The sequence below is a fragment of the Camelus dromedarius genome, chromosome 18 (genome assembly GCF_036321535.1).
Source record: "Camelus dromedarius isolate mCamDro1 chromosome 18, mCamDro1.pat, whole genome shotgun sequence".
NCBI lineage: Eukaryota > Metazoa > Chordata > Mammalia > Artiodactyla > Camelidae > Camelus > Camelus dromedarius.
Genome location: NC_087453.1, coordinates 47882864 through 48009087, shown reverse-complemented (window position 1 = coordinate 48009087; position 126224 = coordinate 47882864). Strand labels below are relative to the sequence as shown.

The 126224-nt window shown below is 45.1% G+C and overlaps 1 protein-coding gene, 1 long non-coding RNA gene and 1 other non-coding gene across 13 annotated transcripts; 2 read left to right on the top strand and 1 right to left on the bottom strand.

Annotated features, from left to right (window-relative positions):
• Positions 1-1941: 1941 nt before the first annotated feature.
• On the top strand, positions 1942-2001 carry LOC116147549 (small nucleolar RNA SNORD44). Its single transcript, XR_004131108.2, has one exon. It is a non-coding gene; the product is annotated as a small nucleolar RNA SNORD44 (small nucleolar RNA).
• Positions 2002-6451: 4450 nt separating this feature from the next.
• Positions 6452-83543, bottom strand: LOC105099863 (probable ATP-dependent RNA helicase DDX60). 9 transcript variants are annotated; one of them, XM_064475961.1, is made up of 38 exons: positions 83419-83543; positions 78741-78845; positions 78492-78561; positions 77721-77910; positions 76306-76647; positions 74614-74730; positions 73375-73536; positions 71890-72048; positions 67765-67906; positions 66617-66772; positions 63064-63169; positions 62493-62608; positions 61044-61204; positions 57199-57451; positions 55479-55645; positions 54477-54635; positions 52978-53127; positions 50642-50761; positions 49489-49584; positions 46450-46565; positions 45494-45636; positions 45288-45397; positions 40894-40998; positions 40263-40391; positions 39124-39248; positions 37069-37227; positions 31528-31675; positions 30363-30515; positions 28263-28367; positions 26541-26741; positions 24608-24712; positions 24199-24340; positions 22527-22648; positions 20625-20772; positions 19115-19257; positions 15148-15299; positions 13878-13940; positions 12006-12511 (listed from the first exon to the last, which is right to left on the bottom strand). In XM_064475961.1, the coding sequence occupies exons 2-38, from the start codon at positions 78766-78768 to the stop codon at positions 12412-12414; spliced, it is 5163 nt and encodes a 1720-aa protein (XP_064332031.1). In that variant the 5' UTR covers positions 78769-78845; positions 83419-83543; the 3' UTR covers positions 12006-12411. The 9 variants fall into 9 exon arrangements, 7 of the variants coding, with proteins under 7 accessions (XP_064332036.1, XP_064332031.1, XP_064332032.1 ...); XM_064475962.1 differs by lacking the exon at positions 83419-83543 and adding an exon at positions 82690-82709; XM_064475964.1 differs by lacking the exon at positions 15148-15299.
• Positions 83491-89798, top strand: LOC135318543 (uncharacterized). 3 transcript variants are annotated; one of them, XR_010376712.1, is made up of 3 exons: positions 83491-83624; positions 84390-87210; positions 88127-89798. It is a non-coding gene; the product is annotated as an uncharacterized LOC135318543 (long non-coding RNA). The 3 variants fall into 3 exon arrangements; XR_010376711.1 differs by lacking the exon at positions 83491-83624 and having other exon boundaries at positions 83632-84953; positions 86496-87210; XR_010376710.1 differs by lacking the exon at positions 83491-83624 and having other exon boundaries at positions 83632-87210.
• The last annotated feature ends 36426 nt before the right edge of the window (positions 89799-126224 follow it).

Sequence of the window (126224 nt, the reverse complement as noted above, 5' to 3'; positions counted from 1 at the left end):
AGTTTAACCCGAACCCTGAGACTAACCCCTAACCTTAACCCTACACTATCCCTAACCCTAAAGCCTAAACCTAACCCTTAACCCTAACTCCTATCCCTGACCTTAACTCCTGATCCTGAACCTCACCATCACCTTGTCCCTGTCCCTGCCTCTGGCCCTATACCTAGCCATCGGACCGTTACCGTGACCCTGTCATTGACCCTGACTCTGACCCTTGCCGTGACCCTGGCCCTTTTCCTGACCCCTGATCCTGGCCTGACTACTGACCCTGGCCCTGTCCCTAACTCTTGCCTCTTGCCTCATCCCCTGGCTCTGTTCCTTAACCTAACCCTCACCCCTGACCCTGACCCAGAGTTATTCTATATGGGTGATTGGAGCCTCTTCCTCCTCCTCCATCCTCTTCTTCCTCATCACTACCCTCCTCCCTCCCCTTTCTCTCTCTACTTCTTGTCTCTCTTTGTTGTCAAAGAAATCCGTGTTCAAACACTAGCTCAACACAGTCTAAACAACAACTTCATTGCCACACATGAGGAAGAATATACAGAAATTTCATTAAAATATTTCAGAAAAGTCACTAAACAAAAAATACCAGAGTAGACTCCTAAAAACCTAAACCCTGAGATGGAGTAAATTCCAGAATTATCATATTATTGTATTCAAAGTGTATTGTGCTCAACAAAAATTTATGAAGCATAAAATGAAAAGTGAAAGTATACCCACTGACAGATGAAATTATCAGTTACTATCCCTGAGAAACACGAAAAAGTATAAGACATATCAAACAAACACCAAAATGGCAAATGTAGGTCCTTCCTTCTCAGTAATTACTTTAAATCTGAATGTATTAAACTCTCCAATCAAAAGAAAAAGCCTAGAAAATGGGTTAAAAAAATACATGCTCCAACATTTACTGTCTATAAGAGCATCACTTTAGAGCCAGACACAAAAAAGTGGAAAGTGAAAGGCCAGAACAAGCCATTCTATGCAAACGGTAAACAGAAGAGAGCTGGGGGGGCTGAACTAGTATCAGATAAAATGGACTATACGTCAAACCGTTACCATGAAACAAATAAGACATTATGTATTGATAAAAGGGTTTTGGAAGATTTCACACTTATCTAGAAGATGTAATAAACATCTAGACCCCAAATAGCAGAGCCCCCACATACATGAGGCAGAACTAAAGGGAGAATGTGACGGTTCTAAAATAATAGTTGAAGACTTCAGTACCCCTTTCAATAATGCATGGAACATCTAGACAGAAAATCAGTAGGGAAATGAGTGAATTAACACCATAAAGCAACTAGACCTCACAGACATATTCAGGAGGCTACACCCAACATCAGCAAAATATACATTCTTCTTATAAGCAGATCAGACATTCTCCAGAAGAGACCATAAGTTAGGGCACAAAACAAGTTTCAATATATTTAAAAATGTAGAAGTCACACAATGTCTTTTCAGACAACAATGGAATGAAGCTAGAAATCATTTACAGAAGGAAAACTGGAAAACTGACAAATATTTGGAAATTAAATAGCACATAAACAATGAGTCAAAGAAAAAAAATCACTGGAAAATTAGAGAACAAAGACAAATGACAGTAAAAGCAAAATATACCAAAACCTATGGAATACAGAAAAAAATAGTGCTCAGAACGAATTTATACCAATTACTCCCTAATCTGAAAAAGGTGGAAGATCTCAAATCAGCAGCTGACTCTTACACCTTAAGGAACTAGAAAGAGTGTGACCTAAAACCTAGGCAGAAGGAAGGAAATCATAAAGATTAGTGTGATGGAAAATGAAATAAAGAATGGAAAAATGGTATCAGTGAAACACTAGTTGAATCTCAGAAAAGATCAGCAAACTGACAAATCTTTAGCTAGACTGACCAAGGGGGAAAAAAGATGGAAATAAATAAAATCAGAAATGAACATGGGCTGTGTGATGATAAGCAAATACTGAGTAAACACAAAGGTCTTAATTAGCTCTATCTGGTCAGGAAAAAAAAAAAAAAAAGGAAATGAACATGGAGACAGTTCTACCGATGCCACAGAAATAAAAAGGATGACAAGAGGTTACTATGAACAACTGAGTCTACACCAAACAGATAATCCAGATTAAATGGATAAATTCCGGGAAATACACATATTATGAAAACTGATTGAAAAATAGAAAACCTAATAAAACCCATACTAAATAAATAAATTGACTCAGCTATCAAAAGCATCTCAACAAAGAAAAACCCAATCGGCTGGCTTCCCTGGTGAATTCTACCAAACATTTCAAGAGGAATTAACACTGATTTTTCTTCAGACTCTACCAAAAAATAGAAGAGGAAGAAATACTTTCTAACTCTTTCTATAAGGCCTGCTTTACCCTAATACCAATACCAGACTAAAAAATCAGAGGTAAAGAAACTACGGGCCAATATCCCTTACAAATATAGATGAAAAAATCCTCAACAAAATACCAGCAAACTGAGTCCAAAAATTTATTTAAAGGGTTACACACTAGGACCCTGTGAAATTTATCCCAGGAACAATTCAACATTAGAAAATCAATCAATATAACACACCATATCAACAGAATAAAGGGGAAAAGCCACTAGATCAACTTTCATAAAGACAGGCAGCAAACTAGCAACATAAGGAAACTTACTCAACATGATAAAGGACATTTAGGAAAAGCTCACAGTGAACATCAAATTCCATGATAAAAGGCTGAAAGTTTTTTCCTTAATCAGGAACAAAACAAGGATGTCTGCTTTCACTGCTGCTATTCAGTATTTACTAGTAGTACTGGCCAGAGCTGTTAGGTAAGAAGAAAAAGGAGGCATTCAAATTGGGAAGGAAAAAGTAAAACTCTGTCTGTTCACAGATGATGTGATTCCCATGGGTCGAAAATGCTGAAGAATCCACAAAATAACTTAGTATCAGAGCTAATAAAGTTAGCAAAGTTATAGAGTACAAAATCAACACTCAAAAATCAGTAGAGTTTCTACACGAAAGCAAGGCACTTCCTGGAAAGAATATTATGGGGAAGGGTCTAGGTGTCAGAGCACATGTAAGAATAAAATACCTGGGAATAAATTTAACAAGGGAGGTCAAAGACATGCACACTGAAAACTACAATATTGCTGAAAGAAATTAAGGAAGACCTACAAAATGGAAAGACATCCTGTGTTTATGTATTGAAAGACTTAATATCGTTAAGATGCCAATACTACTCAAAGTCATCTATAGATTCATCGCAATTTCTATCGAAATTCTCACAGCCTTTTTTGCAGAAGTGGAAAAGATAATCCTCAAATGCATGTGGAATTACAAAGGGCATTGAAAAGCCAAAATATACTGAATACAAAGAAAGTTGAAAGACCCACACATTTCACAAGCTACAGTTGTCAAAACAGCGTAGTACTGGCAGGAGAACAGACATGTAGATTAATGGTACAGAACTGAAAACCGAAATAAACTCACACACCTAGGGCCAGCTGGGCTTTGGCAAGGTTAGGAAGAATTCAACAAGTGGCACTGGGACAACTGTGTACTCAGATGCACATGAATGAAGCTGGAACCTTATCTCACACCATATGCCAAAATTTATCAAAACGGATCAACAATCTACATACAGGAGCTAAAACTGGTAACATTCTTAGAAAAAAACATACGGATAAAGCTTCACAACCATGAACTTAGGAAGGGATTATTGGATACGACACCAAAAGCATGAGTAACAGAAGAAAAATTAGATAGGTTGAATTTCATCAAAAGTAAAAAAAAAAAAAATTGTGCACCAAAGACATTATCAAGAAAATGAAAAATTAACTTACAGGAGAAGATAATTTCCAGTCATGTATTTGATAAGGGTCTAGTAGCCAGAATATAGAAAGAACTTCAACTCAACAACAAAAAGGAAAACAACGTAAGTTTTAAATGGGTAAAGGACTTGAATAGACATTTCTCCAAAAAATATATACATCTCTTTCATAACATGAAAATACGCCCAACATCTTTAGTGTTCAGGGAAATGTAAATCAAAACCATTTCACACCCACTAGAATGGCTGTAATTTTTAAAAAGGAAAATAACAGGTGTGGTGGGGCTGCAGAGAAATGAGAACTCTCGAACACTGCTGGTGGTCAGGTAAAATGGTTCAGTTGTTGTGGAAAATATTTCGGTGATTCTAAAACAGTTGAACAGAGTTACTATATGAGCCAGCAATTCTACCCATCAGTATGTACACAAGAGAACTGAAAACAGGGACTCAGACAAGTGCAAGTACAAGCACGTTCACCAAAAGAAGAAGCAACCCAACACCCATCACCTGGATAAGCGGTTTACATACAAACAGCAGAGTGAAATCCAGCCACAAAAAGGCATCAAATACTGATGACGCTACAACATGGGTGAACCTTGTCCAGTGATATTAAATATCCAGACTAGATAAACCTGCAAGATGGAGAACAGAGACAGAGGATGAGGGGAGAGACGGGGCTCAGACTTCTGTGGGCTATTGAAAATGTTTAATAACCAGATAGAGGGGGGTGGTTCCCCTTTATGAATGCAACAAATGTCACTGAACTGTTCACTTTAAAATGTTCAAGTGGGGAAAGGCAGTCTCTTCAATACATGTTTGAGATTTGCAAATATTAAATACTCTATATTAAGATAGATTTAAAAAACAAGCTTCTTCTGTATAGCACAGGGAACTGTATTTGATATATTGTAATAATATTTAATGAAAAAGAATATGAAAATAAATATATGTATGTACATGTTAAAAATAAAATTGAAGTTAAATTCATTTCTGGAAAAAAAAAAAAGGAAGAAATACTGGTGCTGAGAAAATTGGACAGCCACATACAAAAGAGTGAAACCTGGCCACTGTTCCATGCCAAATACAGAAATAAATTCACAGTGGATTAAAGACTTACATCTAAGACCCGAGACCGTAACACTCCTGGAAGAGAAACCCAGGCAGCACACCCTTTGTTCAGTCTTGGTGACATTTACTTTGGGTCTGTCCTTCAGGCAAGGGAAACAAAAGCAAAAAGAAACAAATGAGACTTCACCAAAAGAGCCACGACACGGCAGGCAAGGCCGTCTGCTGGACGGAGAGCACATGGGCTGACTGTGTCTTCTTGCTGATCTTTGCACACAACGTTTCTGGCAGCTCTGCATCAGGCAAGTTTGTAGATGCCGCTTTTCTGACAGAATTTGCTCATTTTATGTCTTTGTCTCACACTTTCTTAATTCTCACAGAATTTCAACTCCTCCACTAACAAAGAGTATGGCTCACTGCAGGCTCAGGTGCTGGTTAGCATTTTTTAGCAATAAAATATTTTAAGTTAAGGTGTGTACATTGTTTTTTTAAGACATAATGTTATTTCACACTTAGCAGACCATACTACAGTGTAAATGCAACTTCTATATGCATTGGGAAACCAGAAAAGTGTGTGACTTGCTTTATTATGATATTCATCTATTGCATTGGTCTGGAACCAAACCTGCAACAGCTCAGAGTTATGCCTGTATTTGCAAATGATATATCCAATAAGGGGCTAATATCCAAAATATTTTTAAAAACTCACACAACTTGATACGAAAAGAACAAACAATCTGATTAGAAAATAGGCAGAGTAAGTGAGCAGGCATTTTTCCAAAAACAAGCATAAGGCTGACCAGCACATGAAAAGATGCTCAATGCCACTGAACATCAGGAAAATAAAATTCAAAACCACTGTAAGATCCCACCTCACACCTGTCAGAACGGCTGTCATCAACAAGACAAGAAACCATAAGTGTTGGCGAGGGTGTGGGGGAAAGGGGGCCCTCACGCACTGCTGGAGGGACTGGAAATCGGAGCAGACGCTGTGGAGAACAGCATCTGATGGGCACTTTTGTGTTTCCCTTTCTAGTAGGTCCCAAAAGGGAAAAGACCATCCAGTAGGGAAGCTATTCCATGTGGTTTTTAAAGCATTTAGATAAAAAGGAGGGAGATTCGGGGCCAAACGGTTGGTCTTGCAATGAGGAAAAGGCAAACTGTGTTGGAGGACACTGTCCACTCGCTCAGTTTGGCCAGATCACTAACGGTATAACACATGGGCAGAAAGCAGACACCACGGCTCCGGAGCTGGGCTGATGGCTGGACCACAGAGGAAGGAGGGACAGCTGAGGGTGACCCACGCTGCCTCGCTCTCTCTCTGGTGCCAAGGTGGGGGGGAGGGGTGGCAGGGTGGCCCCAGGACACAGGGGGAAGCACAGGGGTGGTGGGGCCCCCACCTCTTGGATGTACGGGAGGCAGTGAGGAGACCTGGAGAACTCACTGCCACATCACCCCGCCCCCCTCCAGGTGTCTATTCCCGTTTCTGAGGTGTCCGGGGCTTTCTGCTGCAGGAAGAAAGAGCCAGGAGGCACAGGGCTGCTCTGTCCTGGATTTTTAATTAAAAGGATGGAAGATTTGGACATGTTGGGGAAAGTCGGATTCTGTAGTTTTCACGTGAACCTGGGACAAGAGAAAGCTTCTCCTCGTTGGCTTGCCACCCTGGTCCCCACGGCCACGTGTGCCCAGGTCAGGCAGCCTCCTGCCAGGTGCGTGAGACCTCCGTGGCTGGAGAATTTTCGGAAAGCCGGTTTCTGCTTCTCCCCATATTCTTTCTTGATCCTGTTTTATGTCCTCCTGCTGAACAAAGGCTCAGCCTGTCACCTGTGCAGATGTCTCAAGTGGTCGAAGTCCCTCCTCAGTTCTGCACTTATTAGGGGAAGTGATGTCTCATCGGCGTGTATGATGTAAAACCAAATTAGCTCTTGTTACTTGTGTGGGCGTGCCAAGACAAAACCAAGTCTAACCCTGTATTAACAGACGGATCGATCGTGCCTGTCCCACACAGCCTCGTTGACGCTGGACGTGAAAACAAGGCTTTCCTGTACCCACTGCGGCTGGACGTGGTCCTGGAAACCAAGGAATGCGGCTCTGGGGCTGCAGTGACTGCTGTCTGGACACAGCTCTGAGTAGACACCTAGCCCCTGGGGAGGAATGCTCGCTCGTTCCCCGGCCCCGGCCAGCTTTGTGCTAGTTGGATGTGCAGTTAGTCAACACGGAGGCTGAAATAAAAATCAGTTTAACAAATGGTATCTTCAGCTGGCACTGCAGTTTATTTTGCTAGATTCCTATAATAAATGTTTCATGGCTCCATGTTTTTTCCCCAGAACCTTTGAGCCACAAGTGGTTAAAGTCACCCAGTCTGGTTTCTCACCTTGGTCTTCACAGCTGCCGACATTTTTCCATCAAAGAAACTGCCACACTAATTTTAGGGCTTTATTATGGGATGAAATGGAGAACAGGAGACCCGAGGGAGCGTCTCCAGAGCAGGCTGCAAAGGGAGGGAGGGAGAGAGAGAGAGAGTGTGTGCGTGTGTGACCTTGAGGACAGGTCAACAGCGCTCACCAACCTGAGTAACAGAGAGAAAGGAGACTGAGAAAGAAATGAACAGAGTGTCAGGGACCTGTGAGGCCACCCACAAAAGCCGACACTCATTCTGCTGGAGTCTCAGAAGGAGAGGAGAAAGGGTGGGGCTCAAGAGATACGTAAAGAAATAATGGCTGAAAACGTCCCAAATTAAGCAACATGAACCCCCAGAGTGAAAAAGCTAAAAGAGCCCCAAATAAGAAAAAGAAAAATCAGGCAAAGAAAACATCATAATTAAACTTCTGAAAACTACAAAGTCTTGAAAGCAGAAACTGCCCACAGCCCACAGTGCCCCCCATGCAGGTGCCAGGGGCCATCTCATCAGAAGCCACGGTGGCCGGAAGAAGTGGCACAATGTTTTTCAACAACTGAAATTTCTAAAAACCCATGAATCATAAATTCTACACCCAGTGAAAATATTCTTTGGGATGGAAGAGGAAATAAAAACTGTCTATCGAAGGAGAATGACTGGAATGGGTCACCAGCAAACCTACCCTCCAAGAACAGGAAAAGGAAATTCTCTAGCTGAAAGGAAAGGTTCACAAGAGAAAGTGTGAGCCTTCAGAAAGGGAAAAAGACACTCAGAATGAGTAAAAATAGGGGTAAATAGAATATTCTTCCCATGGGCTTATTAAATCATACTTAATGGTTGAAGTAAAAATGTTAACATCACCTGATGCGGTGCTCAGTGTATGTTGAGAAAACACTTACAACGATTCCACTTAGAAAGTGGGAAGGGTAAAGGGGCCTGAGTAACAGTGTGGGTAAGACCTCGCCACCTGCGGACTGTGGTAAGTTACAATGTATGTTGCAACCGCTAAGAAAACGGTACAGAGTGGTATATCAGTAAATCAACATGGAATCCAAACATTTTCAGGTAATTCACGGGAAGGCAAGAAAAGACAAACAGAAGAAAAAGAAACAGAGGAAGCATGAATATTAACAGCTTATTTCTAACAGCTCAAACCTGGAAGCAACCCAGTGCTTCAGTGGGCTGAATGGGGTAACAAACAGAGGGACGTCCAGACTGGAGAACACGACTCGGTCATAAAATAGCGCACTGTGCTTGGACTGGCCTCGAGGGAGTTACACTGACTGAAAAAAGCCAACCACACCGTAGGAGTCTATTTATATGGGTCTTGAAATGGTAACATCGCAGAAATAGAGAACAGCCGGTGGTGGCCAGGGGTTAGGGACAGGAGGGTTGGACACACAGCACGAGGCGGTAGGAGGTGGGTATGAGATCTGGTGGGAAGGAAAAAGGGGAACAGAAGACAGTGGGGGGAGACTGTGGTTATAAAAGGACAGGAAGAGGGTTCTTTGTGCAATGGGATGGTTCTGTGTCTTGACTGTGGTTGTGGGTACACTAACCTACACGTGCAACACAACTGCGCAGAACTAAATGCTCACACACAAATGAGAGCATGGGAAACCGATGAAATCTGAGCAACAGACTCCATTTCTATCGACTTCCTGGTTCTGATACTGCACTATATGCAAGCGCCTACCATTTAGGAGACTGGGGAAAGGCCTCACGGGTCTCCCTATGTTATTTTTGAATTATCTCTTGTAATGGACACATAACTTACATAGAACATTAGTGCCAGGTCCACAATATGATGATTCACTGTAAGTTTATGTTGTGAAATGATCATCATGTTGTCTAGTTAGCATTCACCACCACAGTTATAATTTTATTTTCCTGCAATATTTTAAGATTTACTCTTTCAGAAACTTTCAAATACAGCTGACCCTTGAACAACACGGGTTTGAACTGCACAGGTCCACTTATACTTGGATTTTTTTTTTTTTTTTTTTGATAAATATACAGTCGTTCCTCCAAATCCTCAGGTGCTAAATCCACAGATTCAACCAACCAGGGTACATTTGCTCTGCTTACTCCCTGCACTTGGCTGGATCTGCAGATGCAGGATCCCTGGAAACAGACAGCCCACTCCAGGACTTGGGCATCCGTGGATTCTGGTGTCTGCAGAGGGTCCTGGAACCAACCCCCTGGAGATTCCAAGGGACAAGTGTGTACAACACAGTATTATTTACTATAGTCACCATGCTGTACATTACATCACAAGACTTATTTAGAACTGAAAGTTTGTACCTTTTGACCCACTTCGCCTGTTTTTGTCCACCCCCTACCTCCTGCCTATGGTAACTACCAATCTCTTCTCTGTATGAGTTCATTTTTTGTTTGTTTAGATTCTACATGAGCTCATATGGTCTTTTGTCTTTATCTGATTTATTTCACTTAGCATAGTGCCCTCAAGGTCCATCCACGTTGTCACTAATGGCAAAACTTCATTCTTTTTTATGGCTGAATTTTACATATGTACATAACATTTTATCTATTCGTCCATCAGTGGACACTGGTTGATCTGTGCCCTGGCTGTTGGTAACATCTTATCTATTCGTCCCTCGGGAAACACTGGTTGTTTTGTCTTGGCTGCTGTAAATGATGCTGCGGTGAACATGGAGGTGCAGATATTTTTCCAAGTTAGTGTTTCCATTTCCTTCAGATAAAAACCCTCAAGTGGGTCACATAGTCACTTTATTTTTAATTTTTGGAGGAATCTACATACTATTTTCCACAGGGGCTGCACCAATTTACATTCCAGCTAACAGTGCATGAGGGCTTCCTTTCCTCCACACCCTCTCCAGCACTTGCTACCTCTTGTCTTCCATGGACGGCCACTCTGGCTGGTGTCAGGTGATGTCTCACTGTGGTTTAGGTTTGCATTTCCCTGATGATTAGCAATGCTAAGCATCTTTTCGTGGGCTTTTTTTTGGGGGGGGGGCCATTTGTATGTCTTTTGAGAAAATTTCTATTCAGATCCTCTGCCCAATTTTCAATTGAGTATTTGGGGGTTTTGGGGATTGAGTTGTATGAGTTCTTTATTTTGGTTATTCACCCCTGAGCAGATGCACGGTCTGCAAACACCTCCCATTCTGCAGGCCGCCTTTTCATTCTGACGGTTTCCTTTGTTGTGCAGAAGCTTTTTAGTTTGATGTCATCCCTTTCGTTGATTTTACTTTTGTTGCTTTTGCTTTTGTCAGATTCAATAAATCATTAACAAAACCTGTGTCAAGGAGCCTTACCCTTAGTTTTCCTCTAGGAGTTTTAAGATTTCAGGTCTTATGTTCACATCTTTAATTCACTTTAAGTTACTTTTTATGTAGGATAACGGTCAGTCTTATTCTTTTGCCTGTGGCTGTCCAGTTTTCCCGACACCATTTACTGAAGAGACTGTCCCTTCATATTGCATATTCTGGCCTCCTTTGTTGTAAATTAACTGACCACACATGCATAGGTTTATTATTTCTCTTAATACCATATGAACCCACAATTTTCTCTAAATAAAAACTTTTGATAAATGGGTCTTCCAGAAAACCGTTCATAAGCCCAATGCAAATACGATTTTCCCTCTTTTGGGGAAAAAGATGGGAATAAATTATTGTGGTAATAATGATTTTCCAGTAAATCACAGCAGAGTCTCTGTACATATTTCTCAAGGAAAAATTCCACATGATCACAACTGGAGCAGAAAACGCGTCCAGAGCCTGTGCAAACTCACTCTTCGTAAGTTGTTAACAGTTACTCTTTAAAGTTGTTGCTAAAAATCAAAAAGGAAGCTGCCCATTAGACACACCTCAAAGAGGTCAGGTGTAACTTCCTCTTTTAAAAGAGTATCAGGTTGCAAGAAATAATCTTATTCTCCTCCTAAAAGTCAGGGACTCAGATTGGCTCAGTCAGATGTGAAAAGAAGAAACTTCACGTCCCCATCAGATTTACGAAGCTACAAGTAAGGGGTGGAGACCCATGTAATAATAGATGAATACTGTGTATCACTGTCTGAAACAGAGATAAAGGGGCAGCAGAGGCCACATCGGTTTCCAGGTGTCTTCGTGCTCAGAAATTCTTACGGGGCATGTTATCAGTTTAGCCCAAAGAAAGCAGGGACCCCTTATGTGGCACACACAATGCTGGGGAGACAGAATATTCCTCCATCTCCAGATAAAATGAACCACAGGTGTTTTCCAAGTTGATGCAATCTGTGTAGAAATAATGCCACACAAGGGGCCATCTGTCATAAGACATCAGGACAGCAGGAGACAGCAGACTTCCAGCTCTGAGGACGAAAGGCTCTGTTCAAATTTAGGGTCTAAAATAGGTTCTAGAACTATAATCCAAGGTGAGGCTGGGAGGAACAGTGATTATACATAAGCCATGTTACATAAAATGCAAACATGTGTAAATGGACTGAAAGATGCATAGATTTAACATGAAGAGGCCAATGGTAAATAAGACTAAACCTCTTTTTGTTTGTGGTTCTTCAGTCACTTACATACAATTAAAATCAAGCTAAAACATCAGTTATGTTTCATTATAAAGCATCACAGAATTTATGCCTAAAGTCTCATTGCGTTTTATAAAAAGGAGTTTCATTCACTGGCAGGTGCTCTCCTAACAGCCATGTATCTAAGTCACGCCATCACATGTAAATTAATCAGAGAGTCACATTTCAACTTCAGGGCACTGTAATTATTTATTCTAATCTTAACAGAATTTTTACAAATTACAGCGAGAAAAGAAATGCTGAGAATGTAAGACCAGCTTAGGCCTCACAGAGCAAAACTGGTTCTTCCACCACAAGCAAAATCCTCACGTTTCTCAGTCGATCACATGCCAGCCAAGCCGTGAGCATCATCACTAAGCTGTGCAGAGAAGCCGAGATCCAGAGACAGGAAACAGTTCATCCCAGGGGCCCAGGAGAAAGCACAGCAGGGCAGTCACAGCCCCAGCTCAAAGCCTCACTCTCCCTACTCCATCCTGCACACGTTCCTAACAAGACGCATCAGAATCAGAAATTATGACTTGAAAAACGTCCATGGCCGTCCTCCAAGTGGTCTGGGTAAGACTTTGTTTTCAGATTTTTTTAAATTTTTCAGAAAAGGTTTCACTCAGCTGCTCAAATGCTAAGACCACGTTGTCCTCTTCATTTCCACACAGTTCCCGCAAAGAGATGCTGGAAATGGAAATACAGGGACAGGTAAAAAGTGCCCATGCTGCTGAGACTCAGGGCCAGAAGAGCTCTCCCCGGGGAGGCAGAGTGAAGTAAACCCCACTAGATGATGAAAGACTGACAAGGAGCATATGTATCTCAGAACCCTGTACGTCCATCCACACAGACCACACAGACGTGCATACGTGCACACAGGCATGTACACACGCGCATACATGCACGTGTGCATGCAGACATATGTATATGCATGCACCCACACACACACGTACACCCACAGGCAACTACCTCTACAAAAAAGCAAAATAATCCTCCCGTGACCTAGAGATGTGAGCAAATACAGAACACGGGGTGTGGTGAATAGAGTAACGGTCCTCCAAAGGGGTCCACATCCTAATCCCTAGACATGCAGAAACTGGTGGGTCACATGGAGAGTCAGGGCTGCAAATGCGAGTGAAGTTCTAATCAGCTGAGCTCGAGACGGAGATTAACCCGGAGGGCCCAGATGGTCCACTGTTGTCACAAAGGACATCCTAAGTGGAAGAGGGAGGTGGAAGGGGTGACGTCAGAGGGGCCTGACGTGAGCCTCTGCCCCCAGTGCTGCTTTGAGGGCAGAAGGGGCCTAGATCAAAGCTTCTAGAAGCTGGAAAAGACAAACAGACTGTCCCAGAGCCTCTGTCATGCAGCCTTGACACCCTTGCTTTCACCCAGGGAGACCCCTTTTAGACATGAGACCTCAGGATCGGTAGGGTCATGAAGCTGTGCTGGTTTAGATACAACATGTGTGATCACCAGTTACAGCCGCGTAAGAAACTGAAGTGAGGGTGACAAGAATGGAGAGAGGAAATCCAAGAAAGGGCAGTCTGGCTGGGCTGGTCAGGGACTAGGGACACTGCATCAGGCTCTGTCATTAGCCTGAGGCCCAGCATCTCCCTGGTGTCCTCACGGGCCCACAGATGTAACATGACATACAGGTTCCCACTCACTGTTCCCGGCTCTCAGCCCCCACACATTCTCCTCACCCCCCGCGTCGCCTGTGTGTCATTAACTATAACAGGAACCTGGGATGCGGAGCTGAGGCTGCCAGGGTCTAGGGGTTCTTGAGGCTTTGAGCTTTGATGCCTGTTGGTGCCGCGTGTCTGGGCTGAGGCTCTGGGCTGGGTGAAACTTAATTTCGAGTGGACTCTGGAATTAGTTCTATTATAGAAACAATGCAACAGTGTTGAGGAAAACTTCTGCAAAGTCCTTGGGGAGCTGAAATGTTTGGCACCTAAGAGGCTCAGTGGCCCCTGGAAGTACGAGCTCAACATTTTTCAGGTTACCATTAACGTATCGGAGTATCTGAACTCAGTATTTAAAATGCATCACACACCTGATAGACTGAATGGTGAGGGCAAAGTCCTTCAACAACTGATAGGCAGCTCCTTCGTTTATCCTAAACAAAACAACATTTTGAAAATTAATGCTATAAAAAATCACGGAATCTCTCATTTCATATTGAAAAGTTGGGTTTGTCAATAACAGATAACTTGTCAGTCGAGATGTATTGACCAAAATACTTTCTGCCACAGACTCCCAGACGATGACCTAATCCGTGGGAAGGAGGGTTGTGAACTCAAGAGTCATGAGTACCACAGCACAGCTCATCCAAGAACACGGGAGGCTGACCTCGGGAGAAAACCCAAGTGGAAAAGATAACATCAGGAGAGTGAATGGGGCCAGTGAGTCAGAGAAGAACCCAGTGGATTACTCACTGGTGTCACAACTTTATTCACAATAATGAGTCACACTTTCAAAAACGATCAACATTTCTCAAGAGGGCAGAAGTTTTAAATACTTGAGTTCAACAGAGATTGTTCCAAATTTTATGTCAAATGCACTTTTAATTTCTGATGGTGTAACAGAATGTCCCCCCACCACACACATCAAGGTGCTTGGTGGCTGGGCCAATTCCTCCACTCCCAGTAAGTCCCAGAGGGTCTACCCCTGAATACAGTTTCTGAAAATGGTTTCCCTGCCAAAGAGTTAAAACAACTGCCATGTTCTCAGTCCTCAGACATGTGAATTATATTTTTTATGTACTTTTCTCAGTTAACAGGGAGCACAGCAGTATTTATTAGTTACGAGGTTTTGAAATATTTAATAATGAATAAGTAGGACAGTAATAAATAAAAATACATCTGTGGGGATGAGTGAATGTTTCTGTTTGTGGCATACAGCTTTATGTCAAGTGAGTCAGCCTAAGTCCCAAGAGTCTGCTGGTCAACCACAAATAACAATACCACCAAATGTACTATTTTCTCCTGCCATTAGTCCGTGAGAAAAAATTCTAGTATATTCAGCATGATGAACCTATGCTTGAAATTGTGAAAAGGCTTTGGCCTAAAATTCATTGAGCTCATTCATGAGATATAAGAAGACATGGAGATGGAGAGGGATATATAAACAGAAACAGAGGCAGAGGTGGGAATGACAGGTGGAGGCAGAGGTGGTGGAGATGGAGATGAAAGAAACAGACGCAGATGTGGACATGGATGTGGAAAGACATGGAGACAGAGGGAGAGGTGGCAATGAGAGAAGCAGGGGCAGCAGTGGAGGTGGAGACAGGGACAGAGACAGAGGGACAGAGAGGTGAAACACACCTGTTGTCTTGGACTAGTCCCAACAAGGAACCGTGCTTGTAGAAATCAAGTGCATAAGCATTGAGCGGCATCCTCCTTCCTTGGTTATCAAGTCTCTGGGGCCACAGCACAGGAGCCGAGATATTACTGATACCAATTGTGCACTGAGTGACCTGAAGAAATAAGATCTTCTTAATTTGTCATTTATGTGTAAAGAATGTTTATGATTTCTTACACTGTGCTTTGTGGTCACGTCCTTCACAGTGAAGGGAGAGGGTGTCTTTCAGACGCAGTGCGCTGGTGCCTTTCCAAGCAAGACTACGGGTGGTTGGCTCCACCTACGAACATCACTCTCACAACACATGGATGAAAACTTCCACCAACCAGCCCTTAGAATAAAGCAAGACTCACCAGGAAAGAAAAGCTACTTGAAAATTTTTACCTTAACCTAATTGGTGAAGGCAGTATCTCTGTAAGTGGGCATTCAGGGAGCTGGTGCGGCCTATGTTTCCATAGAAGGGACCCGCTGATCTGAACAATGGCAACACTTCTACAGCCCAAGGGCCAGAATGCAAGGGGAGGGTGGGAAGATGCAGGGAAAGGAGGAGAAAAATAAGAAGAGGAAGAACGCATCAGTAGCTCTCCACATCTGCGCATTTCTTGGAAACTATCCAGGGTCGAGAACTCCAGACACAGCCAGGAGAGTGCACAGGGGGCAGAACGAGGACTGTCTAAATGCCTTGGGAGTCACTTAGAAAGTTATTATTATTAAAAGTACTTGGAGCATTCTTACTCCATTATGGTCCAGAAAATCGTTTTGACCCCAAAAATCCAGAAGATTCACACTCACAGGAAACTGATGCCCAAGTGTCCCAGACCTCCCTGGTGACCCTGTGAGCAACAGTCAAGATGAGAAACAGACAGAGATCTTCACCAGGAGGAGAACAGAGCAGCAGGTGGTTTTACATTCACACTGCGAACACCATGAAGTAGTGCAAACAGAATAGAGCTTCAGGTCACAACACGGATGCATCTCACGGCACAGTGCCAACTGCAAAAAAAGCACCTTCCAGGCGACCACAGTAAGTGTTCCTTCACTTTCTGTAAAATTCAAAAGCAGCAAAAATAAAAAGTGATTTTGGAATAGGACATTTTAAAAGGAGCATGAAAAACACCGAGTTTAGGGTAGTTGCTATCTTGGAGAATGAAACAGAGGAGAAGCACACGAGTCCCGAGTCCGTGGCTGTTCACCACAGTTTGTTTTGGTTTTGGTTTAATTTTTTTGATTGAAGTCTAGTCAGTTTACAATGTTGTGTCAATTCCTGGTGTACAGCATCACATTTCAGTCATACATATACCCACATATATTCTGTTCCCGGCAGTGTGATGCTTTGTGGCTTTTCTACACACCATTTAAAGATGTGCACATACAAGGGAAGGGGAAGGCAGAGCTCAGAGCACGTGCCTAGTAATCACAAGGTCCTGGGTTCAATCCCCAGTATCACCATTAAACCAAATAAATAAATAAACCTAATTCCATCCGCAAAAACGATGTGCATGTGTGCATATTTGGTATTGCACTAAAACGTGACAAACAATAAAGGCCAGGTTTGAAGGCTTACACTAGTAAATCTGTACCAAGTGAGCTGGGAGAGGCAAAGGGCATGAGACACTCTGGAAACATTCCCTGCTGCCGGACACTTCCCAGTGGGTGCAGTAGGAAGGACCCTTCTGAGCACACCGCCAGCAGCAACTGGGGGTCCAACTCAGCTCCTGTCCTGTCCTTCGCGGTCTCCTAATGGATGGTGACCACATGGGGGTAAGACACAGACATTACATCCCATGAGAACTGTCTGCGTCCCTCTAAACCCCAGGGAAGAGCTTGAATGTGGAAAGGAAGCAAAAGTGAATGGCACATCCTGTCCCTCAGCCAGACTCACTGTATAACAGAGAGAAGGGAAATGATCCAACTTAACTAGTAATATGATGTCTTTTTCAATGTGGTTGGCTACAAACCTCTTACATGAGTAATTAATTGTAATCATACACACAAACTACGGGGGCGGGGGGAGCTTCATAAAAGTACTGCTCTTGTAAACTAAAGTGCAGTCCTTTATTATTACTTTGCCAGAATTCCACATTCTTCAAGGGCGGTTTATTACAAGGCACCAAACCAACGGGGATAAAGACCTGCGCAGCCAGCTCCAGAGGGCTTCACACAGGATCTGAACGCTGGTCTCCAGTTTGTTTCTAAACCATGCACCTTATCAGTAAAAAAAAAAAACAAAACCTCCCTTTCTCACCTCTTGTTTCATGAATGCTTTTTTCTCATTTTATAAAACAAAGTGTCTCCCCTAACTTACTATGATACATTTCCTTGGGGTTTGAAAACGTGCTGAGTAGCAACAAAGGACAAGCTTGCTTTCTTACTGAGAAAGTGGATGGCTTTAAAGACTGTTTCAAACAATCTTTAAAAATTAGGCAGTTTCCAATTACTTGTATTCAACAAAATTGAAGGTGAATCTAATCAAGTTGTTAATTAAGAGAAGATTAAAATATATCTTTACAATCAATTGCTAGGTGATTTGGGGCATATAGCTCATAAGGCATTAGAAGAATTGTTTATTACTGTTATAACGACAATTACTCCATTCTCAGCTACTGAACTATTTGAATAAAGTTTCTCAGAATCTGAATTAAGATTTGATGCTGGAATTCTGTTTCATTCTGAAAACAAGTAAATATTCACCCACAGTTACACGGACTAATTAAAAAAGAAACGGCCTCATTCATCTCATTAATACACACCTTTTCAATACAGTATTAACATTACTTCTAGTAATTACTTCTCCAAATTCGTATTATACTTACGTTTCTGTGGCCAACTGAAAATAAGTATTACATTGAAACTGTATTCTACTTAAGTTAAGAAATATAAATGGTTTAGTAACTTCATGTTTAAAAATTTGTTACATTAAGGTAAAAAATATGGGGGAATGCAGAATCTAAACATAAGAGAAAATTTAATTAAATCATTAAATTTTATTCTGGACTGTTTTTTTCATGTGTGTGTGTGTGTGTGTGTGTGTGTGTGTGTGTGTGTGTGTGTGTGTGTGTGTGTGTGTGTGTGTGTGTAGAAAAGGGAGCCCTCATACACCATTGGTGGGAATGTAAATTGGTGCAGCCACTATGGAGAAGAGTATGGAGGTTTCTCAAAAACCCAAAAACAGAACCACCATTGACTGTTTTTAACTTGCAAGTTATGGGTGTTAAAACCCTTTAGTATTTATATTCCATTTTATCCATTTAAAAGAATGATGCAATGCTATTATTTTAACACGTCAACATTTATCTGAAGATGGAACCCAAATCATCTGAAACTGTTTAAATACATGATAAAAGTATGTGTGTCTATTTAAAATTCACAAGGGTCCATATAACTTTTCAAAACTCCTTCCAGTGACACTGGATTATTTTACGTGGCAGAGGACTATCTGCTTCTGGAATAGAATGGAGCTGAGACACTGTAACATCAAATGTGACAAAACTTATTTTCTTTCTCAGATTTTGAATTAAAGTATAAGTTAAATTTGTACAAGTCTATTCCAACATTCGAATGGATTATCCAGCATATCTGAAATGTATCTGGTTCTTTATACTCCATTTCTGACATCTGAGATCCAGAATATATGGGATTCACAGCACCTACAGCAAGACTGGGAAGCCTGAAGGTCATTTAACGTGCTCTTTTCACAGCAAACCCGTGTCAGTCTCCAGAGAAGTGCTGGTCCTGGATTTCTGTGTAATGGGGCAGGGGTCCTCAGGCCAGAATGAGAAACAAATCGCGCCACTTCCTGGATATTTCTGTTGCTACACCTGGATTTTTTTTTTTCAATTTGGAGAATTTGAAGCCCTTGCTAAACTGCCTACAGCTATACATCCAATTCTTTCTTGAGACTTTTATTTATAAGCCCCATTTTCCACTTACATGGTCCGGAGTTTCTGGATGGAGCAAATCAGCATCAGAGTTCCCAGAGAGACAAGCAAATGGAGAAACGGCTCTTCTCCCTTCCTTGCAGCTCAGCAGGTGAGACACGAGCTGGGAGTCCTCGCACTCTTTACCTGTGAAATCTGACCACAAGAGATTGGATAGATCAGCTTTTAAAATTCAGCCAAACTACCAGGCTTGATGCACCTGCTCTAGACCATACTGCTGGGGGGGACAGTCGACTTCCCAGGGCCGACGTCGTATGAAGACCGAACAAGACTGACCACAGTGACTGACACATGTTGGCACATTCAGTAAATGTTAGCTACTAATGTCCTTATCAGTATCATAGAATTTTTTTGGTCAACAGGTAATTAAAGGCTAAATTTAAATTCTTGCCCTTTCAGCCCAGAACTGTTGTTATCACCTTGGTACCTTCTCCCACCTGACTTAGGTTTGACCTCAGAATCTTTCTAGACAGGGTGATTCAGGCAGCCACCATCAGCAGCTTTGTAAACAGTGTATGAGAAGACCTATTTTTTTTCCATTTCCAGTTTCATGAAGCACCAGATGGTGCATCAAAGTCAGCTCTGCTTTGTGACAGAGGCTACATCCACACACTCCTGTGCTGCCTCCTCCGGGAAGCCCACTGCTATCGTCTGCTTTTGAACATGCTGCTTCCCCCACCTTAATGTTGCCCAGGGAGCTACAAGTCCGCTTCCCTGACTTTTTCCAATGGAGAATGTGACACTGAAATGAAACCAGGAAATTACTACCCACAGTTCTACCCTCTCCCTGTATCCCCATCCCTTTCTCCTTACTTTCCCCTGGGAGAGTTCCACCCAACAGATCATGAAAAATAAGAACAAAGATTAACAGTGTTTACTGTGGGCTGGGGGGCTGTTTCCAGTCACATGCGTTAACTCAGTGACTTAAAGCTCACCTGCGCCAGGTGGATGATGTTACCATGGGCTGGGCGCTGCTCCCAGACAGTCACATGCGTTAACTCGGTGACTTAAAGCTCACCTAAGCCAGGGGGATAACGTTACTCTCTCTTACTATCTGCGGAGAAAACTGAGGTGTGAATATGGGGTCACTGGCCTGAGGCCTCACTGCTAACTTGTAGCTAAGCCGGAGTTTGGACCAAGTAATCTGCAGAGTTGACGTCCAAGACCACCAAGCAGAGTGCCTCCCAAGAAAGAAGTGGCAGGAGAGTCTCCAGTGTCTCCTCCTCCCACGGGCACTTACTCCATTTTCCAGGCTTGAACCAAAGGCAACCTTTAATTAAGACGGCTTATAAATGACTCTATTCAATTTCATTCTCCATTGTCCTTTATTTAACTTCTAATAATCATATCTGTTTTTTCTTGAGAAAGCAGAAGGGATGGATCCCCTTGTCCTCAGGTGGACTGAGCTTTCCAGGGCTCTGCTCTTCATCTGGGATCGAACAGTCTAAGGCAAGATGATTCAGTCTCTAAATTGTTCCACAGCAGAGCTAAGACCCACTTACCTATTTTTGACAATGGGAGCTGATGTTCCTGTTTCATGTCCGCCAATTTGGAAACAACCAGCAGGAAGGAGGCAAAGCCCTTGGTGACGTTCACGTTATACTCATCCAGGGCAGCCTTAAAGTCCTCGGGGAGATCCTCCAGGAACACCTGCATCGGCAAGGAGATCATCAAGACGAAACAAAACTGAAGGCCCAGTATTTTTTTCAGAGAGCTCTACAAACCTTCCTTGAAAACTGGAAGTTTGGAAGAAGGGCAAACAACAGCGCAATATAATCCTACAGTTATCCATCTATTCAGTAACGTAACTATTTCATTCTTTCATCTGTGAAACTAACTTGAAACTCATTCTTCTGTTTCTGTGTATGTTATAAAAACCAATACCTCTACTTGTAAATATTTGCTTTTGTGCTACTTAGTGAAAACAATCTTTTAAATAGAAGGATGCCCTCAAATGACAGTGGACTTGGGAATATTTCAAAGAATCTAGTGGCATGTCTGGGAAGCAGCAACCACAGAAAGCCGCTCTGAGCCTGGAATGCACCTCACCTGATTGTGAGGGTTTTAAACTCACACTGGATTTGTCTTGCTAATATTTTCTGATTATTCTTCCATCTACAGTCATGGAAGAGGCACATCTCTAATTTTTTCATGATGTCCTTGTCACGTTCTGATGTTAACTTTAGGCTTTGCTTTCTCTTTTGGTATTCCCTAGAAGAGTCTGTGAAAACCTGGTGTTATTACCATACACTGCACATAAAAATAAACTCAAAATGGATTCAAGACTTAAATGTAAGACCTGAAACTGTAAAATTCCTAAGAGAAAATATAGCAACATTGATTTTGGCCGTAATTCTGTTAACGTGACACCAAAAGCACAGACAACGCAAGTGAAAACACAAGGGGGACGACATCAAACTGAAACCTTCTGCACAGCACAGGGAATAATCAACAAGGTGAAAAGGCACTGCTGAAATGGGAGAAGATACTTCTAAACCATCTACCTGCTAAGGAGATAAGACACAGAAGAATCTAGTACAGCCCAACAGCCAAAAAAGGGGGCAAAGGACTTGAACAGACATTTCCTCAAAGAAGGCACCCCAGTCCCCGTCACGTATGTTAGAAGGTGCTCCACACTAATCATCCCTCACCCTCAGGGAGACGCAGCTCAGAACCAGAGTGAGGCGCCACCTCACACCTGCCAGAAGGGCCGTCACCAAAAGACCAGAGGTTACAAGGGAGGAAGAAAACTCGGGTAACAGAGGATTTGTCTTTCTCTGCCTTCTTTTTGTTCTTCTTAGCCACCTTTTACGAAGATCACCTGGTACAACCAGCCCGCCCCACTCTCTCAGATTCCAGTGAAACACGTAAGTCATCGTGTTTGATGCTGATTCAGTGACAGGGAATCGTGATCGCAGAAAGTGTTGCAAATACAATTGGATGAGTTGCTCTGTGTGTGTCAAGTGGTAACTTCCTAGGTGCCTATTCTAGTATTTTTTTCAGTGAGGACATCACGGTTCACAACATACACTTCCTGTCTGAAGCCCTACCTCAAGGTAAAAAGATCCTAAAAGAACCACATAGTCAATGAGAACTATTAGTTCATTTCATGTATAATTACCTACATTTTTTCTTTAGCCACTGACTGCTATACTTCTATACAATCATATGGAAAACAAGATCAAATTTTTTATCCCATTCTCCTCAAAGCGTTTAATCTTTGGATAGATTTATAGAGACGTGAATTACAGATTAAATTGATTACACTGATTACAGAACGAACAAACTGTTACCCTACAAAACAAATGAATCCTATATTAATAAAATTCTGCTGCTGAATCATTTATGGTAGGATCTATTTAATTATCTTAATTATTTAACATTAACAGGACCATAAATTTTACCTTTGATTGATAAAACTTGAGATTTGCATCTTGGAACTTTGCTGGAATATATCTTCTTCCAAACAGATGTGCCAAGACTAACACTAGCCTTTCCATAACATCTTGAGAAAAACATTTTGAGCCTATACAGAACAAAGTGACTTGTTATATAAACATAAAAAGTGGATTAATCCCATTTTTAATGCTTAAATTGAATGTTATATTGCACTTTATTTCATAGAAACTAGAAATGCGTAACAAATACAGCAACTAAGGAATCTCTAAGGACAGTCTTGCTCCTTCTTTGTCCTTCCAGCTGCTCCTTCACCTCTGCATCAGACCCTGTCCTCCAACCACAACCTGCCGTGTCTCCTTACCTGAACTCCTCCTTCTTCAGTCTGTCATCAGTTTTCCTAAAGCATGTAATGACCACATCTCCCCTCCTCGAAAGTCTCTGATTGCATCTCAGTGTCTCATAAACAAAATCCAGTCTCCTGAGTCCAGCACTTAAGGCTTTCCAAAAGTCACCCACCAAAGACCATCTGGCCCCTCCCTGCCTCACCTGCCAGCCACTCATGTCAATACCATCAGCCTGAGTCATTCCCTACCCTTCACATCATGTGAGCATCACATGCAGTGTTAAGAAATGCTACCTTTAAAAGCTTGGGCTCTGGAGTCAGTCTGCTCATCTTCGAATCTTGGCTCAAGATTTGGGGACCAAGGCAACTGATTTAACTTCTCTGTGTTTCAGTTTCATTATTTATGAAATTCCATGTTACCTGCCTCACAGAGCAACCCAATGTTCAACCTCCACGTCTGTAACTGCACACGCCCTGACTCCACCACACACAGCAATAAACACAACCACACTTCTTACTGCCTGAAATTATTTCTCCTCCTACAGAGCCTGTGGGAGACAGAATTTCCTGAGCATCCTTGATTCACAGAACACTGCACATTCAGAGCCTAGTGACACTGTGCAAGGTACATCGTTCCTGCCAGTTAACAACAGAAGATAAAGTCAAGTCATGCTGTGGAAGGCACTGAAATCACCAGCGTCAGAAACTATAACAGATTTAAGGACAAACAGGGAAACATTCCTCTGGGAGATGTTGTTTAAAGATCTATGGTTTAGTTATAAAAATCAAAGGCTTTCATAAAAACTATGTTAAATGAAATTTTAGGTAGAAATTGCAAGTGGAATTCAAAAATTTGCACGTGATATTGCCAAAAAAATATTTAGGGGGAAAACAAGATGCTAGATTGTGCAACTGGTATGGTATCAGCTGTCTAAATACACTGTACAATTATTCAAAGAAAATATTCACAAATATCAACAGTGAGTATTATTTTTAACATAAGGGTTTTCCCTGTCCTTTTTCTAACATGAGCATATATTAGATTTAATTGGAAATGATATTTATCAAAAAAATCATGTATTAAAATGTTCTGAATCCTGGAGTCAAGGAATCTCCAAAATTAGTAACTCGACATTTTTCGACAGCTGCCACAAAATGCAGCTATCTCCTATATAATCTATATTAGTAGGCATATACCGCTTTATTTTATCTAATTTGGCATCTACATTATCTGTTCACTTGTATTTTCCTTGTAGAAACAGTATTCCCAACGTGCTAGCTTCTCCACAGCGCCCGGTGCTGCTTTCAGACCACACGTGGAACACCAAGCTTACCTCTCCTGGTTGGCTGACACAGGTTATGGAAAAGGCCCTTTACCAGAAAACTGACGAAAACAAGATTGGAAGGCTCGTGATAGTGCAAGTGCGACACCAGTCCAGCAAACCCCATGGGGTTTCCTTCTCGGTCTACATAGCCCTAAAGAACAAGAATCATTTATCAGTTTGACTGCATTCACCACATACATGAATTAATAGATAACTTACTAAATGCCACTTTAAAATACTACTTAATACCCATATGAGAGAGATTAACAATTACTACCTGGCCCAGCCTTGAGAAGTGTATCAGTCACAAGGAATGTGAGTCACTGAACAGTACCTGTCGGGACTGGAGCCAGCCCAGCCTGCTGAGGATCAGAGCCAGCACCAGTCCTGCTTCAGGCACAGACAAGCACAGTCGTACCTCTTTCACCAGGAACTGCAGTGAAAACAGGAAGTAGAGTTTCAGCATCTCCAGGGCTCGTGGCTGTTTGAAGGCGAGCAGTGAGTGCTTCAGCACCGACAGCACCTGCGGAGGTGAGCACGTTCATTCGCACCACGCTCGTGTGCAGCACAATCACGAAAGGCAGGTGCACAATTGACACTGACATTTACAATAATGCATCACTATGAAATGAGAGAGAGATGCACAGAGTGGTGAAGAATTTCAGGGAATCGAAAAGTCCAGCAGCAGAACTGACATTCACATGGCATCACTACGGAGCAGAACTCAAACTCTGAGAGTGTGTCAGAGATGTGGGAGGCAAATTCATGTGTTCTCTCATAATGAAGAAAAACAGCAGTGGAGAACAGGACGAGGGTTTTCTACTTAAAATAACTTCTCTGAAAAAGAAACAACAAATTAAAACAGAGGGAAGTATCGAAGATCTAACTTAAGAAACCTTTTCTTAGTTCCAAAATGACCTGAGCACTGCACAGTGCATGTGTACTTACTAACATCACTGGATTGTGCACTGAAAGATGGTTAGGATAGCAAACTTGATGCTAGGTGAGTGTAACCCCAATAAAAACATCTGAGCATGAAGACGGAAAGTTCTCATCATATAATAAGGAAGACATCAATCAAAATTAACAAGAAGGACCCACAAAATAGAAAACCCTGGGGAAAAGAATTTAAAGACTTAAAAATTCATATAATTACATAGGCAGGAAAAAAAAAAAAACAAATTAACGACAAGAAAACAGGAATTAGCATGATTCCTCTAGAGGAGATTCCAAGAGAGTCTGTTCCTCTGTAACAGTAAATGGCAGGAGACAGAGAGGCAATCTTAGTTTGATGTAATAAATAAAGAGAATATTCCAAGAATTTTATGCCTACACTTGAGTCTCTGTGTGTGAGGGTTGCAGAGAGATATTCCCAAAGATGCCAAGGCAAAGAAAATAAACCACTCTGATAACCTTCTTGAAAAAAAATTAAAAAGCTTGCAAGAAGATATAGGTTTCTCTTCTATATAGAGGTAAAAAATAAGAACTCAAAAATGAGGAAGTTTTGATCAAAAATGATATGCACCTGCCCTGTAGGACCATCAGTAACACAAGAGCCTATGGTCACAGAAGTCCTGGAGTGTCCTCACCTCGGCAAAGAGAGCCCGATTTAGAGGGTGTGGTAATCAGTACACAAATAGGGAGGAGTGGGTCCCAGCATGATGCAGCCTCACAAGGGTGAAACCAAATGCTGAACTGGGGATTTTAAATCTCTTACCGTGGGACTGGGCTCAAAATATTTATCTGAGCAGAAAATTTCAGGAAGCGTTTATAACCATATTCTAGAGTCCAACTAAATATAAATGTATCTTTGTTTAAAACGAAATACTCACATCTGCCTAGAACTTTGACTGCAAAAAATACCAAAGGGATAATGTGACTTTTTGGATAGCAGAACTAGGTATAGCTTTTTTTCTTCCTTCAGCTTTGTACATGATCTAAATATTCCTTGATGAATTTGGGTTACTTTTCTAAAGAAAAATAAACTCCTGTAATATGAAATCATCAAAATGGATTTTGCTGTCCCTAACAGTGGTGACAGGAAGGTGGCCCAGATCTTTCTAAGTCCAGGGGCAGCGCTTCTAACCCCTACAGGACGCAGCTCATCACACATGAAAACAGTGGTCGGGGTCAGCTCCAAACACCCACCGGCCGTGAATTCTGTGACTGACACAGGAGACAACAGAACCAACTGCACTCTCCCCACCAGCCCACCCTCCACCACTCACGACACTCCAGCAGTCAGGACTGGTGACCCCAGGAAGCTACTGCCACAGACGTGGGAGAAGAGGCGGCTCCCCCTGCGGCTGGGCAGGCAGCAGAGTGTCCGCATCAGAGAATGACACCCCCACCTTGGCCTCCGCATCCTCTGGATCATCACCCTTGGAAGCCAGGAGCATGAGTCTCAGGACCAGGGACATGCTGAGTGGGAACTGGCCCCGCAGTTCAGGAACATTGGACTTGATGAGTTTCTCTATTTTGGGCAATGGAATATCAAAGAAGTATACATCCCCCATCAGGTCCTGACCTCGTCTTCCAGCACGTCCAGACATCTGGAAGCAGAGCAGAATCACAAATTAAACCTTTCCTAAACATCTTTTCCACCACAGGGTGAGAACTGAGCATTCTCCATCAGGCTAGAGCAAGTCAACTGTGTGATGTCCAGCCATGCCACATGGAAACGAGAATCCCAGTGGAAGGCCCTCAGGAAACTCACCGGGGCTGAGACAGAGCAGAAAACGGGGCACTGCTCATTGTCATGCTCCAACTGCACACCCAACGTTGTGCTCCATCCTTGCATAATGACACACAGAAGAAACAACAGCAAGAAGAAGAAAAAGACTGGACCCTGGTTTCATGTCCACTTACAGCTGAACGTACAAGACTTCCTGCCTCCCTCTACACACCTCTCTCCCACTCTCCCTCACACACACGTGGGCTGAGTGACAAATCACCACAAAACTGCACAGACAAAGGAGACTCAGCAGCGAGATGAAATTCAGAAACACCACTTGTGAAAAGCAAGTTAAAAACAAACTCTCTGCAGAAGTGATATGAGTCCTCATTTAAGACATGCTTGGCACATGCTAAGTCCTCTACACTTTTTATACGGACCCCCAGCAACCACCACAGGAGGTGAACAGTCGTTACCCTAGTTACAACACAGTGACTGGGGCTTGGGGAAATCAGAAACTCGCCAAAGTCAAACACTAGGACGTAGGACAACCATGACTCAAAGCCTGGCACTCAGACTCCCAAGTTCATCCTCCGAAACATCAGAATGCCCGGCCACAGAGCCCAGAGGCGAGACCCCAAAGATGACACCAGAGGGGCTTCATGCCCAGATCAGAAGCAGGAGGAAAAATCAAAAGGTCTGCAGCTGGTAAAATGCAGAAAAAATACGGATGTTACATGAGGTACGAACAGCCCCCATCGGGGAATGAAACGCATTTACAGAGGAAGGGAAGGGAGCCTGGATACAATCTTTAGTGCTGGCTGATATGTGGAGCAGAAACAGTCACCAGATGTCCCTGAGCCAGGAAACCATGCGAGGACAAACCACATGCGTGCTGGACTCGGGAGAACTGAAAATCAGGACCAGTGCTTTAATCCCACAGGCCACGCCTGTACGATGGAAGACAGTGGAAACAGGGATTACAAGGCAAAAGTCCAGACCTCTAGAGGAGAGTAACGAAGTGGGGCAAAGACAAAGGCAAGGACATTGGGAAGTGGGAGGGAGTGTTTCTCCAGCAGCTCCCACCCGTGTCTTCCCTACAAAGCGCTTCATTCAACTCCTGCAAATGCTGTGGGACAGTATTTATCAGCCCTGGAGACAGGACAGAGGGGCCAAGCCGTGCAGACACCTCACCCAAGGTCACGTACCCGGTGGTAACGGCCACCGAATGCCAGGCTCAGGAGCTGCCAGCTACAGCACAGCTGAAAGTGCCTGTTGGGCTCGAATGACTGTGCCCACCAATGCAGCATGAGTACAGACTAAAGCCTCACGTTTCTTACTATTTTCTGGCCATGTCTGAGTAGTGCAGTCATATTTGAGTTTATGCACACTGCAGTACCTGTCTGTAGTTTAAAGCATCCAGATAGACTGAGTTTTGAGCAAAAACCACTGATTTACAAGGCATGTTGATTCCTAAGGCAAGTGTCCCCGTAGCTGTCACCACCTAGAAAGAGAATAGAATAATTACTTCATAATACAGCATTTCAGCGGAGGCCACAGAGTAACTGAAACTCCTGCAACTCAGTGAGGCCCCAGAGGGACAGAGACACGAGTGCATGGGCATTCTCGTGGTGTCACAGCACCTCTGGGGCACCCGCCCAGGCCACTCCCACCACTCAGCTCTGCCCAGAACACCCTTCTCCCAAGTATCTGTTCACCCTGCTCCTCCAGGCCTCCACTCCACGCCAGAGAGAAAGTTCTGGAGCGTGACACCCCAAATACCCACCCGTCCTCATGACCCCCCGTGGCGTCAATGACATGACCACAGGTGAGTCTGGTTAAGCCCTGCCCAGCACAGTGTCTCCCCCAGAGCAGAGGGCCTGCCCCGGCCAGTGACTGGGGAACACGCAGAGGGAAATGACCAGAAAGGAACCCTTCACCTGGCGGCCACCCTCTGACAGACCCACATGGGGGCAGCTGCCTGCTTCACCCACTGTGACATTAGTGAAGCTTATCTCTATGAAAATCACACATCTAAGTAATATGAGCAAAACAATGTTTCAGTTTTCCTCCTGAATTGCCATAATAACTGACACAAAAATTCTAAAGCAAAATTTAATGTTTCTTAAATAATCCACTTTCAGGTGGATTTTTTCATATAATACTGGGTACGTCTCATTGTCCTCTCTTTCTCTTTATATTGACTGTCGTGAAGTCATGGCTAAGGTTCATGTTTCTCTAAATATTCTCAACCTTAACTCTATAATCTGTCAAAATGAAACACCACTTATGAACTGTTTTATAAACTTCAATAAGAACACAAATGGGAAAAGTAATAACATTACGTTTAGACTATAACCAGCATAAACATCTTTTTAAAAATGTGTTCTCAATAGCAAAACTATCACTTTTCCAGAATGATCCAGTTTTCCATGTATTAAACTAAGGGTAACTGGGCAACCACAAGTTAACAGGTACTATTTGTGCTGATCAAAACAGGTGCACCACTTTAACTCAATTCATAATCATGTGAAAAGTTTTCTTTCTGGTTACTGACTTTTAAAATAAGTATGTAACTTGTTATTAGTTAAGGAAAAAACCAAGCAAAGTTGTTAACAATATAGTTTGGTTTTTTCCCAGATTACAGAATTACCCTTAAATTAGGGTGTCAGATTTTCCTCAAGATTTACTTATTAAGATTAAAGGATACCACCTAGAGTAGCAGAATCAATCTCTCTCTGCACGCGCATGCATGCGCACGCGCGCGGGCACACACACACACAATGTACATAATACAAAAAATTAATGTGGGTTATTAGAAAAACTTAGGGCCTATTTTAAAATACTACTCAAGGTCTGAATTAACCAGGAAACTATATTAAACCATTTCTGTGAATGTATCCAGATGATCCCCGCACATCCTTATAGGACATGCCCCCTACAATGTAGTGAGCACTGGGTGGGGAGAGGTACCCTTCCTCCCACCCACATCAGGGATGGATGCAGGGCATGCAGGATGACCCTGTGCCCAAAGTCAGTCGAGACATGCAGCGGGCCCCAAGGGTGCAGCACATTCTTGTTCTTACTTCAGCTGCTACCCAAAGAAAAGACCAGATCAAAGGTCTGACCACAGCTACCATGAATGTCCTTCATGCCCATGAGCAGATATCTGCAGCCAAGATCATATGAACAGCCAAGAAAATCCCCAAATGTTATCAACGAAAAGTAGGGACTGCTCCAAGATCACTGCAGGTATATTTCATGGTAGAAAACACTTGGGAAAGTACCTGTTTAGGGGATATTTTAACCTCATGAAAAGAGAGAAACTGAATGGTAAATTTCAAGTCCCCTCCCTCAATGAAATGGGATGGACTATGCAGTGGTACTAGGGGGTCGTTAAGAAAAAAAAGATGAGAAAAAATGGTTATTTTCACTTTTTATGGGCATTCAGCTTCATACAGACACAGTTTCAATTTTTAGAATGAAGAACTTTACCTACCCTAATAAATCCTTTCCTAAAAAGAATCTCCACTAACTGTTTTTCCTTGGCGTTCAGAGAGCTGTGGTGATATCCAATCCCCCTTCTTGCCAAAGCCTTCAATTCTGCACCTTTTCTTGTGAATTTCACTCGTTCAAACACCGTCTGCAAAGACTAAAAGAAGCAAGAGTTTTAGGGATTTTGATAATTTTGTATCTAATTTTAATTTAAATCAGAATAAAAAGTGTTGAAATAAAAGTAACAGGCATCCTATACAATAATTTGGCTAACTGTGGTGGCTGAAGCTGACTCTCCATGTAAAGAAAATTTTAAAGAATGACAGGAACTACAGGAAGTGATCCAGACTCTTTGAGCAGAACTGGCGCTGCCTCACCCCAGCTCGGGGGTGAAGAGTGCTGCTCCTGCCTGGGGAGGTTGGCTCTGCCTGCCGAGCTTCCCAGGGGGAAGATAGGTTTGTTTCTCCAAGAAGGCAGAGCAGCTAACTTTTCATGGTCACAGAGAGCCTTAAAAATAGCCATGCCCGAAGAGGGAAATCCACTTGTGTGCAGACTTTTATGTACCAAGACAAACATCGCTTATGAGAGAGAAAAGGAAAAAAAAAAAAAAAAAACCCTAAATCTTAAATCCAAAAGCAAGACTCACCCAGAAGGGCCGTGATTTCTTCTGATTGCTGGGCTTGCTTTTACTGTCACTAATTTGTATTACCAAAGGCACGCGTCATGTGCGTTAAAACACGTGCGAAGGAAGAAATGGCACCCCACTTTCAGAGGTTTCAGTGTCTTTTACATAAAGTCTGTTCATGAGAAATTCTGTGTATGGTATTTGAAATGTACTGGACCACATGTGCTGAAACTCTCAGGTGAGGCAGGTGACACAGGAAGGAGTCTGGACTTGAGGCTGAGAAAAACAGCATCACAGAAAGAAATAACGGAAGGGCAGCCACTTCCAGTTTCACTGTTAATAAGCAGAAAATCATCTGTAACCCCCATCCTGCCCCTTCCTTCAGACCCACTCAGTGACCCAAGGGGTCAGGCGCAGCCAGCAGGTCACGCACAGAAGTCTCTGCTCTGGAAAGGACGCCCTGAGCTAGAGCACTCCACTCCACCCGCAGCAGGGATGCAAGGGCAGGGGTGTGAAATGATTTCCCTCCATCCCACAGGCTGACCTCAGTGTCTATTGCCTTCTGGTCAGCATAGGTACAGTCCTGAGGAATCTCCAAGTTCTTCTCAAGAACCCTGAGCAGATGATCATATTCAGCATCATGGATTAGGCTCTGATCCATTTTTCTGGGCTTTTTCTGGCTTTTTTCATCTCTGTTTATGAAAACAAATTTTAAGGAGTGAGGTGTGAGATCTGGTCACCAGGAGAAACCCAAGACTTCCCGGACCCCTCATCAGGTGGACGCTCACTTGCACACACCTGCCAGGTCCTGCACCAGTCCTCCTCCTCCCCAGCCTCTGCAACTTGCAGGGCTGCATCAGAAAAGCCGGACCATCTCTGCACATTCCCTCCCTTCTGCCAAATCCCGTTCTCCAATATGACCCCTGATCCTTGTTCCTGTGGCCATTCTCCTTCTCAGCCTTTGTGACACAGGGCTGGGAGGAAGTGGTGGGGGTGCTCCTTCTCTCCTCCAGTGGACGCTGCTACAGCTGCTCTTAGTTTGGCTGCTAAGCGCTCTCGGTGACACCCCTCCCTGTAGAACTGCCCTCCAGTGACAGGAGACCCTGGGAAAAGCCTGGGAGGTTACAACCTGTCCTGGGGCCAAGAGGGTGACCCCCAACAGTAACTGACTTACGGGAGGCACAGGAGTCAGCCACCTGAGAAGCAAGATGGTGGAGCAGAAGGATGCTTGTAGCTCACCCTCTCCCACAGATACACCAAAACTCACATCTATGGACCCACTGAGCCAATCAGAGCACCTGCAGAACTCCGACAGAACATCGCCCTCTTCGAAAGACAAAGATGCCAAAAATCTGGTAGGAGAAAAGGAAAAAAAAAGAGAAGAAAAAGCAAAACAGTGCGGGACCGGTCCCACGGGGAGGGAGCAGCAAAGGAGGAATAGCACTTGTTCGCTGGGTCTCCCCCCTCCAACGAAGAGACCAATGGGACAGAGGAGGAGCCTCCGAGGCTCAGATCTGCCCCGAGCACCCCTTGACCAACAGAACTAAGTTAAACGGGCACAAAAGGTCCCTGCGGCACCCAGCCCAAGACGCTGGCAGCTGGGGGCCAGGACAGGCCGCCTGAGCTGGGTGGAGGACTGGGGCAGCTGCACTGAGGCAGCCCCAGGGGACTGCAGGGTGCTATGCACCATGACTGGGATGGGATACAGAGCAGAACAACCTCGGTCCCCCCAAAATTGTGAAAAAAGCAAAGCAACACGGCTGGTGTGCCCTGCGGGGAGGGGCACTGTAGCCTTTGTCTCCTCAGACCTGCGGTGCCATTACTGGAGTTTCTCGCAAGAAGAGAGGCGGGGAGCAGCCACAGCTGCCATATCCTCCTGTGCGCAGCGCCCAGGCGGGGGCGGGGCCGAGACCTGAATCCGCACCTGGGGCTCCGCAACCTCCTAGGCAGGACTGAGACTTGTTTACAGCCCGAGGCAGATAGGATCTTTCTGCCCTGGCATCTCAGAGAACTTACACTGCCAAGACAAACACGGAGCTGAGATTTGGCATGGAGCAGGGGCAGGGATGTTCCACAGTCTTCCCTGAGCCCGTCCACGGAGCGCCGACCAGAGGTGGAGTAGGCAGCTGCACAGAGCAGCTGAGCGACCGGCGCCAGGAGAGGTGGGGCAGCCACCTGCCTTCCTGGCAGGAACGCAGCACCTGATCACGGCACTGGGAGGAGGCACAATCCGCCCACCTGACTCGCCCTGAGCAGTATCTGACTGCGACATCGGGAGGGGGAGTGACCCGCCCGTCCACTGGTGCCAGAGATATGAGCAATATGAAGAAGCAGAGGAACCACTCCCAATTAAAAGAGCAAGAGAAATCCCATGAAAGCACGATCAAGGAAATAAGCACTGATGGCCTACTAGATCAAGATTTCAAAGAAAGGAGTGATCAAAGTACTTAAGGAACTAAAAGAAACAGTGTTTAGAGATATAAAATATGTCAAAAATGAAATAGAAGCTATAAAGAAGAACCAAGTAGAATTACTAAACTCATTTGCTAAGATGAGAGCTGACCTAAAGGCTGTGCAAAGTAGGCTAGATAATGCAGAGGAATGAATAAGTGACCTAGAAGACAGGACAACAGAAAGCACCCAATCAGAACAGCTGAGAGAAAAACAAAAAACAATGAAAACAATATAAGGGACCTATGGGATAATATAAAGCGTGCCAATCTACGCATAATAGGGGTTCCAGAAGGGGAAGAAAGAACAAAGGGGACTGAAAAGGTATTTGAAGAAATCATGACTGAAAACTTCCCAAACCTAAAGAAAGAATCAGATATCCAAGCACAGGAAGCTCAGAGGGTCCCAAACAGGAAGAACCCAAACAGACCCACACCAAGACATAGCATAATCAAGATGGCCAGAGTCAAGGATAAAGAAATGATCCTAAAGGCAGCAAGAGAAAAACAAAGAGTGAGTTACAAGGGAACCCCCATAAGGCTCTCAGCTGATTTCTCTGCACAAACACTACAGGCCAGAAGGGAGTGGCAAGATATATTCAAAGTCCTGAATGAAAAAAAGATGCAGCCTAGGATACTCTATCCAGCAAGGCTATCCTTTAGAATAGAAGGAGAGATAAAGAACTTCACAGACAAGCAAAAACTAAGAGTTTAGCAACATTAAACCCATGCTAAAAGAAAAATTGACAGGTCTACTATAAACAGAAAAGCAGCAGGATGCTACAAAAATGAGAAACTCTTAACTGGAAAGGTGATAACTACCATGAATTCCAAATAGAATAAACACAGAATTGTAAAAGAAGACATCTAAATCATTAAGAGTGGGAGAGGGAAGTAAGGAAAGCCACTGTGGAAAACAGTATGGAGATTCCTCAAAAGAATAGGAATAGACTTACCATGTGACCCAGGAATCCCGCTCCTGGGCATATATCCAGAAGGAACCCTACTTCAAAAATGACACCTGCACCCCAATGTTCATAGCAGCACTATTTACAATAGCCAGGACATGGAAACAGCCTAAATGTCCATCAACAGATGACTGGATAAAGAAGAGGTGGTGTATTTATACAATGGAATACTACTCAGCCATAAAAACCAAAAACATAACGCCATTTGCAGCAACATGGATGATCCTGGAGAATGTCATTTCTAAGTGAAGTCAGCCAGAAAGAGAAAGAAAAATACCATATGAGATCACTCATATGTGGAGTCCAAAAATAAATAAATAAATAAATAAATACAAAACAGAAACAGACTCACAGACATAGAATACAAACTCGTGGTTGCCAAGGGGGCTGTGGGTGGGAAGGGACAGACTGGGATTTCAAAATGTAGAATAGATAAACAAGATTATACTGTGTAGCACAGGGAAATAGATACAAGATCTTGTGGTAGCTCACAGAGAAAAAAAATGTGACAATGAATATGTGTATGTTCATGTATAACTGAAAAATTGTGCGCTACACTGGAATTTGACACAACATTGTAAAATGACTATGACTCAATAAAAAAAAAGTTAAAGAAAAAAGGAGTCAGCCACCTAAACCCCAGCTGAGATGGTTCTCCGATGCCCCCAGGCCCACCCCCGACCCTGCCCTGCCGCTGGCCAGGCTGAGGCCAAGTTTCAGCAACAACCACACCCTAAGGTCTCTTCATCACTTTGTCACTGGCCCCTCATGAGCGCATCCCTTCAACAGATCACTTACACGGGGCCCCACCTCAGATCCCTGAGGTGTGGGGAGCCTGACCTAGGACACCGTGCCTTAAACACTGGATTTGACTCAGCCATCAGATGGCATTTCCCGTCACTCCTCACCGGTACTGCCGTCTACAGACCCCAGAGCCCTGGTCCTCCCTGGGACTGTCTCTGGACTGCGCACACAAGACAGCTCCAATAGGAGGCGATGAGCACACCAGTGTCGCACCATATATATCCTCACCTTCAACTAACACTCCCTCACCTTTAGGGAGGATGCTGCCACCGGGAAAGCGTGGCCCCACTCTTTGTGGGGAGCAGAGATACTGGGGCTCACAGACTGTTGTCCAGCTATTTATAAGTTTTAAATCGAGGTAACAAACTTTCCAAGTAAAACACATTCTCCCGCCACCCTGGCATGTTCAGCCCCGTTAGGATCGGACTGTGGAAGGGGAAAAATGAGTCCAGGGGCCGTGTCTGCCAGGCAAGGAGCACCAACTCCTCACCTTCGGCACCGGATGCAAATGGAGGGCTCAGCGCGGAAGCCCCCACCCTCTGTGTACTCATGGCGCTGAACAAGGTACCAAACATCCTTTTCCTTCTAATAGCTGGAATTGATCACTAATCCAACTTGAAATTGCGCCCCAAGCACCCTGGGGAAGCTGTCTAAAGCAGACCAGTTACTGCCAAGGCCGAGATCTCCCACCACTATTAAGGACATGAGCACATGTGTCAGCAGCAATTTCTGACTCAATCCGGAATTTGAGAAATCTGAGTCAGAGAAGCTCTAAAAGCTGTTTCAACACTGAGGGAAGTAACTCCCATTTGTTTCAGAGCGGCACAAGGCTGACCTACCAAGCAACGAGGAACAGGCATGGTTCCTGCTGGGCTAGAGCGAGAACTTGGCGAAAGCCAGACGTGCAAAGACAATAGCTGGGCATCCCACTTGACCTATAAACTTGGTGTGAGGTGAGAGCAGGGAGGAGGGTGCTGCCCCTCCCAGGGGTGAGCGCAGGTTCAGAGCACAGCAAAACTAGAGCAGCAGCCTGGGGGCAGCAGGAAGGCCATCCAGGCAGAAGGGCCAGAATGCAGAGACGGGCAGCAGAACGCACCATGTAGGGAGAATGGTTCGTGCTGAGCCTTGTCAGATGGGAGCAAGAGGCAGTGAACCTGCCAAGTGAGGGCAAAACCCAAACATGTCTGCCCACCAACAACAGCCAAGGAGTTCAGACCTCACCCCTGAAGCAAGAAAGAAGAAAGAACCCTGAGTGGGGGTAACAGTTCATCTGATTGCTACCTTGACCACAGGGTGGTGGGCCGTGGCGCTCTGGAGTCCGAGGAGGAGACCTCTGTGGTGATCCACGGAAGATATGGGGGCATTTAAACTGGCCATGACTGAGGACGGAGAGGGTAACAGGGGACTGCTCATTTGGGCCCCAGAGTGGTCAAATCAGACACTGAGAACAAGGAAGCAAAAATCTGACTGTTCTGTCCACTGTGTGGTCACTCATGTGACTGCAGTGGTGCCTCAGTGACCTGAGACACTGTGGCAGACTGTGTCCACGCCTCTGGGGACCAACAGGGTCACGGTCACCTGTGTCACAGGTGTGCTTCCTGTCAGGTGCATTATCTACCTGTGCTTGTAGCTGTGCTCCGGCCTCTCCCAGGGCCCCAGGAGACTCACCTCTGCGACTAAGGAACATGTAAATATTGGGCCACTTCTGTTTACCCTGTCCTCCCGCCCTGTTTACTCAATTTGCAAGTAAGTCCACACAACAACTAGAACAGCACTGCAGCACATTCAGTGTGTTTCCTCCTGGGACCTGGTGAAGTATTTCAACCACCTGCTAACCATCAATCTGCTTAGCCACATACTTACACTGTCTTCTGTTTCTCCATGGATTTTTTAACTTTTCGAAGTTTATTGGCCATGTCATAGGCCTCCTTGTCAGCCTTGGGGGGCCTTTTTATCTGCTGCTTTTGCTCCAGGAAAGTTTTCACACTTCCTGCCCTTTGCTCAACATCCCCTAAATTAAATCTGGGAACAAACAAAAAGAATGCTTGGCTTGAAAATAATGCAATAAAGAAAATTCAATCACATGTCCATCCACGGTTGCCATCCTGACATCTACCTGTGGGGTTTTTAACACCCATCTTTAGGAGTTTTGTCCTGAATAGGCACACCAGGAGTTCTGGGTCTGTGAGTTGTAAGTTCCCCTCCCGGCCCCAGACCTTGCCCCTGGGGTTATGGCAATGAGCACCCCGGAGGCTGTCCCTGTAGGAGTGGTCAGGCACCCCCCAGGCAAGGGACAGGGACAAGAGATGTTCTTCACACACAGGAGAGGGATGCTTCCCCTCTTAAGAGATGAAAAAAATGTTTTAAAAACAAAAAAAAATTTTTGCTCTTTAATTTATTTGTATTGTTTTCATAGCTGCTCTTGTGTTGAATTCCACTGGTCTTTAATTGTGCTTCATAAAAGAATCAAAGACCGTTAGTATTACGTAAATATATGTAAGTCCAGATTCCGTTTTTTAAAAATTGAAGTACAGTTGATTTATAATTTGATGTTAGTTCCAGGTGTACAGCACAGTGATTGAGGCTTTCTGCAGATTAAGCTCCGTCACAGGTTATCAGAAGTAACGACTATCCCTCCTTGTGCTGCACAGACATCCTCGCCGCTCATACCTCACACACTGTGGTCTGTACTCTTAATGGCAGCCCACCGTGTGTCCTCCCCCTGCCCTCTTCCCTTTGCTGACCGGAAGTTTGTTTTGTCTGTGTTTCTGTTTCACATATAGATGTGTGTTATTTTTGAGATTCCACATACAAGTGATACCTTCAGTATCTGTCTTTCTCCCTCTGGTTTACTTCACTAGAGAATCCTATGTTTAGTGAAATAAGTCAGATTTCTTGATGGCCGAATCTTTTGTGAATTTTAGTGCCTCCTTTGTTTTTCTCCACGTGTCTTTTGTTGTCAGTCTGAGACACGACTGATGTGTAATGCTGTGTATGTTTGGGGTGCACAATGTGGTGACTTGACATAAGCATGTGCAGCACTATGGTCACAACAAGGTTAGTGAACAGAACCAGCCCCTCACATAGTCACCCTTTTTCCTCCTATGGTGAGAACACTGAAAATCTACTGTCTTGGCCACTTTCAAGTGCGTGATGCTGTACTGTTGACTGTAGTCACTGTGCGGACATCAGAGTAGACCCCCAGGACTTAACTCCTCTCACAACTGGTGATCTGCACCTTGGCCCACTTGCCCCTCTCTCTCAGCCCCATGTCCCTGGCAACCCCTTATCTACTGTTTCTCTGAACTAGGCTTTTCCAGATTCCACACGTAACTGAGATCATACAGCAAAATTCTGCTCCTTTAGGCGGGATGAAGAGAATCTGGGGTTCTCACCCTAAACTCTTGGATTGTGACTATTTCTTTCTAGAGACCAGATCAACCCAGGTGCCTCTGGCCTCTACAATCCAGAAATGTCTCCATAGTCTGGGATTTATGCCTTTTGAAGAAATACTTAGGGACACATGGTCTGGACTTCCTGGCACCTTGGAACTTAAACTAGCATGTTGTAAGGATATTCTAATTTTATGTGGGGTAACTGGGTGCATAAATGTTCAATTTGTTTTGCAAACAATCTAGGTCTTTACTGAAAATTAACAAGACCTGAATAAAAATACAGTAGTTTATAGTCAAAGGAAAACAAGAAATGGAGAAGGAAACTAAATAAAGACGGTATCTTTCAACAGCACGAGTAAAATTATTTTTTTAAGAACTGAACTAGAAACTCTGCACTCTGATGACAAAAGGGCACCAAAAGTAGTAATAAACATTACTTTACAGAAAAGTCTGTACAACTTTCCTTAACTTAAAGGAATAACTCTAATACAAATTATGACTAAAAACAAATAAAATGACTCACAAAAAAAATAGTGCAGGTAACTTTTTCATCTGGCTGAGCTTTTCAACGAGAAGTGGAAACAGATCTGCCATGTTTTCTGAACTAACAACCGAAACTGGACGAAGATTCCGCAGGACTGTTCTGGCCTGTAACAACAAACAGAAAATTATTTAAGTTATGCACGATGAAGAAACACATTACTACTGCCAGCTGAAACGTGTTCATAGTTGTCTAATCGATGCTTCTGTGGTTCTTTGACATAATATATAACAAATGTAACAATAACTAAAGTATAAGCTAAAATTTTGCAAAAAAAAAAAGAAATATACAAATCAACACACCAGAACAAAAAGACAGTAATACATACAAACACACACACACACACACACACAGTTTAACAAGAATTTTAAGGCAACAGAAATCAGGAAGAGGACTGTTCAGAAAACAATGCTGATTCCACCAGGACAAGAGGTGGGGTGAGTCAGTTTCTCTCTGTATCATGTAAAAAGTCACTTATAATTATAAATACATTTCAGAGGTTTTTAGTGACAAAATAAATGGAAGAAAATACACATCAATTATATTATGTTTCAGAGTGGGAGGAGATAATCTAAGCTGCACTGTAATGGGAGAAACCCACCTGAGAAAAGCCTGATACACGTCACTCCCCAAAGGCCAGAAACCTCAGTGCGTAACAATAAAACAAACTCCAAAATGAAAAGACGATCAACTTACTGAAAATAAACACGCATAACTCACATGTCCCCTGGTTAAGGTTTTAATACAAAAATAGTTCCAACAAATTAAAATAAAAATCATGAAAGAGAAAAACTTCAAAATAAGAAGAAGATAAAGGAGTAAAAAGCTCCTCACAGCTACTGTCCCTGTGATTCCAGGCTCCACGCAGCCCCGACATCAAGACCCCGGGGGCCCCTCTGACCTTGTCTAGTAGGAGATGGAGCCCACGCAGAGGGGACCGGAGGACAAGACAGAGGCCAGGCTCCTTTCTCTCTCCCTACCCCATCTCAGACTTTACCTTCGACTGAAAATCCTTAAATGGAAGACTAGAAAAGCCCAGAAAAGAGTGCTGACAGCACAGCGCAGCCCAAGGAGGCCACAGGGAGCCCAGAGCAGCTGCGGCTACGCCGCATGACAATCACCTCCCAGGCGTGGCCGCTCTTCACCCAGCCAGTCAGTTCTGCCTTGAGGCTCTCTTCGTATTTCCTAGTGTCCATCTTTGTGATGACTATTTTATTCTTAAAATGAATGAATTCCTCTGGACACAACTCCTTGAAAAGAAATGCCACCAAATTAATACAATCATGTAAGAAAATCCACAGATGTTTCTCAACTACATGTGTCATTAACAGAAGGACAAGCCTCTTGAGGGGACATGGTAAACTTCATTCTATCTCCGCATCACTTCTGGTGCATAAACCTAACAGGATGGAAAAACCAGACAGGATTGAAAGCACAGGGCAGTCAGGGCAGAGAGAGGCCAGGAATGAGACCCAGGATGGGCGGAGGAGGAGGCTGAAGGGCTGCCCCATCCCAAGAAGTAAACAGGAAATGTTTTCAGGAATACAGGAGCATTCCACTCCATGGCAGTAAAACACAGAATATTAGGAGGAAGGATGTCAGAGAAGGGGCAATCTTATTTTGGAAAGAATTCACCAGTAATTTTAAAAGCTCAGAGGCAAGGGATCAGAAAGAGTGAGAGCTTGTCTCTCTGAACAGCAAAGTTACCACCCACTATGACAGGTTCAGAATAATTGAGTTGTGACTATTTACCTGAGCCCTGGGCCAGCCTTCCCAGAACTGAGACATGGTGTCATAAAGCTGGATCATTTCTCGAGGTGACAGGCTAAGATCAGAAGGGAATCCATACTTTTCAATCTACGTTTAAAATAAAATGGAAAAGTTTAACATTCCTTTTATTTTACCTTATGTTCTATCCTTTGCCTCACACTCTCATGGACCCGAAGACACTGAAAACAGCCCTCAAGTAACATGCTTAGTAAACTTCCTTAAGTCCTAAGATCACTTGAGGTCAAGTTCAAGGCTCAGGCTCTCACATGACCTTCAAGACACTCCAGGAAACCTCTCCCCAGGTCACTGAATTGGTTCTGCTTTAAGCCTTCTGGATATCCACGTCGTTCATTTTCCCACAAGTATTTTAAAATATAAAGTAAATATTCTTGTCCTCAAAAAGCTTGTGTTGCAGTAGATTCTACCGGTTTCAACCACTCTTATTGTGAATCATCTGCCTATGAAACCACAATCCCCAAGATGTGGGCAGGAATTCTTCAAAAGAAAAGACAGGGTGTTCTATTAAACAGGTTTCCTCAAGGTTTTACATCAGAAATGTTAAATCTCAAAGAAGGGGCTACAGTACACAGATTTCTCACAAATTATCTGGCAATAGAGCACATTTCTTAATAAACAGCTATTCAGTTACGAAACTCAGGTTTGTAAATTCTGGGCTAAACAAGTCACTCCAATCACAATACAGTTGAAAAAACTCGGTAGGATGGAAAGGGTGTTTCAGCTTGAATGAGAGGATTGAGTTCTAATTCTACCTCTAAATGCTACTTCCTCCTCCACAATATAGGGTTAAAATAAAAACCTACAATATAGGTTACTGACTGTGGTAAAAGCAAACAAGATATATATATCAGTGTATGTTTTTTTAAACTTTAAAAACTAGGAGATAAGTGAGATCCAAAGAGCGAATGCAGTGATGACAGACACAGACAACAAGGCTTGTATTACAGACACCAAACAAGTGAAGAGGTGGAACTTAATCTTCCCCCACAAAATCGGAATGACGACGTCATAGGTGTTCACTAAGCCACAGTGGCAGTCATACTGCAAAATAAATGTACACAGTCAACATGCTGAACCCCTTAAACCCACACACCATTTTATGTCAAACATATTTTAATTAAAATAATCAATCAGTCTTTGAATGAGGCTTGTAAGAACCTATAGGGGGCAGGTGCCCGCCTGGAATCATGGTTTAGCATCATAGTCTGAGCATCAAACCAGCTGGACAGAAAAAAAAAAAACATTTTGCCAAATAGCACATGAATATATTATTTTAGAATAGCAGCATTTTGCTCTCTTATTAATACTGCTTGAAAGTGGTAACTTATTTTGTCTGAATAAAATAAGTCCGGGAACTATCATAATTTTTAAGATGTCAATCTTCTTTTTGGTCACTAGAATGCTTATGATTTCCTAAGGCCCTTGGCCTCTTACAAAAGCCTCAGTGCCCTTGTTTCCACAATGAAGGGCACTTTAGCTGAGCTGTACATCTGCTGTAGGAATTAAGACAGACAACGCATGGAGCAGGTCTGGTAAATTACCAGGGACACGGGCGATGCCTAAACTGTCAGCGTGATGGACTAATGATAAACTGACAGGTCTTAATTTTTTAAATCAATTTAACAATTCTAAGGCTAAAAGCTGGGAATTCAGCTCCATTGTTCTTCACTATAAGATAACTAATGAGCTGGAAAAACTGAAACAGACTAGGTGAAAAAGGAAGAGAAATAAAAGCCCACAGACTGGCACCAGCCTTCCCTTATGAGCACAACAGCACTGTCCCACGATCACGGTGCCCCTAGCTCCACAGTGATGAGGGCACTGATCCGGGTGCAGCAGGAAGAGGCCGGTGGCAGCTCCCCAACACCTGCTGGGACTGACAACCCTCACCCCTGGCAGCGCTGTGCAGTGGGATAACGGGGGCAAAGGACAGACTCAGCCCTTCATCAGAGACAGCCTCTGTGGAGAAAGATACCCCTCCCCTCGGCCAGGTTAAGGCCAGCTCACTCCGCCTCCCCTCTTCCCGAAAACTTCTCTGGGTAGGGGCCAGAGAGTAGACACCCAGGCAGACGGCTCTTCTCTCCCTACTGTCAACATTCCTCAGGCTTTTTCTGGCCACCCAGCTCTTCCCTGTCACTCTGCAGGCCACTGTGCAAGCTCAGGAAGCGTCTCCTCATCCAGGAAGGCCTCCTTGCTTCTTACCACTGCTGCTTCCTTTGGAAACACACTGCACACACAACTGTCAAAAGCCAGATGTAAAAACAGCCAAGCCTTTGTGTTCATCCTGCATGCCTGTTGGAAAAGTCCGGAGTCTTAAGGAGATTCGAACAGCAAGGTGACCTCTGCAGAGGTTGCATGGGGTCAGAGCATGAGGGGGCACCTGTACTGCTCCCATGACACCTATGACTCCAGTCATAGCTCCCATTTGCAGAGTGGAGGCTCATGGACCAAAACACCAGCCTTGCCAAGTACTCCCAACATCTGTGCTCACTGTGACTGAAAGACAACCTGCACGGAGCCATCCACGCAGAATAAGTAACTGGGAAGATAATACATTGCTTAAAAATGCCAGGTGACGATGGGGAAAGAAGAGAGAATGAGAAAAGTGGAGAGGGACGGAGGAAGGAGTCTTTCATTATTTATGTGTGCATTATCACTGATACTCTAGTTTGGGGGTGTGACTTAGGTCACAGGAATCTCATCCATAGTTTAGTTTTATTTAGAGCTGAGACTGAGCCATTGCCACAGAAGAAAGCAGCTTCCAATGATAAAATTCTGTTGGAAAATTATCATCACTGGAATTTGTTCAGTTGCTTCTAGAAGCTCGTGTGTCTCAGCCCAGATGCTCTACAGCGATTCTCATCCAGTCCCTCCTCCAGGCGTTCTGAACTCAGGGATGAGAGGGTGGGCTCTAACTCAGCCCCTCGGAGGCCACTACCCAGCCCTGCCACATCCTCCATTGCAGGACAGGGAGTCAGTGGGCTTCCCTCTGCCCCACCTCCTCACCTGCCAAATGAGAGTGTTAACAAGGCATCCATCCCAAATTATTGTGCCAGTTAAGAAAGACCAGATATGTAAAACTCTTGGAACACAACGTAAGTGCTCCATTTGGGTTGTTTGTAATTTATCTGACATACATTTTTATTTTATATGCATAGCAGTTAGTCTCAAACTATGAGGAAACAAAACCTGTCTTCAAGGCATTGTTATTCTTGTAAGAGGACAAGCATGCACAGAACTTGCAGCAAGCTGGCCATGGCTGCGTCATGAGAGAAATACAGACCAGGTGCTGTGGAGAGGAGGTGCCATCGGCTGAGGAAGTCATACAGGAGTCTGATGAGGCTTCCCATGAGACAAGTCATAAAAGATGAACAGGGTCTGGACAACTGGCACTTTGCATCTGTGGTGAAATACTCCAGTTTATGTAAAAGTCATATGAGGGCCTCCAGGTGAGATCCACCACGGGGAGGAACAGGAAGGAACAGGGGCAGGTCAGAGAGGACCTGGGGAGCCAAGCTGAGGAGCCAAACATGTCTTTGGCTGTTTCCAAAGGAAAGTCATCACAGGCATGGCAGGGTCAGGACCATCCTGTTTCTCTAAATTAGCTTTCTGATTCAGATGCATTATTTAGGCAGAACCTGGAACTCCCTGTGACAGCAAACACTTTAAATAAAGAAACTTGCATATACCTTAAAAACTGTCAGATTAGAAGGCTTAATCTGACAACAGAATTTAGAATATATTTAAGTTGCCAGGTCTTGGAAGGAAGGCCAACTGTTGCCTCATTATTACTGAGAGGCAACCAGAGCTTGAATGGGCTATTTCTGAGAAACGAATGAAAAGGGGGAAAAATATGCAAGAAAAATTAAGAAACCTTCCCCCACTCTAACCCCAGTGCCCTCAAGGAGGTCCCCATCAAACCTCCACTTTACTGACTCACTCCCGACAAGCCTGCCATGACTGTTCCGTGACCTAATCCACAGCGGTCAGATTCTCACGTGTCCTCAGTACTGTCCACACGTGGTCACGGCTACACTGAGAAGAGTGTCAGGGAAGCAGACAGATGGACACAGGGGCCGAGAAGAAGGAAAATGGGCAAAGATAACATCCAAGAATCAAGAAAATCAATCCAGAAAACTTCAGGTTAAAATGTTCAGTCATTCTGAAGCTCTGGGGATCCAGACACCCAAGAAGCACCAGTGCAGCTATGAAGTTGTTCCTGTTACTCTTAAAACTAAGGTGACGTAACTCATACCGTGTCTATTATGTAATTCTGCTAAGTGTCAACCAGACAGCTTTTCAACAGGACACAAGTAATTTACACCTTTCAGAACAAGCTTGGCGGGAGCCTCACTCACGTGGTCCGTGGTCAGCGCAGCACATGGGTGAAAATGGTCGAACTGAATCCCACCATCTCTCATCGAACATATGTGCTTCTCCAAATCATTGTACCTCTCCCCGTAGAGCACTGGGAAGGAGAGCAAGGGTTCCAGTGGGTGGACATACAAGGGCTGGGAGAACTCTAAAGGAAAAGGTAAAACTCCTACGAACGTGCCAAACCTACCAAGCCTCACTTTGTAAGACTGCTTCGGTAGTGCGTAGTCTCTGTGCACACCGGTGCGGGTACCAGCACTTCTCCGAGAGGCAGCGTTCTTTGCCATCATACTGTCTGCTTGTTTCCAGTACCGTTTTACTGATTGCAGCCACCTCAAAAATTAAGATTGCATTATTTCAGCAGAACATGGAACTATTTCCTGTGACATCAAATATTTTAAACAAAGAAAATCATGTGTCTTAAAGTCTGTACTGAAGGGAACAGGCCATAGAGCTAGGCTGCCTCAAATCAAATTTCGGCCTCCTCACACGGCTGGGGCTCTTGGATGAATCACGTAATCTCTCTGTGCCTCATTTTCCACATTTTAAAATGTAAATAATAGTAGCATTAGAAACCCTATCTAAGAGCAGTAATGAAAACTGTCAATCGTAAGTGCTGTTGGCCATTTAAAATAAATTAATGTACACAAAGCACTTAGAACAGTACCTGATGAAGAGGAGTCTTTCCTGTAACTGTGACTGCTAGTGGGCAAAAATCCAGCCCAATGAAAAAATGATGTGGGGCTTCCAACTAATTAGGCTTCACTGCCTTTCTGAACATCTCCAATGTGGGACAGTATAAGAAGCCTCAAGGTCCACAGCAGAGTGTGGCATTTTACACCATTTTAAAGGTAAAGGACAAAGAAAAAGACAAAAATCAATCAGTTCTGGCCAACCTTTTATGAGAAATGGGGGTAATTCCTGCTCAGTTGCAGACCTGACTGGGGGCGTCCTTGGTTTCCCTTCAAGAGTGTGTCCCTGTTCAGCACCAGGAAGGTGGCCCAGAGACTCTGATCCCTGAACCCAGAGATAAGCTAATAAATCCACCAGGAAGTTATGAAACTCTCCAGGACCCATACAGAGAGCGTGACTTCCAAACATTCAAACTAGATCAGCCTTCTCTCCAGGCTGGAAGCCAATGCCTACTCAGTGAGATGCTGGGGGTTGCTTATGGTGGCTGATAGAGCCAGGAAGGGACAGCGGATCATGACCAGAAGATGCTCCCAGACTTCTGCTCCGATTTCTCCACCAAGACAGTGGACCTGTGAAAGACAAAGATCTCCATTAAAAATGGACAGGAGGTCTGAATAGACTTTTTTTCCAAAGAAGACACACAGACGGTCAACAGGCACATGGAAAGATGCTCACTATCACTCACCATTGAGAAATGCACATCAGGACCACAGTGAGGTACCACTCACACCTGTCAGAACGGCCATCATAAAGAAGACCACAAATAACAAATGGTGGCGAGGATGTGGAGAGAAGGGAACCCACAATCCCTGTTGGTGGGAATGCAAATCAGTGCAGCCACAGTGGAAAACAGTATGGAGGGTCCTCAAACAATTAAAATGAGAACTACCACATAACCCCTAAGTCCCACTCCTGGGTGTTTATCCACAGAACATGAAAAGATACCTGCACCCCCACGCTTCCTGCCACATTATGTACAACAGCCATAAATGAAGCAACCTGAGTGTCCACTGATGGGTGAGGGGTGTGTATGTACGGAATGTAATGTTATTCCTCAAAAAAAGCCACAGAAAAGAATGAAACCTTTCCATTTGTGACAAAACGAATGGATCTTGAGGGTATTACGCTACATGAGATAAATCAGAGAAAGACAAATAATGATCTCACCTATGTGTGAACCTAAACAGAAACAAGCTCAAAGATACAGAGAACAGATAAGTAGTTGCAAAAGGTGGAGGTGGGGTGGGAGAAATGGGTGAACTGTTTTTGTTGGTTTGTTTTAGTTTAAAGTTTAAGTTAATTTAAAAATACCAGATGACAATAACACACAGAAGCCTGGAAGGTCACACATAGTTTCCTATTACCTCTAATCCATCAGTCCAACTTTACATAAATATTGGCAAATCCTGGCAATAGAAAATCTTGACACAAATTTTCTTTAACCTCCATCAATAATTCCTTCTGGTCTTTCTTTCAAAAGTGTCTTTCAAATCTCTGCATTTACTCCAAGTCTGCTGCCCACCACGCCGGCATCACACCGCAGCTGCACCACCTCAGTACCCTCCCCACTCCCTGCCACCCCTGCGTCCTTCACCTCACCAGACGAGTCTCAAGGATGGACTAGATCAGGCCATGTTCCCAGTCAAATGTCTCCACCATTCTCCCACTGCACGTGGGACAAAATATAGACCCCTGAACCGGGCGATGCTGTCGGGGCAGCTCCCAGCCCCACCTGCCTCACCACTCCCCAGACACACCGGACTAGGCTGTGCTCCTGGAGCACAACTTTCTACCCAGAATGCCCATGTCTATTGCTCCCTTGGATTAAAATGTTCTTGCCCCCTTTTCTTTTCCACTTGTAGAGCTGGGCTCAACATCACTGCCCTAGAAGACGTCTCTGACCCCTGCAGAGCGATCCTCATGCTGCTCTGCCATTGTCACTGTCAAGACCAGCTACCCCTTCTCCCCAGGATGCACCTACGAGGGCTGCACAGTCCCATGTATGCTTAATGGTCCAACTCCCTCCCCCGAGACTCTGACTCAACCCTGGGCCCACCAGCACCCACCGTGCCCGGCACTACAGACACACTCCTTTAATGCCAGCTGACGAATCAATGTCCTCGGACCAAATAAAGCAAAATGAACCAGGTTTAGGGAAAATTCTCACATGATCTTCTTTACACAGATCAATTTATGACGCCAGGCAGTCAACTGATAAGGACTTCTCATCAGAGCCAGATCATTTAAAAAAGCATCCTGCTGCCCATCTGGCTTTGCCTGAATCAGAAAACATGCCCCTCCACTGAGCAGTGACCTTATGCTTCACACAGGTGACACTTTTCCCCAACTGCCAGAACAGACATGAGCCTTCAAAGCCCATCAGCTCTGCCCTGACCTAAAACTGGGGAAGCAGGTACCCAGCGTCACATCATTTCAGAGTTGAGATAAGAAACTCAAGGAATTAGATCACAAAGACAAAGTTGTTGGGGTTTGTTTTTTGTTTTTTGAATATGAACATTCGAGGCTTCAAGATGCAGTTTACACAGACCGAGCAAAAATAAACACAATAAATCAGACTCAAACCAAAGAAAAGCATCACCGTGCTTGGTCACTCTGAGTTTACAGCACGGGAAAAGCTAAGTTAGACACAGGCTTATCACCGTTCTCCACTTGAAACTGAAAATTCCTTGGAGCAAAAGGATCACTTTACAATGTTTTAAGTCTCTGAATAAATATTCTTAACGCTGCTGTAGAAGTTTTCTAAATACCCTTCATTTGCCCTATTGTACGTCCATTATTTTCCAACCTGCCCTTTCTGCCCAGGGAAACTGATGCACAGAGGCTCCTTCAAAGGGCTCCTCTGCCCTCTGGTTCCATCAGATTTGGCCAAAGGCGACTTTGGCAGGAGACCAGAAGAGAGGATGGGTCTTTGGGCCACGCTGTCCTCCTAACAGGCTACCATGAGCCTGGCAGGACCCGGGCTCAGACCGCCGCCCTCACCAAGCGACCAGCGCAGCCCCAGTCTCCTTGTAGGACTCCATGGTCGCCCCTCTGCTTGTCCTTCTAAGTCCCGGGCAGAGCTGCTCTCTGGATGACAGCATCCCCTGCACACCTGGGGAAAAGGCTGTTCTCAAGTCGTTCTATTTTGAGTGTCATTTGTTTTCTGTCAGGACCAGGACTGATGAAATAACTCACATAACTGACATCACTGTCAGAGCCCCAGATCTTTGCTGCAGGGGTCCAAGATTGGATTTTGAAATCTCTGTCCAGGAAAATCTATGCCCTGGTGGCTAATACTGCTCCAAGTCACCAAAGACAGGGGTCTGCAGACCCAGACGCCCCTGCCTGAACCCGAACAGGAAAACGGACCCAAAAGGCTGAGTGTGACTCACCCGGGAAGTCAGGGACCCCCAACGCCAACTCCCACCGATGACAAACACCCTCAGGTGGCCAAACGAGGAACTCAACCTAGAGAAATCATACCCCACCCACCTCATCAAATATCACGTATCTGATCCTCTTCACCCACGCCTGGCGATGAGGAGCCAGCAGCAGGATTTCAAAGCAGGCAGGCACAGTGACAAGCACCTGAAATAAACCATGTGCAGACAGATGTGGTGAGCTCTCAGGGCTGGAAGACGTGGTTCCAAGAACACAAAAGTGCTGTAGCTCCTGAAGGCACCTGCTGCTTCTGAGAATGTTGCAGGAAAGCTGTGACAGATTACTTTAAGCCTTGTGAAACTGCCGTTTTTATAGGTCAAATGGCTTACGCAGCTTGAATTCTTACTTATGAGCATTCAAGGTGATAACAATAAGAGTTCATTGTAGCAGGTTTATTTCCTCAAAATCTGACCCTGAGGTACAGTTTAAATTGAAAAATGTTTATTGAAGACTAGCAGCTATGGCAGCTGGGAGAGGGCCAAGCAGAGGGAGGAGATGAGCTGCAGGACACACCTGGTGATGCTCTGGCCCGCAGCTCAGATCCTGGCATAAACAGTGGTTGCCAGGGACACCCCACGTTCAGCCAAGACAGCTGGTGTTTACCCCTGCCCTGCTCAGCCCCAGGTGCAGGCTGTGGAGGTAGGACTGGGGGACTGACACCAATACCACGCTCCCTACCCTTGGCAGCACAGCCCAGTCTCCCACGCAGCATTCCGTGGTCACAGTTTCCCTTTGTGTTTGGTCTTAACTGCTTGTCTATGAGTTCAATGAGGAGGACCACTATCTGCGGCCTATTTCACGCCCCGCAGTCTATCCACGACACAGCGTTTCTGAAATTACCGTAAGTATCCTACTTAACAAGGCAGGTCAAGAAACAGCTACTGTGCTTGGAAAGGTGGTGTTTATTAATTTGTATAACACTGGGTTTTTCAGATCATTCTAAATCTACTTATAAGCCAAGATGATGCCAATGAACTATAACTGAAATCTACAATCAAAATATAAGTGTCCCTGAGAAAGGTGAGCTGTTTCTCACTCTCTGGAATGAAACAATGTTAAATATTCTCTGAAGCTGTGACATCTTTTGTAAATTCAAGAAAATTATTTCTACAGGCTTGCCAAGATACTGAATTTCTAGTGAGAGAGACTTCTAAGTACCATCATATAATTTGGTAACAGATGCACTAATTAATACACATCCTACCTGAGAGTTGAGGGCGTCGTGTCGATAGTCCCTTGTGAACACCCCACACAGAGCTTCTCCATTGGGCAGATTTTTGTTAAAACGGTTCTGAACCGTGGCTGCCACTTGGTTCACAAGGGCCTGATTGACAAGGAAAGCCTTCCATTAATCACATAATAAAGTCCGGGTGAAACCTCAGAGAACCACAGGGATTGTCTACAAACAAGCACTGCAGGGAGCGCAGGGAGGTCCACATGCCTCACAGCCTCTGCTCTGCGTCCACTAACCTATGCACTGCCTTCCTGCTGCTCGACTCACCTGGGAACCTCACCGATGAGTCTCAACCCAAAGAAAATGGGAAAAAACAGCTTCATCAGAGGGAGAAATGGGAAAAGAAGCCCACATATCAGACAAAGACAGCACAGAGAGAAGCAGTGAGTCTACTGGAGGGGGATGGCAGAGGGAGGGGGTGGCCGGGGTGGCCTGTGGTCCTCGTACCTTGGGGATGTCTCCCCAGACATCTACATTGCAAGGAGCAGAACACTGACCAGGCAGGCAGCCTGACCAGTGGAATCGGAGAGTGTGCATACCCACAAACATTTCACACTTCATACCAAAAAATAAATTTCACTGTGACTAAAGTGTAAACTTTAAGACATAAGCATGAAGATACTAGAAAGTGAAGGTTTTCATCTATTTGAGCACACATGGAAATGCTAAAGACACTGGTAGATCTGACTGTACAAAGACATTAACATATTATCATTAATATGACCACAATACAGCAAAAAGACAAAATGAAAAAGCATATCTGTTATAATTTATAGAGAAAAAGTAATACACTTATCACACAAAATTCTGACAAATCAGCAAGAAGACAATCCCTCTCCACTAGACGAAAAGGAAAGCAGGCAGATACACCCACAAGTGAACTGGTGAATAAAGAAGTCCCACTGCCCAGAAAGCACGTGTAAAGAGCCCCAAACCACCAGGGGTCCAGAGGCACACGCTGAAGTATGAGGCAGAAGTTTTCACTGATCCTAATGGAAAAACTTTGAATGATCACAGGAACGCTGGGAAAAATAAGGGACGGTATCTGTCAGTGGGAACAACAATGGATGTAACTTTTAGAAGAGTAACTTGGCAACATGCGTGAAGCTGACTTCATCAATTCCACTTCCAGGAAGCTCAGTTTCTCTTCATATATTTTACTAATTTCCCTGCTTTCACAACTATGAAAAATGAAAAAGCTGCAAACAAAAAAATAAAGTACTAATTTCAACTAATCATGTTGTTCAATCCAGTTCTGAGCCTGAGCACATGTCCCTCAAGGCCACCTTTTCCTAGAAACTAAAATGGAGACTGAATTCATTTTAATCTATAGAATTAGTTATCCCAACCAAATCTGCCTTTCTTAAGAGTAATCACATTAAAAACAAAGGGTCGTAAATGAGGATATCTATACCTTCTGTAAACAAAACTTTCTCCTAAACGACAAAGATCAGACTTCCTGCTGTTGAAGGCCAATATTAGGTGGTACCGGCCATAAAAGAAACATGGCAAAACAACGTGGCTTGAGAAACAAGCCAGACACCAGTGCCCAAGAGCAGAGTGGACACATCCTGCCCGCCAGTGGTAGAGGCAATAACGAATTCTTATCCACTCAACACCGCCCAGCAAAGAATGGTGCTTCCCTCTGTATAAACAAGTGCTGAGTGACAGGGTCCCACGACCAGAGCTCACCCTCACCAGGCTCTAAGGTGTTATTTTGGCCTCTCAAACTGGAAGGAGAAAACGCAGCCTAAAAAAGAAAGTGAAACTCACAGACACAAAACAGATTGGGGGTTGGTGAGGTGGGGGGTTGGGGAAGTGGGGGAAGGGGGTCTAAAGGTAGGTACATACTCCCAGTTATAAGATAAAAAAGCCCTGGGACATAATGGTGACAATAGTTAGCAACTGTATGCTATGTATTTCAAAGTTGGCAAGAGAGTAGATTTAAAAGTTCTCATTACAAGAAAAAACATGTGTTAACTGATTGTGGTGATCATTTCACAATATATACAAATAGTGGCCGTATACTGTACACCTGAAACTTGTATGTTCCATGTCAATTATACCTCAGTAAAACTGGAAAAAAATAAATTGGAAAACAAAGTAAGCTCAATCCACCATGTGACCACAGGAGTGGAAGAGAAAATTCAAGTCACCTGATTGCTACCTTCGTGGGGACCACGTAGACGACCACCCCTTCATCGCCCTGGAAGACTCCCCATCCCCGTGGACGTACCCTGATGGGGGCCACATCCATGACCACCCCCTGGTCACCCTGGGCAATCCCCCCATCCCCAGGGCCCTACCTTGGTGGGGGCCACGTACACAACCACCCCCTCATCGCTCTCTCGCAGCACCTTCTCCATGCAGTAGTAGGAGGCGTGGGTCTTCCCTGAGGATGTGGGGGCTACGATGACTGCTGACTCATTATTGTCCACGACATCCAGGAGCTCCCTCTGCAGGGTTCAGAGCACCGTTGTGTCAATACCATGAACAGCACGTTATCAAAACAAATACGTAATCCACTCAGATGAGTGGCTGGGAGCTGAGACCACAGGGTGAGCTGTACCGGAGAGCATCTGAAGGACTCACGGGGCTCTCCCCCAGCAGACAACCACAATGCTTTCCAGCACCTGGGGGTGGGCTTGTGTGTGAAGTACCGAGAGTGAGTCTGAACCAAGTACCTCGTCCATGTGGAGATCTTCCTTATGGCTACTCATCACTAAGTGCACAACGGCTCTGAAAAATGAGGATCTAAGAAGGAGCCAAAGTGCATCTTTGTGACAGGGAGAAAGTAGTGAAGGAGAAGAAACATCAATGACTAATAATTTCACTACCTATCTTCTACTTTCTAAAGAGAACACCAGGTCCTTACACTGGAGGTGTGTGGGACCTTCATTAAAACAGGCTCACAGCCATTCAGCCCATGCTTTTATTCCTTGAAATGATGCCCAGCCACAGAACCATAAGCCTGTGTGATGGGCAGAAGGTGGAAGAACACCCCCAAGCCCCATCCCATTCACTCCCTGAGCCAGGTCCACACCCCAGAGTGAAGCAGGCACAGAACTGCAGGGTGTGGGGGATGCGAGGGGAGCCCCCCACTGAGCCTGCACTTGAGGAAGGCAGGCTCTGGTCCTCCCTCTCCTGAACAGCAAGCAGGGACTTTGAGGCACCTGCCACCATCAACACAAGGAAGACAAAGCCCGGATCTGCAGAAAACAGTCTATTGGACTGCACCTGTCAAACTCCACTCTTGTAGGGAAACATTTAATTTATAAGGTTCAAGGCAATCTTATAAGGTTGAATCAATGCAGAAACACACACTTTTACCCCAAATTTTATACCCATCAATATTAATTTTACATTACTTGTAGAAGAGCTACCCTGGCACAGGTGCCACGTGTAAACATCCAAACACTTGTCTATACTGCTTGGACTCCCAAATGTCTCTGTGCACACATCTGTATTCATACAGGAAATCCTACTGACACTGGAAAACCCTGGGGGCAGCTCTGTAACGATACAGCTGGATGACACAGAACTTCAAATATACACACAAGAATCCATCACAGCACCTCCAGGAAAATAGTCTGTTTATGAAAAATGAACGAAATGAAAAATTCACTTTCTCTACATGGGAAAAAAGTCTACATTTGACATTTCCAGTGACAGAATCATTTTCAATGGCATGACTCAATATGAAGAAGTTGATGCCAAAATGGTGTGCAGAGCCACAATAATGAGAAGTTCCTCAGATCAAATTTAATGATAAAACACAAAAATGTCCATTTCATTCAGTCATTACCTGCCAAGTGTCAGGAATAAAGTCCTGAACCCTGGGGTCTGGGTCTTTCCTCTCCTCTCGTACCAAATACTGGCCCATGTGCTGCAGCTGAAACCGAACTGGCCCAATGCCAACTGAGTATTTATTCTTTTTCTTCTCTTTTATGTCATTTCCTGTGACCTGCGATATTATTTTAAAAGTCCATTTTGAAACTGTTTTTAAATTATACCATTTAACAGATACACCCTGCTATATATAAAACAGACAAACAACGTCCTACTGTATAACACAGGGAACTACATTCAATTTCTTGAAATAACATACAATGGAAAAGAATCTGAAAAAAAATATGTATATATGTATGTGTATGTATAACTGAATCATTTAGCTGTACACCTGAAACTGACACTGTAAATCAACTATACTCCAACAACAAAAAAGAAAAGACCTACCATTTGTCACTTGGATTCTTGGCATTGTTTTTTAAACCACGTTTGCTAAAATGTACAACTTTAGAACACAAAAAATTACATCATTTAAATGATTAAAATATTATTTTTAATAAAATAATTAAATCATTTTATGAGAAAAGCACCCACCACCTTTTAGATTTGTATGTTTATTGAAGAAATATTTTCCCACCTAAATCGTCACCTTAACTAAGAGTAAATAATTAGCAGACATCAAGATTTTCACATGCCCACCACGATATCTGAGCTAGTCTGATATAAAGACAACTGAGCAATCACAGTACAGCTTTTAAATGTTTTGCTAGAATCAAACACAGGACTGATTTTAAAGGTCTGCAGAGATTATCTGGCATTTAATTTGTCTGTCCAGACAAGCATGTGCACAATTTTCTAACTCTGGATTACTTCAAGTTGGGGCAGCTAGATTACTAACAATGATTAAGAACTTAGAGTAAATATTTTCAGTAAAAAAAAATCTAAAAGAGGTCATGGTGTCTACAAGACACTTTATGTATACCTAATAACTAAAGTGGAGCTATTCTGAAAGCATTACCTGGGATGGATGCACAGAACTTGCCAACTCCTCAAATCCTAAATACCTAAGGCATCTGGCTATGAGTTGTTGGTCTGCCTCTTGCAAAAGTTCTGGGTACTTTTCCATCACAGAGTGGATCCTTTTCATCATTTGAACAGCTATACTTATGTCTTTTGTGGTTTCACCTGGGCAAAGAACAGCAAAACTGTTTTAAAGCCCATCAAAAGCAATAAATATTTGATTATCCAAGGTTAGTCATCAGGCTACCAATCTGACCCAATTAAATTCACTGTCTAAGCATTAATGGAGGTTTGGGAGTACAGACAACTGAATAAAATTAAATGTTGTAAGAGCAACTACACACACTTCATCATCTCCACGGATAATTGCAATGTAGCTGCCTGAGTGCTGAAGGAAAAGAAACACCTTGTAGTTCATGGTAGAAACAAGATCGTCAAAGCCCGAGTTTGTATAAATTCTGGGGAACAAATCTTTTCTCCACCTATTATTTTCATTCCTTCTCTACTGTGTTCAAAGAAAAATATTCAGCTGACTTTAAATATCTGGTTAAAACCTTGGCAACATTTTTTGAATCCTAATAGTGGCCTAATGGGTAAGTATGTGGCATGATCATTGCAGCCTTTTCATTCCCTCAGTCTGTTACAACTTCCAGCCCCCAATTTGTGACCCCACCACTTCCTCACAGTCCCACACATCCCTACTGCTCCTCCTCACTGCTGACCTTCTCCTGCGCTACCTGTCAGAGCTGTTTTGATTCCACCTTTCTTTCCATCACCCTACATTTTATCTATTTAACAAATATTACCAGACACCTACAGATGCTATAAAGGCTACAAAACACACTTAATCCAGAATTCTCACTGCCCAGGAAGGTGAGCCACTGCTAATCCTCAACCCCTTACTAGCAGCCAACTGCAAATCCTGACACAGTGTCTGAGTGAGCACTAAACAGGCCAAGTCGTGTGCTTCTCACGGTGATGAAGGCCACAGTGAAAGGCTGACTTTGCTCAACAGACTGAAGTTGGTAGAACGAGAAGGAAAAGAGAACCTGGCAGCCACGTGTGCAGCGGACTCCAGCATGGAGAGAATGGAGAGTCAGACCAGTGAGGTGCAGGAAAGAGCTGTCCATCCAGAGGCATCAGGCACCTGGTTGTCACACCTCCAGTCAACTTGCACATCTCCACCCTGCCTGATTTCTCCATCACCTGCCTCTTCCTGCCTCTCCCATTCCTTTCTGCCATCTACTGTAGCAGCGGTAAAGCAAAGCATGTGGAAACCACAGCCACTTTTGGAAGGACTCAGCAAGCCAGGCAAACACGATCCACGCTCCACTCAGAAAGAAAAAGTCTGCAGCTGAGATCTCAGAGATGAAGGACAGACCCTCCTCGGGAAACTCACCGTCTCGGCTGGTCCCCTGAACCACGCCCACAGTTCTGTATGCAGTTATCTTTAGACCTAACTTTGCCTGTAATTTGATTTGAATTCGCTTATGAATGTGCTGTATATTTAACTGCTACTGGGGCCCTCTCTGAAAGGTCAGCACTCATTGACAAAACAGAGAAAATCAGCCTTAGAGGAACTCTGCAAGGAGAAAATGACATAATGCATCTAAGGCTTCTCCCACAAATTTCCACTTAATAAGGGACAGCTGTCATCATTACATTTTTATTTCTTCTCCAATTTATTAAAGCAAACAAATGAGCATCCACTCACACACCTTTCCCTCGGCAATGCTCTTTCCACGCCTTCAAGCAGGCCTTTAAGCCTACCATTTCTACCCGAAATTTCACCGAGCTACTTGTACACGATTTCAGAAAATCTTCCAGGTTCTTTATTCCAGAGCTCAAATTCTCTTGCATCTCCTCCTCAATAGAAAATGATAGGACATCCCATTTTTTCTCTTCTTTTTGCTCCTCCTTGGCAAATAACCTCTTCTTATTCTCTCTAGTGATTATTTCAGCCTTGGTCTCCTGCTCAAAAAAGAAAGAATCATCTCATAAAACAAGTTGGCAATATGAATGAGATGGTATTTTTAAGTAAGTGTATACTAATTATTTTGACCACCCTCTTATTCTTGAAAAGGCACACTTTTTGGTTCACTGTCTGTTTCTTAAAATTGAAGCCTCTGTGAACTGAATACCGTGGAAACCCACCTGGATGATGGTAAAGCCCCTGAAGAGCATCTCCTAGATTTGAGTGCTGTAGGTTATCAGCCGAAGAGCAAATGGAAAACAATCAGGCCCCTGGGCCTCCTGTCTCCCACTCTCTCAGGGACTGGCTTTCCTCTCCTACCCACCAGGGTCACCCCCGACCCTTACGTGTCCATCAGGATGCTTCTTCCACAGAACCTCACCCAACTCTACGAGCCCAAGTCCTGTGCCCCCTCCGCCCGGCATCTCTACAGAAGCCTCATCACGCACAGGGCCACCATGACCCTATGCGCCGTGCTGTATCTCCAGATTACTTTCCCTGAGACAGTTGTTGTTGGGTCCCAAGCACGGAAGATGTAGCTCAGACTGTCTGACGAGTGAGTGAAGACGGGCAAGAGCACGAAGGGAAGGAGGGAGGAGAAGGAACAAGTTAAACGAGCAGGTCTGCTCCATCTGGACAAGCATTTCTGACCTACTTAAACACAACAGGGACCCACTTCTGATATGTTGTTACCAACCTGACTTACTCATCTGCGGAGAAAATCAGAGAACCGTCGCACCTGTAGAGAATTCTGACAAACCTCCCACTGCACTGGTCAGCCATGATACCAGTATCTAAGCCTTGCCTGTAATGAAGTCACTTTAGTTTCATCACTTTCTTAGAGTTCAGTTCTCATCAATGGGTCATCTTCAGTGCTCTGGTCTCCCAGAGGTACTGTCCCAGGTGGAGCCAGCATGGCTCTGTCTCAAGGGGACAAGGTGACCCTTGGCTCTTTGCCACACAGTGCTTGTTTTAGCTAGAACATGCAGACTTACTAAACTGTTGCTGGAAGAGAACATTTATACAGTGTGAAGGTTGTTTAATCCCCATGAGATAATTTAATTTCCGATAGTGTAAAAGAAAGAAAAGCATGAGATGTTTTTTCAGTCTTTATACCTTACACTATATAATGGGAATTTGTGCAAACTTTCTATTTTATAACATCTCTCAAAAAAAAAAAAAAAAACCAGAAGCTTTTTTTGTAGCCCTAAATAAAAAAGGCACAGTTGTCATTGGGTGGTCTCACTAACAATAAAATTGGCTATGAAAATAAAAAGAAGGGGGTCACCACAAGGAGAAAAACAAGACCACCTGGCTGGGCCTGGGGAGGCTACTTTTTGACATTAAAGCAAAAGTCCCCGCTTCTGCTCAGATACATTTTTTTTTAATTTTAGATATAGCTGAAAAATAAAGTTGTAAGATATTCAAAGTGTGCATCATGGTGACTCAATATACATTGTGGAAGGGTCCTCCCCATTGAGTTAATTAACCCATCCGTCACCTCGTATATTTATCTTTCAGAGAGGGGAAGGTGAGAACATTTAAAATCTACTCTCTTTGCAAATCTCAGTGGTGTGATGTAACGCTGTCAGCTCCAGTCGCCACGTGTTACATTAGCTCCTGAGACCCTGCTCTTCTCGGAGCCAAGAGCCAGTCCCCTTTCACCAGACCCACCCTAGTTCCCCACCCCTGAGCCTGGAGCCTTCTTTCTACTCTCTGTTCCTATGAGCTTGGCGTGTTTTTCTTTCACATTCCACATGTAAGTTCTACCACACAGTATCTGCCTCCCTCTGACCTCTAGGTTCATCTGTGTGGTCACAAATGGCAGAATTTCCTCCCTATGACTCAATACTATTCCAATATGTACATGTATCTACCACATCTTCTTCATCCACTCATGCCTTGGTGGACACTTCCACTGGTTCCATAACTGGGCTGCTGTAAGTAATGCTGCAATGGGCACAGGTGTGCAGAGAGAGCTTCCATATCCTGTTTTCCTTTCTGGAATACCCAGAAGTGGGGTTGCTGGATCATATGGCAGTTCTATTTTTAATTTTTTTGAGGAAACTCCATACTGTTTTTCACAGGGGCTGCACCAATTTACATTCCTAACAGTGCACGAGGGCTCTCTTTTCTCCACGTCCTCACCAACACTTATCATCTCTGGTCTTTTGATGATGGCCATTCTGACATGTGTGAAGTGGTATCTCACTGTGGTTTTGATTTGCATTTTCTTGATGATTAGTCATGTTGAGCACATTTCCATGAACCTGTTGGCCATCTGCATGTCATCTTTGGTTAAATATCTATTCAGTCACTCTGACATTTTTTAACCCAACTGTTCAGTTTTTTAGCTATTGAGTTTTATGAGTTCATCACACATTCTAGATGTTAACCCTTTATCAGATATACGATTTGCAAATATTTTCTCCCATTTTGTAGGCTGCCTTTTTTTTTTTTTTTATGGTCTCCTTTGCTGTGCAGAATCTTTTTAGTAGTCCCACTTGTTTATTTCTGCTTTTGTTACCTTTGCTTTTGGTGTCAGAGCCAAAAACTCACCGCCAAGACCAATACTAAGGAGCTTATCACTTATGCTTTCTTCTAGGACTTTTATGCCAATACTATGCTGTTTTGATTACTATAGCTTAGTAACATAGCTGGAGACAGGGAGTGTGATGCCTCCAGATTTGTTCTTCTTCTTCAAGATTGTTTTGGCTATTCGTATGGCACCATACAAATTTTAGGATTGTTTGTTCTATTTCTGTGGAAAATGCCATTGGTATTTTGATAGGGATTGCATTCAATCTGTAGATTGCATTGGGTAGTAAGGACATTTTAACAAGAAGAACTCTTTCAATCCGTGAGTACAGAAAACCTTTCCATTTATTTGTATCCTCTTCAATTTCTTTCATCAATGCCTTACAGTTTTCAGAGTACAGGTCTTTCACCTCCTTGGTTAAATTTATTCCTTGGTATTTTTTTTTTGATGCAATTGTAAATGGGGTTATTTTCTTAATTTCTTTTTCTGATAGTTTCTTATTAGTGTATAGAAACACAACAGATCTTTGTATCTTCATTTTTTATTCTTCATTTTACTGAAGAATAAAATTCATTAGTTCTAACAGGTTTCTGGTGAAGTCTTTAAGGGTTCTTATGTACCGTAATGTCATCTGCAAATAGCGACTGTGTGACTTATTCCTTTCCAATGTGGATGCTTTTTATTGCTTTTCCTTCCCTAACTTCTCTGGCTAAAACTTCCAGTATGAAGTTGAAAAGAAGTGGTGGTCTGGGCATCCTTGTCTTGTTCCTGACCTTAGAGGAAAAGCTTTCAGGTTTTCAGCTTTATCATTATATAACGACCTTTTTTCTCTCTTATTACAGTCTTTGCATGAAAGTCTATTTTGTGTGGTATAAGTATAGCTACCCCTACTTTCTTTTGGTTTCCACTTGCATGAAGTATCTTTTCTAACTCTTTACTTTCTAAAAACACAGTATGGAAAGCAACTACCAAAGAGATGGAACAAATAACAATACAAGATAAAGAAAAGTTAAAAAAAAAAAAAAAAAAAGGATAGACTTAACAGAAACTACCTGTGCCTTTTTGCTCTTGGGTTCACAGAAATTCCTCCTGGGCTTGGCGGCTTGAGTTACAAGAAGTTTTGAAGAGACTGATTCTAGTGACTTCCCATAAAATCGCTGAAAAACGTGATACTTTTGCACAGATCTGAGATAATGGGGATCTCTAGATTTTTCTGAAAAAGAAAAGACTTAAAATGCAACACAACTATATTTTTGCAACAGCATTCTCACTGATGCTTCACACCACCCCACCCCACCCCCACATACACACACACTTTTCCTTTTAGTTTGGAGCAGTCATTTAGGCTGATTACTTCCATTGAAGAGGGAATCTTCAGTCAAGCTCTCTCGTCTGTAGCCTCATTCCTTAAAGGATGGAAGGGATAGAACACTCTTTCATCATCTACCTCTCAAAGTAAACATCAAGATGCTGCAGAGAATGACAGCTTCTGAGCACTGCTTCTGTCATGTGCTCTGTGAAGGAGGTTAATGAGGGGAAGGTGGAAGAATCAGGAAGACACCCATCTAGGCCTTCTTGCATTACTTGATAGAAAAACCCTTACTCCAGACCACAGCCACAGAGCCAAGAACTTGTCAGCTCAGAAAACCTGTCACTGTGGAAAAATCCATTGACATAGGAAACCCCAACAACAAAGGTATGACTTGCTCCCAGCCCCAAAGAAAACTACAGTCCTCACTTAAAGGGGATAATTCAGTGGGTTGATTTTTCTATCCTTATCTGCCAATATCAAATCAAACCACTTGGAAGGATGTTAGGGATTAATCTAAAAAGTCCCTCGTATTTTTTTGGATCTTGGTTGCTGTGTCCATCAGCGGGCTGGTGAGTGGTGTGTGTGAGCGTGCTTATCATGTACACATCTAGATTTTTCTGATGCTAAGTTTTGTCCATGTGAAGGAGGGGCTGAGCAGGGGGTAGACCAGGGTGAGAGGAAGACACGGGATGAGCCGGGGAGAAGGGTCCCTAACTCACTCTCACTGACATACTGTCAGCAGTGACACCGGCCTCCTGCGGCAGCCCCTCCAACCTGAGCACCATGGCGGTGAACCACTATACTTGTGATGAGCAGACAACTGAGTGCTGTGAAAGCTGATGAAACTGCTCAGAAGCCTTTGGCCTCAATATTTCTGAGGTCAAGGAACACACAGGTGTCAAACTGCAAGCTGTATTTGCTTAAAAAAGCTTCTAACTTCTGTGGGGACAAATGCCATTATCCATGCACTTCCTCCCGAGAGAGCCGCGTGCCATGGACAGGTGGCCGTCAGCAACCAAGGGGGGCTCTTCCATCACCTGCCTCACTGACACACCTCTAAACACCTAGAACACTGTTATTATTCAAGAAGTATAACTCTTGGCTCATAACACGACAACTTTTCATTATAAAATAACAGGAAGAGAGTGAAACCGATCTTAATTTATTTCACCAGAGTCGCAGCACTGACCATTGAACTGACACTTTGTCCTGTCGTAGTCATCACTGAGGGGTCTGTGGGAATGCCAGTGCACGAGTTCATCAAATTCCTTCTGTCTGACCAGCGAAGTTACAGCAGGGTCGTCACTATGAGATGACAGGAAGTACATGCTTATTTTAAACCACATGCCTCCAAACACAGCACAGATTTCATTTAAAAAAATTTTTTTTTTTTAAATCACAGCCACCTTTCCTCTTTCTGTCATAGAATGTGGATGGTAGGCTCCAAAGAGCAGTTTATTAGGGACTTAAGAACCCAGACTCCACTGTGTGTCTCTAACAGTGAGGTCAACATCAACAAATATTCACAGATTAATTCATTAATTAAAAACACGCAGGTAGAATGATTTTACTCTAAGATTAAAATCATGTTGATTTTAACCTAGTTATGATCCAAAAGGCTTTGATATTAAACTCATGTGTTACAAACACATTACATCTAGCATACCCTATTTATAAATAACGTCACATTTCATAGAATCTTTAATGAGTAATTCATTCATTCCACCCAGGTATTTACTGAGGCACTTTGAGCCCCATACCTCACCAGGAAGGGCAAATCTTTCAAAATGTCTCCAACAAACTTATCCACCACCTGACATGACATTGGAATAAAACCCAAATTAGGCATCTTTTCCTTGAAGGTATCTGTAAACAAGTAAAAAATTAAGACAAGGTCAAATGTGAAACTTTCATGCAGACATATTATACATCATTTTCCAAAACTTCACATTAAAGAAACATTTTTCATTGATCTAAATTTACACTGATCAATTCCAGCCCATCCCATAAGGCTACTTCCCACATTAAAACATTCTGGAACACCGCAGTGTATAAGAAAGGCAGCACTTAGGTAGGTAGGTAGGTAGGTAGGTGGATGGATGGATAGATAGACAGAAAAACGCCTGTTTCCTATTTCCAAATATTTATTCCTTCTCTTATATCTTATTATGGGACAAGGAATTTGAACATGGAAGTCTCACTCATAAATCTCTTACATTATACTTTTATGAAAATAAAATAAAAAAACAGTAGAGGAAGATACCGATGTCAGTGAAGTTACTGGGTATCACTGGTGTCTTCCCTTACATCCTTCTGGATATTACAAACATGGATACACACACACAACAGTGTTCATACATGTCACATGCACACTGTATATATGACAGCTGGCTAACGAATGCCTTTTTATCTAATATCTGGCTCCTAATTCCAGGTAGGCTGCCTATTACTCCCCTGATGCTCACTGTTCCAGTGTCTGCCTGATACCTTCCTATGAGCCCTACAACTCTACCTGGGCACCTTCCTCTTACAGCTGTGGGTACAGCCAGCGTCCTAAGGATTTCATGCCCCAAAGACTGGATGGAAGTTGCAGGGTAAATACCCTGGCTATCTTGCTCTTTGGGTAAGACATCTCCCAAGTGATTTGCACACCGTTTGAAAATTCCTAGTATAACTTACCTGCAGTTGCCTACATGGAAACCTACTCGTTAACGCCCTGCATGGACTATGTTTTCTCCCTGGTGTTACCTAACACTCCCTTATTTGACCTTCCCGGGGCCAACCATCTCCTCGAACTCAAGAGTCTTTGTCTAGGGGACTTATCCTGACTAAGGGCAGAGGATATATATTCCTCCCCTGTCCTCTGAAAACCATACTTGTAACTACATCCTGACTTCCCCTTAGCTTTCCTTCACATTCCTTCTGGGGTCATTTTATTCTTCCTGAAATTCATGATGCAGAAATATCTTCAGCTGTGACAGGATGATGGATAAATCCATGTTTGTACTTTTGAAAATGTCCACTTTACTCCTTCATTCTTAAATTACATGTTAAAAATTATATATAATTTCATTATGTTCTGATTTCTATCACCATTACTGGGAAAGTCTATTATCAGACTAATTTTTTCCTTTGTAAGTAACTCTTGATTTTTTTAAAATACTTATTTTTCACATTCTATGATTCTGTTGCATTGTGTCTAGCATGGGTATTTTTCAGTGTGCATGTGCAGTTGTTAACTGACCCACTTGGGACCCATCGTATGCCCTCGACGTGCAAATTCTTGTGTTTCATCATCCAGGCAACTGCCCAGCCATCATCTCTTCAAATACTGCCTGACCCACCTTGGCTCATTCTCTGCTTCTGAATCTCCAAATGAATGAAAAGTTACACATCTTCATTCTATCTTCCATGTCTCTTATTTTTTCTTGTTATATCTTTTTTATTTGAAATTACAGCTTGAGGTTAAACTGACAAGGGTCACATATCTAAAGTGTACAATTTGATGTTTTGACATATGTATATATTCACAAAACCTTTACCACAAACAAGAAAATAAATATAAACATCTTCAAAGGGTTTCTTGTGTGTCTTTATAATCTCTCTCTTCCCTCCTTCCCTGACATCTAGACCCTGTCCAGAAATAAATCACTGATATGATTTCTGTAACTATAGATTAGTTTGCATTTTCAAGAACTTTATATAAATGGAATAATCTATTCTCTGGCTGCTTCCACTCAGCATTATTATTTAGAAATTCACTCATGTAGTTATTAGGTCTGTATTCATCCCTTTTCATTGTTGTTATATTCCATTGCATGGTTATATAAACATGTTTTCTAGTTGATAATGTCTATCACAAAGAAAGCCACCATAAACAGTTATATACAAGTCTTCGGACAAAATGTTTTCATTTCTATTAGGTAGAAGCCTAGTATTGTGTTATTCTGCACTCCACCAGTAGTGCTGCTTCACAGCTTGCCAACACTTGCTATGGTCAGTCTTTCAATTTTAGTCATTTTAATTTTAATATTTTCTCCTTTTGTCAATTTGATTACTACGTGCCTTGGTGTGTTCCTCTTTGGATTGATCCTGTGTGCAACCCTGCAATTCTTGGACTTGGGTGACTGTTTCCTCTACCAAGTTGGGTAAGTTTTCGGTTATTATTTCTTCAAAAATTTCCTCAGGTCCTTTCTGTCTCTCTTCTCTTTCTGGGACCCCTGTAATGCGAGTATTAGTGTGCTTCATTCCATGAAGACATGGAAGATATAACTTGTATTTTATAATTTTTATATCTATTTTTTTTGCTTGTTTTGGTTATTTTCAAATGTTTTCCAGCTTTATTGGGATATAACTGACATACAACATTGTGTAAATTTAAGGCATACACTGTGTCATCTCTATTTGTACGTGTAATTCTTGTGACCTACTTCTAGTTCACAAATTCTCTCTTTGGCAAAATCCCGTCAGCTTCAAACCTATCCGCTGACAGTATTTTCATTTCTACAACTTTGGCTACTTTACAAAGTGAATGAAGTGTTTTGTATCGTGTTGTTATTTTCTCACATTTCAAATTTCCTATTTTATTTCTTTAAACATTTTTAAACACACATATAGTACATTCTACTTTGGATAATTACAAAACCTGAAGGACTTAAGAGTTCCATTTCTGTAACTTCTTATTTCTCTTGGGACTTATTTCTTCTGCTGTTTTATAAATTTGTGTTTACACTCACATTTCACAGAGAATCCTGTAAAACCAGGGTTTATCGTGTTGCTCTTCTATGGAGAATGTGCCAGATTCCTTTGATCACTTTAAGGTTATTTTCTGGCTTAGCGTGGTCCTGACCCTGATAACAGAGTAAACCAAAACCCAGATTCCTGGGAGAGCAGACCTATAATTAGAAATTCTCAGAGTGATCTGCAGATCTATCTCTTCCTTCATTTGTTGGCTCCTGAGATTTCCCTCCTATTGTTTTGAGCTCAGTTACGATTTTATACAAAGATGTTTGGTGTCTTTTAGCCAGCATTTCACTTACTAACACTTTCATACTGACAGAAATGGAAATCACATGTATCTTGCTTTTTTTAAAATTGACAGCAGTATTAGTTACAAGCAAAACATAAAACTTCAAAATTACAGTGAAAGTATTATTGCCCCAAGGATATGACAATATAGGTAATTTATTGTGAAAATGCACAGCACCAGGAAAATACATGTACCTGCAACATTTAGTTAACAACGTTCAAATGTTTCAAAACATTTTCAGAGGGATGAGGCTTTTCTTTCAAATTAATTCAGCAATCTCTTACCTTTGATCAGTGATGGAGCCTTTTTAAGAAAAGGAAGTTGTGTTGTTCTCAGAGGAAATGGCTTTCCAACATCAAACTTTCGGACCAACTTTGATACAGTATCCCAGAGGTGTTCATAATCCTTCGTAATGACATTTCCCAAATTCAAATGTAGACCTATATAAGAGTTAAAAGTGGTAAGTACTAAAAGTCATTCACACATACACAGATGCACTTACTTTGACTAAAGTCATAGAACTCTAAAATACTTGTCAAACAGTGACATTTTCAGTGAGTTCCAAACTGAACCTAAAGGAAAATGATCCCTAGCGTTGCCTGTGAGACTGCACACCTTAAAATTTATCTTGTTCCCCTATTTGATAACTAAGTATTAAAATTATAACTATCTTAACTAACAATAACAGATGGTGAACACCTAACTATTCTTCAAGGTAGTAAGAAATGTTATGTCACACATAGCTTTACAATCAATAAAACAGAATAAAAACTATGAGTTTTCAAAAGTTAGAATGTTTGCAAAGAATTGCTAAATGTATCTGTAGCTAACTCATTCCAGTGTTAGCAATATGTAGGAACCAAAACTTAGTGGTTTTGCTCAATTAGTAATGTTGCTTCACAGTACTGTTGATTCACGGTAATGCTCAGTTATACTTCTCTTAAAATGTGTCTTATTTTTCTTTCACTATTAATAAACAGAACATTTATTCTCATAAAATGAGGCAAAGAAAAGAAAATTAATTACATATAACATATAATACATGTATATATATATCAGCTTTATCTTTGGAAAAAATTTTAAATTCCCTAAATATCTAATAGTAGTAGAAGGATTCCATTAATGTTATGAAAAAATGTTATGCATGTATTTAAACGGAAAATTCAACTGTTACCTAGAAATGCCAAGTTCCCAAACACATATTGTTTGTAACAATACTTGTAGAGTAATATTAAGTTAAAAATGTTTTAAAATACATTCACTCTGATTGCAAGTAAGCAAAACTTATATACATGTATAAACAAACAGTGGAAAGACGATGACTGCTATGTTATATGTTGGAAGTATAGAAAAATGATTTTGAAGTTTTAAATCCTTTATAAGGTCTACCTCTGGATAAAAGTATACTTATTATAATATACTAAGGTGGTACCTTGAACATTTTCTTCTTCATAGTAAAATGCTATGTTTTTCAACAAAAGCTCATCACTTAAGTCGGAAAGGTGAGTTAAATTCAGATTCCAAAATTCAAAAACATTTATATTACTTAGGATGAAATAGTCACACCAGTTTTTCTGAAAATTGGAAATAAAACCAAGTTATTGACAATTTTTACATTAGCAGTAAACTCTAACATGGTCTTGAACACGTAGGGTAAGGTAGCCAGGCTCCTCCTTTTCTTACTGATGTGAGCCCTTCTGGGCTGGTTAATGATGAGTGCTTTACACTTTGCAAGGTTAAAGCTAAAATAAAATCAAACTAACCAAAAAATGAATTCATCATAGTTCTGTATTCTGAATCATAGAAATCTGTATTTCATGCCTAATACATTTTTTTCTCCTACTGTAACCCACAAATCCAAGACTACAGAAACACTGCTTTCAAATGTACAATATTTACTTAGGATTTAATGTTTTCCATTTTATTTCCAGGTCAAAAGAGCATTAAAAAAAATAAGGAGAATTTGATCATTCAAGGATCTAGAAGATGCTGAAACCTTCAAACTCAAAGATTCCCATTAGCCTACATCATTGTGCAGCCACAGAGTTAACAGAAGTGCATCTGTCCCCCCACCAGTCACAGGCAGGATGTCTCCCCGAGCATGCTTAGCACAGAGCAAGGCAGACAAGAGTTCAGTAACTTCTCTGAGTGAGTGGAGTCATCCTTTCGTCAGTGTTAGAGTCTGAGGAGTTAGGTTCAGAGGGAAAAAAAGGCCAGCTCTCTGCACTAAACTCCCTTACTGATAAAACACTCAGGCTCTCCTGTCATCTCGATCGATGTGGCACTGCATCCAGAGTAACCCAACAGAAGTGTAACACAGGCAAACAGGCAAGTTGTAAATGTTATTTCAAATCTTCTGGATGTCACATTATAAAAGAAACAAGCTGAAATTCATTTTAACTTATTTCATTCAACCCAACATATCCAAAATATTATCATTTCAATGTGTAATCAATATAAAAATATTAACAGAACAGCTTACGTGTTTTTCACACTAAGTTTTTGAAATATGGTGTCTCTTTTAGACTTATCCACATCTCAAGTGCCCACTGTCCACTTATGGCTGCTGGCTACTGCGCTGGGCAGCTCCACTCCAACCAGGTAACTCAGGACGGCTACCTGTGGTTCCTGATTAAATCATACATACCAAAAAGGCAGGGACCTCCCACCTCAACTGTAGTTTTATCTACAAATAAAAACTGAGGAGATTTCCTAAGAGCCACGGAGCAGTGATTCTCAAAATGCAGCATAAGCCTCACCTGGAAAGGTTATTAAATATGACAGATTGCTGGGCACCATCCACAGAGATTGATCCCATGGGTCTGGGTGGACCCAGGAATCTGCACTTCTAACAAGGTCCCAGGTGATGCTGATACTGTTGGTCAGGGGACCCTACTTTGGGAACCACGCACGTGAGGTCTGTCCCCACCCCCAGGCCACAGATCCTTCCCCATCACACCACTGAGTCAGCAATAATGTGTGAGAACAGAACACCAGAAGTCCCCGACGTTACTCACTCCATTTGACAGGCACCACAAGTGGCCTTCAAGTACCAAGATTGGAGCAAACATGAAACCCTTCCTGCAGTTTGCTGAGCTGCTCAGTTTCTCCAGAGACCTCAGAATATGCCTTTTACTGCCAAAATGTCCGAGGCTCCCTGAAGTTATGCTTCCTGGTGCCGGTGCTACCCAAGTGAAGCTCAGAGAAGGGGGAGACCAGAGGAGGGGTGAGGGGTCATCAGCTGCTCCCAACATGCGGGGAGAGCAGAGGGCGTGGGAGGGCACAGGCTTAAGATGAAACAGGACCTCAACCTGGTCATTTGTTAGCTGCCCACTAAGGGGCCACTTAGCCTTCCTGAGCCCAGGTTTTCATTCACAAAACGAGGACATATGAGGAGTGTTGTCTGAATGAGGTAACAGAGGTCAAGGACACACTTAACACGGGCACGGAATAAACAGTGCTCTTCCCACATATCTGGCCATCCACACCACTCTAGTTAAAGAACGATGTTTTCTACCAGCCAAGACCACTGAGCATGTCCTGCAGGGTCCCCCAAGAACATCCCATCATTTAGAAAGACTCTGTACTATTCTTTTCATTTAATACCCACTGTGCATTAAAAAACTGTTTATGAAACTCAGGTAAGTGAAAATTACACATACAGAGCACTCCTTTACATCTGTAAATCAATACCACAATTAATATATACATACCATTCAGTAGTTGAGTACATGTAATTCAACCGACACAAAGTTGGCAAAAAATTAAGTATTTCTCGAAAGTAAATTTACAGCAAAACTTATAGCACAACATTGTTGACGCTGTATCATATTATTTCAGTGTCTGACGTACAGTATCCCTAGGCTCAGCGTACTGCCCTGGCACGACTTACACTAAGATGCCTGAAGTGAATTAAATAGGTGCTAAAGACAGGATCTCTATCCCTTTAGTGAACCACAGTCTGCCTCTTCCTGATGGAAAATGCCAAGGAAAGGGTTCCCCAGTGGGCTTTGAAGTACATGATCCTGTGTCCCCTGGAAGTGCTCATGACTGCAGACCCAGGCCCACCCCTCCACACCTGGACTGGAAGTGCTGCCCGCACACGCCATGAGCTGCCACAGCAGACATCGCTGAGGCACCACCAGTGAAACCAGCCCAAACCAACAGACTCGGGTTACCTGACTTCTTTGTTTCTTAGGAGAAGCCATCCTTCTCAGACTGAGTGGAGTCTTCTCATTATCAGGTACTAAAGCATCCTGCAGTTCCTCCTTAATGTAAATTTTAAAAATTCAGTATCTGTCTCCCCCGCAAAACAGGGCTCTATGACAGTGCTGGGGGTGGGGGAACTAGGTTCTCAGTTTCCTCCCTAGGACTCATGCAGCGCGTGTGCGGTGGGTCGACACCTGTAGACTGGCTTCCTAACTGACTGGTTCTAAAGTACTCTCCCTGAGCACTTGGATTCTAAGTGTCAAGATCCGTAAAAAAGGTCTGCTAATCCCATTTCTGGGCATGGAGTCCCCAGATCAAAGGGAAAGACTCACACACGAAGAACCCGGGAGCAGCAGCACCTATATAACACAGCAAACGCCCTCTTCACTTCCCAGACCGCGCTGCGTCCATCGAAAACAGCCAATAGCCACCACAGAATGAGTGGAGTGAGGGAGAAACTGGGAAAACACGTGGAAAGAAAAAAAGTATAGACTATACATTATATATATCTTTACCTATAACTATGTATAGTCCCAATGTTAGAAACAATTACACATAACAGAGAAAAACCTACGCATTTACACCAAAAAGAATAAACTGAAACATCAATGGTGACCAGCACTGATTTGCGTGGGCTCCTGGGTAAGGTTTTCTTTCGCTATTTTTTTCAAGTCAACATATTTTCTCTAAATATCCTCAATACTGGACGAAAATAATAAACAATCAGACTGCTTTCCTCAACGGCTCTCAAGAGCAGAACACAACGGTCACTGTTCTCTCCCAGTTGACATCACAAAACCCTGATTTTTCTTTTTCTTTCTTTCTTTCTTTTTTTTTTTTTTTTTTGAGTGAAGATTTATTCAGAGACGCACACTCCAGGGACAGGAGATGAGGGAAAGGCCACGGGTGGGGCTCAGGCTGAAGAAGAAGCAAGAAGCAGACGCCCCCGCAGACAGGCGGGCTGCGCAGCGCAGAGGACAGGGCCAGGAGCCCTGGCCCTGGCCCCCAGTCCTGACCCGGCCCCCGCCCCAACCCTGACCCTGACCCTGACCCTGACCCTGACCCTGGCCCTCGCCCCAGCCCTGGCCCTGACCCCGGCCCCGGCCCCGGCCCCGGCCCCGGCCCCGGCTCCAACCCTGACCCTGGGCCTGACCCGACCCCGGCCCTGACGCAAGCGGAGTGGAGAGATGGTCCCCTCAGGCTGAAGACGGCGCGCGGCCGGTCCTACCGCAAACACAGCTGCTGGAGTTCGGAAGGGACTGACCAGGCCACTGACCCTTTCAGGCGCCCGCGCTGACGTGGCTCCCACACACCAGAGACAAGGCCCCCTGGCCGAGCGTCCACTCACCATCTGTAAGGCGGTCTGAATTTCCTCGGTCCAGCGGGAAGCCACGACTCTGGTGCGGGCTCTCTGGGGAAGAGGCGCGCGGAGCAGGAAAACCGCAGCGAGACAGCGCAGCCTGCACAGGTCCTCCGCCTCCCTCAGGGCCGGGCCGCGGCGCTCCCCCTGCACGAGCCACAGAGCGCGTCAGGGACCGGCGGCCGCGCAATGCCGCGCGACGCTGCGTGGGGCTGCGTGGGGCTGTGAGAGGCTGCGTGACCCTGCGTGACCCTGCGTGAGGCTGAAGGACGCGGCAGGACGCTGCGTGACCCTGCGTGACGCTGCGCGACGCCTGGGCAGCCCTCGAGCTGCTCCCCGCGTGCGGGCTGCCGTCACGCACTGACGCCCCGGTTCTGAGCAGGCCGGTCTCCCCACGTCCCAGGGGCGGGCTGTCTTGGTGACGCGCGGCTGCCGAGCGGCCCGGGCTCAGGAGCCCTCCCCGAGGCTGTCCTCTCCCCCGGCCTCGTGTGTACAGCTGGCGCTGAACGCGGCGCGGCTGGGAAGGCGTCCCCGGCGGGAGCAGGAAAGGCGGGGGCGCATGTAACCTGGCCACCTCCCGTGCCCGCGGGTTTCGGGGCCCCAGACGCAGAGGGTGCAGCGCCTCCCCGGAGCGAGACGGGCCTAAGGATGAGCCGCTCCAGAGACACTGGGTGTAGGTCACTTGGGTGGTACCTAAGATGACCCGCCTAGCCCCGTGGGGACGCGCCACCAGGACACGACTCACACAAAGGACACAAGAGAAGCACGGTGAGCCCCGCTCATTTCTGAAACTGCGGAAGAAAGAGACAAAACTTCGTTTTTCCTTAGTGAGAATCTTCCACGGCAGCAGGGGGACCCGTGTGTGAGCGCGTGTGCGCAGCGCAGGGACGGCTGCTCAGCGGGACGGTGAAGCCGCGGCGGCCTCTCAGCCGGGGAAGGCTCGGCCCTTCCGTGTCTCCCCGGCAAGGACGGGAGGCAGGATTGCCGCTTCCAGGACCAGCGGAACCGGGACGAGACAGCCCTGGGTTCACGCCACACCGCATTTAACAGTTGGGATTGAGGACTGCTCCCCGGACCCGCTGAACCTCAGCGTGCCCATCCGGGAAATAAGAATGACAGCGCCCCCTAAAAATGCTACTGTGAGGATTTAAGGGCAGAAGGGGTGTGAGGAGACCCGAACCTCGGACGCGTGGCCAGCTCTCACCAGTGCCAGCTCCTTTCTTCCGGGGAGGACTGGACAGATTTGACTAGACGTGGACTAAGGGAAACGTGCAGAGTAAAACACCAAATCGTGTAACGGCACCATCGATGAGTCTTAGAAACAAATTCTATCGCCTCCCCCACCCCTTGTTTGGAAGTTCGTATAAATTAGAGAAATAAAGTCAATCAAACGAATTGGGGAAATGAAAATCAATAAAATTTCAAACATGGAGAACCATGGTGTTGTATTTCACAGTAAAATAATGATCGCACCTGTTGGGTGTTAGTTTTCTGAGCAGCAGGAGTCTGCGACCTATTCTCTAAGACGCTGTGGTACAAACTCAAGAACAACGAGCATGAAGTGACACAAAGAACTCGTCGAATGTCAGACCCTTCCGGCCACAGCTCCTTAAGCAGAGAAATCATTTCACGTGCCTGTCACAGAAGGAAATTGTAAAATACCAGGATGTTCAGGAAAACAGTTTAAATCATAAGTGATCTCACTGGAAGAAATACAAAGAACACATTTGATGACACGAAACTATAACTATTCCTATCTAAAACAATAAAATTTACCATGAGAAAATAAAAAGTATTTCAGTGAAATTATTAAAAACTTCAATACGTAGGAAGCTCCTATAAATCAATAAGAAAACAACTAAGCCTTTAGTAAGAGATGAGCAGATAATTCACCAAAGAAATACAAATAAAAATAAAAGTGTTAACCTCTTAAGTAACAAAATGAACAATTAGCATATTTTTTACTTCCAAGTTTGCAAAGTATATCTTAATGATAATAGCACTGGAAATCATATGACATGTCATTTCTCTTTTACTTTATTGATAAGAATATAAATAGGTACAGAGTTACTGCAAAGCTATTTAGTAAAACATAAGATTATCATTAAATATGTTGATACTTTTAATTGACTACTCAAGTTCTAGGTACCTAGGTTAGGTAAATACCACAAAATATGTACCAAGATTTAGGCATCAAGATGTTCATCACAGAGTTCTTTTTTTTTCTTATTGAAGTACAGTCAGTTACAATGTGTCAATTTCTGGCGTACAGCACAATGTCCCAGTTACGCATATACGTACATATATTCGTAACTGTGGAGTTCTTTGTTAGAGCCAATTTTCAAACAATTTAAATGCCAGGCATTAGAGAAATAGTAGCACCCAGTAAAAAACAAAATTTGTGAGGAACTTTTTGATAATCAGAAAAAGTGGTCTATTAAAATCTGTTGCTAATATGTTTCTCAGTTTAGTTCCTTTTGTCTGTAAAAAGGACATCAGTGCAAATGTAAGTGAAATACAAATAATGTCTGAGCTTAGTTAATATTGTTACACTGACACTAACACCCTGGCTGGACAGGTGCACGTGGTCACACCAGGTGCTAAAATGCAGGGAAGCTGGGGGAGGGACACGTGGGGACCCTGTACTACTTTTGCATCTTTTTTTGTCATTAAACAGTTCAAGTCAAGAGTTTTTTTTTAAAGTTTCAGTACCTCTTCCATCATATTTTCCCATTTGAAATTTCCAAAAAGATGTCCCAATGCTAAAACTCGACATTCTTCCAATTTCTTAATCAGGGTTTTATAAGCATTTTCAATGTTATTCTTATTCTGTAAAAGATAGGCAAGTCACATAAATTGTCATAAATAAAGTATCACATTACTTTCCAACTATAGACAATCATATATTAAAGATATAATTGTTACAATATATTTCTAAATTAAAAAATACACTAAAGTAATTATATATCATCAACAGTGCTTTTCAAGTCTGCCAAACAGCACTATTTTGTCTTTGCCAAATCAATTTTTGTCTGCGAATTTGGTCCATTTTACTTTTTTAACAGCTTTATGAAGGTATAATTAACATGACACAAAATTTGCTCACTTTAAGGGTACAAATCAATGACTTTTGGTAAATTTACAGAGTTGTGCAATCATCAACACAATGTAATTTTAGAACGCTTTCAACATCTCAAAAAGAAACATTGTACCCATGTAATGCACTGTGTCTTATTAGGAAAAATTTCAAACATACACACAGAGAAAAGCGTTAACACTCCCCCCTCCCCAGTAACTACCATTATCAACATACACTGTATCTTCTTCAGCTTTTTACATGGTCCTCAGAATGAAAGTGAAAGATCCTCTCTAGGGTGAGAGTTCAGTAAGTTAGGAAATAAATTATTTTACCAGAAATAAAACCCTCCATTAAAAAAAAAAAAAAGTTTTCCTGAAGGATAGATTGGGAAGGAAATTCGTAGGGACATTTCAAACTCAAATTCAAAAAACGGTCTCACAGAGTAAAAAAGGGTGAGTGGATTACAGGACCTCCTCTCAATACAGAAACAAGTCCCAGGGCTGTTTCTGCTCACAGAGGGCACCTCGAGTTGGAAATGGTTTAATGATTGGAGTTCTATCTTATACTTCATTACAACCATCCAGATGTCCCCAATATCATGAGGGGTGTGACCCTAAACTCAAAAAGTGAAAAGTGTTAACTAACTCAAAAATCATTTTGATGAAATAGAGTCATCCTCACATTCTAAATTTGTTCTAAGCAGCGAAAATTAAACAGAAACCAGATTTATTTATAAAACTGGTGAGCATTTTTGACTCCCAAAAGTTCAGTACAGTAATTACTAATTATACTGATATAGCAAAATAGTAAGATCACGGAATTAAAATTCTCAATACTTTGAAAGCTCTATTAATGATTTATTATTAAATAAACATATTTCACTTCTTTTCCTTCCTCCTCAACTCTCTCCATGGTTGTCTCATGAAAAGCTGTTGTGTTAACCATCATTTCACTCATCTGTGGCTCCAGCACCCCACACCACAGGGGAGCATATGCAGGCAGGGGGGTCAGAGGCCTCTCCTCAGACCCACTGTGTGTTGACAGTGAGCAGACTACTTACCTGTGACCCTGACCCTCCCTCACGGGGCTGCTGCAAACGGTAAATAAAATGGCTCTCTGGAAGGACCACACACTAACTCCTGTCATGGCCGCACGTGCCCAGTAAAGGGCTGCATTTAGGGTTACAATCATCATTATTATTACTTCTCTATACCTCTCTGTGAGACTGGTGATAATTCCCATAGGAGAGGCAGAAATAAAACTGAGTCAAGTAATTTGGAAAATTCTGTGACATTCCAGAAGCCTGTCTTTGAGACGCAAATTACCTTCTGGAAAAACATCTGGTTCTTGTGCTTGCTTGGCATGAAATACGCATAAAGTCGTAGGAAGTCGGACACCTGGCCCGAGGAGAGCACAGCATTGACCTTCATCGCCCAAGACTGAATGATTAAGAAGTTGAAGAGGTGTGTCTGGAGGTGGTTCAGGCCTTCATCCGCCACTATCAGGAAATACGGGTAACTGTCCTCCAGGAAAGTCTGCCACTCCTGCGACAAGCACCCAGAAAAGGTTGTTCGAACGTCGACGGTGGTATTGTGCTCTAGGTGGAGAATTAAAGCCCTCCTCAGAGGGAGAAGTTCGGGGAAGTTGAAATATGCGTACTCAGCATCCTGTGGGGGTGGGGGGAGGGGTGGGAAGGACATAATTGTGAAATTAGCACTTAGAAGTCCACCAGTTTTGTAGGTTAGCACGCACCGTCAAAGTCAGTAAAGGACTAGGTTCCACCAGTTCTGTTGTTTTATAGTCACAAGAAACAGACCCTTGAACCTCGACAGTCAGGTCGCAGACACCACGCATCGTGATTGGGGTCTAGATCCACGTGTCCTCTTTAATTCTGTGGAGTGGGTATCACACTTTCCCTTCCCGCCCTAATCCTCTTCCTCTCCAAGCTCACTTCAGAAAGAAAAAGGGGAGGAAAATACTTAAGGGCAAATGGTGGATGTAAGTTAAGGAGGACCACGGGGGGGGGGGGGGTGCGGGGGGGGGCGGGAGATTGTGAAACAGCACAAGTTTTATCAACAGACATGCTTAGTGCCCATCAACTGAGCCGCAGGCAACAGGCCAGCCCTTGCTCTTTATTCAAAACACTGCCCGCAAGCAGTCAGCAATGTTCAAAAACCTAACATTTTGTGGACCACAAAACACACCAAAATCCTCAAGAATAACACAGTGGTTACCTTTAGGGGGAGGAGGTAGTATTATACATACATAATACAACATATGTATGTATTCGAAATTGTTAACATTGTATTAATTATATGCACAATCAATCTCTTCCCTGGGAGGCATTTACTACAGAGCCAATAGCAACGAAGCACCACTGCTGAGTCTGACCACCTGCTGGGCTCAGATAAACTGATAGCTGAGTTTTGAAGACAGAGGTTGTTCTACCTGGAGCTGGAAGATTAGAGCCCAGAGACCAGCTTGGCCACTGCAGAGATTTCTCACCTCCTCCAGGGACCAGCACATCCTCACAGGAAAGTCCCATCAATGCAAATAAAAAATAAAAGTAAATGCAGTAACTTCTGGATCCTGGATCATGAGGACTTTTTTGTCTATTCTTCTCTTTAAATTTTCTGAATTTTTTAGACATATTTCACTTGGAAATAAGAAAAAACTACTTACAAAATAATAAGCAGTTTTAGTTCTCAAATCACAGAAAACAACTCAAGTGTCACGTTACCTTGAAGAAAACGATGGCAAACTGTCCCCCTTTACTGATAAGATCCACAAGGTACCGCTCAACCAGGTAGAAGAAGTGGAGATTCTGTCCCGGCTGGAATGACTGTGCAAGGAAGCATGTGATCAGCAATGCATCTCCATCAATCAGGAAAAATTCTGACTCAACAAAGTCATTGAACAAACTGTCATAACTAAAATGAAAACAGTTGAAACAAAAATTACATGTAGACTCCATCAGGCCCAGAGGGTGACGTGATGATATGATAATATTCTCTTATTATCTTCTCATCTTTATCACCAATAGCTTGATTTGCTAAGAATTTTCTATCGGGCTCTATGCTCAGACTTTCCAGAGACATCCACCCACGTAAGCGTCCTTCCTGGGAAGAAGCAGAATCATTCCCATTCTACAGGGAAGGAAACTGAGGCTGGAGGGGAGAGCAAATTCTCAAAGGCCATGTGGCAGGGCGTGGACTGGACTCAAGGATTTAAACATCTCTCTCCGAATACAGACCTCCCGCTTAATCAGTCTCATCCCTTTATAAAACTGACAGCTGTGGGCAAACAGCAGGAGAAACTATGTCCACTGCCCATCAAACGGCTGTAAAAGTTCTGTGTTAAACAGTCATATATATATATATACACACAGTAGTCTAACATATACACTGAGATAAATGATTGACAGACAGACAGATAGGTATCACTTTAAGGCCAAACAGATACACAGGAAATAAGATGTTCACCTCTCTTGATTTATTACTATAACACTCACTTAGCTTTCGGCATTTCAGTCAAAATTAACTGGGACATTTCCTTTAAAAACATCATGTATTTTTGTGAACCTAAGGGAAAAATGTTAAGAGAATGGATTATTTTCAACCAATTCTTTTTTTAAAGAGCTATCATTTACAAAGTATTTGAGAAAGAAACAGCAGTAATGAGTTATTTGAATCCTATTAAATCTGTGTAGCTTACAGAATCATCGTTTTACAACTTATGAATATCTTAAATGGAAAATTACCCATTCTTGCTGCTCCCTGTGTCTCCATAATATGAACTGGAAAATATTAAATATAGCAAATATCCTTTACTGTGGCACCTCCAGTGACTAATGAAAATGGCAGACCTACAAAGAAAAGAAAAATTAGAAATTCATTATTCCATCAACAAATTGTATTTAATGACTTCAGGCGTTAAACAAAACATTAGGCACCAGGAATACAAGAATGAATGAAAGTCAAAATGCTGTCAGTTTCCATGAAACTTAAAAGACCTTCAGAAAAGACAAGTACCAACCAGATAATCATATGAATGGTGGAAAATTGTAAATGGGACAAAGTCAAAGAGGTCAGAGGAATCTTCCCTGAAGAAGACATACCTGGGCTTCTGAAGGAGGAGCTGAGAATTAATTAAGCAAAGGGGTGGGGTGGGGGTGGCATCCCAGGCAGAGGGAACACCAGAACCCCGTGTGCAAAAGCCTCAGGGCACGAGGGTGTGTGGGCAACTTGGGTCCTGGAGTGAGACAGTGAGAGGGGAGGGCCATGGTGAGGGGTGTGCACATCACAGGCCGGTCACGTATTCTTCATCCTAAAATCCATCTATGTTTCTAAGCAGGCAGTCACATGACTGGCTTTGCATTTTGAAAGACTACTCTGGCCACAGCACCAAGAACAAAGCAAAGTTTCAGTTGGTAAGGCAGAGGGGAAGCCCCTTTGAATGATGGGAGAGTTGGATGTAGCCCAGCTGGATGGTAGCTGGAGGCACACGTTCATCTTAAATATTCCGAAGGTGAGTGTGATGTGATCTGGTCAAGGATCAGATATGGATGGAGAAGAGGAGGCTCAGGGTTCTACCTGATGCAACAGGACGGACGGAAACCTTGGGAAAAGGCAAGCTCCAGGGACTGATCCTGAGTTCACTTGTGGGTAGGTAGGCTGGGCCTGCCTTGGAGACTTATTGTAGGGTATGTCGTGCACGTAGCCAACTGTGCAGGTGCAGCAGTCAAACATAAGGCTGGGCCAGACCTGAATGTGAGAGAGTGTCAGGGTCACGCTAAGTGAGGCCCTTGGTGTCGACGACCTGGCCTGGACAGAGATACGCAGCATCAGAAGAGAGAATATCAGATTCCACAAGATGCGCTGGGTTGATTCACAGCCTCCCAGGTGTTCACGTGGCCCTTAACATCTCGGGAATTTTTTCATCACACCCCAGGACAAAATAAATACCTAATAGTTTATTTATTTAGTAGTTAGCTCCAAACAATTAATAAGTCCTAACAACTTCGTTTGAAAATAGAATGCACATACAACTGAGAGAAATGGTATCAGCATGACTGGGACATTGTTCTGCACATCAGAAATCAACACATTGTACAGACTTCAATAAAAAAATAACAAGTAATAAAATTTTTTAAATAAAAAAGTCAACAATCACCAATGAGATGTGCGTGCACGTTGGACACTGTGCAACTTTTTAACAGCAGCCGTGGTCGCAGAGTAAAGCCCGCCTTCATCAGACAGGTAAGGGACTCCACATGGCCTACGGGACACTTCCGATACTAAACTTGACCCTAACACTCACACCACTGCGTAGAATCTACAGTCATTGTACCCAGTTCTCTCTTATTTAAGGGAGAGGCACGCAAAAGAAAATAAAACCAGCTACTTTGAATAATAACCATGAATGAATATATATAAAAAATTAGAATCACTAGACATTTGAGGGGGAGAGAACAAAAAATAAGAAGCCAGATGAAGAAACATGATTCCAGGACAGAACAGTCCTTTAAAAAGCTCTAATTAGAGTTCTCAGTAATCACAATGACATTAGCTAGTAAGATAAGATCAGGTGCTGTTACTATTTAAAAAAAATAACAAGAAGTAAATGCTCATAAAAATGTTAGGTATATTTTCAGAAAAAAAATTATGTGCAGGTCAACGGAATGGACATGCTGAAATTTCAAGTTAGTTATCTAGGAGTCAAAATTCAGAAAATTTCTTAGAGAAGACAGAAACAAAGAGATGGAAAACAGAAAAATTACTAACATACAGAGGCTAGACCAAGAAGTTCTAAATCCACTTCAGAGTAACTCCAGCAGGAGAGAAGTACGACTCCAAAATGGGGTGGGGATAAAGGTCATCATAGATCTACCAGTTTCAGTGAGATAATGGTACTAGACCAGAGTTAAAGAAAAGTATGCATTTTTAGATTGAAAAGTTTTTCCAAGTACTGAGCACAAACAATGACAGAAGAGGAAAGCACGGGCAGACACAGCTTGCTGAAACCGGAGGGCTCCAAGACACAGAGAAAGACGGAGTCCCATGAGGAGGTGTGAGGCAGAGGCAGACGGGAGCGACAGGTGGCCACTCTGACCCTCATTCAGAAATCCAGGACAGCAGAGGCAGGTTACTTACTGTCCCTGCATCTTGCCTGATGCATCTGTAACATCGGGATGGACAATAATATTACTCCACTCTGGCTGTCTTCTCCAGCTACTGAAAGTATACAAATCGATGGAAACAGTACCTGGCACACAGCTAGAACTCATTAAAGTGAGCAGCAGTGCTGGAGGTTTTTATAAAGGAAAATAATACTTTCAGAGGCTTGAGAGGAAAATATTTTGGACTTAGAATTCTGTACCCAAACAGTCGTTCAATTCACTGAGAGGGAAAAAAGACAGTATTCCTAGACATTGCGGAAGTTGGAAATTGCACCAAACACTTAAGTTAAATGACCATTTTATTTAAAGCACAGTCCAGAAAATTGAAGGAAAAAGATCAACGATGAGGACAATAAAGACGCAGGGAGACCCTGCAGGATCCAGAAGGGTTAAAGGAAGCCACAGAGAGGAATGAGAGGCACGCGCTGCTCTGAACTTGGAGACCTCCAAACAGCAAAGACGTGGAAACACGCTTCCCAAAGATGTTGACTGGTCCTACAACGTGCACTAACAAGAACTTCATAACTGCTCTCTACTGGTTTTCCATTTCTGATTCAACATAGAAACCAAAATGAAAGTCATGAAACACTCTAAATTATGACAAACTCTGACAATAGAAAAATAACTTAATTAGCCTCATTGGGAGGTTCAAAAATGGGAAAGTTTCATTTCTTTTAGCTGGAGGTGATCCAGCTAATATAATAAACAGAAACAAAAATGCTATTAGAATATCACCAGTTTATAACTTCTAATAAATTAACAGATCTTGGTATGATAAGCTGTTAACACAACAAAATTAGGGGCAAAGAGCTGCTTCCATATAGAACTACCCCAGTGTGGAAATACTCCAGCCAAAGGGGGAAAAAAAGAAAAAGAAACTCTTAAACCTGAATTTGATCAAAACTCTAGTGGCAAGAACTAACTGTCGTTCAGAAATTCAGAAGACAGAAGGACACGTTAAGTGTTGAAAGATGTGACTAGGAGGAGAATAACAAGACCGAAAAAGAAAAACTCAAAAACAGCCCACCAAAATAAACCAAAAAACAACCCTCCCCCCAAAAAAGGTTATTAACAAATAAATGGCAAGATGATGAAAGAGACTGTAACAAACTTAAAGATGTCTGTCCAATTGCAGTAGCGTCAAACGCTATATGGATTCTGATTTTAACACCTTAAAAAGGAGAGAAGGAAAGGACAGAAGGGAAATCGGGGACTGTGGGTGGAGGAGAGATGCCCAACCCAGAGAACAAGGTCCAAGGGAGGGAGGGCGGAGCCCGCGGAACCGCAGCATGGCGCCCAGACCCCAGCCTCCCTGGTGCAGCCGGTGCGCGTGTGTCCCCTGGGGCGCGGGCAGCGTCTCCCCTGCTGAAGCTGCAGCCTGTGAGGCTCTGCCCTAGGACACGAGAGTCTTCTGCTGGCTCTGCAGACCTAAACCCGCGGCTAAGACCCCCGCGGGGACGCCCCAGCCAACAGCCAGCAAGAAACAGCCCCTCCCCCCCAGTCCCATAACTGCGAGGAGGTGGACCCTTACAGCAGCTAATGGAGCCCAGCCCATGCCTTCAGCCCAGCCGGGGACATGAGATGGGTCAGGACTCAGCCAACCGGCGCCGGCCGTCCCATCCACCAAAACGCTCAAAGAGCGCGTTTCCACAGACTTCAGCCACTGGCGTCGCGACCATCTGTTACACAGCAAGAGGAAACGAATGCACACCCCGTGACCATGAACACTTCCCGTCATGAAAGAAAGAAATTCTTACTGTGCGAAGTCACTGGACCTAAGGGTATAAGGAACCACAGGGAGAGATCTTACGAAAATGCAGATTCTTATTCTGCAGGTTGGGACTCGGGCCGAGATGCTACACGGATGAGGAAGCTGCTGCCCCGTCGGGTCCCACCGGCCCTGCTCGCGCTGACGCCCCCGGGTCTCCCCGGCATCCCGACCCCACACCCGCACCCTGGTGCCTGCACGCCCGCCCCTCACCGCGCTGCTCCGCCCTCGGCGCTCCCCACCAGCAACTTTCCTGCGCCCCAGAGCTCCGCCAGCCCTCGCATCCCCGTCCCACTCGTCCCCCCAGCCCCGCGCCCCACTGCATCCTCTGCATCCCCGCGCTCCCCCCCAATCCCCGCAGCCCCCGGGGCGCGGCCCCCTGCCTCTCCCCCTCCCGCGCCCCGGGCACCGCACGGAGAGCACCCAAGGCCACCTCCCCGCCCCTCGGGTCAGAGACCTCGAGCCCGCCAGGGACACCCCGGAACTGCTCACCCTGGACCTGGACGCGGACCCGCTGCCTCCGAACAGCCGCTGACTCGCGCCCGGGGGAGAGCGGCTGCGAGAGGGCAGGAGCCCAGGTACAAGGCGTCGGGCTGGGCGGAGCCCCCAGCCTGTCTGGTCCGCGGAGAGACTTTCGGTTTCCTTTCTCACCTCCGGCAGTTAAGTTTCGTTTCGCTGCATGGTGAACAGGAGAGCAGGTAGGGAATTCGGGCATCCTTCCCTGCCATCAGTACCTCAGTAACATGCACCTTGGGATCTGGACATAAAAATAGAAGGAAATGAGGCGGAGAAATCCCAGACGTCTAAACAAGATAAGATCAAGAAGAGGCAGAATTAGAAACAGATGAAATGTAAGATCTGTGGAACTTGAAATCCCACCCTGAGGTGCAGGGTCCCGACTCCACCTTTATGGAAAAAGAAAAAGAAAAACAGTTAAGAATAGGTAAACTTGGCATTTCTGCAGTGAGCTGCTGATGACTGTCCTGTGTCAACTGTATTTGGAACTTTCATGGGCCAAGAAATGTCTCTTTTTTTTCCAAATTGAAAGTGCAACATTTTCACTTTTATTTCTGACTTCAGTTTCACTTAATTTCTGCCTGTTGATGTGTGCAGTTTGGATTTCAACATGAGCCTCTCTCTTTACTGTGCTCGTGTGCAGTTTCATGAACACTGTCAATGTGCAGATACATTGGGATTCCAGGGGACAGGAAGGGAGACAGCAGTGGATCTGAGAATCTTAGCAACAGTGAGAAGCCAGGAACTGCCCTGTCCGCAAGGAAAGGAAAGGAAGGAGGTCCAGGCACTCGCTGCTCCACAGGGAGAACAGAGAGCCTTAAACTGGAGTCAAGTTGATGAGGAAAATGGTGGGGGACAGAGAAGGCGGGCTTTTCTCACATCCGGCAGGCTTTTGTTTACTTATTTATCTGTTTGCAAACTTGTGATGTGTTTATCAATGATGATAGAGATATAGAAAACAGAAGACCTTGGACTTGACACAGGACTGGTCTCAAGTGATGCTGTGTTTGCGTCCCTCCTTCACAAACCTCTCTGATGTGCTGGCCAGGGGTAAGCTGGGTAACGCCCCTCCCTCCTCCTGCCCTGAGGTCAGTGCCCTGACTCCTGGAACCTGCCAACATGTGAACTTTCAGAGCCAAAGTACTTCGCAGTGTGAGCCTGGACTGAGGCTTCTGAGCCGAGGAAGTGATGCTGAGTGACTGGTGCAGGGGTCTCCCAGGGTCCTTACCTGGGGGAGGCAGGAGCAGGTGCGGAGAAGGCAGTGCAGTGACGGCAGCCTCCATGGCCTAATGACAGCAAGGAAACGTGTTCTTGTAGAGCCTCAGGGGCCAGCGCCCCTCAGACTGTGATTTCAGCCCAGTGAGACTGACCATCAGACTGTACGAAGATAAATTTGTGTTGTTTCACGCCACTATGTTTGCTGGACAACATGGAAATAATGGAGAGGCTAAAAAAATCCGTGAATATCTGAACACTTATTCTTACATTTATCCTCACGACCATGTCAGGAGGTGTGTACTATCATTTTTATTGTTCCATACACGAGAGAAACAAGGCTTAGAGGGATAACACAGCAGGTAAACGGCGCCAAGATGCAACGCCTGGCCCAGCCCACATGTCTGCCTACAATCTGTTTCCTGACCTCAGGCTAAGGCTTCCTCTCTGCAACCAAGAGCCTTCCACTGATGAATGCTGATGTCATTCTGCTTTCTTTCTTGGTTAAATAGTCACAATGTTAAGCTTTTTAGCATACGTGATATTTTGTGGTTGCTTTGAATTGTGATGACTTGAGGTTTATGAAATGAGACCTCAAGAAACCGCCCACGTGCATTTAAGCAGCACACGAAGCTCAAGTCCAGTTTTCCACCTCAACAGCCTGCTCCCGCGACCATGCAGGACTTTGTCTAGGATCCCAACCGTCACAAACTCCATTTCTCCCTGTCAGCCCTCCCTCCTGCTCCCTGCACGGCAGCCTCAGGGACGCCCAAAATTTGTTTTGTGGGATGAAGTCCAACAGCTGACACTCTGCCCTCCACGAATTCACACGTCCCACTGTTTGAGCTGAGTCACTCCTCCACACACATGCCTGCATTCGATAACCTGGGTCCATTCAATTCTGTTTCACTTTCACTCTGGACACCGAGGGAAGGGAGCCAGAGTGTGTCCCATCCAAGTGTTCACAGACACGGCCGATGCCTTTCCTTTCCCCCTAAGACTTCTGCATATTTTACAATGATGGCTCCAGCCTTCCAGAACTTTCTAGTCTCCTCAAGTCCTTTCTGATGACAGGACGCCTCTGTTCTTAGCCCCTCTCAACTTTAGGGTGATTCTATCTGCAATTCTCAGAGTCTGAGAAGGGTACACCACGCACCACCCAGACCCAACCCAAGTAACCCCATGACAGGGCTGGGTTTCTGCTCCAACTTCTCAGTTCCTTGCTCCTCAGTCTTGTGTCTTCGCCTCTGTTCCATCAGCACAGGGACTGCTGTTCACCCCCTAACAGTCTCAAGTCACTTCCATTTAAAACTAAACGGTCTCCCACTCCATCTCACGCCTCCTCTTTTTGGCCCGATTCCCTCTTGTCTACACTCTATGTCTACACCTCCTCACTCCTCCAAGTCCTCGGGCCCCTTTCCTCTGGAGCTACCCTGAACCTGCTCTGAGGTCACCGGGGATGCCCCAGTGACTGGAAATCCGGGCAATACTCTTTCAGTCCATGATCCACTCACCACTCTCCAACACTGGGAAGGCTTTAGCCACTGCCTCTTTCCAAGGAGCCTCTGCCCCCTCGGTTCCAGTTAAATCTGTTCCTCTTCCTGCCTTCTCTCTTGGGACTCATGGAACTGTTACCCCAAAAGGGAAAGGGAAAAGACCCCAGCTCTTGTCACACCTGAAAGATAAGATAACAGACAGGAGACAGCGTTGTGCAGCAAAAGATTTCACAGGATTTACTCAGGAAAAGGAAAAGCACTCCTCCGAGAACCGGGGGTGGGCGGGTCCAGGGCAGACAGCAATGGTCTTTGTCTCCCTTCCTCCGCTACCCTCGCTTACAGGTGGTCTCTTGACTGGCTGACGGCTCTTGCCCCAGAGTGCTCAGTCGTGCCCGGCCCCAGGGAGCATGTCCTTACGCATGATGCACACAGAAAAACCCAAGGAGGGGGGGCTAAACTGCAATGCTAATTGTATTACGGTGAGCACTGGGTCACGTCTGGTTGGGTCCTTCTGGCTACCCCACAGTCTCCACCCTTGGGTTCTAACCAGTTTCTTGCTGGCACTCGTTTAGAGGAAGTAAAGACCCTTTATGCTGCAGGCGGGGACACTGCCGTCTTCCAGACCCTCCTCCCTCTCCTCCACCTGTCTGCCCGGTACCCCCACTTATCTAACTGCCTAACAGTCATCAGGTAACAACTGTTCAAACAGAAGCGTGGGGACCATGGCTGCACCTTCACTCAAACCCCAGTGAACCTGAGCCCCTGACACTGATGGAATCATCACGCCTCGAGCCAGCATCACCTTCTCACCTGGATTTGTGGAGCAGCCTCTCCCTGCCTGACTGCGGTTTGCTCCTCCAACCCACTCCACCTGCTGTGGGGCCACCAGCGAGTGTGCAGAGCAGAGCCCATCTAGTCCCTGCTGACCGGGCTTCAGTGCTGTTCTGCAACCCAAAGCATGGAAAGGCGGTTCTTTTCAGAGCTCACTCCTCCACCAAGTGACAGTTCGTGCATCCCCTGTGAAGACCGTGAGGGCCCCGAGGGCGCATGGAGCCTGGTAAGAACTTGTCTGTTGGGAACATTTAGGGTGAATCTTCCTTTTATTCAGTCGGTGCTGTTTAGTCTTAAAGTCGTGTTTGATTCCTTAGGGGGAATGGTGTTGGTATTATTCTCATCACCCCCCACTCCCCTGTGCCCAGCCCCAGCCCAGAGCCAGACAGAGGTGTGCAGAGATGTCTCTCACACTGCTGTGGACGTGGGTTGCTTCGGGACTACACCCACTGATCCATGCCTCCTCCCTGAAACCCTCCAACTGTCTCATAGGCCTCCTCTCACCCGCCCTCGAGTCAGGGGCATGGCCAAGCACAAGGACCCCTGCTGGACAGGTGTCACTCACAGCCTGGGCGGGGGGGTGGGGGGGGCAGCACCCCTGGTGCGGCACACAGGCTGGGGAGCAATGATCCTGCTGGGACTGTGGGAGGCAGACTTCGTCATTACCAGAGGGTGGGGTGACCCTGGTTCCCTTAGGAGACGAGACTGTTTGTTTAGATGGCTGTGCTGGCTGGAAGGGCATGGACTTGCTAGGTAAACGCAGCTGGTCTGGCGGGAGAGGAACTGGCCAGGTGGGGAGCCTCTGTTGCATGGCGGGGAACACACCCGCTCTCACCTGACAGTCCCCCAGGGAGCAGAGGTGCCCCTGCATGAGCTCAGGGGGCCCTGGGAGGTTCCCCGAAGCACGGCACCTTGACACGTTGAACATCCTAGCTGGAGGAGCCGGGTGAGCAACAGCAGGAGGGCGGCCACTGGGACCTGCCCCCCACCTCCTCCCTGAAAGGAGGAGCCAGCCCCGCCCTGCCGACTCCCAGACCTGGGGACAGAGGACAACAGGACACAGCTCTCCACCGTTCACTGCCCCCGCCTGAGCGCCTCCAGCCTCCAAGCCTTCACATGTTAACTGTTTCTTTATCTAAAAGGTATAAAGTCTTCCTGCTCTGGCCGCTCCTTTAGGACTTCATCCTCCTGTGAAGGGCCCCGTGTACGTGGAAAGCCTCAGCACACCTGCCACGCTTTTCTCCTTGCTCATCTGTCTTCTGTGCGTTTACTTCTTAGCCAGAGACCCCAGGAGGGGGAGGAGGGCTTGTCCTCTGCTGCGGCAGCTGTGCAAAGCCAGGCCTCACAAGACGAGACCCTAACATCGGCGTGAACTTAGTGGTGACTCAGACTCTTAGGGAGCAGGACAAACGCCTCCCCAGGAAGCAAAGTAGATCCTTGAGGAGGAGGGAGAGAACCAGGAAACGTGAACTCAGAGGTGCCCACCCTTGTGGCCACTAAAGGCAGTTGGGGGTCTGAGTGGCAAGGGTGAGGCGGGATTTTAGCTTCCCCGATGCCTGTGGCTATGGTGACACCTCCAGGCCCATGTGCTGCTCTGTAACTTAAATAAGAGCTCTGGGAAGAGCCCATAGGTCCTCTTAATTAAACCAATTCATCTGGCCACCAGGGGCATATGGACCCTCAAAGTCCCACTGAAATCTTCCTTCGAGAGCGCAGCACGGTTTTCTGAGAAGAGACTTGAACGTCACGGTGGTAACGCCTGGAGCTCCACGGGGACGCAGCATGTGCTGGGGGCGGGGGAGGTTGTCCTGGGGCTGCGTGCTCGCGGAGGTGTCTGTCACCTTGCTTTATACGTGGTCTCTGCAAAGGAAAGGCCCCCCCAGAGCTCTTTACCCCAGAGGGTGTGGATTCTGATGGGGACGGACCTGACAGCATTCGGTGCAGGGCCCCACCTCAGGTGGACTGACTAGCAGGTCACAGCATCAGTCAGGTTAAATAAAATCAGTAAATGCAGAACGTGTTGTCTCCAGAACCATGCAGAACTAAAAGTTGTCAGACTTACATCGATAGTCCGGACGCTGGAGGGACAACAGCCAGGTCTTGACGTTGTCAGCAGTGGAGCAGTCCTCAGTTCACCCAACAATCCTAGGGGATTTCACCCGGGTGGGGGTTAGGGGCTTCCTCTGGACCAGGCACGTTGCCAGCATCCATGTGTCCAGAATGAGCACTTGCATGAACACCTGGAGCTGCTCAGAGGATGATATTACCTGTGCAACATCACCCCTGGGCTCTGGAGGAAGGTGGGGATGGGGGGGGTTGAGACCTCCCCTGCAGAGTGTGTGCAGCTGTGAGGCTGCCGACCCCGGGGAGCCCAGCAGAGGCGCGTGGAGTCCCTCCAGAGACAAAGGCATACCGAGGCCACACAGAACAGATGTGCCATTTCTGTAACAGTGACTTCCAAATGGGCTGCTGGCAGAGCGGTGGGTACCATGGTGTGGAGGGGCTGGGATCCACTGTGGGGGCTGTTAACGCTCCTCCAGTTGAGAACACACCAAAGTGGGTTAGTACCTAGGGAAGAAGTGAGGATAACGAGACCTTCATTCATTAGGCCTTATGGTTAAATTCCTGAAAATTATTTGTCAAAAATGTAACAATTTAGGGGGAGGGTATAGCTCAGTGGTAGTGTGTGCTTAGCATGAAGGAGGTCCTGTGTTCCATCCTCAGTACTTCTGTTTAAAAAAAAAGAAAAGAAAAGAGTGTAACAATTTAATATGATACTGCTTCATGTTTTGTTACTTTTCCTCTGATTAGGGTGTGATTGTTGGTTCGGGAGCTTGCCTAATGTGTGTCATTGTGAGGAATTTCAAGGCTTCTTATTTTTCAGATTTTTTTTAAAAGCCAAGATAGCTGCATGCTTTCTTAAAATTACAATGCCAACACCTTTTATTACAGAGTTCTCTACTTAATTTGTTTTTGTTTCAATTATGTAATTGTAACCTCAATATTGAATATACAAATCACAGATAAGCATGTAATTAATAAATTTGTATGTAACTGTGGAAAATGTGCTTACCTATTTATCATGCAGAAACAAATAAAACATTCAAACAAAAATCACAGACTCAGATATAAAATTAAGATGAGCACCCAGCTCTGTGATATTTCTGCCACAGGCTGTTCCAGCACCTGCTGATCAGTCAATCAGAGGAAACCTCAGGGCTGAAGATAAGCCAGTTCTGTAGGAATTCCTTCCCAAAATAGTGCTGAGCAAATAGCGAGGCTGGTGCAGGGCAGACCTCAGGGTTCCTGCGGCAGAGCCACGGTCTCCCATGGTGGCCTTTTTTCATTTTCTAAATCCCTCTTTGCTCCGACAGCCTGTTTCCCACTTTGTCACAATCCTCCCTCCTCTCTGCTCTCCTGGGAGCTGCATCCATCCTGAGCAGGCTCTGGGGCTGCGGGGCCACTGTCCCCACTTGTCCCAGAGCAAACCCTCCACGTGCACATGCATGGGCAATGTCCCCTCACTGAGTGTCTCTGGGAGGAGGAGATAATGCAGACTTCAGAGAAACAGTTTTTAGATCAGATGAGTCACCTCGGGTGAGGCATGGTGAGGCCAGAAGCAGATCAAGAGCAGAGACAGGAAGGAGTCTGAAAGCTTTGTGAGCCCAGCACCCAGGGGAGAGGAGGCCCTGGGTCAGTCAAGGCACAGCAAGAGAGGGACAGCTGTGGACACACCTTTACTGTGGTTTCGGTCAAAGGAAGTGGGGTGGCAGGGCAGACAGGACTGGGGACAGCTGATCTGGATCAGTCTGACAGGCTCTGGGGCACAGGGCTGCTCCTGGTTGTCTGGGACCCGGCCCCCGGGCAGTTAGGGCAGGTGTACAGTGGCCTGGAGTACGAGAGCCCCACATGGGAGGTGGTTGGTGTGCGGGCTTAAGGGAATGCACTAGAAAGGGAAATGAGCAGCTTCTAGTTGGGGCCTCAAAACTGAGTCAAAGCCACCTGTTAAAAATGATCCCACACTCACCAGAGCCAGCAGCTGCTGCAGCTGGTCCAGGGCCAGCCCTGCCCACCACACAGCCCCGCGTAGCTGTGCCCCAGAGTGCCTGGCGCTGGTCTTCAGGTGGGGCTGTGCTTGTGAACCCACAGGGAATCTCCCCCAAAAAGGCCTCTCCTTCAAGATGGGGAGGGATAGCTGATCTACGTAGTACGTAGAAACAGACAGAGAATCAGGCAAAATGAGGAGACACAGGAATACGTTCCAATCAAGAGAACAAGACAAAACCTCAGAAGAACTGAATGAAATGGAGATCAGCACCCTAACTGATAAAGGGCTAAAAGTAATAGTCATGCAGGTGCTCAGAGAGCTCAGGGGAAGGGTGGATGAACACAGGGAGAGCTTCAACAAAGAGACAGAAAACGTAAGAAAACACCGAACAGTAGTTATATGCTGAACTTGAAAAACGCCTCTTAGAGTTTCAACAGCAGATTGAATGAGGGAGGACAGACCAGTGAGCTGGAAGACAAAGCAATGGAGCTTACCCAGACAGAGGAGCAAAAAGAAATGAAAAAGAAATTTTAAAAAGTGAAGCTACCCTAAGAGGCCTCTGAGACAACATCAAGCAGAATAATATTTGCATTATGGGGGTTCCAGAAGCAGAAGAGATTTTTTTTAAAGGGCCAGAAAAATTATTGGAAGAATTAGTGAATGACAGCTTCCCTAATCTAGGGAAGGAAACAAACATACAGGTCCAGGAAGCCCAGAGAGCTCTGAATAAGATGAATCCAGAGAGACCACGTCAAGACACATTGTAATTAAGATGGTAAAAGTTAACGATAAAGAGAGAATCCTAAATGCAGCAAGAGAAAAACAACTTGTTCAGACCAGGGACCCCCAACAAGACTGTCAGCAAACTGTTCAGTAGAACACTTCCAGGCCAGAAGAGAGTGGTATAACATATTCAAAACCCTGAGAGAAGAAAGCCTCCAGCCGAGAAGCCTCTACCAGCAAGGTCATCACTCAGCACTGAAGGGAGATCCAGAGTTTCCCAGGTAAGCAAGGGCTAAAGGAATTCACCACCAGTAACCCAGCCCTACAAGAAATATTAAGTGGACTTCATTAAGCTGAAAAGAAATGACACTAATTAATAACAAATATTTTTCTTAGAGAACAAGGCACAGATGTTCCACTTAGCACTTACCTGCCTAATCCTGGGACCAGCAGAGGAAGCAAGGGAGCCGAAGAAAGGCAAGGAATGTGAGGGGACCGGCGGTCCCCGTGCTCCGGGCTCCTCTGTGCCGCTGGCTCTTACATCCACAGCAAGTTCTCGGGGGGTGTTCTCACCTCCTTGTTGGTGTCACGACACCACGTACACATACACACTGTATGCGGAGAGGGCTGATGGCTACTCTGAAGCTTTATTGCGTTACACAGTCTTACACGGCAAAGAAGAACGACAAGGGTTATGGTTAACAGGCAGTGTCTGGCTCAAGGTCAGAAGACCCTTTATGTTTTGGTAAATCATGTTCATGTTGGCACCAGCGAGCCTTACAGCTTATCAGGGTGGAACGTATGAGAAACAACGGCTTCACAACATTCTTCTTGGACTCAGGCGGCTGTGCCTGTCTCAGGTTGCACCCCTCTGGGGATCTTACCCGTCCTTGGCTAACCAGCCTGCTCACCTGAGTCTGCAGCTTTTTATCACTTGTTTACCATTCCGGCCCAAGGCTCATTCCTTTGTTCCCACAGTCGGGGGCCTACACTCCTCTGTCCCTTCGTCCATGGAGACTCTGAGACGGTGGTAACGTAACTGGAGTCACCCAGATTCTGCCGAGAGGGCTGCCTGAACGCTGGTGATGGCTCCACTGTATCAAACTGCCTTTTTAACAGAGCATGGCTGGGGGCTAGCAGGTATGTATCACTGTATTTAAAATAGATAAACAACAAGGACCCACTGCACAGCACAGGGAACTATAGTCAACTTCTTGTAATAACCTATAATGGGAAAGAAAATACCTATGTATGTGTAACTGAATTGCTTTGCTGTACACCTGAAACTAGCATTGTAAATTGATTAGACTTCAATAAAAAATTTAACAACAAAAAAAAGAAAGAAAACATTCCTGTCATTATGTTTTCCTGTCATCCAGGCTGGAGGAATCCTGAATTTTAAAAATTATTTTTGACTCATAGGACCCTTTAAGAATCCATTGATGAACATGGATTTTCTCTTTAATAAAATACGCATTTGTACTTGAATGTGCACACACACACACACTCACCCACACATGCACACACACACACACACACACACACACACACACAGACTCATGGGAGACCTTGTATGCAGTCTCTGTCTGGATATTGGTGTATTCCCAGCTAAAAAAAAAAGATACAGTTCTAAAAAAAAAAAAAAAATAGCGACTGCACTGGGCTCAAGGAGCTAGTATTCTAGGGGAGGGGACTGTCAATTTTTCAATCTATCAGCGTGTTTTCACTAGGCATTTGCTTTGTTCTTGGTGGTATGTTTCACAGTCTGGGATGGAGAAGAAATGGACACACTGTCTACCCAGCCAATCACACAGGTCTTGGGAGGCAGCATTAATGTCTCTGAAGTTAGGAACTCCGGACACGCATCTGATTGCCGACCAGCATTTCCACTTGGGTGCATAGCAGACATCTCAAATTTAAGATGCCTCAGACTCAGTGCTTCCCCACCTTCCCAGCGGGGAGAGAAAAGGCAGCACCATCCTTCTAAGGAAGCAAACAAGGAAGGTCGAGGCACCTTGGACAGAAGAGGAGAAACTCAGTGAGTTTTTGTGCTTCTTGCTTCTCGTTGCTTGCCTGTGTTTAGACTCAGCTGAGTTGCATGTTCGCTGATGATTGAAAATGCACAGTTACTCATTGAATCAGCGGGTACGTATGGAGTGTCTAATGTGTGCTAACGACCTGCTGTCGGTACGCAGAGCTGAGACATTATGAAGAAACAGCTAATAATGGATCACACTTGTCAAAGTCTTACTCTATGCTGAGCACAGTCAAGCTCCATTACAGCTGTGATCGCGTTTACTTTTCACAAAAACTCTCTGAGAAAGCATACCGTTACGACCATGACTTTTACACATTAGAGAACTGACTCTTCAAATGTCTTGGCCGAAGCCACACAGTCACAAAGGGAAAATCTAGATTTGCAGCCAATCCCAGAGCGCAGATTCTGAATTATTATGCAATAGGCTTTTTAAACCAGGAGACAGCATCCCGATATTTTTAATTAGTGTGTGATAGATTAGATCTTGGCTGTGTAGATTCCTCTAAAATTGTGGCTTTGAATAGTTTGGTTTTCCAACTACCAAAAAAATGAGATGTTTAAATTCTATATGTGTTACAAAGTACAGTAAGTAAAACCACCTCTGTGTGTCTGTGGGACAATTCTGTTTAAGCTCTGACAAAGATGCATATTTCCTCTTTGCCAAATTTTATTTTAAAATATAATGGGTTATTTTGGATTATTAAGTTTTCAAAAATATAGAAAATAGTATGACCTAAACCCATATACTCAGCCCCCAGCCTAAACAATTACCAACATATAATGCCATTTAATGTTCATTCATAGACTAACAGTCCAAAGGGTGATGACTAAGATAACTTCTTTCAGGGAAGTGGCTATAGTCAATGAGCTAGGAAATAATTTTACAGAAAATAAAACCCTCAACTTAAAAAAGGGTAATTCTTAAGGAGAGACCAAGCAGGGTATTAATGCTGCCTTTTTAAGAGGCTGAGTCTAGTATTTCTCAGACAAAATAAAGATTTACAGAGAGCAGTACCTTCTCCCAACATGACCATAAACTCTAAAGTTCTTTAAAAACCTGAGAAATAATTTAATAAGAGACAAAACTAAAGCAAATAACTAATCTAAAACCATGACAACCATATGCATGGCTCCAACTGTCACAAAGGGTTTACCTCAAAATACGGTGAATTTTCATTGATTTTTATTGCCATACTGTGTATTTGGAAGGTGGTTTTCAAAGTCAGAAAAAAAATGTGTTAATTCCAAAATGGCAAAGATTTGCTGCAATTAAGTTAAAAAAAATATGAATTATGTTAAAAGATAACTTTGTTTAGGTTGTTTTTGTTTTGTTGCAGTCTAGTCAGTTCAGAGTGTCCTGTCAATTTCTGGTGGACAGCACAATGTCTCCATCATACACGTACATACATCTATTTCTTTCCATATTCTTTTTCATTAGAGGTTACTACAAGATAGTGAATATAGTTCCCTGTGCTATACAGTAGAAACTTGTTGTTTATCTATTTTGTATATAGTAGTTAGTATCTGCAGATCTCAAACTCCCATTTTATCCCTTCCTACCTCCTTTCCCTTCTGATAACCATAAGTTGTTCTCTATGTCTGTGAGTCTGTTTCTGTTTTGTAAGTAAGTTCACCTGTGTCTTTTTTCTTTTTAGATTTCACATATAAGCGATATCATATGGTATTTGTCTTTCTCTAACTTACTTCGCTTAGAATGATGATCTCCAGGTTCATCCATGTTGCTGCAAATGGCATTATTTTATTCTTTTTTATGGCTGAGTAGTATTCCGTTGTATAAATATACCACATCTTCTGTATCCAGTCATAAAAGAAAACTTTTGACAAAATATTTGAATGTCTTCCACCTCAGAATTTATTTTAAAATCTGAAATTTAAAAGAAAACAAGATTTACTCATAAGATCATTAGTGCGTTTTTTTTTTTTTCAGTTATAATTACCATTGTTGTAGGACAGTGGGCTCCCCATTCACATGTAATCAAATCCAAGTGGCCTCACCTGCACCCTCTGCTCTCCACCGATCTGGGAGCAGTCCTGTGTTCAGGGTCCCCACTCCTCTTCCAGTTCTCTGACCCCTCATTCTAGTTAAAAGAGAAAATAAAAACAAAATGAAAAGATAGGTGACTCTTAATATGATGGGAGTAGGTCATATTTTCTTTTAATTTATTTTGGAATTTTTTCTCATTTAATTAGAGAAGGTAATGAAATTTTTTGATTTGTGTTTTGGGTAGGTTTTTTTGAAGCACAATTGACTTACAATATGGCTTTAGTTTTGTGTACAAGATTCAGTTTATAGATTGTAAATAAACGTGGTATTAACACAAGCATATGCTTTATGGATGGACAGTGATTACCCATCCATGCTGTAAGGAATCTGATTAGCTTTTCTCAAGTCTCCTTGATAAGAAACCACACATCCAGCAAAGCTCCAGTCCAGGTTGCAGGGGTTGGATCAGCACCCAGCTCTGTGATATTTCTGCCACAGGCTGTTCCAACACCTGCTGATCAGAGGAATCCTCGGGGCTGAAGATCTGCCAGCTCGGTAGAAATTCCTTTCCAAAATACCAATAGTGCTGAGCAAATAGCGAGGCTGTCGCAGGGCAGACATCAGGGTTCCTGCAGCAGAGCCACGGTCTCCCATGGTGGCCTTTTTTCAGTGTCTAAATCCCTCTTTGATCCAACAGCCGGTTTCCCCCTTCATCACACTCCTCCCCCATCTCTGCTCTCCTGGGAGTGTCCCCGCATCCATCCTGGGGGGGCTCTGGGGCTGTGGGGCCACTGTCCCCACTTGTCCCGGAGCAGACCCTCCACGTGCATGTGCACGTGCAAGGGTGATGTCGCCTCACCAAGTGTCTCTAGGAGGAGGAGAAAATGAAGCCTTTAAGAGAAACAGAGGCTGTCAGTTTTGATTTAGGCCACATACGTCTCAAAGCCATTTCTAAATATCAGATTACCTTGGTGGACTGGCCTCTCCCTTCTAATAGAGGAAAAAAATTCAAATGGCCTCATACTGTTTAGTGAAGTCTTTGCATTTCAAAAAATATCCAGCCAATTCAATTGAAACCATCATGCAGAGATTCCTAAGTTTCATTTCAGTCACAGTCAAACTGTAAAAACTAGTGGTTTCCTGCCTGTTTTCCTTTTCTCTGTGCTGATGGAAACACCGACAAAGCAGCTTCTTACGGCCACTTCTGAATCCCACGAGTTTACTGAGCCAGTCCTTAAATTGTTTTTCAGTCGCTTCGGTTTTCAGTGTGGAACTGAATGTGTTCTTACGTAACGCTCTTCCTGTAACTGAGAGGATGTCCTCAGAGCCGACCTGGGATTGAGTGGGTCAGAGGACTTGCCATTTCGAAGTCAGCCAGGAGAGGACGGTTTATAAATGCAGAACCTGGCCCACTTTTGTGAATGGATCGGATGACAGCAAGTAGTGGGCCAGGGCTGCCCCGCAGGAGAGGGCCTCTTGTTTCAGGTGTGTAAATCACTGAGGCTTATTTTTAATTCTCTGAATTGAAACCTACTGAATTCAGAATTTCCTGAATTGATTTTTCACTATCTTTTATCTAAACAACCTCTCTAACAGGTTCATCAGGTCAAGAAAGGATTTCAAAAAGGCTAAAATGACTTTCGGTACGTTGTGGGGTTAACTTTTGAGGGGGGGTAATTAGATTTGTTTGTATATTTACTTACATACTTGTCTATTATTTTTAATGGAGGCACCAGTTATTAAGCCCAGGACCTTGTGCATGCTGAGCACCTGCTCTACCACTGAGCTGTGCCCTCCCCGCTGTGGTTAACTTTGTCTTCATTTTTTTTGATGGTTGGTGTCATGCCAGCACATACAAATTCCAACTATAAAAAGGAAGACAAGGAATTGAGAGTGTCCTTTAATCTGACCTTCCGGATAGAGTTACTAGACTGACCGGGGCCCCGGAGCTGATGTCGTTACTGAAGGCGTGTAAGGTTCTCTCCACCCAGGAACGCGACCTGCCACACCCTTCACTCCCTCACCTGTCCCCACCTTCATCCCTGCTGAGCAGGCGGGCACTCCCGCTGCCTGGAAGGGCTGCTCTGCCCCCAGCACTGGCCCTTTACTCCCAGTCTTCCCAGATATTTCACCGTGCTAATTCCTCTAGACAAACCCACATCAGTTCTTCTAGTGCCACCAAAAAAAAATTAAGCCCTGTTTAATTGAGGTTGTGTAACATTTGCAGAACATTTTTATGGAGTATTGTTTATGTTACAAAGTCAGTTCCTCCCCCAGCTTCCCATTGGTCCCCTTGCTCCATTCCCTCCTTTCCTTCCGAGGAGGCTGAGATATGCGTTTTACTGTCAGCGCTCCTCGGGGCTTTACCTGGTCGCCCTCTGTGCTGCTGTGCGTGCGCACACTGTACTAGGCGTCATGTGCCAGGTTCCGCAGAGCCCTTCTCTTCCCACCCCACTGAGGTCTATCTTAACTGAGAGTATATGTTAAATTTTGTCCAAAGACTCATTACTAATCTGTAGAGACGACCACACAGCTTTTCTCTTTTGACTTATCGACATGGAGAATTAAATATTAGATCTTTGGGTCTTAAGTAAACCAACCTTTCTAACTTGGACAAAACCCAATTGTCCATGGTGTATTCTTCTTTTAACATGCATTTGATTTCTATTTACTAATAATTTTTCTGGATTTCGTATTATTCCAAACACCAATTTGTACTTTTCTTTCTTTAGTCAGCTTGATACTCGTGTTATTCTTTGTAAAAAAAAAATGTCAGACTTATTTTGCTTAAATTCAAAAAATTCAATCATTTTGAAATGATTGGAACAATACTCTTGGGTTATCGGCAGGGAGACAGGGGCTGGTGCTCCTGGGGAAGATGCGGGTCCAGCCCAGGAGAGAGCTTGGTTCTCAGAGCCTGGAAGGGCAGAGGGGCGGGGCTCTGTGATGGACCAGGATGCGCGTGCAGAATGGAACAGGGACACGTCAGAGCGGGATCTGACCGTAGACTCCTGGGCGCTGAGCATTAAGCATCGCAGGCCGAGGAGCTGAGAGAGAGAGGTGGAGCCATGGGGCAAATCTCACCACGAGTCTGGGTATGAGCACACTCTGTGGAGCAGAGGGGAGCCTCACCCACAGTTCCTGGAGCACCTGATTCCTGAATCCGGGTGTAACACCAAGGAAAGGATGAAGCTGTAAGAAGAAAAAAAAGATGGCTTGTGGTCCTGAGACGCCTCAAAGGTAGATATAACTTTGTTTGAAAAAACAAAGAAATGTGACTTTCCTTGAATAATATGAGCACCTGGCAAACCATGTCGTTTAACAAATATAAGAATCTGAAAAACAAATTCTTTTCCTTAAAAGAGACTCAGTATTGTTTCAATCAGACCTGCCAATCACTGTCCCTGTGAGAGTTCTTACATATGCAGCTTTTGACTTTTTATTTCCATAAAAAAGCGTGACTTTTCTCCGGTGACAAAGTAACATTAAACATATTACAACTTGGCTGTACTCCCTGAAAAGAGGAGAGGAAATGTATTTTCATTCGTCTGGGAATGTCTCCACTGCCACAAGAAAGGGTGAGTCTAATTCATCAACAACGCGTTACAACGGCTGTTACTCTGCGCAGTGGACACCTGCCAGGCTGCACCCCATCTCTCCTCGTCCCAGAAGCTGCAGGAATGTGGGTCTTCCTGGTAATGTCTCAGTAGGAGAAAAATATCAGCATTCGTGTGCATGTCATCAGCGCACACTCCAGGTGGGGTTGGAAGATGGAGCCGGGGTGCGTGAAGGTTATTGCCTGGCTGCAGTCTGGTGCGGAGGGGGAAGTACCTGGTGGTTCCTGCACAGTGACTGTTCATACAACAATGACATCTGTTAAAACATTGAGATGAAGCTTGGGTCACATGGTTAGCATCCAGGAGGGAAAGAGGGGAGGCGGGGGGTGGGGGGGAAGGCATTGTTCCCACCTTCATCGCGGGTGTGGCTCTGATGGCCCCTTGCCCACTTGATCTCAGCAGCTCTTTCCTCCACTGAGCTGACATCTCGGAGAGGTCACACATTTTGGCTCCTATAATGTCCTCCACAGTCATTTTGCCTGAGGACACAACAGAGGCCTTTGTATCGTTTTAGATTGTGATGTTCTTAAACACCAGAACTACAGCGATTAGTGTAACAGACACTCACAACGACACCGAGATGTGTCAAGCATTCCTGTTTTCTAGAACTGTCTCCAGACACAGTGGAAGCCTCTCTTCCCTTCTCCGGTCCCACTCCCAGAAGATTCTTCCTGGGCCTCGCCCTTTCCACTTCTGTGTCCGTGCCCCTGGTGCTGCAGACTGCTTCATACACTCCCCAGAACAGACCTCCCACCCAGGGGTGGTGGGTGGTCAGGAGGTGAGAAGGGGCAGCAGGTCTAACCGCTGGGTCGGGAGCTGCCGTCTCGGCGCCTGCCGCTCCCAGCAGCACCCGGAGCTGCCAATTAAAGTCAGTTTCAGGCAGGGCCAGTGCCTCCAATCCCAGCCTCTCAGTGACCCTGGGGCACCCCACTGCTTCTTGTGGGCACCCCACCCCCCCGGCAGGGATTCACCTTTTCTAGTTTAATTGGACCACTCAGCTTTCTATTAACCATGTTCCAGCCATTTTGTCCAGTTCTAGAATCGTCTACCATCTTCTTTCCCAATTTTTATCCTCTTGGGTTTTTACTATTGTCTTACAGGGTTTAGTGAGAAGACATGAATGTTACAGAAGGCGACTTTGTGTGCCCACCTCACCGTGAGGACAAACAAACCGAAACGTTGGAGTTTGGAGCAGAGTTTGGTTTATTGCAGGCCAAGCAAGGAGGCCAGGGTGGCTCACACCCGAGAAAACCCCGAACTCCCGGAAGAGTTTCAGCAAAGCTTATTTAAAGGCCAGGTGAGGGAGGGGGTCACAGGTGCGTGATCTGCTCGTGCACAGTTCTCCGACTGGCTGATGTCCAGGTAACAGGGCGTCAACACTATCAACCCGCAGGCACCAGAAGGGCTGGGGGCCACATGCTCTCGACCATCAAGTAGTTAATTTCTTTGGTGGTTTTTGGCATCTGAAAAACTCAGGAAATATGCATGAGAGACTATGATCTGCATGTTTCAGGAGGAGCTGCCGCAGAGGACATGGGGGAGGGGTCTACTCCCAGAAGGTCCACGGGAACCTGCCTGGTTACAGAAACACCTGTGTTTTATCATCCAGAGGGGGTTTTCCCTGTTAGCTTTGGAACAGCCCACAAGTGTACCTTCAAGTGTGTTTTCAAGAAGGACCTATGTTGTCTGTAAGGAAAGGACCAGGTCAGACCTTCCTGCGTTTCGCCATCAGAAAAAAACTGCTTCAGACTAGAAGCTGGATCGATAACGATATTATAAGTGTTGTCCGTGCGAAGGAGAACTAGGTACTTCACGTCCAAATTAACTGAACCAGGAGGTTTCGTGTGACTATTTTCTGCCCTTTATGTGCGGCTCTGCTCTCTGACCTTGGAACAGAAGAGCTGTTTCTTGTTATTTGGAAGTTCAAAATATTAGGGTATGTGACACCAAGGTGCTACAGAATAAGTAATGAAACGATCGTGAGATGATTGTTACAACGTGAGAAGGTTCATACTCATCCTGAGCAGGATTTCATCCACAGACATTGGCTGGGCACTGGGGGTGAGCTGGGCTTTGGGCTAAGATCTCAGTGTCGCCGTGTGTGTGAGACTCAGTCCCTGGGTGTTTGTCTGTTTAACCGCATGGTGGACATGTCCTCAATACACACAAAGTCATATCATAATGTTTAATTAACAAATTGAAGTAAGACCAGCGGGACTCTCCACTTGATTTGACAGGTGGCTAAATTTTTAAATAGTTACTGGATACTTTGGGCTAATCCACTGTGTGACTGAGTCACGTGCATGGACAGAAGACTACAGTGAGAAGGGCATTCCTCGTGAGTCTCACTTTTTCTACTTGGCGTCACATGCCGCACTTTGAACTGACTGAGAGTATGTTTAAAAGACAGGTGGTGACCTCCAGGCACAAGGCGGGAGAGCAGAGGAGCACACGTGAACCCCATGTCTGTGCGACCCCTAGATACAATTCCCTCTGCACTATGTGCCTTGAGTTTCTAAGAACCCAGCCCTCAGGCCGGGGCCGCTGGCATCCCTGGTCGTGGCCGGCTGCGGAAACATGAGCTCACTTTCCAAATATAGTTGAGCGGAGCAAGAGGACAGATGGGAGCCCGAGGCCACAGTCGCCTCAAAGTGACCACGGACTGAGCAGTGTTTCATGAATAGACAAGGAAGGTCTACCTCCACACCCCCAGAAAAGAAGAAATGCTCACCGCAAGTCCATCTCCTTTCTGGAGTCTTCCGACTAACCAAGGATTGGAAAGCTCTGTGCAGTGCGTCTTTAATATACTAGCTGGCAGGGCAACATTTTTAAAACTCTTCGTAAAAAACTAAAAATGTACTAGTAGTTTGCCAGAAGATGTAGCACTATTTAGAGGTCTTGATATTTCTCTTATTTGGAGAGGAAAGCAATGGGAGCTCTGTGGTCTGTCCAAAACCAGAACACAGAGGTTTTATCCGCAGGCTTTACTTCTACCTCTGCGGTCAGAGCTGCATTATCTATTATAACCTTAAACTAAGCTGGTGCTATTAATTCCAAAAGGATTAAATGTACTGACGGAGCCAACATTTGTCATGATTGTGTATATGTTTTGTTTTATAGAAAATAAGCAGTTAATCTGAACCCTGCCTGTACTTAAGCTAAACACGGATGGTTTAAAATGATACACTTTGGGTTTTAGTAACATTTTTCAGTTAATTACACTTTCAAAGAACTTTTTTAATCAATTGAGAGAGTAACAGGAGACATTTTAAATCATATCTATGCATAAAGTTTGCATATATTTTAAAAGATAAACTCATTAAGGGAAACTACAGCCCAATCAAACTGAAACACTACAGTATCATTTTGTATCACGACGCTGTAAGTTACACATGAAATTGTCTTGAGTCCAATAGATGAGGCTGATACAGAATGATGTCAGGCTCATGTTACACTTTAAACATTTACTAAAAATACTGATTGCCTTCTAGTATGAATAATGTGGCCTCATCCGGAGCCCGCCACCTGACGATTCAACACTAACCAAGTCCCACTGCGTCGTGAATGTGCAGAAATTAAATCCTCATCACAGGATAAACAGAAGAGCCAATCTACTTTTTCCTCAAAGAAAGAATTTTTGAGACTTAGTGATCCAGATGTTTAAAATCAGGGTCTATTTGGCAAATTATTGTTAAGAGTGGACAAGGCCTAAGAGATTTATCAAGACCACAAGTGCTCCGGGAGTAAATATGTCTTCGTGCCTCGAGTACAAGTTAGTCTCCGTGTCCTGGCATCCAGGACGGGTGAGGGTCTCATCTGAGGGCCCCATATCAGTTCTCCGTCTGGGCTTCTGTTTGTTGCTTAAAGTGAAAACTGAGATCACAGCAGATTTTCCCATAGAGCAGGGACCTGGGGCACACTGGACAGTTACAGTCACTCTGATTTCCCATAGAGCAGGGACCTGGGGCACACTGGACAGTTACAGTCACTCTGATTTCCCATAGAGCAGGGACCTGGGGCAAACTGGACAGTTACAGTCACTCTGATTTCCCATAGAGCATGGACCTGGGGCAAACTGGACAGTTACAGTCACTCTGATTTCCCATAGAGCATGGACCTGGGGCAAACTGGACAGTTACAGTCACTCTGATTTCCCATAGAGCAGGGACCTGGGGCACACTGGACAGTTACAGTCACTCTGATTTCCCATAGAGCAGGGACCTGGGGCACACTGGACAGTTACAGTCACTCTGATTTCCCATAGAGCAGGGACCTGGGGCACACTGGACAGTTACAGTCACTCTGATTTCCCATAGAGCAGGGACCTGGGGCACACTGGACAGTTACAGTCACTCTGATTTCCCATAGAGCAGGGACCTGGGCACACTGGACAGTTACAGTCACTCTGATTTCCCATAGAGCAGGGACCTGGGCACACTGGACAGTTACAGTCACTCTGATTTCCCATAGAGCAGGACCTGGGGCACACTGGACTATTACAGTCACTTTAATTTCCTTACCTCATTTTCAGAAAAAAATTGCAGAGGGTGATGTCAGTCAGGTTTCAAAGTAAGTCTGACACGTTCTTAAAGAGAAGCCACCTGCAGTCTCCAGGCCCCGACAAGAGCCTGCGCTTGGTCGCTCAGGCATCCGGAGGCAACAGCTGTGCCCTGGGTAAATTCCAGCATGGAAAACAGAGGCTGAGCAGAGCAGCTGACTCTAAGTTTTGTTTGTTAAAGCATATGAGGGAATACAGACACACATTTGCTGAATAGGCTTTGAATTCAGGCGAGAGATGTGAACGCCAGAGGAAGGAGAAGGGCAGAGGACATGAGTGATTCAATACTGTGGGTCAAGATGCTCCAGAAGAGGGCGCCAGAGATGACCCCAGACCCTCTCTCTGTGAGCGCTCACACAGCCACTGCGGGGGGTAGAGGAGCTAGCTGTTATGCCGCTGAAGTTGAGATAAAATATACTGTCTGGGAGTATTTACTTATTTATTTGTTTATTTTTAATTGAAGTACAGTCATTTTATAATGTTGTGTTAATTGCTGGTGTACAGCATAGTGATTCAGTTGTACACAAACACATATAGATATATTTCTTTTCCTATTCTTTTTCATTCTAGGTTACTAGAAGGTATTGCATATAGTTCCCTGTGCTGCACAGAGCACCCTGTTGTTTATTTATATATAGTAGCTTGGGGAGTATTTAAAACTATGGAATAAATATTCTGTGCCTTCCTGTAATGACGATTTACTTAAAGATTCGGAAAGAAAGGAATCCACATGTCTCTACTGAGAAATAGATTATAAACTGATTGTGCATTTTTTGCCTCAAACAGGGTTTAACAAATTTATCTTATCGGACTTTTGTCATATGAGGCCCTTGGTGAAAATAACATTACAAAAAAGAGAGAGAAAGAGAGAAGGGAAAGGAAGGAAGGAAGGAAAAGGAGGGAGGCAGGAAGGAAGGAAAAGGAGGGAGGCAGGGAGGGAGGAAGGATTAAAAAGTCATGATTAAAGAAGACAATTTAGGTGACACAAACACATGTTATTTAACCCTATATGAAGCGTACAATCTCTTTTTGAAGAACTGCATAATGAGGTGGAAGGCAGGAAGCTTTTACAGGATAAAGGACGAGGAAGAGAAAATAAAAACTATGATTGGTGGGGGCCACAGAGTCAAAACTTGGGGTGGGACCAGCGAGGAGTAAGTAGGGAGGCCGGCAGGCACTGGCGCTGCACATCTCAGTGGATGTACGTGTTTCTGGTCCAGGATGCCACTTACAGGGACACAAAATCATCTACGGTTCGGTTTGCTGACATAAAAAGTTATTTCAACAGAAAGAAGAAATTTAGTCCAGGAGTGCGTGTGATTCCAGAACAAGAAAAAAATAGTTTGAAAGCTTTTCCAAGTTTAATATTCATAGTTTATGTTTATTTTAAAATATTTTTAATATCTGAATCTTTGTATCAACAGTTTTTATAACTTTAAAATTTTTTTATTTTAATTTTTTATATAATTTTTACAGATTATACTCCATTTACAGTTATTACAAACTATTGACTCTATCCCCTGTGTTGTACCACTCATCCCTGAGGGGATCTTACTCCCAATGTTTTGTACATCCCACTCCCCGGCTTCTTATTACCTCCACACTGGTAATCTCTACTTTGTTCTCCGTATCTGTGAGTCTGCTTCTTGTTTGTTATATTCACTAGTTTGTTATATTTTTTAGATTCCACGTATAAGTGATAGCATACAATATTTGCCTTCCTCTGTCCAATTTATTTCACTCAGCATAGTGCCCTCCAAGTCCAGCCATGTTGCTGCAAATGGCAGGATTTCATTCTTTTTGTGGCTAAGTAGTATTCCATTTTGTATATAAACCAAATCTTTTTTTATCAGTCATCTGTTGAAGGATATTTATGTTGCTTCCATATCTTGACTATTGTAAATAGTGTTGCTATGAACATTGGGGTGCAGGTGTCTTTTCAAGTTAGAGTTTTCTCTAGATATATGTCCAGGAGTGGGATTGCTGGATCATACAGTAGTTCTGTTTTTAAACCTCTATACTGTTTTCCACAGTGACTGCACCAATTTACATTCCCACCAACAGTGTAGGAGGGCTCCCTTTTGTCCACATCCCCACCAGCATGTATTATTTGTGGTCTTTTTGATGATGGCCATTCTGACAGGTGTGAGGTGACATCTCATTGTGGTTTTGATCAGCATTTCCCTGATGATTAGCAATGTTGAGCATCTTTTCACGTGCCTATTGGCCATCTGTATGTCTTCTTTAGAAAAATGTCTGTTCAGTTCTTCTGCCCATTTTTTTAATCGGGTAGTTTGTTTTTTTGTTATTGAGCTGTATGAGCTGTTTATATATGGAGGATATTAACTCCTTACATTCAATTGGTTGTCTTTTCATTTTGTCAATTGCTTCCTTTGCTGTGCAAAAGCTTTTAAGTTTAATTAGGTCCTATTTGTTTACTTTTGCCTTTATTTCCTTTATATAGGAGACAGATCCAAAAACATCTTTCTATCAACAGCTTTTATTACTTTTTAAGTAATTGTGTAAATATGAAAATAAACAGGAATAAAATGCTAAATTAAATATTAAAATTACTCATAATTTCCACTTTTTTTCCCAAAGAACGTGAAAAAAGTAACGAAAGACCCCCTACCTGCCCCGCCCCCAACGCCACCTTAGACGGAATCTGCGTTCATTGCGTGATGCACATTCTTCTGACCTTCCTCCAGCATTTATCTCTAACCATACATGCATTTTTTTTTATCGACGTATAGTCAGTTACATTGTGTCAATAGCTGGTGTACAGCATCATGTTTCAGTTATATGTATGTATACATATATTCCTTTTCATATTCTTTTTCATTATAGGTTATTACAAGATATTGAATATGGTTCCCTGTGCTCTACAGAAAAACTTGTCGCTTATCTATTTTATATATAGTAGTGTGTATCTGTAAATCTGGAACTCCCAGTTTATCCCTTCCCACCCCCTTCCCCCAGTAACCATAAGATTGTTTACTATGTCTGCGAGTCTGTTTCTGTTTTGTAGATAAGTTCATTTTTTAATGGCTAGTGAAACGTTACTGCCCCTGTCTGGACTCTCAAAAGTACCTGGCCCTTGTGGTTTGGAATATTGAGTGATCCTTGGTACCTGGCAGTCTGTTCCTAACATAAAAAGTTTTTTTCAAACCATAGTAGCTCATCAACGTCTCTGCAAAGTATTCCATAAACAAGTTTATGGCAAAAGCTCTCTCCTTATCTAAATTCTGCTAATAAATACCCACAATATGCCCAATGGGAAAAGGAAACTTTGCAGCCATATGCAGGCTTCACCCATAAGTCTACCATGTCCTGACAGTTCAACTTTGGCCAAACAATGGAATGTTTTCCCATGCTGTAGTTTGGGAATCAAAATAACAAGAAGGAAAATAATGTTTAGCCCATCTGTTATTCTCAGGATCAAATGATTCACTGCAGATCTCCCCAGACTTATGGTGAGGTTACGTCCCCGCAGACCCATCATAAACTGAAAATGCCAGGGCCGCGGGTGACGCTGATAAATTGGAGGTTTGGGATTAGCAGATACACACTACTGTATATAAAATAGATGAACAACACAAGGACCTACTGATAGCACAGGGAACTATAGTCAATTTCTTGTAATAACATATAATGGAAAAGAATCTAAAAAGAAAAAATATGTATGTAAGTATACGTATACCTGAATTGCTTTGCTGTACACCTAACATTGTAAATCAACTGTACTTCAATAAAAAAATAAAATAAAAAAATAATTTAAAAAGATGGAGGGGGAACGTAGAGCTCAGTGGTAGAGCACATGCTTAGCATGCATGAGGTCTTGGGTTCAATCCCCAGTACTATCATTAAATAAATAAATAAATAAATGAACCTAATCTGACCCCCCAAAAAAACCCACCAAAAAAAGTGAAATGATTTTTTTTAAAGAGGAGGAAGCTTTTTCAAAAATCAGTTTCAAAAGAGGAGCAATATTTTGAGATGTAGGACATATGTAAAATTCAGCCTTAGTGTCTGTAAGTAAGGTTTTGTGCACACAGCCCCGCACCATCATTCAGGGCTCCTCTCTGGATGGTTTCATGGTGCAAGAGCAGAGGTGAGGAACTGGGGACAGTACAGTCTGCAAATAGGGACCCCTGCCATCTGCTCCTTGGTGGGGAAGTCTGCCAACCCCGGGACTGGGGCACAACTGCACCTCCAGCGCCTGATGCTGAACCAGGGACCATGAACTCCCTGCTGAACTTACCACTGAAGAACGAAGGTGGATGCACGTGGCTGGACACCAGGGAAGGAAGAGACAATAAGATTCCAAAAATTTCACGGAAAACTAAAATTAAGTGGCAGTGGAGTCCAAACGGACTTCATGGTTCAAGTGACATAAGCAGAGTCAGATTTACTTCAAATGCCAAGAAGCTCCTTTTCTCGTAACATCCACAAAGTTAGAGCTGAAATGAGGCATGCAGTGGGCAGGAGAGGGGGGCTCAGGCAGCAGACAGCCCCATCCACTCACAACTCCAACCATGGGCATCACCCTCCTGAGTTAGGTGATGATGGGCAGTGAGATGCTTAATATTCACTCATGGGGCAAAATATCAAATTAAAATGATAAATGACAAATACAAAGTATACTTGCTATTTCTGCCAATTTACAGAGTAGAGGAAAATGATTTAAATAGCACATTTGTTCGCCTTAATGTTTCTCCCAACTTGTAGGATGGTAATATCATGATAACACACACCTTCCCTACCGAGTCATTACTACTGTGTTGGGGAGGAATTTTGTATTTTTTAATTGAAATATAGTTGATTTACAATGTTATGTTAGTTTCTGGTATACAGCATAGTGATTTTTCATATTCTGTTTTTCATTATAGGAGATTATAAGTTATTGAATATAGTTCCCTGTGCTATACAGTAGGACCTTATTGTTTATCTATTTTATATATGTTAGAATCTGCAAATTCCAAACTCTTAATTTACCCCTCACCTCCTTCCTTTCCCTTTTGGTAACCATGAGTTTGTTTTTATGTCTGTGAATCTGTTTTTGTTTTGTAAATAAGTTCATTTGTGTGTCATTTTTTAAGATTCCACATATAAGTGATATCATATATTTGTCTTTGTCTGGCTTACTTCACTTAATATGATAACTTCTAGGTCCATCCATGTTGCTGCAAATGGCATTATTTTATTCTTTTTTATGGCTGAGTAGTATTCCATTGTATAAATACACCACAACTTCTTTATCCAGTCATCTGTTGATGGACCTTTAGGTTGCGTCCATGTCTTGACTGTTGTAAGTAGTGCTGCTGTGAACATTGGGGTGCATCTATCCTTATGAATTAAGAGTTTTCCCCCAGATATATGCCCAGGATATTGGGCATATGTGCCAGGGATTGCTGGATTGTTCTAGCTTTAGTTTTTTGAGGACCCTCCGTACTGCCCTCCACGCGGCTGCACTAATCACACTCCCGCCCACATCGGGGGCAGCTGCTCCCCACACCCCAACCACGTTTACTGTGTGCTGGTCGTGTTCCTAAGTCAGGCGTGCCTCTATCGTCCCCAGAGCTGGTTCCAGCCCCAGCCCCCCGTGGGAAGCAGGCAGAGTGCATGAACCTCCACAAGCATGTCGGAAATGTCATTCCCGGACTCCTACGACTCCCTGTCGGACGTGCAGGCGGACGACCAGGACGCAGCCTTCTTCCCCAGGCTGTCCGCCTTCCCCAGCCAGGAGGAGATCCACAGGAGCCTCAACCTGGCCCGGAGAGCTACCGCCAACTCTGAGGCCGAAGCCTGCGCCTCGGAAACGGAGATCCCACAGGTTGTCAGCCACTCCCCGGGAAGCCTGTGCAGGAAGCCGTCCCATCAGGAGGGCGGATCCAGGGAGCCCGCCACCCCAGGAAGGCCTCTGGACCCCCCAGGCCCACCCGGGGCCAGCCTTCCACCAGCAGAGCGGGCCGCGTCGCCTCCCCCAGGCCCACAGAGGAGGGGGGCCGCCTCACCCCTACTGGCCAGCCCCAGCTACATCCACAGCCTCCGGAGAGCTGGCAAGCACTGGGCCCAGCCTCCCCAACCCCGGCCCCAGCGCCACACCCAGGGCCCCGCACCTGGGCCAGGCCCCCGCACGTGGGCCAGGCCGGGCCGGGCCGGGCCGGGCCGGGCCCCAGAGCCAGCTGCGTGACAAGGCAGCCAGCTTCATCTAGGAGCTGATGTCCATTTTCAGAGAAGCCGCTAGGCCGAGGAACAGGAGCCCCAATGGGGAGTCATCCCCAGACAGCGAGTACCTGTCTCCTAAAACCCAGCCCGCAGCCCTGGAGAGCACCTCGTCCAGCCGGAGCCCCAAAGGAGATGCGCAGGAGGAGGAGGCGGCCAGGCTCCCGGAGCCCGGGATGCGGTCCAGCCCTGCGGCCGCTCGCCCCCGCCACACCCCAGCGCTCGCAGCCTCCCTGCAGCTCCAAGGTTCACCCAGAAGCTGCGGAGCCAGGAGGTGGCCGAAGGCAGTCGAGTCTACTTGGAGTGCAGCATCACAGGACAACCACCTCCCTGAGTCAGGTAAGAACCTTTCACTCACAAGATCAGATGATTGGCGTCGACTTTTGATTTGACTTGAATGTCAGAGCAGAGATGTCTGTTAGGGAGCAAAAGCCCCTGTCCAGAGTGCACAGCAGCCAGCACCACGGCACCAGCTTTTGAGAAAGGAAAGAGCTTGCTTGCAGGGTCAACCATAAGGGAGATGGGAGGCATGGCTCCAATCTGTCTCCCAACCCAGGTTTCAGGGCAGAATTTACAGTGTTAGCGGAACATCCAGTCTGGAAGTTGACTTGCTGATCAGTCCACATGAGCTCCTGGGGCTGCTGGAAGCCAGGTTTTCCTTGTTGAAGGACTTCTTGCTTCTTAAAGGGCTCCAGTGGCAACGTTTCTGTTCTCAGAGTCCCGCAGCCGCAGAGGCTGGGCTCAGGGTCATCCCTGCACGTGCACAGGGCTGTCGCTGTAAAATAATTCCAGGTTTGCTCAATCTACCTGTTTGAGGAGGAAAACCAGCTTGAGCTGGTCAGAGTTCTACCTGCTTTTTCTTTGTACCTTCCTCAGTCCTGAGGAAGCAGGGCACCCACAGCTGGCTGCTTCCTGCTGATCAGGAGCAAGGATTTTTATAAGAGGAATGAAATCGTTTTGCATGTATTTGCAGATATTCACGAGTCCCACCTTGAACTCTGAAGTCTCGGGCAATCATCAAGTGAGTGGAGGAGGCCTTTTTAAATATATGGGACAGACATTAAGCATGAAATGTGACGGGTGAAAGGGTTAACCCTAAGATGCACAGAACAGTGCCTCCTAATTTTAACAGTCCTTCAAAAACAGACCTTATTCCTTTGGGAATCCTTGAAAGCATGTCATTTTTAACCTTTCAGTGATTGAATTTGGATTTATGTGGGTCTGGTTTGGACTCCTGGGTGGAAGCAATCTGCTCCGAGATGTCTCCGCCTTCTCATCCTGGCCAGGTGGAATGTCCCTGGGAGTGGTGTCCCCAGGATATGACCCCTTCTAGCTTTACTGCAGAGTGTGTAACTGGAAGGAATTCATGGGGCCTGCTCCACGTTGGGTGCATTGGTCCTCGGGGTATTGTTTTTCCACATTTGAGGAGGACCCGGTCCCCGGGCTTCCACAGTGCAGGGGACATCGGTGGGAAACAGTAGTGGACTACAAGGCTATTTATGTACAGCAGGTAAGTAACACCCAGGTGCGGTACAGCCTCAGGCTCAGGGAAAGCCCTCCCACGTGACATCTCAGAAGGGCTTAACTGGAGCTTGCTTCGGGGGCCACTCTGACCCTCAGCAGGGCAGCTGGTAAGACCTTATTCCAAGTTATGTTGGTCTCTTGGCATATTTTGGAGACTGTCTTTCTAAGGTTTGACTCATTTCCGTCTCTCCCGGAGACTGAGGTCTCTGGGCAGCATGAACTTCTGTCATATCCCCAGGGCCCCAGACATCGCCTTAGTCCACTTGGCTATGAAAGTCACGAGGTTGTCACTTAGAATTGAGAGAGGCAGCCCAGCTCGCCGGGAGACGTCTAGTAAGGCCTTTGTTCCCGGGGGGCCTCCTCCTGGAAAAGCTTCGCCCCACCCTGTGAAGGTGACCACAAGCACCAGCCGGTGTCTACGGAGTCCCACAGCGCTGGGCCCACAGTCAAGTCTGTTTACCCACCATCGCCTGGCTCTGTACCTCGGGTCTGCACCCCTTTTGTGGCTGGAGGTGGCCCGGCCTTAGGGTTGTCTTTGGCTCAGACCAGGCAACTTTGTCTTCCCTTCCCAGTGGTCCCGTGCCTTTGTGAACTGGCAGCAAAACGTGTGTAACGGGTGGTAGGCTGCATCCCCCCCATAACAGGCCCCTCAGTGGAGGTGAGTGACAGCTCCTCCCAGCCCACGCTCCCCGACCCTCAGCCGTCCAGCCTCGTGGCCGCTGAGCGCTGATCACCACCTGAGTCTCGAGCGTCAGCGTGAACCTCCATCTGTCTGCTCTTGAGATCCATGTTCAAATCCGAGGCAGAAACAAGGACGGCAGGTCCACACTCGAAATGAGTGCTAGGGTCTTCTGTTCTGGCCACGCTTTTTGCCACCTGACAGCCAAGTTATGTCCTTTACTTACGAAACTCTCAGTCTGGGTGGCCGGGCAGCATGCTAGGGTCCTTCTCCCACATCATGACTGTCTGATAAGCCAGCATCTCCTCTGACTGCTTAATTCTTTTCTTCCTGACGTCAGTAGACCTCTCTCTTTCCACGTGGCCCGTGTGCACCTGTGACAGACAAGGGAAACTTGGAGTCAGTGTCTGTGGTTCCTTTCCCTCAGCTCCAAGGTGCAGGGCTCTGGGAGGGCTGTGAGCCCTGCCCTCTGGGCAGGCGCCCCTGGAGGAGGGCGTCTGCTTCTCAGACCCCCAAATGAGTAACTCCTGCACGGCCCGGTCCAGGAAGCTGCTTCCACCCACGGACATTTTCACATCCGGGTTTCCTAAAGTCTGATCAGTCAGGTCGGGTCCTCTTCAGTTACTTGGATACAGTCGTGAACAGGGTCTCCTGTCATGCTGGGGGGCAAGGTGGCTCAGTTTAGAGGGGACGCCGCCTTCGGCGTTGAATCCAGATTGTCAACTAGTGAGGATCTGCCCAGCACCACCCCCACCCCCATCAGCCAATATCCGCCCTTTTGTTCCAGGAAAGGTTGCACACAAACTGCAGTGAGCGCCGTGTAGGTGGCCCAGGGTCCATTTTTCAGCGTTTTCTAAAAGGCCACAGGTTGTGGCCACAGCCCAGAGCAAACTGACCTTCCTTGAGTTATAAGTCCAGTTGTTTGGAAGAGTAACCTACTGGTCTTCTGGAGGAACCTAAGTTCTGAGTTAGCCTCCAAGACTCATGCCGTCTTTCATGCACAAAATGTCTGGGAGACCAAGCGCTGGGCTGTTGTAAGTTCCTCCCTGATGGTGTGGAAGGCCTTACAGCATCCCGGAGTCCAGCTTGGTGGCTCATTGGTTTTCCCTTAGAGAGCCTCATTTAGGGGTTTGGCTGTGAGTGCAAAGTCAGGACTCCAAATGGGACAAAACCCAGTTTTTCCTGAGAATCCTCTTCATTGCCTCTGGCGGGGTGTGCGGCCACCCTCACTAATGCTTCCCTTCGGTCCTGCAGGAAGTGTCTTTGCCCTTTGATAACTCGAACCCTAAATTCCTGCAGCTGGTTGAGGAATCCGTGCTTTCCCCTCGGAGACTTGCTGTGATTGCAGTTTGGTCTCGAGCCTCCTCAGTCCTGCCCTCAGTGTGTGTCACCCACATCCTGGAGGAAGTGAGACGCCCTCAGTCCTTGCCTAGGGCTTCCCCGAAGGTGGAGGGGGGCGTACTCAAATCCTCTGGGGGTCCCAGCCAGCAATGTGGTTGTTTCACATCAGTCTCAGGACCGTCCCCCGCCAAGGGGACCTAGGGGCTCAGGACTTAGGGGCACGCAGTAAAAGGCATCTTTTAAGCCCAGAATTTTAAACCAGCCCTAGTCTCCAGACAAAGCTGTAAGCAAAGTAGGATTTGGCGCCACGGGGTGTGTATCCTTTACAGTCTGGCTAACAGCCCTCAGATCCTGTATAGAACAGTCGTCTCTGGTCTTGGGTTTTTGTACTGACGGGATGGAGTGTTACATATGGGCTGAGGAGGTTGGGGTAACTGGCATTCAAGGAGGTGGCTGTGGGCTTTATACCTGCCTTCAGATGCCTCGTTAGTGGCTACTGCTTTAAATTGGAGCCCGGCCCCTGCACGGAGTTTCACTGCCATTGCGCCAGCCATCCGGGCTCTCCCAGGCCTCCTATCAGCCCAAACGTCCACCCTCATTTTGCAGAATGTCTTCAGGGACTTCTGGGTGGGGCCGAGGCCCCCGTGGGCATGCTGCAGCTTGGAGGGCAGAGGCTTGGTCTGGGAGGGCATTTCATTCTGCTAGAGGGTCTCGCCCTCACGAGGGGCTGGAGCATTTAGGCATATCCCCCCAGGGCATTTGGATCAGGATCAGGGTGCTGCCTGTAAGCCTCAGGAACCCTCCCCAGGAGGGTGGATGTGTTCTCCCGGGCCATGCTGCCCTTCCTGGGTCTTATGCAAGCTCTTTGGTTTGGGGCCCCCTTTTGAAGCCTTTCAGCCCAGCTCCACCCCCAGGGCACCAGGCCCCCTCAAGGCTCAACTTCAGGGAGGCCCTAGTTCTGAGGGGATGATTTGATCATGATTTCGGCTGCCAGGCGGCCTTCTCTGATGCCATCCTGCGTTCCTCCTGATGGGGGTATTCACGGGGCCCAAATGCCAGCCAGTCAGGAGGACAAGAGGGAAAATGCATATAAAGAGATTCTCCATTTTCTTAGATTATCTCTGCAATAACACAGATCCACTGCTGACCCAGGGGGATGCAGGTCCACACCCCCTCTTTGGCCTGGACCTGCCTTCACAGAAATGCCCCACTGTGGGCAGTATCCCTGGGCCACATTGAATGCCTGGTGGTGCGGGGAGGGTAGAGCGTTGCTCTGGGACCATTTGATGAGGGGGCGACGGAGCCGGGCCAGCAGCCAAGGAGGGCTGCTGGGACCCAGGGCACTGCCTACAGGAAGGCGCCCCATACTTGCTCCAGTGATGACATTTCTACCCTCAGAGTCCTGCAAGGCTGCAGAGGCTGGGCTCAGGGTCGTCCTCTCCTGCATGTGCGCAGTGCTGTCACTGTAAGATAACTCCAGGTTTGCTCAATCCACCTGTTTAAGAAGGAGAAGTGGTTTAAGCCTGTCAGCGGTTAACATGCTGTTTCCTTTCCTGTACGATTAGCTCTTGGGAGCCTGAGCTGGTGTCTCCAAGGACCTGCGGGCAAAGGCCTCCCAGGATCCCAGGTCCCAGCTGGGCCCGCTGTCCCCCGCAGCGAATCTGCTGTCCTGACCCAGGGCTGCTGACGGGGGGTGAGGGGGGGCTACAGGACCAGGTGGGCATACGGGAGCACCAGCCTGGTGCTATATATAGGGGACCCCAGGCTGGAGCAGACAGGGGAACTCAGGGTGCACACCCAGTGGACTCAAGTCCTGTGAAGACTGTGTGCATAATTTGAAGACGGGGTGCTGAAGGTGGTGGTAAGTGTGGCTAAAACCCAAAGGTGTCTGACAGCACAGAGATGAGAGGCAGGGCTGGGTGTGTGGGGCCCCAGGATGAGCCCGACGGGTGTCTGTCTGAGGCGCAGGCTCACTCAAAGTGAGCGCACCGCCCCCTTCATGTGCTGGAACTTTCTCCCCAAGACAGAGAGACCAAGCTGAGCGTGGACAGGCCTGTGGTCCCCAGGCCAGCAGAGCCGGGAGTGTGCAGTTAGCAGGGATCACTACGCACTGACACCACTGCAGCCACAGTCAGGTCTATGCGTTGTTCCCCCGTCACCGCGGGGCTTGTGCCTGCTGTGCAGAGAGGTTAAGAGGGGGGAGGGGGTCAGGCCGCAGGGTTTCCCATCATGGCTCCGTCTGTCACCACCCGTGGCCTGAGACGGTGACTCAGTTTCTTCATCTGTGAAATGGGGATTATAGCAGCACTATACCTACCCCACTCCAGCTCACGTCTAAGTAAAATCGTATGTGGAAGTGAGAAAACAGTGCGTTGCCCCTGGTGACCGTGCTCTGTGACCTCCGACCGTTATTGCTCCTCATTTCTTCAGGTCACACAGCAAAACAAAAATAACATCTCAAGTCGGGATTGCCCTGCAAAAAATAAGCCATTCATTCATTTTGTTAGAAGGCCGTGCTTTTATTAATGAAGAGTGTTTTACCTAAATTACGGAAATATAAAAAAGTCAATTCAAAATTATGAAATTCAGCAAGAAGGTGAAACAGACAGCCCGGGCAAAGTGTTGCCAGTACTTCCTTGTGACTGTGGCGTCTTACAGATCACACACGGCGCCCCACACCCTCCAGCCACTGACACACGCTCTGCCGGAGTTGCTTCCTGGGGCTGACAAACCACGGCTCACGAATATGAAGTGAGCATCAGCGCCAATGGCTGGAAAGTAGTGGGAATAGAGGCAGAAAATTCTCTTTTTTTCAAACCAGTCTGTTCAACTGATTCATGCTGAGTCAGTTGTTACAACAAATTGACCGTGTTTCCTTTAGAACCCGACAGCAGGGAGCAGTGAAAAGCTTCCTAATGAGTTCATTTAAATACATCATCTCTGCATTTATGGATCTTTTCCATGAAGAATGTTCCTCATCATTTTGCCTGGGATAGAAGTGAAATCGAGTATTTCTGTTGGATTCTATTTAGATTTTTTTTTAACCCACTAGTCTTGGGAACAAATAGTTCTTCATTTGAAATACATCCACATGTCACTCAAAAAGAGTTCCGCAGGTTCTCAACTGCACAATGTCCCCCATATTTACTGCAAAATAGGCCCCTCTCAGATGTGGTCTGTGCACACACACCCCCTCAAACTACAAAAAGTGGTCCATCTAACATCAAAGAGTTAATTCAGGTGAGCGGACCGTAACTGCTGTGTTGGAGTTCAAGTAACCATCTCCTAATTTGGGGGCCATCAAGTTCATGTTCTGCTTCTTTTTTTTTCCACTGGGGGAGAGGGCACTAACTTCGTTAGTAGCTACAGAACTATTAACTAGTTTTCTCTTGTCATCTGCATTCCACCAAAGCCACGAGCAGTGTACCCTTGTCACAGCAAATCGTGCCCTTCTGGAATAATTCAGTTTCTGATGAGAATGCACCATTGTTTAAAGTTAGCTGGCCATGTTTGCAAACCCTGAGGGGTTTCTTAGGGGAAAAGTTTAATGTACGGTGAGTTTTCTTGATTTCTGTTCCCAAGATCTCAGTCCCTGTGCCCCGCATTTGTAAATGCACCAATTGCCTAAGACCTCCGTGCTCAGCTCCCACATGAGACATAGGAGAACGGAAAAAGGGAATCTTCTCTGCAGGGAACTTTGTGCAAGGGAGAAACCCTTTAATGAAGAGTTCCCTGCGGCAGGCATTCCAGAGCCTGGCTGCCCCGAGTCAGTCTTGGGGGCTCAGAACCAGGAGCTGGGGCGGGACTGGTGGAGAGCAGGGGTATGAGGGGCCTGGGACAAGCACCAGCAGAGGGGACACACCCTGCTGGGAAGCGGGCAGCTGGGCCGGGGCAGGAGGTAATGAGGTGCGGGGACAGCCAGGTGCACGTAAAGGACTGCGCCCCAGGAAAGCAAGCAGCAGGTACCAGGGTCCAGACGCAGGGACCGGCGCTCGGGGAGCAAGTCTACCTTCCTGATGTGAGTTACAGAAACAGAGACCCAGATGGGACTGAGCAAGGTGCACGTTCGGGATGGACTCCAGTGGGGTCCAGACAGGGACGCGAGTGACCAGACAGAGACGTGGGCTTGGAAGCTGGGGGCCTGGAGCTTCACATATGGCCCAGGTAGAACTATGTGGCTGGGAACCAGGGCAGGAGGGAGACTCACGGAGGCAGACAAAGGGAGGGCTGATGGAGACATTCCGAGGCGTTGCTGCTCTGCGCACCATCACCTCACCCTGTGAGTGTAACAGGCACAGATACCAGGTACAACCATCGGCAGGACTAAACAAATCCTGTTTTCCCTCTCGCATGCTTCCAACAAAACCCCAGCCAAGGAGAGGCAAGCAGACGGAACCGAAGCCTCTGGACAATAATTGAAGTTAAATACAATTCAGATGCAATGCAAGTCACATGCATGTTATTTGTTAATAATTTGAATTATTAATCAAATCAAATCTGATGTTCCTTGCTTCCCCTGCTCTACTTGACAACAGTATAAAGACATGTTCCCTCCCCTGCTCACCTTCCCTCTTCCCTCGACTCTCCATTTTCATGAGTTAGCAAAAAATTCGTGCAGAATTTTAGTTCAGAAGTATCTCTAGTATTACCAAAATGAGGCCTGAAAGGTTCACTTCCTGCTTTGAGTCTCCAATTATGGCAACCATAGATTTTTAAACCATTTAAATATAAGGAAACTAAGAGAACTAGGAAATTATTTCATTGTAACAGAAAAGTAATTCATTAGTCGCAGAGACGGGAGCAGAGCTCAGATCCCTGGTCCCGGGCACATACCACAAGGGCTCGTGGGATAGTCTGGCCTCTCTCCCTGCTGTTTGCTTGTTGTGTGGGGGTTTCTCACAGTTCCAAACAAGGGGAACCAGCACCTCAAAAGTCCTCTGCTTTGGAATTCATACTCCAAGTATCCTTAAAGAAAATGCTGTCCTGACAATTTCCGCAATATTTTTCCACATTAAAAAAATCACCGTTCCTGGTTTTTTTTTTTTTTTTGGTTTTTTTTTTTTGCAGTAAGTTAATGCTGCCAATTAAGTCAACCAGCATAAATCAGGAAATCTTTAAAGATGGGGGAGGCAGAGATTCTTTGTCAAATAACCACAAACAAAGCCAATTATTCCCAGTTTGTGAGCAGCAGTCCAAACCATCCTCACATTCAAAGTACATTACGAGGCAATTGTGTGCATTCTCCAGAGGGAAAAAAAAACTTTTAAACACCCACTTACTGCAGTGAAAGTGGAATCCAGCAATAGTCCAGGCAGATTTAATCTCCTAGTACCATTACTCATACCTGGTCGTAATCGTAAGAGGCCTATGGGTCATGACTGTTAGCCCAGTAAAGTTTCAATTAATATCTGTAATTAAAAGTACTTAAATTCTTTCATTTTATAATCAAACCCCAGCACCTGCAATGCCTCCAATTAGTTTACAGTAATGAGACTCTGATCATCATCAAAAGCCAAAGCAAGAGAACCGACCACACCAAACCCACGCAGCACCATCTGTGGACACGTCCATCTCCTTGAAAGGAGCCGCCGGCTCGCTTTTCTCACAAAGCGGATCAGAGTGCAATGCATTCCATTTATTGGCAGCTTTGGTTCAGGACAATGTGGCGAGTAGGCCTAGCCCATGGGTACTGCTTCTGTGGAAGACCGTTGTCTGCAGGGAGACACCAGGCTGTACCCTGGGATGAACACAAGTGATGTGGCTGCACCACGCAGTGTGGCTGGGAGCCAGCAACCCGGGGACAGTGCTGTGACCACAGTGAGTGAAGGCTGTGCATCCCCTGACTTGGTGGAATCCCCAGCTGTCTCCTGGCATCTCTTCATGGACACCTAGCCGGTGTATCCAATGTGATGCGTCCACAGCTGAAGTCCTGCCTCTCCTGTCCTCCAGCCCTCTCTCCCTAACTCTCCCCTCGCCAACAAGTGATGGTCCCCCTCCTTCCCTCTGCCCAAGGACAGAACCTTCCCCACACTCTTGTCACCCAGTCCGCCCAGTGAAGCCAGCGGGCACTGCCTTCCACGCGAAGTCCAACCACCTCCACTGGGGATGCTCTGCTCGAAGCCGCCACCATCTTCCTCCTGCATGTCTGCACCGTCTTCCTCGCTGTCCCCTGTGTCCACCTTTGCCTGTCACAGTCTACCCAGTACCTGGAACGACTCTTTTTACTGAAGTCATGTTCACCCCACAGCACAGAGCTGCCCGGTCCCTCGTGGTCTCACTCAGCAGAACCTCAGTCCTTATAAACGGTAATAAGACCCCTTCCCACTGACGCCACCCCTTCTCCTCAGCCCTGCCTCATCCACTTCAGCCTCGGTGCAGCCGCTGCAGGACCCCAGCATGCCCAGGGCCCCTGCACCGGCCACTGTTCCCCCAGACACAAGCAGGGCTGGACCCTGCACCTCTCTCCCAAACGTCCCCTGCAGAGTCAGCCTTCAGTAACTACCCGGAGAAAGACCAGGAGCCCACCCCGTCTCCTCCACGCTCTGACTCGCTCTCCATTTTACTTGTTGCATTTGTTTCATCATCTCCCTCAGTTACAAGGAAGCCCCTCGAGCACAGGGACGTCCATCTGATTCTTGCAGTTGTGTCCCCTGAGAGTGATGCCTGGCACATAACAGGTGCTCAGGAGCACGCACGGAATAAATGAGCAAGCGAGCCCCGCTCCCAGGGGTGTGTGTCCCTGGAGGAGGGGTATGTGGGCAGGGGTGTGTGGATAAGCGTGTTCATTGCAGTGTTGTTTCAGAAAGCTAGAAAGGACCTAAAATAGTCTCTGTGAGATGGTGATTCTATTTCTTTCGGGGAACTTTCAGGGGCGGGGTTGCTGGATCGTATGGTGGTTCTATTTTTAATTTCTTGAGGAACCTCCACAGTTTTTCACGTGCCAGCGAATGCGATCCGGAAGGAGGGCCCTGAGGGCCTCAGCTGTGCTGGCAGCTTCACATCGCAGGGCGGGGAGCAGACATACAGGTGGAAATTATCTTTGCTTACTGAGCAATGTGGACTTTCTGTTTCACTCTGCAGCCCTAGTTGGGTCTTTGGTACTTTGAGCAGCAGTGTTTCTAATGAATCGCGTGACTCACCCATAAACACCATCCAGAAATCCTCCTGGTGCTAAGCGGTGAGAACTAAAGAGGTTGGCGCTTATCCATTTGCCTTCATGAGTTAGAAGTTGATTCATCTTCTTGGTTGTTTTAATTATGTTTCAGAGCTTTTAAAAGTGTTCTTATTTTGAACTCCTGGTGTTCTTCTAGAATACTTTATGCATTTGGTCTTGGGCCGAATATCTTTTGTGGCATAATCTACCAGGTTTAGTAGCTGTCCAGGGTACACCAACGTGTATATGAGCCTCTCATTCTTAAGAAAAAAAAGTCTATATTTAGACACAAACGCAAATACACACACATACACGGTACCATTTTAATTTTTCATTGAAGTACAGTCAGTTACAATGTGTCCATTTCTGGTGTACAGCACGATGTCCCAGGCATGCATATACAGACATACTCGTTTTCATTAAAGGTTATTACAAGATATTGAATAGTTCCCTGTGCTATAGAGAAGAAACTTTTGTTTTTCATCTGTTTTTATATATCGTGGCTAACATTTGCAAATCTCAAACTCCCCAATTTACCCCTTCCCATCCCCTTTCCCCCGTAACCATAAGATTGTTTACTATGTCTGCGAGTCTGTTTCTATTTTGTAGATGAGTTCATTAGTGTCCTGTTTTTCTGGGGTTTTTTTAGGTTCCACATATGAGTGCTATCATATGGCATTTTTCTTTCTCTTTCTGGCTGACTTCACTCAGAATGACGATCTCCAGTTCCATGCATGTTGCTGCAAATGGCATTATTTTCTTGTTTTTTTATGGCTGAGAGGGTACCTATTAGAATTAGCAAAAACTCTGAAGATCAGTGAGAGTCACACATCACCATCTCACCAAGCCAACTGGCTCCTCTCATGTCATCATATTTGGGTGACAGGAGCAAGGAAAGGGGGGCAGAATCCAAGGGAAATGGCACCACTTAATTTTAAAGTTTCCTATTTTCTCATTCTTTTATCATTTTCTTTAATTCACTTAAATTTTATTCTGTCTCTGTACATATGCCCTGAATTGGAAAACTAAGTCTTTCATATTTGACAGAGGACAATAAGTGTCCCCTTGGACATGAAATTTCCATTGAGCCAGAAACCGGAAGAGATGGAGCCACACGGTGTCACCTTCACTTTCACTGAAATGAAAGCACAGCCGTGTGTCCGATTCTGCCTCAAGGATGCTTCCTGCGAGCTGACGAGTTAACAGGGTGTGGCCTCTCCAGCTGTCTGTCCTCCCTCCTACCCCTCACGTTGTTTCTCAACCCCTGTTCCCCCGGTATCTGCCCCCTTGTAATTCTCACTTGAAAAATTAGGCACATCTCTACAGCACTTCCCAAGACCGTCAGTAGTGATGCTTCCATAGGCGAGTGCGTGCGGTGGGACCAGTATCAATCTCAGAAGCCAGAAAACACTGCCCCTGTTCTGTGGAGTTGTCATTGCATGATTTGAATGTACAGAGTGACAGGAACTGCCTGTCACCTCTTCCTGGCCAACCGGTGACCCACAATGCTGCAACAGACCCACTCCACTGCCCTGATGACCCCGCACACACAGACACCTAAAAAACCAAGAAGCACACTTGATATTCAAGGTAAGTGTGGGCATCACTAGCCAGAAGTGTGACGTGATTCTAAGTCATGGGGACCCGGCTGTGAAGTAGCAGCAGCCAAACTGGACGGTAGCATCTGTTCTAAAGGTTCGACGCCGTCATATCGGTGCCCAACTCAACGGGCAAGGAGAGCAACCAGGAAACAGACACCAACATAAATTCCCTGCGAAATAAACGTAGTCACACAGCATCGGTTTAGAATTAAAAGGAAGCTGATGCATTTTACATATGCAGGCACGTCGCTCGTGGGACAGATGACGGAAGTGCTCGGCGGCTAACGAGGCAGATTCTGGAGCAAGAGATGGGTCTGGGGTCCCCTTGGCAAGTCGCTTCCCCTTCCTGCGCCTCAGTCTCCTTGTGGGTAAAATGGGACTGTTTTATGAGCGTTAAGTCACTCTGGGGTTATTATGAGCTTTGAGTCGATGAACACAGGGGAAAGAGTTTAAAAGTGTGCCAGACACGTGGCAGCATCTTGACAACTATCACAGCATTATTATAAAGTTATTTGTTATTATTATTATGAAGCCTTCACTGGTTTGTTTATTGTCATTGATTTGGTGCCAACTCCCCCCACGCTACCTTCTCAAAAATCCTTCAATCCCTTTCATTCCTTTAAAATCTTCCTCCTGGAGGTCTCTTTCCTGCCAAGTAGTCACAGTGGTACAGGGCTTGTGGAACAGTGGAATTCCAACATTACAGGCTAAGCAGACAGTTGTGAGGGGACACAACATGTCTGGGAGGTGCTTCTGACCCTGTGTGGACAGTGAGTCCTAAAGCAGTGTCTGGAGCACGGAACCCCCACCCGCCCAGGCCTCCGGGATGGTGAACTCCTTTCCCCTGGTCTCTGCTGCCACTTTCCAGCGCCTCCTCCTCAGGAGAACTTCTATTACTTCACTGCTACGGGACAGGAGCCTGGCCAAGGAGGGTGCTTCCTTTTAACCTCCACCCTCCCTCCTGCAGCTAATTGACTCCCCATCCTGTCTTCCTGAATGCCAGCCTTCTTGTGCATCACGGTCAACATGGAACGCCTTCCAAAAACCCCATCTCTTTGACTACTGTTTTCTTGCTGCTTTTAAAACTGTTTAACAATTTTCCTGAGTTTACTTTGTGGGTCCTCATTAAATATTTGCTAAAGCCAATTGAAAGTGGTTCCCCAAAAATCGAGTCACACCCTGTCCTTGGACTTCGATCATTTCAGCTGGAAGAAGACGCTGAAAACAATTGGAATCACACATGCAGGCTTGTGCCCCAGCTAGATACGCTGGCTTTGTTTTTCTTTGAATTTTCTTCTGGCTACGTATTCTACCATACAGCAAATCTCTCAAAAGGAAACGAATGTGCTTCTGGGAAGTTTAGTTTACTCTTATGCAAACTACTGAGAAACAGTTGTGAAAGCATTTGACTCTGAAGTTTCAGATGGTTTCATGGTCAGAAGTGCTCAGCGCCTCAAATCCTTTCTGCAGAGCCGCTCTAAGCACCTCTGCGCAGTTTCTCCCTTTGCCTGGGGCAGATCTCCTGAGTCTGTTTAGGTGTGATTACAGCAGTTCACGAACTCTGCTCTGAGCCTGCATTCTTTGATGATTAGAATGCATTACTTTATAAACACAACTGCAGCAAATACAATGGTAAGTCTGGAACCAGACCCAGCTCACTGTGCTGGCCAGGACACAAAACGCTGTACCAGCTGGTGTGTTCAGAGGACATGTAGCAATAGAAATGATTCTTTCCTCATTAATTTTAGTTTCTTGGAGCCAAGAAAGAGTGTCATATTTACCATCTACTGGAAAAGGATTAAGCTGCCAGTCACCTGAGCATCGAGAGGGTAACACAATCAAAGGCGTCTCCTGGCAGAAGAATGCGTGCGTGCAAGTGGAAAGCTGGTCACGAGTTCCAGCAGTGAGTCTGGGTCTGTGTACCAGCATGCGGTGAAGCAGGACGCAGAAACAAGCGTCCCATCATGGGTTACATAAGCCACATGCGGACCAGAAGCCTTCTGCCCTCGGGAATGAGTTTCCCCGCAAGGTGACAGCTTTTAGCCTTGATCGCTGGAATTGGAGACGTGTTTTCTAACGAGAAAATTGAAAATAAGGGTTTCCAAGTGCTGGAAGAGCATCTCTGAAGAAGGAGGAGGAGAAGAGAGGTGAGGGGGCGGAGACATTCACATTTGAAGATAATTGGTTCTTGTTTTAAAAGCCAGAAGGATCTTTAAAGTCATTTTTACCATCACAGAGTTACCGAGGCCCAGTTGCCTGATCAGGGAATGTTGGCTTGTGCTCCTGCATAGAGAGGGCAGTGGAGACATCGGCCGTGAAGTTGGGGAGGCGAGGTAGGAGATGCTTCTGCTTCAGTTTTCGATTTTGAATCACCACCGACAGAGATTAAGAATTCGCCACATGATTATATGAATTTGGTTCTGATGAAGGAACCAACACTGACCCGCGGGCTTTCTGCAATGACAGCACTGAGAAGGAGTTCTTCACAGACACCGGGACTGGGTCAAGGGTCAGGCCTCTCTCACCCTGAGAAGGAGACCCTGAAAGTTAACCCCGAGACCGACGGTGGTGAGGAACCAGCGCCTCGTGCGCCTGTGCGGAACTCCCCGCCTCCCGGGAGCAGGAGGCTGGTGCTGTGACGCCACCTGCATTCTTCTCAGCCTTTTGCCTTTCCTTCTAAAGTCACAAGTTAAAGTAATTCCTCTTTACTGTCCTCACAGAGCTCCTGAGATTGAAGCCTCATGAAAGTCGTGTCGTTCTCCCAGTGATAATAAATAGAATAATATTAACAGACAGCCTTTCTTGAGTACTTAGCGTGTGCCAGACACTTCTAAGAGCTTTTCACTTAGAAACTCGCTTGCTCCTATGAGGTGGATCCTACCATAGTTCTTGGATTCTAAGACACATATTTTGTCATGATTACATGTCTCTGTAATCAGAACGCGTCTTGCGGTAAAGGGCACTTTATAACCACTGTCACGAGCACTGCCTGTGCACTGAGGAGGTGAAATTGACTTCTGGGCAGTCAGCCTGTGGGACAAGGGTGCTGACAGCCCTGAAGTCCATGTGAGCAACCAGACCGAGGCGGGTGAGCCTCAGCCCAGCACAGAGTCCCCCAGGGGCCACCTGGTGCGGGGACCCAGGGGGCGGGTGTTACCTGTGCAGCCGGATGCTCTGGGAAAATGCACCTTACCTCGGGTTTGGGTCACTTCCGTGTGCTGCCCGGTTGCACACACTCCTTTCGCAGACGTCTGGACCAACACCCTTCTCTCCCAGGTCCTAGTAGTTGAGAAAAAGTGTAGCTGTGGGGGACTGGAGCATCTGTTCTAAGGACCCCATTGGTTCTGCTGTTTGTTAAGGGAAGCCAGCAACATGCTGCCTCAGATCAGAGACGACATCATCTCACTTTAAACAACAGCTGTGCCCCGGAACACAGCCCGCAGAACCGCTCTTGTCTGAGAATTATGGTGTTTGGATCATGTTTCTTTCCAGTTCCTAACAGGCCAATGCAGATAGAAGGCTGAGTCCATCAACAAGGTGTGTCTCTCCTGCCCGGAATCAAAGTGACTTTACTGCCAGCAGATAATAGACACTGTGTGCCTGTAATATGTCTGCTGCCAATTAAAGAATTACATCCTTACCTTTGTAAACCTTCAGATCTTAACATGCATCCATCCAGAGTGCTTGGAACATGGCTTTGGAACTTAAAGGTGTGGCTTCTGTAAAAA

Excerpts from the sequence above, each read along its gene's own strand:
- LOC105099863 (XM_064475961.1), bottom strand. The coding sequence starts at position 78,768 with ATGGAGACACAGGGAGCAGCAAGAATGG. Across the intron at positions 49,585-50,641 it reads ACGACGCCCTCAACTCTCAG|GTGCTTGTCACTGTGCCTGC; the intron begins GTAGGATGTGTA and ends GGTTTATTTCAG. Across the intron at positions 15,300-19,114 it reads ATCCAGAAACTCCGGACCAT|GTCACTCAGTGCACAATTGG; the intron begins GTAAGTGGAAAA and ends TTATTTCTTCAG.